Here is a 144,179-nt window from a genome sequence, read left to right as displayed (position 1 = left end):
ATGTATGTTAACAAATAAAGGTTTAAAGAAAAAAAAAAAAAGAAAGGACAAGACATTTGTACAAATAACTAAAGCTGTTTTCTTTTTCTGCAGAGTTTCTGAAACTAAACTGGATGTCAACCAAATACACTTTGGAGAGCTTATATTCATAAATTTGTTTGACAATAAAAATAAAAGATTCAGTAAAAGACATTGGATTTATGGTGCACTACAAACAGTCCATAATCTATTAACATTTCTTTTTGGTACAACTGCAGATGTTAACTGCCCATTTCACCTTCAGTGGTCCCTTAGAATGTGTTAACTAATTTATCTGTGACACCGAGTGCCTTTCCCAGACTCGAATAAGGGCTCTGAGGAAGCTCAAAAGCTTGTCTCTTTCACTAACGGAAGTTGACCAGGCATGGAATAATACCTTACCCAACTTGACTTTTATTTTTCTCTGGGGTGTCAACCATGTTTGACAGTCCTGGTGGAAATCCACAGACTCCTACTACCACAGACCCAAGTGGACACCATAGGCAGTATCCCACAGATGCCTGATAGGCCTGGCAGATGGCAGCTGTTCACGGCTGCTGAAAAGCTCGCCCCTCGTCGCCGGTGTCTGCCCCCACCCCGGGAGGAAGGCCTCCCCCTTCCTCTCCACGATGCTGTAGAGGACACAATATGCTGCCACCAACTTGGAAATGTTGTACTCCGCCATGTTGAGGCAGGTGAGGAGGCACCGGTTCCGGGCCCGGTTCAGGTGGGCATTGCTAGGATCCAGGTGGCTAGTATAAGGCTTCAGCCACGGTATGAGGGGGTATGCCATGTCCCCTACAATGCACAATGGCTTCTGCATGTCTCCAACTGAAAAGTCATGGCAGGGGGAGAATGTACTCGCCTCCAGCTTCCTGCACAGGCTGGAGTTCCTGAACACTTGGGCCCTGCTTGACCACCCAACAAAAATGCCTGGGAAGTGTTAGGACTAGTCGAGTCACCTCATGAATTCGTATCCATTAGTTGACTATTCTGTAGTCTCGGGGGGGTGGGGGAGAGGTGAGGGGCTGGCAGCCTGTGTGCTCCAGCCTAACCCTGAGGAGCCCACTGCCACTTCGCACGGCTGCCTCCGTATCAGGGGCAGCAGCGCGGGGTGCCACATGGGAGATGGTTTGTGAGGGGAGCCAGTTTAAAAACCAGCTCCCCTCATGGACTGGCTGCCTGTTGCCCTGTGCTGCTGCCTCTGATAAAGATAAAGCAACCCATGCTTGGGGGGGATCTGAGCTCTTAGGCCTGATGGGAGCCGGAACTGAGCCGGGCTCCCAATACACTTTAAATGCAGAGCTGCAGCAGGAGTAGGTCCCAGACCCATCTCAAGCCAGGACTGAGCCAGGCTGCTGGCCAGCCTGCTAAAAAATGTATTGGCAAGAGGGGGGAGGGGAGGGAAATGCATGTAGTCTATAGCATTAACCAATACGTTTTTGTGTATTGGTTAATTGGATAATCGACTACACTATTACATCCCTAATTCAGAGTTAATTTGGCGTAGTTGCACAAAGAAATTCATACTTCTCTGAACTGTTGTCTCAAGCAATCTGTGGTTTCACACATCACTGTTGTAATAAGCTTAGGTAATTACAGTCATAGGCTACTCCCACTCCTGCTAGGGGATGGTTTAGCCTCCCTGTGGTGACTGCGGGAGGTAATACCCTTTTCTGGACATTCCAGCCATTCAGTTAGCTACTGTGAAAACACTTTAGATAATTCTTGAGACCTCGTCCTAATTGTCTTGCCTGTAATGGTTAAAACCAAAACCATAAACAGTGGGTCTTAAAGCATCCCCAGGAATGCTAAGGAAGCAGAAAGTGAGTTGGCAGGTGGTGAGGAGAGCCAGTGGAAACAGAGTTTTGACTTTTGAATTGGAAAAGTGACTTTCTTGTTCCAGTTGTGTAACCATAGTAGAGTCTGTGAAGACATGAATTAAGCTAGGGAGCTAGGCATGAAGTATTCAGCCACATCCATGCCTAGCAAAGAACTAAATCTTGGAAAAACAGATATGTGAGTAGAACAGGGAAAGTTTAGTGAGATGCTATCAAGTGATTTTCTTTATTTTTGTGTTTATTGGACTTCTGTGCTGAGCGCATGTAACTATCCCTTACATTCTAACTTTCCAAATTGAGTCCTGAGGAAACAATTCTCTGTATTTTTTCATTCTTTTTTTCAGTTGCTCTGTAACAACAAGCAACCAAGTAACATTTCACCAATTGTGTTTTTGTTATTGTTGTAATTAATAAAAATCACCCTTTTAAGACCATGGTCTGATTCCTAAAAGGCAGGAGGTTCTGTGTGCACATGCCTAAGATTGCAAAGCCAAATTACTAAGAGAAATTAAAGTTTTCAAGTCTTCTCAGAGGGAGGGTTAACTTGTGGGTACCTCACCAGAAGGAATTCCCAAGTGCATCTTCCTGGGTTCTGAAGTGGATTTTGAATTTGGGTGGTGGCAGCAATCCGAGGCCAGGAAATCTGTGACCTTGGGGAATTTTAACACAAGTCTTTATAGGCAAGGTATTTTTACAGTCTCTTGTGGACCCTCACTTTCTGCACTTGGAGTGCCAGAGTGGGGAACTTGACAATCTAGACTAAAAAAAACGTGAAAAAGTGACTTAGCCCTCCCTTTCACAACCACCTTAGCTATGATGAATATTAGCTTGGCTTAGCTAATGATCAATTATTCTAATAATTTCAATGAAAATTCAGAGCCTGAATAGTTGTGTTCATCAGGGTCCAATCCTCCATATGATCAGACAATCTTTGTGTGTGTGTGTGTGTGTGCAACTGGAAAAAAAACCCATAAGTGTAAAAAAAGATGCTTGAAAGTAATTGGTGCAAATTATAATTTTATTGTTTTCAACAAATTACTATATTTCATACTTATTTAAATAATAAATACAATAAATAACATTTTTCCCTTTCAGCATATTTTTCTTGCTTTTTCCTTATTCACTTGCTGAAAGGTTGTTTGGACGACTGTTAAGAATTCCTTCACGGGCACCGTAGAATTTGAGTCACAGGCGATTTTACAGAGCAGAGACTGTGGCAAGGGAAAAAAAAAAGATAATTAAACAAACAAAAAATGGAAAGATTAAGAAGTCCCTGCCTCAACATTGTAGATATAAGTATGTAGTCTTAGGTCTAGAGCAGGCTTTCACTGCTTTAGTCCTGTGCGGTAAAGGGGGGTTGGATTGAGGGTGTGAATGGTGATGGGTTCTATCACAATGTATCATCTTACTTCATTCCACATCTCTGTAAAATCAGGTCTACACTACAGAACTTTCTGGATATATATGTAATATTAAGGGGTGTGAAAAATCAACACTCTTGACAGATGTAGTTATGATGACCTAACTCCCCTTCTTCCCACATAGACAGTGTTATGTTGACAGGAATGCTTCTCCTGTTGACATAGCTACCATCTCTTGGAAAGGTGGATTAATTATATTGATGGGAGAAGCTCTCCAATCAGTGTAGTAACATAACAGCTTCGTTAAAATGCTTTAGTGGTAAGACTTCACCAGTGTAGTTTCGCTGCTGTAGATCTGCACATGAAGATAAACCTTAGTTCTGTCAATTTCAATTATGTGACCACTTCCTCAACTGATATATGTTCTAGCCATTATTCCAGTGAATTTTTTTAAAATTGTTTTTTATGCAGTTATATTTACTGTGAACTTCAAACCAACATCAGGCTCATGATCACAACTCAAGTGCAAATCTTAAAATAATGTCTTTCTCTCAGTCAATATCTTAAGGCAATTATTCTTTCTCCTGGACATCCAAAAAAAGCTATTAGCAGTCTAATTATTTTCACATTAGAACTGCTGGAGCAATTAATTTAATCCATCAGTCTGTGTCTAGACTGCATCCCTTTTCCGTAAAAGGGATGCAAATTAGACACATCGCAACTGCAAATGAAGCAGGGATTTAAATCCCCCCCGCTTCATTTGCATAAAAATGGCTGCTGCTTTTTTCTAGCTCAGAGCTTTGCCAGAAAAAAAGCGCCAGTCTAGACGCGGATCTTTCAGAAAATGAAGCCTTTTCTGAAAGATCCCTTATTCCTTATTTTAAAGCTCCAAGCCAGAAAAAAGCGGCAGCCATTTTTATGCAAATGAAGCGGGGGGATTTAAATCCCTCTTCATTTGCAATTGCGATGTGTCTAATTTCCATCCCTTTTACGGAAAAGGGATGCAGTCTAGACACAGCCACAGAGTTTCCAATATCCTCATTTAATGCTGCACATTATTTTTGGCTAAACTGCCTTTGCTATCACCTGAGACAAAAAAAAGTACATCAATGTAACTGTACTGTTTTAAGATCTCTAGTGTAGCCATTGTCTATCTAAAGCCATGTGTACACTAGCGGTGTGAAAAACTCACCGACCTGACCAACATAATTTACACCAACAGATGCAGCTGTATAGATAGTGCTCTGATTCCAGGAAAGCATCTCCTGCTGACAGGCTACCACAGCTCATTGGGAGTGGTGTAATTATGTCAGTAAAAGAGCTCTTTCCAATTGGCATACAGCAACTACATGGGAGATCTTACAGCAGTGTAGCTGCATCAGCACAGTCATGTAGCTGTACGGTAAGTGTAGACATAGCCTAATATCTAAGGACCAACAGAGCTACTACTCCACTGCATACAGATGAATACAAGATGGATCAAATTGTTTACATAAGTAGTTAACACACATTTCAAGGGATCATTCAAGGTGAAAGATCATAGGGAGGAAAAAAAAGGGGGGCAGAAAGCAGGTGTGGGGGAGCCGTTCGTGAGTCGTAGATTGTTGTACTATCATGTTAACTTTACTTTGAATGTTCCCTTGAAATATGAATTAACTACTTATACTAAACTATCTGTTGTACTTGTATTTAGCTGTGACACTCTGTAAGTTCCCCAAACCTGAAGAGCTCTGAAAGCTTGTCTCTTGCCAAAAGAAGTCAGTCCAATAAAAGATATTACCTCACCCACCTGGTCTCTCTGATATCCTGGGAATGGCAAGGCTGCAACAACAGTACTTATTTACCACTTGCCATAAACTTCATATTGACTAGTCCTCCACAGAGAGAGGCTCTGCTAGCTAACAGTTCTTTCATGAATCCTGAGTTCCCAGAAAAGGGGAATTCAGACAAACTCTTATTTTTCCCTCTTTATATCCTTATCTAGTACTAAAAATGCATGGACCTCACTGGTGCATCTATACAGCAAGTGACAGCCCATGACAATGAGCCTCAGAACTCAGGTTGACAGACTCTGGCTCCTGGACGGCACTATAAATATCATGCATCTGACGAAGTGGGTCTTTGCCCACAAAAGCTTATGCTCCAACACTTCAGTTAGTCTATAAGGTGCCACAGGACTCCTCGCCGCTTTTGCAGATTCAGACTAACACGGCTACCCCCCTGATACTATAAATATCTATTTATAATAATAGTGTAGCTGTTTGGGCCCAGGTAGGAACTCAGGCTCTGAAGCCCGGCCAGGAAATCTGCATTGATCTGCTTTCAGAGCTCTAGTGATACAGTTCCTCATCATCCAGGAGTTATCACTTGAGCTAAGGTGTAAATCAAAACCACAGCAAGCTTTTCCCCACTTTACACGTCAATACTTTGAAAGAGGGTTTAAAAATCAAATCGGCAAATCAACATTGAAATATTTGCTCAAATTCTGGCAGGCAGCAGCTCCAGGATATCCCCAAAGCCACAAAAATTAGTCCTTTTAGAAGCCTGAAAATATTATGCAAGGGTTCATACACAGAGGTCATTGTTCAGTAAGGAAACACAATACGTGGATCTCCTGTCACATATATGTCTCACCCCGGAACACCTTTCTACGCCTTCTGTCAATGAGAGACTATGTAAAAGCCTATTCCTAGAGCTGAACACGTCTCAAATGTGGGCACCTAAGCAAAGGGTTTGCTATCATCTAGCCTACAAAAATTAATCAAACACTTATTTATAAAATAGTTAGATTCAAAATCTCATATAAAAGAGAGAAAATAATAAAAGACATTTACATTTTTGCATTTGTTGATATACAGCAGTTGAGAAAGCAATCGACGACCGGAACGAATATTTTCCTTCACTTTGGCATTAACTTGCAGTGTTCGGTACATTCTTTTAAATCCCTCCTCAAAGCACGGCAATTCACAACCAGCCTGGTAAATGAAAAGCATATTATAGAAAACCTAATACAGGCTGGATTACAATTACTTTAAGATAGGATCATCACATAAGAACATAAGAACGGCCATACTGGGTCAGACCAAAGGTCCATCTAGCCCAGTATTCTGTCTGCCAACAGTGGCCAGCACCAGGTGCCCCAGAGAGGGTGGACCGAAGACAATGATCAAGCGATTTGTCTCCTGCCATCCTTCTCCAGCCTCTGACAAACAGAGGTCAGGGACACTATTTCTATCCCCTGGCTAATAGCCTTTTATGGACCTAACCTCCATGAAATTATCTAGCTTCTCTTTAAACTCTGTTATAGTCCTAGCCTTCACAGCCTCCTCTGGCAAGAAAGAAGAAAAGCTAATTCATTAACATAGCAAAATGTCACAACTGAAGTCATTAAGATTGCATTATACTACACATGACTGAAGAAATTTGGCTAGTAAAACAGAAAAGCATCCTATCTTTAGTAAAAAACAAACAAACAAAACCCTAAAAGTGCCATATTTCACATAAGACTTGACTAACTGCAAATTTAAGATATATGTGCTCAAGCATTATCCAGGCTAAAATAATTTTTAGCATCTATGTGGATGTTCCAAAATTATGGAGGCCTGGGTGTGTAACTTAGCCCCCTCCACCTCCCCCCCCCCCACACACATACGCACACATACACCAGCAATCTTGAAAGGTGTAAGGCACCTCAACATTCGGATAGGTACCTGGTGGGATTTTCAAAAGCACCTAATAGGATAGGCACTTAACTCCTATTGAAATTGCAAATAGGTACCTGTCTACATCTTTAAGTACCCAAATAAATTTGTAAATCTGTCTCAAAAAGAACTTTTAATTGATTATGCACCTGATCCAGCTCCACTGACAATATAAGAGCTTTTTTGCCCTGCATTTCAGTGGAGGCAGTATTAAGAAATATTTTCACAAATGGATATAAAGCATGCAAACTGAATATGTTAGATAGTTGCGATATTCAAAGAGAAATCTTGCACATTTACTTACCCGAGAATTGGGAAGACATAAGCATGACTGAAAATGAAAAGAGTAATCATTAAAATTCAGTTTTACTTGCCTAGTAAATACTTTGCAAACAAATTGTCTTTTAATTTTATAATGGATTTCAAAGGAAGAGCAAAGCCACTTACGTTAGTGCGACCACAGTCACAGGTTTCAAAATTTTCATTCTAAAATGATAAAATCCATAATTACTATAATTTTATAATTTGCAAACATCTCTTTTTACATGAAATACTAAATGATTGCATCACTTACAAGCAGCTTATTTGTATTGTCAATAATCTCATCAAAGCTGTCAATCTCATTTGCTCGTACATAGAGCAGGCCACAGCAAAAGACTATGTATGACAACATTCTGGTCTTCAGGTGCAATGCAGTCTGATGGTTGACACAAGAGCAAGCAGACCCTCCTTTAAATTGAGTCTTGCACAAAATTCCCTTTCTAACGGGGAAAACCCCTGATACTGAACTGATACCAATTGCCCACTATTTTTCCCTCTTAAGTTTGGGCTGCATTTTGGAAGAATCAAATATGTAACTGAGTCACGTAGTGAAGTGGCTTTTCCTTCATGGTGGGGAAATTCATGAATGCTCCTCTGAAGTGATTAATTTTTATCACTATTGTGCCAGACCACAGCAGGAAACAAAGACTGAAAAAAAATCTTCTACAAAAGCATTTTTTGTTCATATGTGGATTTTGCCTCTCATGGTAATTCAAATAATGTATAGGTTAAACCTCTCTAATCCGGCACTCTCTGATCCAGCAACATCTGTGATCTGGCATGATTTTAGTTAGCCTGATTTCCACTTATTATGGCTGTGGGCAAGTTTCTAACAGTCCCATAAAGTTTGTTTACAACCACCAGTCCTAGCTGTAAGTGTTCTGTGCTGTTATTTAGCTCTAATTTACCCCTAAATATCTTCTATGAGCCTACTGAGCAGTGGAAGCATTGGTAATGCTGCTAGACAATTGTGAATTCCCGTGGTCCGGGGAATTCTCTGGTTCAACGCCACTCAGGACTTGAGGGTGCCTCACTACAGAGAGTCAGCCTGTACCATGAAAGCAGATATACAACATTCTCCAGTGCAGTGTCTGAGGAGACAGTCTAGAGACATACAGACTGTGTAGCTTTTCCCCTCAGTCAAAGAACCTTTCTGTGAGAGACAAAAAGGCAGCAGGATCTTGTTGACAGCAACCTGGCGGTAAAAATGCTCAAGTCCTTTCTAGAGGTTCCACAGGTGGAGTTGGATGGTTGGTGAACTTGTGAGTGCCTCCTTCCAGCATTTGCCTCCTTCCAGCATTTGAATCTGGCCTCAGTTTCATGCGTGCAGAACTTTGACATGACAGTCTTTCCCACTCTCTGCTCAACAGGAAGGGAACACTGGATACAAAAATTTGATCAAGCCTGTAAATCCAGAACGATAAGCAGTACGTGTGAATCAGGCTGAATTAAGAGCACCAAGGCATTCTTTCTTCAAACTGCAATCGTTGGCAGTGCAAGAGTTAGCCACATCCCCTTTAATTCATAAATTTATGTAGGCTTTTGAAGTTTCGCCCCTTCTGTTATGCAACAAGATCTTGAATCCTCCACTGGTCAGTCTAGGCGTACTCTGAGTGGAAATTTTCTGAAGATTGTCTTGAAAAGAAATCATCAGCTTTCCATTTTGCAGCTACACTTCCTGATTATAATGTGGACTGTCTCTTGAGGAAAGAACTTTCAGGTTAGGAAGAGCAATGGGTGTGCCTGTCTCTCTGGTTCTTAGGACAGTACGGCCCCAAGGCAAAATGTAGTGTTGCTGGCCTGTAAGGATAAACCCCTTAATAAAACTGGTGTTGTGTATCATTGGCAGGCTACTCAATGCCGCAGAGAGATGAAAAGGCTATTTTATAGGTTTTCAAGCAGTCAAGTTGTATGGAGGCTTTATTTTGGGTAAGGTTGAAGGGTGAATTTGCTGTGGTGACAAACCCTGGCATGAATCTTCAGTAACAACCTGGGAATTCTCTCATTGCTTTTCTGTTTTAGGGGAAGGCATGTTCACTGGATTTTGCTCACTGGCAGCCAGATCTGGCCTTTTCCCAGGGGTAGTCTAGCTCAGGGTTTCCCACAGTGTGCTCTATGAAGTCCTGGGGCTCAGCTTGATGGATGCAGGGGCTCTGTGAGACAATATTAATGACTGGTGTATGGAGCGACATTTGTTGATTAAAATTGAGACAACTGTATTTATAAATAACCTGTTATATTGAGAATTATTGTGGCAAAATTCAATAAAGAAGCTTTACACTGTAACATGAAATTGGGGCAGAGGATATATAAAACTATGTGTAGTTTGCTGAAACACTGAGCCTACAGTTGATGTAGATAAAGGTGCCCTGCAGTAGCATATTGCAAATTGCGTGCAAACTGCAGGCCTGAAGACGTGTATTACATGCTTCAGTCATCTGGCCTAGCTCTTTACAAGTCAAAGATTTAAGATGATATTTATTTCCCCCTTTCTTTGGACTGAAGCTTGCTGCAATACAGTGCTCTTCACACTGCATTTTTGTTCCACGTTTCACAATTCATTGCTGCCTACCTTTATTACCAAACATGTTGTCTATGGGTAAGTGGCTGCAAAAAGAAACATTGGCACCTAACAATCAGACTTGGTCTAGAACAAACAAGTAAAATATCAGGACAGGAAAAGAAAGACAATCACAGCTTTTTGTGACTGTGCCTTTTGGAAAGTGAACTGCCAAAAAGGAAACCACTCCATCCATCCATCCATCGGGTTAGCAGAAGGCAACAAGAAACTCAAATATGATGAGAGTTATTTATCTTTCAGACTTACTTGCATTGGAAATAAAGATGCTCCGGATGTGCAGTGCGTGGGGAGCAACATAATATTTTCCAATCGTTCTCTGATACCTGCCAAACTACGAAGGCATTTAAAAACAATTCATTTTCAATCATAAACTCTCAGTGATGAAAATTGCTAAATTGGACAACAAAAATGCAACAGAAGCATCCTACAAAGTAAGATGCCATATTGCACTTGCTGAAGAAGCACATACAATTGCAGAAAAACTCATCCAGCCTTGTGCAAAAGATAGTGTGATGTGCATGCTCACTGAGCAATATAGTAAAAAAGCAGAAGTAGTGCCACTGTCAAACAATATTGTTGGGTGCCACATTCAAGATCTTGCTGCTGACATCAAGAAAGAGCTAGTAAGGGCTCCACCAAATTTTCAGGACCTCATAGGGGCTCTACGTCCAGAAAAGTTTGGGTAACCCTCTTCTAGTTAATAGGTTTCATGTTTCTCATGGAATATTTAGCAGGTGTTGTTAATAAGTCTACCTCTGTTAGGGATTGCAACATGGCTGCTATCTTCTGTAGATGAGCATTCAAGAGAATGTATTAGATTACAAGGTCATCGAAGCTGAAGGATTTGATCCATTAGTGTGGGAAAATAGGGAGCCAAATGTCATTGTTCAGAAGAGGAACTACTCACAGGCTACGTCTAGACTGGCATGATTTTCCGCAAATGCTTTTAATGGAAAAGTTTTCCGTTAAAAGCATTTGCGGAAAAGAGCGTCTCGATTGACACGGACACTTTTCTGCAAAAGCATTTTTTGCGGAAAAGCATCTGTGCCAATCTAGATGCGCTTTTGCAAAACAAATCTGAGTTGTCTACACTGGCCCTTTTGCGCAAAAGCACTTTTGCCTGAACGGGAGCAGCATAGTATTTCCACAAGAAGCACTGATTTCTTACATGAGATCGTCAGTGTTCTTGCAGAAATTCAAGTGGCCAGTGTAGACAACTGGCAAGTTTTTGGAAAAACTTGCCAGTCTAGACATAGCCACAGTGTGGAAAAAGCATGTTTCTCCTTGACTTCGGGGCAACAGGACTCTGCTAATACCCTTCTGTGAGATTTAGCATAGTGACATAATATATTTTGTCAAAGCTACCTAAAATTCATTTTCACAGGAGAGTGTGTAAATGAAATGTGTACCCAGGACACATAAACAGGATGTTTCCGTCATGGAATGTGATTACGTCCATGTCTGGATTGGCACAAAGTTAGAACAAAGGAAAATACTGTTAAAAACTCAATATTGTACTGTAAACAACATGGGTACCGTCTCCAGTCGTGGCTGGTTAGCCCTCCTGGTGACTGAACAGCATTCAGACCCTACCAAAGTACCCACACCCAGAATCGTTATTATTATTTCTTGCCTTTGGCTTGAAATACAGCACAGCATAGCAGCAAACTGAAAGGGCTTCCTTCCTGCATTCTGGCACAGTCTTTATACTGCTTGCTGGCTTCTCTGAGCAATCTAGCTAGTGACCCAATTACCTCATTCACTCACCAGACTCTCTACAGGTGCAAATGATCAACTCTAAACTTCCAGACGTAATCATCCTCCCTCCTATTATAAGTAACCAGGGGGCTGGCTCTTAAAAGGGGCTTTTAGCTGCTTACCTGTTACACATCCCTCTCCTGTATGTGTTTTCTCTAGGGGTATGTCTACACTACAGTGTTATTTCAAAATATCTTATTTTGAAATAGTTATTTTGAAATAACGCATCGACACACAAAATGCATTTCAAAATAGCTTTTTGCTATTTTGAAATAGAATGTCCACACTGAGTGGACTCTGTATAACATTTAAGGTCATCTGGAACCAATTCCAGTAGGGCATCAGGTCAGGACTTACTGTGTGGGGCTGCTGCCTGAGGCTATCTGAGGTCTGTGCTTAAAGGAAACCCCCCCCCCCCAACCGGACAGCCAGTTCTCAGGTTTCCCTGCTTGCTTGTCTACCTCGCTGAGGGACAGTGTCAGGGTGTGCGCTCCCTGCCGTGCCTCAGTGACCCACTGACTGTCTTCATCTAGCCCATCTCCAGGCAAGCTACAGTCTGTATGGGCTGCTCATCACCGGCACTGGGGTATATCTGCTGCCCCACTTACCTGGTCTGCATTGCTACCATGCTCCAAGCCCCAGGCCTTGCCTCAGGCCCCAAGCCAGGTAGTGCCTTAGCTGGCGCTCCTCTAGCCCTGCCTGGATGCCCCAATACTGTTCTCCCTCCTGGGAGCCTCTTGCTTCCTCTGATGCCAGCTCTTCACTGCTCTCTCCCCTCCAAAGCAATCTGTGCTTCTTTATATCTCCCCCAGCTGGGCTCTCATTAGCCCTAACAGCCTCAGCCAAGTCTTTGCTTTCAGCCCCTGCTCCAGTGCAGCGCAGGCGCCCTGTCACAGACAGCAAAGCATTTTGTCTCTGCGTTCTCTGGTTGCCCTCACTCGGGACACCACAGCACTCAGCAACATGGAGCCAGAGCTTCCCCTGGGCACTCTGGTGCTTCTCTTGGATGCATTGCTGCGAGCCTGGCTGCACTTTCTGCAGGTTGCCATCTGGGAGGTCCATAGGAGGGGTGTCAGTATCCAGGAGGCCCTGTGGGAGAGCTTCCACCCTGAGGAGCACTAACAGCCTCCCTGGTCTTCCCCACTGGAGGCTTGTGTCTCATTACTCCCTCACGTCCTTCCACTTACCCCTCCCTAACCCTCCTTCCTGATGTCAAATAAAATACACGTATTTTCATTAACACAAACTCTCTTTATTTAACAAAACTTGGGGGGAGGGAATGAAACTCTGTTGAGACTGGGGAAAGGAGGTGGGAGAGGGGAGAAGACTGGGTGGGAGAGGGGAGGGAGGGAGGAGGGAGCTGGAAGGGAGAAGCAAGGGGAAGAAGAGGGAGGGGAAGCTCAGGGCTCAGGGCTCAGGGTTGGGGGTCTTTGCAGACCAACTTGATTGTCATGCAAACCTGCCCCTGGGTTCGCATGTGGCCTTTGGTGGCCAGGCTGGCAGCTATCCTACCATAGACGGCTGTGTTCCTCCATGTAGGGTTGAGATCATGAAAGTTGGGGGCATCCCCCCCAAACCTGAATAAGGTCCATGATCTCCACCCTGGACCAGGAAGGCACCCACCTTCTCCAGCCCCTGTCAGGCTCCTGGGAGCTGGCAGACAGCTCCTGGGGAGCGGTGGAGGGTTGGCTGCCAGTGGCTTACTGGCTCATGTTTTGGGGCCACTGGATCAGGGGCCCCAGTGGCCACTGCTGGCTCTGGGCTGGCAGGCTTGGAGCTGGCAGAGGCACTGTGGCCAGAGTCTACCCCTTTAAGGGCTCTGGGAAGCGGGGAGGGAGAGAAGTGTTCTTGGTTGAGGCTGGAGTGGCCACCAGGGAAGGCTGGAGCCCCCCTATTTTGATGTAAGTGTCTATACAGCACTTATTTTGAAATAGCTATTTCAAATTTGGTGTTATTCCTCGTAGAATGAGGTTTACCAAATTCGAAATAAGCGCTCCACTATTTCGAATTTATTTCAAAATATCGGTTTGGGTGTGTAGACGCACGGAAAGTTATTTCGAAATAACTTTGCTGTGTAAACATACCCTAGCTTAGCTAGCTCTCCCCCCTTCCCTGCCGCCTTTCCGTTGGGGCTGAGATTTTCCCTGCCCATGGTCTGCCTTCCTTATAGTGATAGCAAACCCTCACCAGCTTAGTATGATTTTTTTGTGGATCTTCTTTGAGGGTCTTCTGCTTAAATGGGAGCCTGCCAACAACTCTGTTTTGGCCAAAAGATCATCACTCAATAGACATCCTGCAGTCCTTTGCCCTTGATCTATCTCAACCTTCTCAGAGCTTGCTGGTGCTTTTCCCCAACCAGCACCTCACAGTCTGATGATCTATGTATCCCCATAGGTGTTAAGCCTTCGTGGGTCTCTCACTCCTCAGGGCCCTTTAACTGGGCATAGTGAGCTTGCCCTTGCTTCTTCACTCATGTCTCCTCCGTGCCAGTATTCTCCACCTAGCACTGCTTTCTCAGCCTGTTAATATCTGTCTAGGTTGTTGTACCTCCAGCTTTTCCGGTGCTCTGGCATTTCCTATCTGAGCCCCACTTTCTTGGCCTGTTGGTATCTATTTAGGATTTACTCGTATCTCAACTTGTGGGATTGTATCTCCTTGTTTTTCCTGCCATCCACTGGAGTTCCTTGCATATGGCCTTCCTTCACCTACTTAAAGAGAATAGGTTCCAACCAGTCCCTAGGACCATGGGATGAGAGAGTTTTCACAACGCCAGCACTTTTTCACCTGAATCTCTTTGTACCTCTAATGGGACTCTGTTCTTTCTCCCCATATACTTGTTCAGTGCCTAGAGTTTCTCCTTCCCATAACCATGGCTGTTCAACCAGCCTGTTCCACAGGAGTAAGCAGGCAGATGCGGAATCAATAATCCTGTTCTCTGTTTTTCAGTCCACCCAAACAGGAATTGTTTTTACTCTCTTCAAGACCTACACCATCACTTCAGCCCAGCTGCAATATTCACCTCCTAGTCCACATTTCATGTATAGGCAGTCACACTTAATATGGCCTTTCCCCTCTGCCCTCATAACATGTTATATCCTGATAGACTGAGGTGGCATTTTTAATTCATGTTTCACACGCACAGGCTTTATTGCATTGGGGACCTTGCTTTCCCCCTCCCCTTGATCCACTTGGCTAAGACAAGCAGCTTTCTTTGGAAAATCAGCCTCTACACCAGTGGTCCCCAACCTTTAGAGGCTCCCGCGCGTCCTGGGGCACGCCAGAGGTGGGGATGCCCTTGCACCCGGCGCCGGCATGGGCCCCAGGGCCAGGGCTGCCTGAGCGCCTTGTGCCGTGGGCCCAGGGCCGGCACCACCGCCCGAGCCACGCGCCTGGGGCCGGCACCGGCACTGGCACCGGCGCCGCGCGCCCGCATGTGCCCTGGGGCCGCCCGAGCGCTGCGCACCAGGCGCCGGTGCGTGTCGCGCGCGTGGGGCCGGCGCCTCCAGTGCGCTGCACCCCGGGGGTGGGGCCGGCCCAGGTTGTCAGCGGGTGCACACAAACGCATTGGGGACCACTGCTCTACACACTCCTTGGTCAATTTTACCTCTACCTCGAACATCTGGTTGATGTCTTCTCTTCCAGACCTTAGTTTATGTGGATCCTCTCAGATACCTCTGTTCTAAGATTATGGAATCCACAATTGCTTCCACATCCTGCCCCTGGAACCTCAACTATTGGTTGGCTCAACTGGTCAACTTCTGCATACAGGTCCTGGGCCATACCCGATAAGTCCACCTGGTGATCCGAAATAGCTGTCCATACCTTTCATTTGACAAGCCTATGTTGTCCAATACAGCAGCCTTTAGCATATGCTTAACACCATATAAGTGGCAGGGGCTTTTCCTGCCAAAGAAGAGGCTAACCATAGAGCCAATAGCCATTCTCTCAAAAGTCCATACCAGAATTAAACAGGAGTACCAGGATGCCTTCATCAAGTGTCTTTATTATTTCTTCCCTTCGGCCTCAGATCTAACACAATGTAGCTGCAGATGGAAGGGACCTCTTCCTGTTCAATCAAGCAAACAGTCTAAAAGACTGAGTTGTCCAGATGGTGACCTAATAACCTCATTACTTCATCAGATTCCCTACAGGTGTAAGTGGTCTCCACTAACCTTCCAAACTCAACTGCTGCTTTAAATACTTCATACAAGTTGAACCTCTAGTCCTGTACTCTTTGGTCTGGCAGAATCCATGGTCAGGCATGATCTTAGTTAGCTAGATGTCCATTTATAATGGGTGTTGCCAAGTTTCCTGCAGTCCCATAAAGTTTGTTCATAGCCACTAGTCCTGGCTCACCATGTTCTATGCTGTTATTTAGCTCCAGTTTACACCTAAAGAACCCAGTAAGCAGTGGCGGTGTTGGTAATGCTGCTAAAGAATGATCCAACAAATTCTCTGGTTTAGCACCCATCAGGTCCCCAGGGTGCCAGAGTAGAGAGGTTTAACCTGTACCCTGTGTGTTCTTAGTGGGTGCTGTCTCCTGAAAGGCTTCATTTATTCATGCTAACTGCACCATATCACAGGGACCAAGTCTGAATCGCATGTTGGTGCTGGGCATATGACTAAACTTTAGTCTAACAACATTTGATACGCCATAAATAAAGGACACATTCTGAACTTTTGTTGTGGATTCACAAACAAAACTGGAAAACATCAGTGAGAATGAAAAGAAATGGCCATCAGCATTGTCCTTCAAAGACACCCCAGCAGTAAAGGGTTCCGAAAAGTTTTGTACTACAAGAACCCAGTCCTGCTCACAATGTGGTCCATGGCAAAATTCCCATTTGGTGTCCATGAGTGCACAGCCTCGGTGAAACCACCAAATTTGGTGCTTTCTAAAAAACTGTGTGGTGGGGAAAATGACATGTTTTGCCCAGTGCTTGTTGAGGAATTTCTCCATTTATTTGCATAGATGTAATGTACTCATCACTTCTGAAACTGCATCACACTGGAGGAATGCGTAGAGGATAAAAGATACTTTCTCTTTTCATTTATGTCTTGTCAAGAATAACTTTATCTACTTAATCTGTAACATTCAGTCACTGACAGCGGGGGGTGGGCGGCTGAGGGTTAATCAGGAGAAAAGCCTTAGAAACACACGTGGGTTGAAAAAGATTGCTTCAAAAAAACGTTCAAAGAGTGATTACTTCAACTAGATTTTATTTACCGCATCCAATTCTCTTGTGTCAGAAGGAGGGGCTCTCTAATGATATTAGAGGTCAATAAAAAGAGGTAGAGGATTTTGGAAGGGCTCCTTCCGAAAGGGTTTCAGACAATATTTATGGTTTGCATTTCCTTTCACCCCCCTGTGAGAAGAGGAGAGGAGCATGGAGGATGAACGCTGAGGCTGTGTCCAGACTCAGGGTTTTTTTCGGGAAAAGTAGCCTTTTTCCGAAAAAACTTCCCCTGCGCCCAGACTCAAGCCGCGTTCTTTTGAAATTAAATCGAAAGAACGCGGCTTTTCTTTCGATGGCGATAAACCTCATTTCACGAGGAAGAACGCCTTCTTTCGAAAGTTCCTCTTTCGAAAGAAGGCGTTCTTCAATGTAAATAGGGCTTCTTCGAAAGAGAGCATCCAGACTCACTGGATGCTTTCTTTCGAAAAAGCAAGCCGCTTTTTCGAAAGTTCAACGTGCAGTCTAGATGCTCTCTTTCGAAAGAGGCTTGCAGTCTAGACATAGCCTGAGGGTGAGAGAAAGAAAAATACATCCCATCTGCCAACTTAACCATATGACTCCTTCCTTTAAACTTCACTAGGGAATGCCAGGGCTACTGCTACATCCTTTGGCTCTTTCTCCTCTTCTATTACTCCATCAGATCCTTATTATGTTCTATTTGCAGATAAATCTGGAGCAACTGCCATAGGTGCTGAAACTAGGAATGCAGGGGATGCAGCAGTTTTAAGTAGTAATAATCACCCAAATATAGGGTTTCTGACCTCAGCACCCCCACTATAAAAATTGTTTCAGCACTAATGGCAACTACAGACATTTGAATCAGGTTGCTTTTAGCCTTTATTAGCAAGTTGGCACAGATGAGATATTCTGCTTGTTAAAGTAACTGGGTATGTCTACACTACAGCACTAATTCGAACTAACTTAATTCGAATTAGTTAATTCGAACTAAGCTAATTCGAACGAGTGCAGCTAGACATAAAAACTCATTCGAATTAGCATTTTGCTAATTCAAACTAGCATGTCCACACTGAGTGGACCCTGAACCGAAGTTAAGGCTGGCCGGAAGTAGTGCCAGCAGGGCATAAGGTTAAGACTTAGAGTGTGGAGCTGCTGCCTCAGGCTAGCCGAGGGCTATGCTTAAAGGGACCCGACCCCCACCCCGGACAGACAGTTCTCAGGGTTCCCCGCTTGCTTGTCTACCTCAATGACGGACAGCAAAGCAGTCCTGTCTTGGAGTGCCCTGAGTGCCCACACTTGGCACATCATAGCACTCGGCCCATCATAACACTTGCCGCAGGCTGCCATCCAGGGGAGTCAATCAGGGGGCTGTCAGGATCCAGGAGGCCTTGCAAGAGAGCTTCCACCCTGAGGAGCCCGCAGAGCCACCCCAGTCCTCCCCATCGGGGGCTCATCCCCCATTCCTCCCTCACCTCCTTCCACTTACCCCTCCCTAACTCCCCTTCCTGATGTAAAAAATAAAGGGCACGTGTGTTCAAAAATAGAAACTCTCTTTATTTAACAAAACTGGGGAGGGGGGAGGATTAACCTCTGGGAAGACTGGAAAAAGGAGGTGGGAGAGGGGAAGAGAGAGGGTGGGAGAGGTAAGGGGGAAACCTGGGAGTAGGAAGCTGGAAGGGGGAAGCCAGGGGAAGAAGGAGGAGGGGAAGTATAAAACTATGGTACACCATATCTTCAGTACTGTGTACAGATGTGGTCTCCTCACCTCAAAAGAGATGTTTTGGCCTTGAAAAGGGTTCAGAAAAGGGCAACTACAATGATTAGGGGTTTGGGACAGGTCCCATATGAGGAGAGGCTAAAGCGACTGGGACCTTTCAGCTTAGAAAAGAGGAGACTGAGGGGGATATGATAGAGGTCTATAAAATCATGAGTGGCGTGGAGAGGGCGCATAAAGAAAAGTTCTTCATTAGTTCCCATAATATAAGGACTAGAGGACACCAAATGAAATGAATGGTTAGCAGGCTTAAAACTAATAAAAGAAAGTTCTTCTTCGTAAAGCAAATAGTCAGTCTGTGGAACTCCTTGCCACAGGAGGCTGTGAAGGCTAGAACTATAACAGAGTTTAAAGAGAAGTTAGATAAAGTAATGGAGGTTGGGTCCATGGAGTGCTATTAGCCAGGGGGTAGGAACGGTGTCCCTGGCCTCTGTTTGTGGAAGGCTGGAGATGGATGGCACAAGACTAATTGTCTTCGGTCCATCCCCTCCGGGGTAGCTGGTGTTGGTGGCTGTTGACAGACAGGCTACTGGGCTAGATGGACCTTTGGTCTGACCCAGTACGGCTGTTCTTATGTTCTTATGTTCTAAGCTCAGGGCTCAGAGTCGAGGGTCTCACTGGACCACCTTGATTTTCATGCAAACCTGCTCCTGGGTTTGCATGTGGCCTTTGGTGGCCAGGCTGGCAGCTATCCTGCCCTAGATGGCCACTTTCCTGTGCCTAGTGCGGAGGTCGAGGACATTGGAGGCCTCCCCCCAAACCTGGATGAGGTCCACGATCTTCGCACTAGACCAGGTGGGTGCCCGCCTCCTGTGGCCCCGGACAGGCTCCTGGGAGCCACCAGCCTGGTCCCAGGAAGAGGCGGAGGGCTGGGTGGCAGCGGGTAGCTGGTTTGTGCCATGCCAGGTGCAGGGTCTGCTGGCTGGGTGCTGGCAGGCTTGCACCTGGCACAGGCACCGTAGCCAGACTGTGGCCCTTTAAGGGCTCCGGGGCCGGGAGGGGGGCAGACGAGTTTCCCTGGTGGTGCCCAGAGTGGCCACCAGGGCAAGCTGGGAAGGGCTAGCTTCAAACTAGTTCGAATTAAGTGGTTACACAGCCCTTAATTCGAACTACTTAATTCGAACTAGGCGTTAGTCCTCGTAGAATGAGGTTTACCTAGTTCGAATTAAGCTCTCCACTAGTTCGAATTAAGTTCGAACTAGTGGTTTGTATGTGTAGCGCCTATGAAAGTTAATTCGAACTAACAGCTGTTAGTTTGAATTAACTTTGCAGTGTAGACATACTCTGAATGACAGTGCACTAAACATTTGAGGCAATGGCACTTGTAATATAATACTGGTTCTATTTTAACTTCAGTTCAGCCATTAAATGCCTTCAGCAAATGGGAGTCTTTCCACAGACTTTAATGAGTCTTTGAATTAGGCCCTAATTATTGTGGCTTGTTTACACTGCTCTTCAGTTTGCACCAGTAGGAGTGTAAATTCTAAAGTGTAGCAGCATTTGCGCGAGGACCCTGATGAGATGATCTAAAAGTTCCCCACTGTGCGTCACTGTAGTCCCATGTCCAATAGTATTATATTAACATGCATTAGGGAACTTTCAGTGCACACCAGCAGAGTCCTGGTTAGCTACTTAGTGCACAGCAAGCTGGTGAGCTACGGAATATACACTGTTTGGTGTAGACTAAGGGTATGTCTACACTATGGGACAAAGTCGAAATAAGATACGCAACTTCAACTACGTTAACTGTGTAGCTGAGGTCGAAGTAGCTTAACTTGGCTTTTGGCACGATCTACATTGCAGGAAGTTGACTTCCCTTGCTCCTCATGAAATGAGGGTTACCAGCATCAACCGGAGAGCCCCTTTCAGTTCTAATTAGATGTCTTAACTTGACTGTTAATTCGAACCCTGGAAGATCTACAGTGGCAGCTTCGATCTTCCTCTGCAATGTAGACACACCCTAAGGGACCATCTAAACAATCTTTTTTATTTATTAATTGTTATTACCAGTAATATTATTTACTAGTAATAACAATTAATAAATTAATTGGACCAGGACAAGAACACTCGCCCTGGTCCATGGCTGGGGCTTAGGAAAGATTCAAATGCCACCCAGATGATGGGCAGAGTGCCCAGAGTTGGCAGCATGTGTTTCTACTGGTGGTACACATCCACACATGCCTCTGTATGCACAGAAAAACTTATTCCACATATGGATAAAAAATTAGAGGGAACATTGACCAGGATCCCACTGTGCTTGATGCTGTACAAATACAGAACAAAATGACAGCCTTTGCCCCAAAGAGCTTACAATCTATTATTAAATTCATTGGTGGTAGAAAATCCTTAAGCCTCTTTCATTACAATAATTTTGTGAAAATCACAGTTGAGTAAATGATTCATAGAATATATTATTTTCAATTAACTTCCTGAACTTGGCCAGATTTTGACCTTCCTTGCACTGCACAGGAGAAAAGGGGGGGAGGTGGTGCAAGTCCCCTCCCTGGGAGGGTTTGTTCTGTCCGAGCTGCACTACGGACTGCCCGCGGTGGCCAGGATTGCAGAGGGGGTTGCTCCTGGTGAGTGGGGGCGCGGGGCAGTGGAGGGAAGGAGCACTCTCAGCCACTCTGGCACCCCAGTGACTCTCGGTTTTGTGTGGCCCTCTGCAGGTGGTCAAGGCCATCAATAGAGTGCTGCTCCACAGAGCCATCCGTCTCGCTGATGTGGATGTGGTTATCGAGGGCTTTGGTGCCCTGAGCTTCCCCAACTGCGGGGTGGGGGCGCAATCGACGGAACGCACATCCCCATCTGTGCCCCTGACCACCAGGCCTCCCAGTACATAAACCAGAAGGGATACTTCTCAGTCATCTTTCAGACTGTGTCTGACCACCGGGGTCACTTCCTGGACATTAACATGGGTTGGTCTGGCAAAGTATATGACGCACAGGTGTACCGCAACTCCTCCATGTGCCAGAGGCTGCATGCCGGGACTTTCTTCCCCGACTGCCACATCAGGGCCGGGGATGTGGACATGCCTGTGTGCCTGGTAGGGGATGCAGTCTACAGCCCTAGCTCATGAAACAGTACACGGGACACCTCAACCTCTTCCAGCAGGCCTTTAATGCCAGACTCAGCAGGGCCTGCATTGTGATGGAGGGTGCCTTCGGCTGACTGAAGGCCCAATTTAGATGCCTCGTCACCCGCCTGGACTCTCCGAGAGGAATATTCCGCATGTGATGGCAGCGTGTTGGGTGCTGCACAATTTGTATGAAAGGAAGGGGGAGGCTTTCCTGCTGGGCTGGATGGCAGAGGCCCACCACTTGGCTGGCCTGTACACGCAGCCCTGCATGGCTGCCTGGTGAGAGGCCCATCGAGGGGCTGTCGGTATCTGGGAGGCCCTGCGGGAGAGCTTCCAGATGGAGGAGGAGTGAAGTCTCCTTGGCGTGCCCCACTGGGTCCTTGTGCCTTATTCCACCGTCAGGTCCTTCCACTTTCCCCTCCCTAACCCCCCTTCCTGATATAAAATAAACACACGTGTGTTGCCAAAAACAAACTCTGTTTATTGAACATAACTGGGGAGGGGGGGAATGAGGGTGGGAGAGGGAGGCGAGAGGGTGGAAGAGGGGAGGGGTAAACCTGGGAGGAGGGAGCTGGAAGGGGGAGGCAAGGGGAGGAAGGGGGAGGAGAAGCTCAGGGTTGGGGGTCTTGCTGGTCCACCTGTCTCCCAGCACTGTGGGTTCAGGGGCTTCGGTATCTCCGGGGGAGGGGGGAGCGGGTATGGGGGGTGGGGTGGGTTGGGAGGAAGATGCGGTGGGTTGCTGGCTCACGCTGGGCCAGGGGCAGTGACTGCTGGCTCTGTGCTGGCAGGCTTGCAGCTGGCACAGGCACTGTGGCCAGAGTCAACCTCTTTAAGGGCTCCAGGGCTATGGGGGAGCAGAAGAGTTTTCCTGGTGTGGCCCAGAGTGGCCACCAGGGCACCCTGGGAAAGGCTGGAGGCCCCCTATTTCGAAATAAGCATCTACACAGTGCTTATTTTGATTTAGCTATTTCGAATTTGGCGTTATTTCTCATGGAATGAGGTTTACCAAATTTGAAATAAGCCCTCCGCTATTTTGATTTAATTTCGAAATAGCGGTTTGGCTGTGTAGACGCTAGTAAAGTTATTTCGAAATAATGGCTGTTATTTTGAAATAACTTTGCTGTGTAGACATATCCTTAGGCATTGTTGAAAATTCCATCCTAAAGGTCTTTGATGGTCTGGCTTTGTGAATCAACCCTAAGTGATATGGTTTTTTTGAGGATGCACAATAAAATGTGAATGTTTACAACCATTATTATTATTGAGAATTGGATAACTAACATAACATAGCAAAAGCAAAAAACATGACTGTGTAGCACTTTAAAGATTAATAAGATGGTTTATTAGATGATGAGCTTTCGTGGGCCAGACTCACTTCCTCAGATCAAATAGTGGAAGAAAATTATCACAACCATATATACCAAAGGATACAATCAAAAAAATGAACACATATGAAAAGGACAAATCAAATTTCAGAACAGAAGGAGGATGAGGGAGGGAGGTAAATGTCTGTGAGCTAATGATATTAGAGGTGATAACTGGGGAAGCTATTTTTGTAATGGGTAAGAATTAATGTCTTTGTTTAGGTGAAAAGTGTCAAATTTAAGTATGAATGACAGTTCAGAGGATTCTCTTTCAAGTCTGGTGTTAAAAGGTTTTTGAAGCAGGATGCAGGTAATCAAGTCATTGAGACAATGCCCCTTCTGATTGAAATGGCAAGAAACTGTTTTAGGCCTTGGATTGTGGATAATCAAGATAAGAGTTTGGACTTTTGACTCCTTATCATTGATGATCACCTATCACCAGGCTTCTAAGAACGTTCTTGTAATTCTTTCCCTAGGCAGTAGAAAGATTCCCTACAGATGGAAAACACTAAAATGACATTCTGTGTTGATTTAAGTATCAAGAAAGTTTACGGTATACACTTATCAAGATGTTGCAGAGAGCATGCACTGTGCTAACCACAAATGGGACATGAGAATTTTGAATAGTTTACTTTTTCCGGAGATAAGCTGCTTTGAACTTTTTTCATTTAACTGACGCCAACTCATGTGCCACTACCTTGCTGCAACTGTAGGAATAAAGGCAAAGAGATACACAGAATTTTCTCCAGCAAAATGTGAGTCACACAGAACTAATGCTGAGATTGGCTGTGACTCAAAATGACAAAAGCAAGATGTGTCCTAGTCAGACTCCTACTCTACCTTTATTTCTAGACAGTGAAGTGAGACCTTACTGTGAAGAGCGTAAGAATCAATGCCCACAAAACAGACATTAGACAAGATCACAAAGAAAAAACAGTTTCTTGCCATTTCAACCAGAAAGGACACTGTCTCAATGACCTAATCACATGCATCTTACTTCAGAAGACTTTCAAATCTGCACTTCAAAGGGAATCCTCTGAACTGGCATTCATGCTAAAATTCGACACTCTCCGCGGGGGTCTGAACAAAGACCCCAACTACCTTACCCATTACAAAGATAGCTTCCCCAATTATCACCTCTAATACCATTAACTCACAGACATCTACCCTTCCCCACCTCTAATATCATTAACTCACAGGCATTTACCTTCCTTCCCCCCACCCCCCCGCATCCCCCTTCTGTTCTGAAATGTGATTTGTCCTTTTCATATGTGTTCATTTTTTTAATTGTATCCTTTGGTATATATGGTTGTGACTATTTTCTTCCACTATTTGATCTGAGGAAGTGGGTCTGGCCCACGAAAGCTCATCATCTAATAAACCATCTTGTTAGTCTTTAAAGTGCTACATAGTCCTGTATTTTGTTTGAGGTGGTGGAACCTGCTATTCTCATGCCTGAATGTAGAACCAAATCATACTAGTGATTAAACAAGATTAAACAGCTTGCATTTAGGAAGCTTACATTAATCATTCTCACTTCTTACACTAAAGTTGGCCCCTGTCATTGTAAACCTATTTGTGTTCTTCAGAATCAGGAAATTGTGGTCCAGCTAGATGTCCGTGCATGGTCTTTTTCTCTTTAACTCAAGAACTACACCAGAGCCTCCCTGTACTGAAAGTTTTTGTTTTATTTTTATGCTTAAAGAGTAAACTACGTCGAGTTCCTATTAAAAAGACATTCTTATTCTTCAGGGCATTGGATCAATAAGTCTGCTCCTCTAACTTCTGACTACAGAATTTTGTTATCATATATAATTTCTGAAGAATGATTTTGAAAATTGCAACTGAAAACTGATAACATTTTCTCTAAGACTGGGATCTAGCAAAATCCCCATTGTCTCAAAATGTATATATAACACATTTACAGTAAAACTCCATTAGTCCGGCATCCAATGCTCCAGCACTCCTGATGGTCCGGCACCATCAGGAACCCGGAAGTGCTCTGGCTGCTGGACAATTGGAGTTGCTCTGCGCCCAGCTTCCCCAATTCAGCCGCTGCTGAAACTGACCAGCAGCTGAATCGGGGAAGCCGGGGGCAGAGCAGCTGGGGTGCTGCTGATTTGGTCCCATAGTGCTGCCCCTCGGGGCTGCGGGACCAAACTGGCAGCACCCTAGTTGCTCTTGGGGACACCTGGGGCAGAGCAGCTGGGGTGCTACCAGGTTGGGCCCACAGTGCCTAGGAGCTGGGCTATGGGACCAACCCGGCAGCACCCCAGCTGCTTTGCCCCAAGCGTCCCCAAGAGCAGCTGGGGTGCTGCCAGGTTGGTCTTGCAGTGCCAAAGGGCAGCGCTACTGGACCTACCAGCAGCACCCCAGCTGCTCTGCCCAAGGCGTCCCTGATTCAGCCGCTGCTGAAACTGACCAGCAGCGGCTGAATTGGGGACACCTGGGGCAGAGCCGGACTATCGGAAGGGGGGGCTATGAGGGGTCTGGAGTGGCATCCCCTCCACCCACCCCAGACCCCTCATAGCCCCCACTTCCGATAGTCTGGCATATCTGATAATCTGGCACCCCCTGGGTCCAAAAGGTGCCAAATTATCGGAAGTTTACTGTATTTAGTTTGTAGTTATTAAGTTAAGAAAACAGTTACACTTTCTTCTCACCTCTTACTATGGAATCCACTGTTTCTTCCTGTAGTGCATTTTTGCCCCCCCTTTATGCTTACAAAAATGTATTTGATGTCTTTAGCTTAGATCAGTGAAATGTTAGAGATGATAAATCTCTAACAAAGCAGAGTGCTGTTTGGTATGAAACAACATCACTGGGTAGTCAAAGAAACTGGAAAGAAAACATTTCACTCAAAGCTGAAGAAAAAAATCATATCTTCATTTCTGACAGATTGCTTTTAAACCACAGATTATAATCTAATCATAATGATGAAGTGGGAGAGAAGATCAAATATGAGATACCTGGTAAATTCATCACTGGGGATCAGGAGCGGCCTGAGGTCGGCTGCAGCAGCTGGCGCCCCAGGCAGGTGGCACAATCGGCGCCCCCTCGGCGCCCCCGCCTGCACGGCCGTCAATGGCTGTGACCTCAACAAGGGGCTCCCCGGCATCCCGTGACATCATCATCAGGCACCCGAGCCAGCGGCACTCTAGGAAACTGCCTAGTTCGCCTAGGCTCATGGGCCACCCCTGCTGGGAATTCAATGATGCTTCATTTAATAACACCGATTATATGGTGGCCTTGAAGATGGTAGAGATAAGAATATAAAGGGCCTCATATTATAATATCCATTGTTGAAGATGTGTTTCATTTTTGTTATATAATTTGAAGACAATGGGCCAGATTTTAGTCTTTACTGTGGTGTTTTTGTACTGCTCCCTTAGAACAAAAGAACCAACCAAGTGGTTCTGTATTAAAATCTGGGAATTCTTTAGATGTGGAAGACGCCCTGGCTGGTGCAAAGCCACAATAGCTATGATGATTATAACAGGATACATAAAAACCACTAGAAGCCAAATTCAAAGGTGCTGTGTAAGAAGAAAGTAAGTAATGGGTAGGACTCAAAGTGAGTTTCCGTTAGGGTTGCCAGGTGTCTGGTTTTGAACCAGACAGTCCAGTATTTGAGCTTTCTGTTCAGGAAACAAATTGAGAAAATATAAATGAGAAAATAAAAATGTCCGTTTTTTTCTAAATAAGATGTAATGTAGACTGTGATTTAATGTCAAGTGTGTCCGGTATTTTTGCTGAAACCATCTGGCAACCCCGGTTTCCATAAGTGACTGAAAGTGAATTTTAGTAAGGGAATCTCACAGAGTCTAAGGGTATGTCTACACTACAGCACTATTTCGAATTAACTCAATTTGAAATAGTTAATTTGAATTAAGCTAATTCGAAGTAATGCATCTATACACAAAAACTATTTCGAAATAGCGTTTTGCTATTTTGAAATAGTGTGTCCACACTGAGTGGAACCTGAACTGAAGTTAAGACTAGCTGGAGCCTGTGCCGGCAGGGCATCAAGTTAGGACTTGAGTGTGTGGGGCTCCTGCCTGAGGCTAACTGAGCTCTGTGCTTAAAGGGACCCTACCCCCACCCTGGAAAGACAGTTCTCAGGGTTCCCCGCTTGCTTGTCTACCTTGATGAGGGACAGCAAAGCAGTCCTGTCTTGGAGTGCCCTGAGTACCCGCACTCGGGACACCACAGCACTGGGCCACATGGAGCCAGAGCTGCCCCTGGGCATGCTGATGCGTCTCATGGGGTCAGTGCCATCAGCCTGGCTGCACTTGCTGCAGGCTGCCATCCGGAGGGTGCATCGGGGGGCTGTCAGGATCCTGGAGGCCCTGAGGGAGATCATCCACCACGAGGAGCCCTGAGAGCCGCCCCAGTCCTCCCCAGTGGGGGCTCGTGCCCCATTCCTCCCTCACGTCCTTCCACTTACCCCACTGTAGCCCCCCTTCCTGATGTAAAAAATAAAGGACACGTGTGGTCAAAAATACAAACTCTCTTTATTTAACAAAACTGGGGTGGGAGGGATTAACCTCTGGGGAGACTGGGAAAAGGAGGTGGAAGAGAGGAAGAGAGAGGGTGGGAGAGGTAAGGGGGAAACCTGGGAGGAGGGAGCTGGAAGGGGGAAGCCAGGGGAAGAAGGGGGAAGGGAAGCTCAGAGCTCAGGTGTGGGGGGTCTCGCCGGACCAACCTGACTTTCATGCAAACCTGCTCCTGGGTTCACATGTGGCCTTTGGTGGCCAGGCTGGCAGCTATCCTGCCATAGATGGCTGTGTTCCTCCGTCTAGGGCTGAGATCATGGAAGTTGGGGGCATCCCCCCCAAACCTGAATAAGGTCCATGATCTCCACCCTGGACCAGGAAGGCACCCACCTTCTCCAGCCCCTGTCAGGCTCCTGGGAGCTGGCAGATTGCTCCTGGGGAACGGTGGAGGGCTGGCTGCCAGTGGCTTGTTGGCTCATGTTTTGGGGCCACTCGATCAGGGACCCCAGTGGCCACTGCTGGCTCTGGGCTGGCAGGCTTGGAGGTGGCACAGGCACTGTGGCCAGGATCTACCCCTTTAATGGCTCCAGGGCTGGGGGAAAGGAGAGTAAGTTTTCCTGGTTGTGCTCAGAGTGGCCACCAGGGCTCCCTGGGAAGGGCTGGAGGCCCCCTATTTCGAATTAAGTGTGTACACAGCACTTAGTTCAAAATAGCTATTTTGAATTTGGTGTTACTCCTCATAGAATGAGGTTTACCAAATTCGAAATAAGTGCTCCACTATTTCAAATTCGTTTCTAAATAGCGGTTTGCCTGTGTAGATGCTATTAAAGTTAATTCAAAATAATTGCTGTTATTTCGAATTAACTTTGTAGTGTAGACATACCCTAAGGTGACATACTTAAAAAAATGTAAGTTACACTACTTTAGATTGAATCTAAAAATTCCCCTTGGATTTGGCCTAGTGCTTGAGTTGCCCCTACTGGATCTGTGGCAGCCAGGGATTCTTCCACATCTAAAGAAACACTGTCCTTAGGACAGTCCAGAGGGCTGGTTACTCATGTGGTGCACTTGGTAATAGAAAGAGATGTAGACACAGTGATGTCTTACTAGATGGCAAACAGGATTGTTTGGGACCCCAACAACTCTTCAGGAACGGGCTATTCTGAGACAGTTTCAGAGGACTTTGGTTTAACAAAAGTTAAAGTCTATTCCTAAAAATTCCCGAGCCCTTGAATGCCAGCACTCAATCAGCTGGACCTGAACAAAAGGCAAAGGAGACCCTCAGGACTGACAAAGCCCACTGAATGAAGACCCTGGGACATGAGGAATCTGAGATCTTTGCTGGGACTGTGGTCAAGAGGGGCACTTTTGGTGGGACTTTCTCTATATGGATTCTAGTTATGGGCATGTTGGCATGGCTGGCCCCCAAATCCAGGGAAAAAGTCTGGAAAAATGTGTAGTCCCAGTTTGTGGGGAAGGAATCCTCACAACAGCCTAAGTAAATTCAGGCTGTAGTCAGATGATTCTTTAGGAGGGACTTGTTCATGACCTTTAACTCTCCAGGACCAGAATCCATGGGAATATACAGCTTTACGCAACTGATGGGGTAAGATTTGAGATCCATGACTGAAGAGAAACCCTCCCAGGTGATCTTAGTCTACCCTACCCCCCTTGCTGTTAGGGTGAGACTGGCCAAAAAATCAGAAAAATCCACAAGACCATGAGCAACAACATCTGAGAGGAGGAAATGCAGTATCAAAGGGTATGTCTATATTATCCCCCTAGTTCGAACTAGGGAGGCTAATGTAGGCATTCGAAGTTGCAAATGAAACCCGGGATTTAAATATCCCGGGCTTCATTTGCATCTTCCCGGGCGCCACTATTTTTAAATATCCCTTAGTCTGAACTCCGTGCCCACGGCTACACGCGGCACGGAGTAGGTAGTTCGAATAAGGATCTCTAAATAGGATCTACCAGTATACCTTGAGGAATTTTTAGCCGCGGGCACGGAGTTCAGACTAAAGGACACCTCATTCTATAAGGAGTAACACCAAATTCGAAATAGCTATTTTGAACTACGTGCTGTGTAGACACTTAATTCGAAATAGGGGGCCTCCAGCCCTTCCCAGGGAGTCTTGGTGGCCACTCTGGGCACAACCAGGAAAACTTACTCTCCTCTCCCACAGAGAAGGGGAACCCTTCGGTCACCCTGTGGAACCTGACCGTGAAGAAGGATTGTTTAAACCCTGTAAACCACCTGCTGAGTCCCCTCCACACACAGAGCACCCTGTCAAAGATACCGAAGTGCAGTTGGAGCATGACAAGGACTTCATCCAAGAGCAGAGGGAAGACCCATCTTTAAGTCTTGCCTGGGAGAAGGTAGTGACACCAGAATGAGAAGGAGACAATATACTGCATCCTCCACAAGGACGAAGGTTTGAGATCAGGGGTGACTGCCTCTATCGACTGGTATGGCAACTCCAAATATGGGAATTATTCAACAGATTTTGGTGCTTGAAAGGTGACCTCCGAGCCTCCTTCAGCTGCTCTCACAGAAGCCAGGGTAGGACACCTGTGTAGAAAAATGACCCTTCAGAGGATATCACACCATTTTTTTTGGCCTGACATGCAATGCACCAGGAGGTGTGGGATTATTGTGCTTCCTGCCCTGAGGGTCAGCAGTACCTTGGGCCCCCCTCATGCTCCTGTGTGACTGACATACCATTTGAATGAATTGGCATGGATCTCTTGGGCTGCTGGCCATCCCGCTACACATTGCTATGGCCCTAATGTCACAACGGAGCTAGTGAAGATTTTCTTTCAGGTCAGGATACCCAAGAAGATCCTAACCAATCAGGGCAGCACTGTGTCCTCCAAGTTGATAGTGGAGTTGTGTTGCCTCATGAACATTTGGCCCCTCAGAACTTCATTGTACCACCCACAAACTGATGGGTTAGCCAAACACAAATGGAACCCTCACATCAAATCATCTTTGTAGAAGATGGTCCCTGACACTGGAACACACTGTTGATCACTCTACCATTCCCTGTGGGGGAAGGCCCATAATCTCGGTTCTCTCCCTTTGAACTCCTCTGTGGGAAACAACCGTGGGTCATCCTGGATTTCCTGAAAGAGGACCGGGAGGCATAAGCAACATGGGTTCTGGGAACTACCTATTACAGGCTGCAATTCTGGGAGCACCTCCAGGCCTTAGATGTCTTTGAGAAAACTTGTTACGAGCCCAGCAAATCCCAGAGTAACAACACAACAAAGGGACTATGGTACTCATCTTTGAGCACAGAGACTGAGTTCTATTATTATTGTCCTCCACTGAATCAATGTTATTAGTTAAGTGGTAAGGCCCCTTTCAAGAACTTCTAGAGCAACTAGGAGGAGCCAAATATTTGTCAACACTAGAACTAACAAAGGAGTCATGGCAGGTATCCCTGACACAAAACTTCAGGGCAAAGACTGCCTTTCCGGATGATAGGGCCTCTTCCAGCCATCACATTGCCTTTTGGTCTACCTGGGGCAGCCCACATCTTTCAGTGGTTGATGAACAGAGTTCTACAGCCTCACAACCGATATGCAGTCGTGTATAAGACTCTGCGAGTTATAGCAGCAGTTGAAAGGATCACCTTTGACACCTAACCAGTGCTTTTGAGGCCCTTTGGGAGGTGGGGCTCACAGCCAACCTGCAAAATGCTGTCTTGGGCAGGAAGTAATGTCATATCTTGGGAAGTAATTTATGGCCTCTGATTGACAAGAGGCAACCTCTAGCTCAGTGGTGCGCCACCTTTTTTCATTTGCCCACGGGGGCCGCCAAATTTGGTTGAGAAAAAAAAAGAAGTGCCCCTTTAAGGAAGCACTCCCCCACTCCTCCACCTCCTCACCTGCCACTCCCCCACCCCACCACATGTACATGGGGCGCTGAGCCAGAAAGCCAGGAAAAGCAGCCGGCCGGATCCAAGCACTGCAACCCCCCAGGATGGCAGCTGCGACCCCCAAGGGGGCCGTGACCCACAGATTGCACACCACTGCTCTAGCTGATACCCAGTTCTTTGGACTGCCCACATCCTATTGGAGTTTTGTACTAGGCTTTGCAATGGTAGCAGCCTCCCCTCTCTGACAAAACCAAAAGTTCCCCAAACAACAGATGCAGTGGTCCACTAAGTGTGAGGAGGCATTTCAGACCCTTAGCCCAGGAACCAGTCCTCATGTACCGAAACTTCTCAAGGGACTTCACATTGCAAGCAGATGCCTCAGAAATGGGACTGGAAGCTGTCCTATTGCTAGGAAATCAATGGGAAATCAACCCCATTTTATATCTAAGCCATAAATTGTTCCACAGGGAGACATTATTTGACAATTGAAAAGGAGGCCTTGGAGGTAATATGGGGGTGTTATGCCACGATCTGCTCGGCAGCTCCTTCACACTGATGACTGATGACGCACCCTCCAATGGCTGCAGGGTGTGAAGGACACAAATCCCAGGATGATGCGTTGGGACCACTTCCCCAACCATATGACTTCTGTATCTGTCATCGAGCAGAGAAGGCTCACGTCAGCATGGACTTCTCCAGCCTGGGAGAGAGGTGAGGGAGACAGACCACCCACCGAGGTCCCTCCTAAGGAGTACGTGCATGGCACATACACTGCACTGGACAAGAGGGGGTTAACTCCTGACTGTGGGCAGAAGTCCTTCCCCTTAGGCCATACTAGGTATGTACCAATTGCTGCCTCAGTGTAAAAGAGAGCAGCCCAGCTCATTCTAGGCTGACTGCTGGAGGGGAAGGACCTTTGGTGGAGGTTCCAGCTGAAGAATCATCTCAGCCTTTGTTTGCAGCAGCTGCAGACCCTAAGAACCGGACTGGAGGGCACTGACCAATGGAGCCTAGGGAATAACCCACACAGAGGAGCTGGGAGACCCCAGTGCCCCATGGGCTGCAACTCCTGGAAGCATGGTAAGAAGTGACCCAGGGAGGGCATACGAGGGGTATCTCCCACCCTTGTGTGGTCAGCATCTTTCCATGGGATTCCGCACTGACCCAGTAACAGACCACTCTGCTGCTGTTTTGGCCTAGGGCCAGGGACCAGTGGAGTGGGTTGGGCTAGGCTCCCATACCATCCCTCTCTCCCTGGTGGAGGTGCTCTCCTCCCTCCTGGGTACTGGCCATTGGGCCACACTGCCCTGCATCTAAGGGCTGGTATCTGAGCAGACACTGAGTCAAACTGCCCTCTGGCTATTGGTATAGGCTCCAGCTAAGTAGTACAGGGCAGTGTGACCCAATGGCTACGTCTACACTGACATGAATTTCCGAAAATGCTTTTAACAGAAAAGTTTTCCGTTAAAAGCATTTTCAGAAAAGCGCGTCTAGATTGGCAGGATGCTTTTCTGCAAAAGCACTTTTTGTGGAAAAGCGTCCGTGGACAATCTAGACGCGCTTTTCCGCAAAAAAGCCCCGATCGCCATTTTCGCGAAAAACTTGCCAGTCTAGACACAGCCAATAATGAAGACCCTCTATTCCCACTCCCCAGCCCCCAGGTACTGACTATTGAGCTGCATTGCCCTGCATCCAGGGGATACTATATTGACTCTAGCCATTGTGATACACTGCCCTATACACAGGGGCAATTATATTAGTTTTAGCTATTGGCTTGCACCAGCCCTGTACTTGAGAGTGATTATACTGACTCTGTCCACTAGGCCATACTGCCCTACATCTAAGGGCTGTTATATAAACTCCACCACTAAGTCACACTGTCTTGAACATAAGGGCTGCTATACTTTACTCTAGCCAATGAGCCACAGACTGCCGTGACCCCAAGGGCTGCATCGCTTTCAGCCTGAAGACTTTCAGGGAAACTGTAACTGCTGGTGATAACACAACCCTGCGCTGCCCCCAAAGAGGCATGGGGTGTACATACCCTGCAACCAGAGTTGCCTGTAAGCTGAGTGCTTGGGTGGCCACTCAGGAGACATTCAAATGCTGCCCCGCTGATTAGCAGAGTGCTCACAGCAAGCAGCATGTATTTCTGCTGATGGTTCTCATCTGTAAATGCTTCAGTGCACATCATAAAATTTATTCCGCACATGGCTGGAAAAAATTAGAGGGAACACTGCCCGTAACACCAAGTTATTAGGGAATAATTTTGTCTTGCTCCTAGCATCTGTGGGAAATCAGGCCCTTAGTTCAAAAACTCACTACAACAAAGGAATTTTTATTCTCATTTTAAACATGGGTGGTGGTGGAGGGGGAATGACAGCCTATGAAATCAGCATTCTCAAGCCCCCACACAAGAATTCAAAAAGTTATGCATATGAATGCGCAAGTACAGTTATAACACTCACTGCTGCACCCAAGCATACCTTGCAGGCAGAAAAACCAAACATGGTCAGGTGAAAACAGAAAAACAAGTATAAGGGAGATGTTATCGTCCAGAGACATTTCCTATAACGTTAGATACTGTAACTGGACTCAATTAAAATATAAGAACATTTCCATCACGTGTTTTCTCTACATTAACCATCTAACAATGGTAATAGCTAAACCATTTAAAAAAATCAACTCACAACATGTTTTATGCCCTTCATTCTTTATTACTTTGAAGACAGGTTTGAAACCCTTTCAGAATCAGTCTCCATCGACTTCAGGGCCAGCAGGTACTATTATTATTATCTAGTTTGATCTCAATAACCATTGAATTTCACTCCTTAATTTCTTTATCAAAATCCGTACAGAACTGATGCAGTGGTTTAAGACTCAATGCCAGACCACCTGCATGGCAGGCACGAATTCTGTCACTGAACCATCTGTGCTGCAAAAAGTCTGAGCAGCAAATCTGCCTTAAAGTGTCATGAAGCAACCCAGCAGGGTTTTGCTTAGCTCAGGGGCGGGCAATAATTTTTGATGGGGGGGGGGGCAACTCTAAGATTCTGGAAAGTGGTCGAGGGCTGCACTCTTCCATGATATTAATGGAGGTGCGGGGTCTGGAATGGAGGCTGAGTGGAGAAGGGAGCTTGGGGTAAGGAACTGAGGTGCAGGAGGGAGACTGGAGTCTGGGAGGGAGTTGGGATGAAGTGCGGTATGCCTACATTACCCTCCTAGTTCGAACTAGCGGGGTAGTGTAGACATACCCTCATTGATTTGTCTAGTGCCTGCAAACTGTTCCATCAAGCTGGGCCACATTTTGATCAGACCGTATCCATGTAAGCCTGGTCAGCATTGGAAATGGTGCCTGGCAGTGTTCTGAGTGTTCTCAACTCTTCCAGCTGTTTGTAATAAGCAGTCTTTTCCCATTTCTTATGACAGGATATGGTGCCATCCTGTGGTCAATGCTTTCACCTGTTTGATATTTTATCTCCTCCCTTCTCTTTTCTGTTTTATTATTAAACCTTTTCTCTCCCTCCTCCTTTGACATTAAGGTAATATGTTATTAAGTTTAATCATCCATTCCTGCAGGCTTCTATTTAATGTGAGCGTGTCTCAGGCTGGCTTGTGTTACTTCAAAAAGAAAAATACTACTAAAAATAGCTGTGAGAAACCCATGTTGCTCTCAGTGTTGTATTCGTGAGAAGCACTGGAAAGAATAAAGCATAATAACATAGGATTTCAAATACACATTGATTAGCACTTTTACTAATGTTGTAATACAAGGAAATTCAACCACCAGAGTCTGTTCTCTAAGCTTGGTCTTCTCCCATAGGTCTACTCTAGCAAAGCACAAACATTTATTTAATTTTGTCTTAAATATTTTTGCTGGATTGAATCCTTCCTCCACAATGTCTCCAACTCTAAAAATGATAAGCAATCTCAGTGGACCTGTGTCATAGCCCAGAGCGCCTATTCCACATGAGTTTGTTTGTTTTAAATTAAACAATATTGTTCATACACTAAAAGGCTTAAAGCTTTACTATCTCTTCTTTCCTCTAGAAGATTTCCTATCATGCACTACTTTCTAGCAGCACTGTTGGCTCCAGGAATGTGCCTTCCATTAATATGTGTGATCCATTTCTTCTCACTTCTTCATGCACTTATTCTTATTCAGACATGTAATTCCACTAATTTCATTAGGATCACTCACCTAGGGTATGTCTACACTACTCCTCGTGAAACGAGGAGTAACGGTAGTTCGGAATAGGAAGCCTAGTCCGAACTACCTAGTCCGTGCCACGTGTAGCCGCGCGGCACGGAGTCCGCACTAGCAGACATTTAAAAATGGCGGCGCCCGGCAAGACGCAAATGAAGCCCGGGAAATTCAAATCCCGGGCTTCATTTGCAACTCCGGTTGCTTACATTACCACCCTAGTTCGAACTAGGGTGGTAGTGTAGACATACCCCTACTCAGCATGAAGAAGGGTGACATAGGTCCTGAATTGATGTTGTGCATTAAAAGGAACCTCAAGGCACAGTGAACAGATGTAATCATATTGCAGGTCTCAAACAGTCTTGCTTGGCTTGTATTTCTTAGCTCAGGAAATTATGTTCTCTCATGCACTGGGCCTGAGACATGTTCATATGGCATTTCTGACACAGCTATTCATATTTTATGCACAAACAATCAACCAATACACATCTACTCGATGAAATGGATGAAATGGAATAGCTAGATACATTTATTGCATTTTATAAATTATTTTATGTGATATAAATTCTTGATCCAGCTAGGTGCATGACTGTTTTTGTTATTTATTTTAATCTCTATTTCATTTTTTTATACAAAATATGTCCCTAAAAATAAAGAGTTAAAGAATGATCACCTTCATTTGCTCTCTGCAATGCCATGTGTCAGAGTGAATCACATGTTAATGTGTAAGCTGCTGGAAAGTGCAATTTTTGGTGCCCTCCTGCAGCTTCCAGCTTTAAGTTAATATTTACGCCAGTGTTTCTCAACCAAGGACTGGTCTTCTGTGTCCTGTCCTAGAATAGAACTGAGAGAATATAGAGGATGGGAGCAACCCAATCCAGCTCTCATTGGCTGACTGGCACTACAGGAATGGCCCGTTACTGAGCTTTGGAGGGTGAAAAAAGGAGACATTGAGAAATCTTACTGGGCAAACAAATGTGAGGGTTTTATTAGGATGTGGGAGTAAGACTAATCCCAGCCACATGGATCCACGATGAGAATGATTATGGAGACATTCTTCCTCTGGTAAAGATGGGCATACTCAGACGTAGGCACAGCAGGCAGCAAGCATGTCCAGCTAGCTCATCTTTTGCTGGGACTTTATCTTGTGCTCACTGAAGCCAACAGTAAAGTTCCCATTGACTTAATGGTTCAGGATCAAGGGTCTAATTTCTAAGTCTTCTGTGTGCCTCTGCTTTGTGCTGGGAAGGGAAGGGAAGGGAAGGGAAGGGAAGGGAAGGGAAGGGAAGGGAAGGGAAGTGTATTGACCTGCTCCTTTCTTTCCAAAATGTTAGCAAGTGAAACCAAAGCGTGGCTGTTGAAGGCACAGGTGCCATGCAGGGAAGAACAATTCACATATTCAGCTGAGAGCAAATCTTCCCTTGACCTTCCATTTTCATTCATGCATGTTCCATTTTACACAGAATAGTCAAAAATGACATATAATTTAGCAGTGTTGTCTTCAAGTCGTCATTGTCAAGTCCAAGTCGAGTCTCAAGTCACTACAGTTCAAGTCTCAAGTCGCGTCTCGAGTCCCTAAAGTCACTTTTGAGTCAAGTCTCAAGTCAAGTCCCAAGTCTTAATTAAAAAATGTCAAGTCACTTTTGTACAAGCCATCAATATCGGCATTTTCAGACAATTTTTTCACCAAGTCGATTTAACAAAATTAGCAAATCTCAAGTCAAGTCTCAAGTCACAATGAACCTGAGTCGAGTCTCAAGTTGAGTCACTTAGGCTACTTAAGTCGGACTCGAGTTCAAGTCATGGGACTCGAGTCAACAACTCTGTAATTTAGTGTGCATTGAAAAGGAAATTATCATCCCAACCATTATCCAACCATCATACAATATTGTGTCCTTAGATCAGGGATGGGAAATCTAGGCTAGTGAGTGGGCTGCATGAGTGGCCTTCCTTCCTCTTAGTGAGTGGCAAGATTGTTGAAACCAAGATAGTCTCCTGGAATATGGTAGTTTTGCTCTATGCACTTGCATACCTAGAGTTGGTGGGGTGTGCCGATTGAACCACAGAAGTGGTTTGATTGGATGCAGTGGAAGCACAGTCAACATTGTGAGCAGTCAGCATGCACCACACTTCACACACCCTCACTTTACATGTGTATCTCTTTAGTAATACAGGCAGGGACAAAAACGATGCAGATGGAAACCAGCAGAATCTAGCCACTGTGCAATGGGCAATGGTCAACAAAATGTCTTGCAGGCCACACATAGAACCCTGGGGGGCTGCAGGTTGCCCACCATGGCCTTAGATGAACCCAATGCCTGTGTCTAGACTGGCAAGTTTTTCCGCAAAATCATTTGCTTTTGCGGAAAATCTTGCCAGCTGTCTACACTGGCCGCTTGAATTTCCGGAAAAGCACTGACGATCTCATGTAAGATCATCAGTGCTTTTCCGGAAATACTATGCTGCTCCCGTTTGGGCAAAAGTCTTTTTCTGAAAGACTTTTGCGCAAAAGGGCCAGTGTTGACAGCACAATACTGGTTTCCGAAAAAAAGCCCCGATCGCGAAAATGGCGATCGGGGCTTTTTTTGCGGAAAACCGTGTCTAGATTGGCCACGGACGCTTTTCCACAAAAAGTGCTTTTGCAGAAAAGCATCCTGCCAATCTAGACGTGGTTTTCCGAAAATGCTTTTAACGGAAAAGTTTTCCGTTAAAAGCATTTTTGGAAAATCATTCCAGTGTAGACATAGCCACCATGTTTAAAAGTAGATAATACGGGGACATGGTGCTATGAATGTAATCACTGATGTAAGGACATTTGCCCAGAGGGCGCATGCATTGGATGGATTTTGTATTCATTTTTGGAAAACTGACTGCTCTTGTTATTCTAGGCAGTAGCAAACGCTGGGCCCAAGAGCAGGTAGCACCTGAGCATCCAAGCCCAGCTAGCCACATCCCAATCTAGCTGTTTCTCAAAGGGGTGAGACTTGTGTCTACTGCTCCTTAGACCTTGTGGTAGAAGGGCACTCTTGGCCCCATTCCCATTTTGTCTTGGGCCCAAAGGGAAGGACCCAATCCAATGTCAGGGTACAGGGAAAGCCTGCTAGAACCCACATGCTTAGCAGCTCCTTTCTGCATTTAGGAGGCAAGACATTTTGGTCCTTCACCTAGTCACTGTTATTCTAATATTGAAAGGAATGCGGGAGGCCGGCAATTCTTTGTTTCCTTCTTCTGGCTGGGTGGAGGGGAGTGGGAGCACCTTTGTAGTTGCTACTCCAGCCTCCTCTCAGCTTGTCTTCAGGGGCCACATGGAGGGGGAACTAGGTATAGTTGCTCCTGTTGTTTTTGTTTCCCCAACTCATTGAGCAAGTTGAGAGAGGGGACCAAGAATACTAAGCTGCCAGTCGCAGCTTGTGTATTGTCCTATCCTTCAGTCCACTCTGCTTGTAGCCCTTCCCCCTTTGGGTACAGAATCCTGGGGTGTCCTGTTTGCTTCAGAAACCTCGCCCCCACCTCCACTTGCTATGCTGCAATAGCATGAACCAGACATCTCCCCCTGAGGAAGGATAGAGTGATCATTTAAAAATGGAAGCAAAGTCATGTGTGATGACACAAGATCTTGAGCATAGGCTAAAGATTCAAAGGACATAGGAGACCAGACAGATCCGATTTAAATGGTATTACACCTACTCGCATTATGTTTGAAGCTGAGTCATGCTTTAGAACAAACATGTTTGGTCTATTGGAAGCTCTGTCTCCTAACATAAGTCATTTAGGCCAACGTTTTCAAAGGGGTGTGTGTGGCTAAAGTTAGATGCCTAAATACATATTTAAGGATTTTAGGGTATATCTACACTGCAGTCAGGAAGGCCATTGCCAGCATAGGTAGACTGGCACTCGTCAGCTCCACTGATGCTAGCATGCTAAAAATAACTATGTAGGCAGGGTTAGCATGGGCAGAGGCTCAGGGGGTCCAGGCAGGCTTGAACTCAGGATAATCTAGCTGCTGTTGGGTGACTCTTGCCATATTGCTTAGTCTCTCTACACATTAATTCTCCATCTGTAAAATGGGGGAAATGGCTCACCTGTAACTCACAGGGCTGTTGTGAGAATAAACACATACATGATTTTCAGGGGATAGTCGAGTTAATCTGTACAGGATAAACTTAAAAAACAACACATGGTCTGGTAGCACTTTATAGACTAACAAAACATATAGGCTACATCTACACTGGCATGATTTTCCGAAAATGCTTTTAACAGAAAACTTTTCCGTTAAAAGCATTTTTGGAAAAGCACGTCTAGATTGGCAGGATGCTTTTCCGCAAAAGCACTTTTTGTGGAAAAGCGTCCGTGGCCAATCTAGACGCGGTTTTCCGCAAAAAAGTCCCGATCGCCATTTTCTGTGATGTACTGTGCTGTCTACACTGGCCCTTTTGCACAAAAGTCTTTCGGAAAAAGACTTTTGCCCTAACGGGAGCAGCATAGTATTTCCGGAAAAGCACTGACAATCTTACATGAGATCATCAGCGCTTTTCCGAAAATTCAAGCGGCCAGTGTAGACAGCTGGCAAGTTTTTCCGCAAAAGCAGATAATTTTGCGGAAAAACTTGCCAGTCTAGACACAGCCATAGATGGTATCATGTATATCTATGAGCTCATGATACCATCTACATGTTTTGTTAGTCTATAAAGTGCTACCAGACCATTTGTTGTTTTTTAAGTTTACCACATACAGGATTGTGAGGGGCTCACATAGTATGGTGAGAGATCACATAAGTGCTTTAGATCATTCTCAGAAGTTCTGGGCAACCACAACTTCCACTGATTCCAATGCTGCGGTCTCTATTTTTAATAGCGTGGCAGATCTGAAATCAGTAAAGATCTTTGTGAAGCTGACCTGGATGTTAAGGATTGGTTGCAGCCTGTTCTCCTCTTAGCGCTTTGCGTGAAAGCTCATATCCAAGAAACATGGCTGCACTCATTGGAAATCCTCGCACTGCATTGACCGTGATGCCCCTCACAAAGACCTGTCCAGAAGAGAAAAATATTACAACAAAGGAACAGATCAGACATTTTTATGAAGAAGGAAACACTGAGCTCTAGTGAAAATGTCAATAACTAAACATTGTAAACTGTGATCTGCTCAGAGCCAGAGGAGAGAACATAACTCACGACACATTACTGCCTTAGCTGCTATGCTCATATCTGAGCATTTTCTATTTGAGCACCAGTGTGTCAAAAAACAATAGCAAGATACTAGTTTCAAGGGGATGCATAGATACTCTTTTTTTTTGTGTGTGTGGTTAAGTACAATGCCCTCCAAGCAAATAGCAGCAGCACTGAGAAGCAGGAGAAGCCTCTCAGAATTTTCTTTTCCTGTTGTGGGTAAAAATTGGGCTATTTTGTGTTTATATCTTTGTGACCAGAAAACAGGAAATCAATCTTCTTCTTAATCTCCCCTTTCTTATCTATCTCTCCCTTCCTCTCTTGCAGGTGCATTGACAGGGGCATTGAATGAGCTAAGAAAACAAAAGGCAAGATGACAGGGCCTCTTGCCTTTGCAAATGAAGTGCTCAAACTTTATGGGTGAGGTCTTCCATTGCACCAGAGCTCTGCGTGAGACACCTGGGAAAGGAGGAGACGAGGTGTTAACTATCTGGGCTCACTCTCTGCTGCAAGCTGAGGAAGACATAAGTATCTTCTTCCCAGGATAGGGGACCAAAATCAATCGTTTTAAAAATTCTTCAGTCTTTACAAAGGCAAACTTACAAAAGATGGGACTTCCCGCCCTGAGACTCTCCTCACCCCCCAACCCTCATTCTCTCACCCTCCTGCCCCCAGCCTCCTGCATTGCTCCCACATCCCCAAGGCCCTCCTCTGACCCCACACTGCCAGCTTCCTGTCCAGAAGGACCTGGGCAATGTCAGGTAAGTCTGCAAGTACATTGATATTTGACCATCAGGGTAGCCAGGGTAAGGTCATAAGGACAAATGCTGCCCTTATTTCTGTCATTATCCAAAGACTGTTTCATATGGCTACTTGCTGTGTATTTCTTCATGCTCCTGACTCCCCTTTGTCCTATGAGTGAGAATAAAAGGTGGCAACAGCCTTCGTTTGGGAAAAGGGTCAGACTATGACCTTTTGTGGCTGTCAGTAAGATCTACTATCATGTTGCCAAAAGACGGCAAATATTTAATGGGTGACAATCCCAAATTTGTCAGTTATTTTCCTGTTTATAATTGGTTAGTTTCCTCTCAGAACCTGGAATTTAGCTTTCTCTAGTTAGCTATAAATGTTTTGGGGGAAGGCATAAGATGCACAGCACATTTAAGTGTCAGAAACAACAGCACAATGTTTAGTCCCCGTCAGTTTAAAATACAATAAACCCACAGCGCTTGATTCTCTGCCATTCTGATTTAATAGCATATTACACCCACTTTGCCCCTGTGTGAAAGCCCTGTGTCGGGGCTAAAGGGCACCAGAGAAATAGATCCATCAAATCTTATCCACCCATTACCAAATACATAATAAGTTTAGGTGAAATTTGGCCCCAGTGAAGTTAAAAGCACTGCTCCCTTTGACTTTAATGGGGCCAGTATTTAACTTTCTATGTTTTACCGAAAATAGTCATGACAAGTACCACCTCAGTCTGAATTAAACCCATTTATTTCAGTGGGACTTCCCATGGAGTAAAATGTTAGTCCAAATGTATAGGAGAACCTGATCTTATATCATTTAAATCTTTATTTCTTTAGAACATATTACTGCCATCAATTTTATGGCTTATAATTAAATGTACTGACATTAGTGATCTATTGTCTACCTACAGCTTGGATAATAACAGCTATTAAATTTTTCACTAAAGATTAATGCCACTTACTTTTAAGCCTTCACTATGGTAGCTCTGGGAGATACAATCAATGACTCCTTTGTATTTGTTTAAATAAACCCCATCGGCTTGAAGTCGACTTTTCACAACATCCATCGGTGTAGCAGTCCCCCAGGAAATTGCTCCTAGAAATAAGGAAAAGAAAATTCCTTCCTTTGTGCTGCACTGATTATACGTGGAGATATATGGGTAATAATATACTATCACTAGTGCATGCCTATTCACAGTCTTCCTTAGTCCCAGTCTGCTACACCCACTAATTCACCCAGCACCTATTGCATCCAGTCGGTGGTACTTTGAAAAAAGATGAATGCATGGGAATGATAGTGTAAAGTAGCATTTTTGACATCAACGTGGCACTTCTGGGGGTAATGCACCAAATTTCTGGACAAATTGTTTGCAGAACTGGTTGTCTGTGTGACACTGGGAAGGAGTAATCAATCAGTCAATTACAGGCAGATCAGAAGAATCCCTGTGTGCATAGATACTGGTGCAGTACCCATGACTAAGACTTGAGAAAATATCATTTAGTACAAGTTTGTGAAGAAAAGCTTTTCCTCCCACCCCCAAATTTCTCAGCTCTACAATCTACAGGTTGAACCTCTGTAATCTGGCCTTCCCTAGTCTGGCAACACCTCTGGTCTGGCATCGTCAGAGACCGCATGCAAGCATTCCTATGGACAATCTAGCGGGCTCAGGCCAGGAGTATTGGTAGACTAGATGCTAGTGGCTGGGAAAAAGTGGGGCAGCTAAGTGGATAGGGGAAAGAATTGCCCTGGGCCAGCATTGCTCTCTCCTGATCTGGCAAATTGCCTGGTTCGGGGTTGGTCAGGTGCCAATGGTGCCAGACCAGGGAGGTTCAACCTATACAAAAATATACCCCATTTCTAAGTATGTTGCTAATAGGAGCAATTTTAAACTAACTTTGGAATTGGTGGGTTATTTTGAGAAAGAGGGTACTGAGTGAAGAAGGCTTGAGGTGCTTTTTTAATCACATGGGAATACACTGAATCTGATTCCTATTGAACACTCTGCAATCAGATGGGCTGTTTTTCCTTGTTGCAAATGCCAGTGGCAGTTATATCTCTTATGACTGACATCTTCCAGTTACTCAGGATCTTATTCAAGTATAGAAAACATAGTCCTATATTTGCTCCCTTTTTCCTCCGGAATGTAATGCTTCCATGCTGAGAGAGTTAATCCTTTGAGAAAGTCTCATGCATATTGATTCAGTATTATAATTAAATCTGTGGCCTTTCCTGCCAGTCACTGTGTTTGATTGGGCTGTACGGGAAAGACAGACTGAAGAAGCATGCTGTGAGCCATGCCAGTGTCCTGACATACTAGAGAATTTGTTCAGATCAATCAGTGTTCTGTCTGTTTGCAAGTGACACAGAGCCAGTGTGTTGTAATCATTACCCAGGCTAATAAGTAACTGTCTTCAGTTTGGATCTAGAGATTTAGGAATTGTAAATAAACCATTAGCTGGTTTAAGGGCAAGTTTGTACATACAAATGTATATTTTGGCCAGTATAAACAGAGAAAGCAGGCTTCAACTTCCAGCACTGAGACAAGATTAATGTTGTCTGTCTTGATTTTATGGCTTCTGCTGTGGATGAATGTTTATCCTTATGAGGTACATACAAGGTAACATACTGCCTTGGAGGCTTATGGATCATTCAAAAAGTTGAAAGGCCACTGAAGTCCACAGGAGCCTTTCCAATGGTTTCAATGGGCTTTGGACCAAGCCCTTATTAAGAAGAAAATAAACATGTGAGGCCCAGTCTTGCAAGTAGTTATACAGGTGCCTAACTTCACTCACATGAGCAATTCCACTGTATACATATAGACTGTCCACCGATGTGAAATCCTGGCCCCATTGAAGCCAATAGCAAAATTCCAGTTGACCTCAAAGGGGTCATGATTTCATCCTTAGTTCACTGCCTCTAAAGGAAACCCTTAATGGCAATTCCACTGACATCAACAACAATAGGCAAGATTTACACTGATGTAAGTGAAAAGAAAAGAAGGCCATAAAACAGGGACATTTTACGATTCGGATTGATTTTTGCAGATTATCTAATATATAGGTACATATATTGTGCCTGATACAGAAAGACTAAACACAATAAAGAAATCTTACCCTGACAATAAAATTAGTGGTTTGCTTATTCTGCGTTTCACTGCTTTGGGGTATGGCTGGGATCTGATTAATACCTACTACTGTGACTACTATAACATTTCTGACATTTAGACTAAGCTACATGGTAATTTGTTTCCCAACCTTATGAAATAGAAATAACCATACCTGCTATACCTCCTGCCATCCACACAGAAGAGGGAGTAGGAGATATGGCTCCCTCAGGGGTAATCCATTCACAGAGAAATGCATAAGGGATGAAGTATAGGCAATACCCAGGAACATCCCTCAGAAGCATTGCGCCGGCACCTCGATACATTCCTGCTAAGCCCTCCTGCCGTAGGATTGAACTAACACAGTGAATTGGGCCTCTGTATGCAGGAAACCCAATTACCCTGTGCTTTAAGTTTATGTTTGCTGCGAAAACAGATACAAATCATTTTAACAACTATACATACTTTGGGTGTTCTCATATTTTAGCTTAACTTCCCTAATGAAGTTGCTCCTTTTTAAATTAAGCCCTGGTAGACCTTTCCTCTTTATAATTTAAGTGAAATGTAAAAACACTCAGTGGGTAAAATTTTTAAAAGTGCCTAAGTGACTTAGGAACCTAAGTCATATGTTCAAAAGAGGCTTAGATTTTCAGGGCCAGATTTCAAATGTATTTTGACACCTAAAGATGCAGACAGACATCTAGTAGACTTTTCAAAAACCACTCCGCACATTAGGTACCTATGTACCATTGACTTCAACCCCAGTTGGCACCTACTAACATCTTTAGGCACCTAAATCTGGTTGTGAGACACAGGCAATTTTGAGACCAAAATAACTTTAGCACTTTTTATTCATTTTTTATTAAAACAAACATGTAAACTTATTGTATTTTATACAATAGAGCTAATTACATTTCAAAAGCCGCATAATATTTTAAGAACAAGATAGTTATTAAAGAAGCTGACAAAAGCCAGCAAATCCTAAGAAGAAGAGGGTATTACCCTCATTTTTTGTGTATGTTTTTCATGAAGTATTTCCCCTCAAAAACAGAAATCTGTGCTGTCCTTTGAAATCAGCAAATATAAATCACATCGAATTGCTTCCCAAAGAAATGGGCTCATTATTATGTTGGCCTAGGCTAACCTGTGCCTGCCTGTTGATGTCCTGCTTTGGGTGAAGTTTCCACCTGGTAGAAATGTATATTCACTTTGAAATTTGTGGCTACAGCTATCCAGGCAACTATTTTTCAGGGTTTTTTGATCATCATTCATTCCACTTGTATGAAATAAACAGAAATTGTCACAATACCAGATCTCTCTCACATTCAAACCCTTTGTGGATAAACATTAGAAATCAATTCCACAAGCAGTGGTACAAAGTTATAGATGCATCTTATCTGATATATATATATGTATATATAGAATCCTAGAACTGGAAGGAACCTTGAGAGGTCATCAAGTCCAGTCCCATGCACTCATGGCAAGATCAAGCACCATCTCTACCAGGCCTGGGAAAAATACAGCACATGGGCTGGATTTGGTCCACCACGCCACTGGATCTGGCCTGTGGATGCTGCAGGGAGCCCCAGGCAGGCTCACCCCTTGCCTTGCTCCACCCACACGCCGCTCAGAAAAGCGTCTGTGGGGCAATTTCTCTTTAACAACTGTGAACCCCAGAGGGGAGGGGGGAAGGCTTCAGTTGCTATCCCCACCCCTAGCACAATTCATTTGCCAATTTCTGGCCAGAAACTGGCCAATGGGGGCTGCCTGTTTGAATAACAGGCAGTCCCAAAGCACCACACCTCCTCTCCTCCAGAGATCATAGTTATTCACAGAGCACATGGCTGCAGACTGTGCAGGAGTGAGACAGGCAGGGAGCCTGCTTCAGAAATGTGCTGAACTTCTGGTTAAGCATCACCCAGGTAAGTCTCCTGGCCAGCCTCTCCCTCCCCTAACCCTCTCTTCCCCTCCACTACTCCACATACCCAAACCCATCTGCCCCCTTCTGCAACCATATCTCTTCCCAGATCTGGCACCTAGTCCCCTGCCCCAGATCACTATCCCCTCCTGCCCTTGCTCACAACCCAATCACCTGTATTTCCTCCTGTACCCTATTTCCCTGCTCTAGATCACAACCCATCCCCATGCACCTCAGTCCAGTGTCCCATGTCACAACTGCCTCCTTCACCCAAACTCCCTTCCAGACCCCACACTCCCTCCTGCATCCCAATCCCTTATCCCAAGCTGCTTTCTGCACCCAACCTCCATCCCAGACCCCACATCTCCTCCATTAATATCACGGAAGAGTGCAGCCCTTGACCACTTTCCAAATTCTTGGAGTGGCCCTCCCCCATCAAAAATTATTGCCCATCTCTGATCTAGACCATCCCTGACAGGTGTTTGTTTAACCTGTTCTTTAAAAACTCCAATCTAGGCAATTAAAAAAAAACCCTTCTTGTCAGGATGGTTAAGTCCTGAAATAATGTCCAAGCTAAACTTGCCTTGCTGCAATTTAAGCCCATTGCTTCTTGTCCTATCATCAGAGGTTAAGGAGAATAATTTTTCTCCTTCTTCCTTGTAACACCCTTTAGGTTCTTGAAAGCTGTTACCATGTCTCCTCTCAGTCTTCTCTTTTCTAGACTATGGAACCCAATTATTTCAATCCTCCCTCATAGGTAATGTTTTCTAGATTTTTAAATAATGTTTGGTGCTCTTCTCTGAACCTTCTCCAGTTTGTCCACATATTTCCTGAAATGTGGTGCCCAGAACTGGACACAGTACTCCAGCTGAGGCCTAATCAGCACAGAGTAGAGCGGAAGAATGACTTCTCGTGTCTTGCTTACAACACTCCTGTTAATACATCCCAGAATTATGTTAACTTTTTTATTTTTTGGAACAGTGTCACACTGTTGACTCATATTTAGCTTGCAGTTCACTGTAACTCCTACATTACTTTCTGCCATACTTCTTCTTAGAAAGTCATTTCCCATTCTGTATGGATGAAACTGATTGTTCCTTCTTAAGTGTACTTTGTATTTGTCCTTGTTGAATTTCATCCTATTTACCTCAGTCCATTTCTCCAGTTTGTCCAGGTCATTCTGAATCATAATGCTACTTTACAAAGCACTTGCAACCCCTCCCAGCATGATATCCTGTGAAAACTTTCTAAGCTCTATGCCAAGGGTGGGGAACGTAAGGCCTGGGGGCTGGAAGTGGCCCCCAGCTTGCCTGGATCTGGCCATAAAAGCTCAGGATTCCTCCACTAGGGAGCCTGAGCTGATGCTCCAGTCCTTCTGCCACCCTACAATGGGGCTCACAACATTTCCTAGCCTGGATACTCCAAGGATCTGGTGTGTGAGGAGAATGTAGGATGAGACTTTCTCCTTCTCCGTTGGGGGCCACATCAATGAAGGTTTGAAGGTTTTATTTTGTTTTGTTTTGCTTCTCACTTGTGTGCAGCCTCCAACTGATTTTTCTGTGGGTCAGCAGCCCCCAACCAAAAAAGGGTCCTCACCCCTGCTCTATGCCATTAACTAAATCATTGATTAAGGTATTGAAAAGAACCGGTTCCAAAACAGATCCCTGTGGAACCCTGCTTGTTATGCCCTTTCAGCATGACTGCAAACCACTGATAACTCTCTGGGAATGGTTATTCAACCAGTTTTGTACCCACCTTATAGTAGCCCCATCTAGGTTGTATTTCCCTAATTTATTAATGAGAAGGTCATGCAAGACTGTATCAAATGCTTTCCTAAATCTAGATATGCCACATCTACTGCTTCCCCCATCTCTGTAAGGCTTGTTATCCTATCCAAGGAAACTATCTGGTAGGTTTGACATGATTTGTTCTTTACAAATCCATGCTGACTTACTTATGACTTTATTCTCTTCTAAATGTTTGCAAATAGATTCCTTAATGATTTGCTCTATTATCTTTCTGGTACAGAAGTTAAATCAGCTGATCTGTAGTTTCCTGGGGTGTCCTTATTTCCCTTTTCATAGATGGGCACTATATTTGCCCTTTTCCAGTCTTCTGTATTCTCTCTTGACTTGGAGTTGGGAGAGACTTCCATGATTTTTCAAAGATAATACCGTATTCTGTTAGAATACATTCATAGTTCCTCTCTTTCATATGTACTTTGTATTTCACTGAGATACAGTAAAACCTCAGAGTTATGAACACCTCAGGATTCGAGGTTTTTCTAACTCTGAACAAAACCTTATGGTTGGTCTTTCAAAAGTTAATAAGTGATCGTTAACTTAATATAGCTTTGAAACTTTACAATGCAGAAGAAAAATGTGGCTTTTAACCATCTTGATTTAAGTGAAACACACACAAAAACAGTTCCTTTACCTTGTCAATGTTTTAATTTTTCCTTAATTTTTATAATAGTTTACATTTAACACAATATTTTACTCTGCTGCCTGTTTGGGTACTTCTGATTCAAGATGTGGCGTATGCTTGACTGGTCGTTTTATAACTGGTGTTCATTTCTCTGAAGTTCTACTGCATATATACTCGCTCTTGCTCTCTCACGTACACACATGCAAATGACATATATATACATATCAAAGAGACTGTGAAAAACTTATATGAAAGGAGCAGCAAAATATACAAATTTTAGTAGGACACTCATATGTGGCCTTGGAGTTCAGAACTCACCACTTATCATAATCAAAATCATTGGCAGACATGACAGCTTTTCGGGACCTCAGGTGACACTTTTATTTTCAGTCTCAGCGTTAATGGTGATTCCAAATCTCTTCATTGCAACAAATATATTAGGCCAAATTCTGACGTGTTTCAAAGTTGTAATCGAGCAACAGAGTCATTGATATCATTGTAGTTACTCTCTATATACACTGGGGTCAGAGAAATCAAACTTTGATTCAGCTAATCTCTCATCTTTAGTGTCCAATCTTCTAGTACATCTGAACCTGAAATTTTTGCAAAGAAAATTTGCATCCAGGCAAATAGACTTACTGCTAGTTGTGGGCTTTTTTCAAGTATTTCTATAGGCTCAGCAAGAAGGCAAAGCTATTGCCTGTTCTTCACATGCTCATTTGGGACCTTTTTCTTTTCATTTTCTACAGTATGTCAGTCCTAGACTGTCTCTCAACACATTTGTCATGGCTTCTGGTCTGCAGAAAAATTCCACCCCGTAGCCATCTTGCTGTCAAGATACTCTGCCTGATTTCAGTTCAGCTTCTCCCTTGCTGAATGCCTTCTCATGAGGACTAGGAATGGTCTTAAGTACTGCCCTAAACATTGCTCATAGTTTATGCTCTTAGACATTTATAGGTGTATCAAATCCCTCCTTACTTGTGTGGACCTTCTCTGAGCTGCTTCTTGCTTGTCAAAATCATTCTGCAACACCCAGAAAGCAATGCAATGGAATTATGCCAATTTACACGAGCAAGGGATCTGGCTCAAGAGTCTAGGTGGAACTGTTCCAGATCCAGAAGGAGGAGGGCTCCTTTTGGCTGGCACTTTGCCTTTCAGAGCCGGAATTCAGTGCTAACCAAATTTAACATCAGGAAGCGGCTTTAAAAGAATTCTGGTCTTAGAATTAAAACAATGTTTCAATGATTCCATGTATTCAAAGGCATAAAGACATTTTGACCAATAGTTACCTTTATATAAGAACCTGAAGCCTGAAAGCAGATTCCTGATGTAAATTCAAACTTGCCCTTTAGAACACTTAGTTCACTAAGATAGCCCATTGGTCATTTGCCTCAGCTGCATACCTGAGCAAACATATCCCAGTACCGTACAGTTCCACTACCTCTTTGAGAGATGACAAACCTGATCTCACAAACAAATGTGGGCTCGAAACCCAAAATTTTCATACTGTTCACCTTCCAGAAAAAAAGCATCAGGCTGCATTTTCAAGCTTCCCATGCATTAACAATCTACGTAATCTCGCCTGTGCTTTGTTAGAGCCAATGGACCATATTTTCATTTGTTAGATCTGGGGAAAACTTTTTCTCTTTATAAAATGTGACATTTTGGATCGACTGAAACTATTCATAAATTTGGGTCAATGTTGGTGAATTGGTCCAGGTTTTTTTGGGGGGGGAGAGAGCAATTTAAAAATGTTTCAACTTTTCCTTTCATTCTGGAATTTCCTTCAATCGTATTTAAAAAAACTAAAAATTTCAAACTCAAAATTAACCTTTTTCTATATGAATTTTCAACAAAATTTTGAAACATTTTCAGGGTGACCCAAAATGATTTTTTGGGGGCGGGGAGAAATTGGCCATAGAACTGAAATATGGGTCATTTGTACAGGTTTATTATTTACAATAAATCTCTTATATCACTCTGGGTATGTCTACACTACCCTCCTAATTCGAACTAGCGGGGTAATGTAGGCATACCGCACTTGCAAATGAAGCCCGGGATTTGAATTTCCCGGGCTTCATTTGCATGAAGCCGGCCAGCGCCATTTTTAAATGCCGGCGGTTCGAACCCCGTGCCGCGCGGCTACACACGGCACGGAGTAGCTAGTTCGGATTAGGTTTTGGATTCGATCATTCCACGAGGAGTACAGCTAGTTCGGATTAAGAAGCCACGGGGTTTGAACCGCCGGCATTTAAAAATGGCGCCGTCTGGCTTCATGCAAATGAAGCCCGGGAAATTCAAATCCCGGGCTTCATTTGCAAGTACGGTATGCCTACATTACCCTCCTAGTTTGAATTAGGAGGGTAGTGTAGACATACCCTCTGAAAGTATGAAGAAATCTACATGAGAACTGGGCCTTAAGTGATACTTTGGCAGGGGTTTTCAAATTACATTTCATTTGCTTTTTCATCAAATAATACAATGAAAGAGTCAAACAACACTCATGCAATTATATTGCACTGCCATTGGTACTATGATTCCTAAGAACCAACGGCAGCATTGATAAAGCCATTACAATTCCTTTGGTGAGAATCGACCACTAACAGGTCCAATCATGTCTAGTCCTGTGGCACCTTAGAGAATAACAATAATATATATAAAATCATGAGCTTTCATGAGTAAAACCCACTTCCTCAGATGAGCTGGTCTATATAGAACAATGAATTATGGAAAGTAGGTAGCTGCTTTTCAAAGTCAAATCATTCAGAATCTTGGCAGTGCTGAAGTCAATGGAAAGCCATCAATGAACTATAGATCAGGCCCCTAAGCAATGTATTTCTATGGTGATTTTATTTCTCATCAAAAAACACAACAAGACATTCCTTTTTAACCTAAAAATCTTCATTCAGTGTTGTCTGTAACTGCCTGCAGTGATGGAAAGCTTCTGACTCTTGAAGGAATGAAGAGAGGTAAGAATCATATTTATGAATCAGGTATAACCATCAATGCTTAGGCTTAGTGAAGGTTTTCAGGACCAGGAATGTCATTAACACCACCTTCGGTTTTGAGAACTATTTGGAAAAAGTGTCTTCACAGAAAGAGCTGAGGGGAGGAACTGGGTCTTTGTTTCATATTGGAGAGGGATGACAGGTAAAAATGTGCAGTACTCCACTGATGGGCAAGTGGGCGATTTTGTTTCCCCCTCCTCTCCCCCCCCCCCCCCCCCCCCCCCCCCCCCAAGATAAGCTGTTTACAGATAAGCTGAGCATCTTTTATGGTCATGATGACAAATTGGCACACTATTTTGCTTGTGAAAATTGTGTATAATGTTATATATTATAGAATGCCAGAAATGGCATGAGACTGAGATAACAATCTATGGGTAGACGAATCAAATCTTCAAAGAGCATCCTATCTTGAAATAAAAAAGCGTGAAACCAAAGGAATGGAAATAGTCATAGAATTGCTAGTAACCACTATAATCTGAAGAAGCAATGAATCTAGGTTCATCAGTCTCTTAAGGCAGCAAGCAAATTTTAGTCTCATTACTTTCCTCACACAAGAAAAACTGTCACTAATATTCTTGGCAAGCGGCAAGATTCAGCAAATACATATTCATTTTTTTTTATTCCATATTGTTCTATATAGGCTTCTGTAAGAGACCTTATGGGATGAAAATGCCCATAAATTAGACTTTATCTCACAGTCTCAGCTGCATTATACAATGCGTTCTGTGTAGCACACCTAGATGGAAAATATAGTCATCTTCAATAGTGTAGATCTTAACGATAAACGGTGGCCATAAGCCAAATAATGTAGCTCATCATAAGAGATTTTTCAGACAAAATTGCAATTGAAGCTTCAGTAAAGACTATAGCAGATATTCACATTGTCAACCGCCTGTTGGGTCACTGCTCCACAAATAAATAAATAAAATCAGACAACTACTGAAAACACCTCTGCCTTAGGTGTCTGTGCCTTTAGTGCATTGTCTAAAAGACGGTTGAGAACCTCTCTTTGAAGGCCTGGATGGTGCTATTGCTGCAAATTAAAAGTTTTCTGGATTCACTGCATTCTGTGAGGATTTTACGGTATAACATTTAGTTTAAGGAACACAGGCCTGATTCGCTCTTGCCTAGTAGTTTGCATGGTCATTTACACTGGTGCAAAGTGGTCATATAACACACCCATTGGTGTTAGGGCCTGATTCAAAGTCCACTGAAAGTGATAGGAGTCTTTTTATTGGTTTCAATGGCGTTTTGATCAGGCTCTGGGATATTGGCAAAATCTAATTGATAATGTTTTTCCATAAGTATCAATGAGCAAAATGGATGTAAGATGGCGGAGAATCCAGCTGTGAAAACCCTTGTCTTCTTACCTTTAGCAAATGTCTGTGTCTGCATCTGTAGTCTTATCTTTATCAGGTCCACAGGACTACCAATTCCTACTGAGACAACCCCTGCTACCATGCTGGCAGCAAGCAAGTCCGAGAATGCTGGGGCATGGTTAGAATCTCCATAGCGCTGTTGGCTAATAAACCTTTTAGTGTTGCTGAAGACACCAAATGTCACCGAGCTGTAGACAGCAATGCTGGCCAATGGGAAAGACATTCCTTTAAAGAATCCAGCAACCTAACAGTGAAATGAATCAAGAGTTAAGGGTGATGTATCAATTTGATTATTTTTCCTGCTGGGTTACACTTTGCAGTAAACCTTAGAATTCCACGATCTCTACTATACTTGACTTTTCATATTTCAGTCCAGTTACCCAGAAATTATGTCTTCTTTTGTTCAGTGTGGGAAATTGATCACTGAATACCTCTCTTGTCATTTTTAACATCTTTGATTCTTTCATAGAGCTAACTGGATTTAAAATGTGATATCTTACGTACCTTTCTTAACAATTCTTTATGTAATGACATGTCATATCAGGCTGGAGACAGATAGATAGAGAGACAGACAGAGAGACAGACAGATAGATCCCAGCCCAATGCATGTATTGTCATAAATTATACAGGTGGAAAATTTTCCTATTTTACCTAAGCTGGGCTCACTAAGTGGATTAGACAGCACACACAGCAACATAACAACCAGGAAACCTTGTTTCTAATAATCGCTTGGCTTTTTGTTTAATGGCAGTTTTGTCTAAGTAAGGAATACAGGATCAGACCATAAGTGTCCTAAACATGACATGCTTATTACCCAAGTTCTGTACTGCTTTATACCCATGCCTTTCCATTCACTTCCATATTGTCACATGGGGAATAAATCAACACAGAACTTGGCCCCAAATTACCTTCAGCTGGCCTGGCTGGCTGTTCTAATGATGCAGAATCTGAACATAGGGGCAAAACATCTCAGGGCTCATCTCCAGGGTGCAGTAATGCACATGAGGGTGATGTGATTCTAATGCACACCAATGTGTTGCATGCGAAGTCACTCATGTAGACTATTGGCACAAACTAGAAAATTCCTATTGTACATTAAACCTCCTATTGTTTAAAGCTGTACTGGGGAACTTTTAGTGCATTCAGGCAGGTCTGTATGGGCCAGTGACTATGCAACATGTTGGTGCACATTAGAATTCATGCCTCACTGAGGCACATTACCTCATTTGGAGGCAAGGCAATCAATTCAGGAAGAACTTTGGGATTCGTAGTGGGAACAACAAGAAAGGAGCTTAGTTTGCTCCCCTTGAAGTCCAAAGAAACTTTGTGAGTAAGGTCAGTAGAAGCAGGATTGGGCATAAAGCTTGGAAATGACAAGCTATTTCATGAGTCATATTCAACTTGTGCACTTCCTAAATTCAGGCTCCAGGCTGGGCTTATGTCTGAAGAGGTTGTTCTGCCTCCTACTCACAAGCAGGTTTCATGCAATGTATGTATCTGTTGGGGGTGAGGATTATTCTGCTAAAAACAGTGTTTCAGACATAAAAAGGAGACTGAAAATCACACACACACCTATACTCCTGCCCACTCAAAGGAGCCAAAAATCTATAGTCACTCCCTTGAGGACTGTCTTTCTTAGGGTTGCCAGATGGTTTACCCAAAAATACTGAACACCCTCCCCCCCCCAAAAAAAAACACAGGGGAAAAAATTCTGTGGAGGGGGAAAAAAGGGAGAGAACAAAGTTGCTGAGCAAAAAAAAAAAAAAAAAAAACCCAAAACAAAACAGTTATTAAGCAAAAAACCAAAAAACATTAAAACAGCTTTAAGTGCCTGCAGAGTCAGAATAGGGATAGCAAGACAGGAGTAATTGAGTACTAAGACCCAGGGAAGGCTTCAGTTCTTTAGGCTTCTTGCAGGTGGCCATTTTGTTTTCTTCATGGAGCCAGAATGCAGATTCCCTGTGGAACCAGGTAAGGCCAGGGGGACCCGGGGGCTGGTCCCAGTTGCTGAGTATGTAGGGTTGTTGGGTGTCTGCTATTTTTGCCTTCTGGCTGGGAAAAAAACAGAAAATACTGGACAGTTTAGGCATCCAGTATTTTCTGAATATTTTTTACCAGATAGAAGGCGAAAATACCGGACTATTTAGGTCAATACCAGACACTTGGCAGCCCTAGTTCCTTCTCAGAGGACCAGATTCACTTGGAGGAGGGCAAGTACTTGCAGTTCTCCACAAAATGCCTTTGAATGCCATTGCACTGAGTGCACACTGTTTTGGAATCTCTTTGAATCTCTTTTTTATTTTCTCTGCTGGCATGGTATAGACAAACCAAGCTACTTACACTTTCATTTCTGTACACGGTAAGGATACAATTAAGAGTATTTCCATATCCTTGTCCAGCTTGTAGACGAGCCTGCAAATTGTATTTACAAAATGTAATTGACACAATGCATGTTCATTTCAGTGGAAGCACATGCTACACAAACAAAGCACATTTGGATCTGACAGCAAATTATGGCTTTGCTCCTGGGACATATGGGACAATAAGCAGCAGTTCAGTTTGCACAGTGCCAGCGGCAGATCCAGAGAGAACCCCAGACCTCCAGGGCTCTTTCCTTCATCTGGAATCCAGATCAAGTTGGTTTGAAATGTGGAAAGGCAAGGCCTCCCAACCCGACATAGAATCATTGGCACAAGTGTTATGCAGAATAATATCATTTGCCAATGATATTATTAGCCACCAAGGAATGCAGTGGATTCTCTGTCTGTAATCATCATTAGATAACTTTCCAAAAGATAAACTCTACAACCACCTAGAAGTTATAGTTTTTATGCAGGAATCGGTGGCCAAAATCTCCTGTGTTATGCAGAAGGTCAGACTATACCAAAATGGTTCCTTCTGGCTTCAAATTCTATTAATCTATTTTAGGTAGAAGCTTGATTGTGATTTCAAGCCCTTTGTTATCAGACCTTATGAAGTCTAGCAGGTAATTCATTCTTTTACCGTGGGTTCCTCTTTTCCTTTAAGTTCGTTAATATACCAGAAAGACACCTTTAGCATCAGGAAAATTCACCCTCGCCTGCAAAGCCCACATAAATAGCAGGAGAAGATAATGAGAGACCCAATGGCCTGCAGCCTATTCTCTCACAGCTGGTGGACTTGATTCAGAACTCACCTGTAGTTTATGCAAGATGTGCAGAGTACCCTTTTACCCATTCCTTAACTGCCCATCCCTGCACATCAAACCTGCAGTAGTTTTGCTGTGCTAGGTGCCTTTCATGCACTGACAATGCAATTTCATGCTAAATGTCTAAATATTAAAAGGAGCCAAGGCAATCATTGCAAGACCTAGAAATATTTAACTTCTAATGCAAAAACGTGCTTCATACATTGTTCCAAAACAAGAGTATGTGTCTTTGGAAATAAATATTTAAAGATTTTCTATAAGGGCCAAGAACAGTAATAAAACCCAGCATATTAACCAAGACAAACCCTGTATTACCTAATAGATGTTTCACCTCTCACATACAGGCAGTCCCCGGGTTACGTACAAGATAGGGACTGTAGGTTTGTTCTTAAATTGAATTTGTATGTAAGTAGGAACTGGTACATATTGTAGGGGAAATTCTAGCCAAACATTTCTCCAGAGCTCAGTTTTATTCTCCCACACCTCACTTCCCTCAGTCCTTTATTCTCAAGCTGAGGTATCTGCTGAGAAAAGCCGCTCCGCGTCTCCCTGGTCTGCTGGGGGGAAGCAGCTAGTGCGGGGTTGCCTCACCCCGTTTATAAGTAGGGATCCGATGTAAGTCGGATCCATGTAACCCGGGGACTGCCTGTATATAACTCATCCATCAAGATGCTTTCATGTATTTAATAGAAAAAAAGTCATTGCAATCAACTGACAAATTTTCTTAGCTTGCAGGTTTATTTTAGGGGAAATTCAATTCTTCTTTTATATCCTAATATCAAAAGCACTGCCCTCCTTTCTCCCTTGGTGGATGCAGAATGACAACAGTCTTTAGAATGGACACATCAGTGGGTGGTTTGGTATGCTAGCTCTGAATGACAGAACCCAGACAGTTTCCAAAGTGTTCAGGAAAGAACAGCCAACTACTATAACAGGTTTAAATGGAGCTACGGCATTTTATACCAGGTAACGGTCTGGCTCCATTGTTATTTACAACACCTAGAAAATTGGAATGGGTGAAAATTGGAAAGTTCTTCAACTGGAAAGAGCTTTCACACAGGAAACAAAAGTTTTTGTGAAACATAAGGATGCATATTTAATCATCAAAATACTCTCTGAACTCTCCTCTGCAAATAGTGCTTTCCCTTAGCTCAGTTGTCATTATTTGATTACATTTTTTCACAGACAGAAAACTCATAATTGGCAAAGCCTCTTTTTTTTTAGCCTATTATCCTTCTTCCAAATAAAGTCTCCTCCCTTGCTTCCTCTGATTACCATCATCTTATGAGCGGTGAGGAGTCCTGTGGCATCTTATAGACTAACTGAAGTGTTGGAGCATAAGCTTCCGTGGGCAAAGACCCACTTCGTCAGACATGCATCTGATGAAGTGGGTCTTTTCCCATGAAAGCTTATGCTCCTACACTTCAGTTAGTCTATAAGGTGCCACAGGACTCCTTGCCGCTTTTGCAGATTCAGACTAACACGGCTACCCCTCTGATACTTGACATCATCTTATGGCACCTCACTAATGACTTAGAAAGCAACGCATGCCACTTGCTCTGGATCAGGATAAAAGTTGCTTATGAGGTTAGAATATACGACCCTATCCTTGCTCAATATCTATATCATTCCAGTTACTCCCAAATCAGTAGGGCTGTCAATTCCTGCCAAGAATTAATGGGACATTTCATATTGCCTCCAAGTACCTTAGCAAGCAGACATCCCCAGGTGTTTTACTCTGGCTATATCTATCTATCTATCTATCTATCTATCTATCTATCTATCTATCTATCTATCTATCTATCTATCTATCTATCAATGAAGGGCATGCCACAGACTAATCATGGAGGCTGTGTCTACACTGTGCCACTTATTCCGGAAAAGCGGCTGCTTTTCCGGAATAACTTGAAAGCTGTCTACACTGGCCGCTTGCTTTTCCGGAAAAGCAATGACGATCTACTGTAAAATTGTCAGTGCTTTTCCGGAAAAACTATGCTGCTCCCGTTCGGGCAAAAGTCCTTTTCTGGAAAAACTATTCCGGAAAAGGGCCAGTGTAGACAGCACAGTAGTCTTTTCCGCAAACAAGCCCCGATCGCGAAAATGATGATTGGGGCTTTTTTCCGGAAAAGCGCATCTACATTGGCCACGGACGCTTTTCTGGAAAAGGTGCTTTTCCGGAAAAGCATCCTGCCAATGTAGAAGCGCTTTTTCCGGAAATACTTATAACGGAAAACTGTTCTGTATTAAGCATTTCCGGAAAAGGGTGGCAGTGTAGACACAGCCGGAGAGTTTTCACATTGAAAGGTGCATATGTGCTACTGCAGGAATTATTACCGGGATCCTGGCCTGAGAGATTAAATCCAAGCTTTGCAGGTTTTTCAGTGATATTGAAGGGAGTGCCATATGCTGTCATCTTGATGTATGAGACATGCTACACAGAACTCCTTGTGTAACCAAATGAGACCATGGAGGAAAGGCCCATAATTTTTTTTAAATGTGCAATCAAAGAGAAATATTTTCACTAGCTCTTCTAAACACCTGCAATTCTATAGGCAGGTGGCAGTAGCTGTTCATACTTACTACATATTTGAGAGAGTGTGTCTGTCTGTGTGTCTGTCTACCTGTCTTTACAAGAATTCCTAAACAATAAGGGGTCGGATCACCAAGTTTGTAAGGCAGCTTCCTCTTATCTTAACTTAAAGCAAGCTAAGGGTTTGGTTGTGCCAGCAATGTAGGCTGTGCCTGGAATGGGATTGCTTCTCAGAAAACCATATAAAAAAAGAGACAGAATCACCAGGCAGATGAAAAGGGCTGGCTGGAGGCACCTCCTCCCTGTCCATGACTGACTCAGCCCTGACTCTCCACCTTCTTAAGCATCCTTTTCGGGGAGGTGGACTGAAGCTTCCACCCCCTCCCCATTCATACGGAAGCATTGCCAGTGATTCCTCTTCATCAGGGAGCAAGGGGAAAGTGCAATTTGTTCCATTGCTCACTCTGGCTGGAGAATGCAAGGGGCAGATGAACCTGTGGGGGACATACACCCCTCCCTGTCTGTGTCCCCTGGCCTCAAGCTGCTGTGTTGTGAGAGGGCTTGGGTAGTCCTCTCTCCCTGGGGGAGCCTGCATATGGACCCTCATCCCCATCCCAGAGCAAGGCTTTAAATGAAGCATGTACATTTTCATTGTATTTAAAAAAAAATCATAAGGATGATTTGTGCATCCAGTTACCATTATGACATGAGCAAATCAGATATTTGCATGTACCACTGGCAAGATAGGGGTGTGAATGACTATTTGCATATCATGGCTGCGATCGTGGTCACTGCTTCCTGTGACTTGGAATTTTTTCTTATACTGATTTGCATCCTTACGTGGGGTTTTTCCACTTCATCTCCCTGGGGTTGTTTTCTTTTTATTTACATGCTAACCAGCTTCTTTAAGGTTAAAGTTAAAGCACTTGTGAGTAATAAATGATAATCTAGTGTCAGCCACTTCTCAGTGCTGAGAGAATTCTTGAACTAAACTGTCCATTTTAATTTATGGCACTACAAGGGTCTCAGACTTGAGTAGCCTTGCTACCCTAACAACCAATGACACCTCTTAGATTTCTGTATTCCAGGTGATAGCATGGTATGTTCTAATCCAGAGCCTTAAAATTCCACCTGTTGTTGCTTACAGGAACTCTGTGTCATTAAAAAGCAGTCACTCTGTAGTGCAGTTAAAGTTTGAAAAATCCAGCAGTGTAATGAAATTTGCTTCTAGAAATAAGGAGGGATAAAAGTATTTAGCAAAGCATCATGTTAATCCAGGGGCAGGCAAGATACGGCCTGTGAGCTGCCTCATCAGGGCCCTCAAGCCATAGGTGGTGGGTAATATAGGCAAGGGAAGGGCCGGGGCCATGCTATGGCAACCTGGCTCCCTAGCAGCCAGGGAGGGCTTGGATGTGGGAGGGAGATTGTTGAAGGGGCATGGTCTTGGGAGGAAGGGGTGTGACTTTGGATGGAAGAGGCAGGGCTTCGGCTAGCCTTCTCTAGCTGGGTCTTCATCTATGGCTCATCCCACAAGCACAAAGCAGCCAGCTGTTTCAGAGCAGCTGCAAACCACTTTAAGTGTCTTGCTTCTCCTTGTGGTTCTCTGTTCCGGGTGCCAGGAGAACAGGAAGGCTTGGCATGCTGCTCCTGCCCCCCGTCGAAGGCCTCTGCTCCTATTGGCTGGAAACTGTCCAATAGGAGCTGAAAGATTTTGCTGGTGGAGAGGGGGGGGGGGCCGTGTGCAAAGCCTCACCCTCCTCCCGGTGCCTGGATCAGAGAGTCACAAGGAGAAGCCAGCCATTTTGGGCAGCTTGGGAGTGCAATAGGCAGAGACCCAGCCTCGGGGTCCTGCAGGGCTGCTGGCCAGGAGCACCTTCCAGCCAGATCCTGCTTCGGGCTCTCTCTCCCCACCCTCCTCTCAACTCCCTGCCCCCGGCTCCTCCCCCTCCTGCCCCAAGTCATCACCCCCAAACCTTCTGCAACCTCCTGCTCCCCTCCCCTAGGTCACAACTCCTTCCCAGAACCCTCCCCCAGACCAGAATCCCCTCTTGCAGTCAATCCCCCTCCCAGATCCTTTCACCCCAAGCTCTTACCCCAGATCACAACCCCCTCCTTCACTCAAACTACCACATCTCCTACCCCAAGCTCCCATCTGTACCCAACCTCTGTTCCAGATCCTGCACTCCCTCCATAGAAAAGTGAGGCCTGTGACCGCTCACCAAAATCTTGGAGTGGACCCCCATCAGAAATTATTGCCCACCCCTGCGTTAAGCTGAGGTTGCTGTAACTGACCCCAAGATCTGGGCACATATAACTGGTGTACGGATCCCATTGTCCCACACCAGTGTAGCACCTGCAACTGAGTGTAGGTCTGCCAGACTTAAGGATCAGGGTGATTATCATTGTATGCTTAAAATGCAGACGTGTTTTTATACACACTGAAGATTCATTATGATGAATGGAGGCAAAGAATTATAATTTCACTTGGCCAACTCGCACCAGCATGACAGGTGTGTGAAACTGGCTCATGATACAAGAAAGGAGAATGTAAATTGCTGTCTGTGAATAAACAAATTTCTTAAAGCATTTCTCAAAAGCTGGCATTTAGTCCAACTTGGGTAGCTGCAACGACATGTGAATACAATATTCAATGAACTTCTCCCCACAGGAGTGAGCTGTGAAAACACTGCAGGTATAGAAGTTAAATCTTATTCTCAGTTGAAGCTGTGTACACTGGTGCCATGCCCTTGAACAAGCTGGATAAGTGCATTCTACTGCTACAGTGCACACAGTGCTTCATTGGAATTGAAAGCCACCGGAAAATGGCAAAAGCTATGTTCGCTAAAAATAAGCCGAGGCGAGGAAAAGCAGCCTGTGATCAAACAGAAGTAACAAGTGAAAGAGAATGTCCCAGCAAATTTCTAGGGGTTTTCTCTTTAAGGTGATGTCTATACTGCACCCGTTTTGTGCAAGAAATATGCAAATGAGGCTAAGCATGGAATATCGCCGAGCCTCATTTGCATAATTAATGAGGCTCCGTTTTTGTGCAAGAGGCTTTTGTGCAAAAAGGAGCCATCTACACGGCTCCTTTTTGCACAAAACCCTCCTCTTGCACAAGAGCCATTCTTCCAGAAAAACATGCGGAAGAATAACCCTTGCACAACAGGGGGCTTTTGCACAAAAAGGATGGCTCCTTTTTGCACAAAAGCGTCTTGCACAAAAACGGAGCCTAATTAATTATGCAAATGAGGCTCGGTGATATTCCATGCTTAGCCTCATTTACATATTTCCTGCGCAAAACAGGTGTAGTATAGACATAGCCTAAGAGAGTCTTAAAATGTTCCTTTCTTCAAGTTGTCGTGTAGATAATCACAACACCCTGACTTCGAACATCCATAAGGAGATAGTTCATGCAAGCTGCTCCAACCAGAGTGGTGAAAGACATGAAGCCATTGTTTAGAACAAGCAAAGTGAACAGACCAAAAGGGAGAATCACTAATTCAAGGTGCATGTGCAGGCCTCTCCTGACATGAGCAGCTTTCTAGTTTATTGTCTGGTTTCATTGGTAGAACTGGGTTTTGGCTTGGAAGACCCAAAATCTTGACTCATGTGCAAAAACTGAGAACTACTTAGCACCAGCACCTCAATACTACACAAGGAGGTTTCAGGGAATACAGGGTAAAATGAAGGATGCAGAATGAAAGGCGAAGGAAGTTAAGTCCATTTACAGACATGACCTCATAATGCAAGGGGGAAACCTTGCTTGGATTTGAGGGGACCATGAAGGGAAAGGAATTGCTGAATCGAGTGTTTGGTTTGTTTGTCAAGCATTGCCATGCTGGCAACTGAATATACAGGAAATACTGCAAGTGTTTGCCCATGTTTCTCATCTCAGATAAAGAAGAAACCTCCATTCCTTATTCCACTAAGTGCTGTGTTCATTGGTGAACCCTATTCAGTTGCTCACTTCCTAGCTCAATATTGGTTAGGTTTCTTGCTCCTCCAGTTTGGAAAAGTGACAAAGCAGCCTGCTTGGTATTCCCATATGACATCCAGAACCAAATGCAATAGAGGCGTCAGCTGGACAGTTGTCTTTAGAAGCACTGAAGGACACTCTACTAGTTACTTGGCAGTTCCTGAACAAACACGCTCCCAGTAACATCCATTGTATGTACTCAGCACTGAACATTGACTTCTCAGGGCCGTTTGTTAAGGCATTGGCACTGCTGCTGCCAGCAGTGACGTATTTCAGTAGTCGGCACCATGCTTCCCTGCTGTCTGCTACACAGAAACTCAAGTACCTCAAGCAACAATGATCCTTAGTCTGATGGTCTCTAGCTTCTTAAACACAATATCAGCTCTCCTGAAGCAAGAGCACAAGGACTATTAGATGGGATTTTCAAGGCCTCATTCCTGTTCTTTTTTAATTGCAACTTGGCAACCAAATCTCTTAACTGGCTTTGAAAAGAGCAAGGAAGTATAACAACATGTGCCATCATGTAGCCGTATGTGGCAGAGGTCCCTGTGCAGGTTTGCAGGGGCTGGGAAGATGATGCAAGAAGCCCTTTTGTGCCTATGTATAAGGGTTAGATTCTTATTATTACCCAGCACTGTGACTGCCTTTGGGTAATAGCAACATCAGCATTAACTGCCTGGAAAGGATGGCCCCTCACCCCACTTCCCATAGCAGTCAGCAGAGCTCACCCTGTGAGAGAGGCAGAATCTGCTTTGACTGGTAGAAAGGGTATAGCATGGTCTACTCTGGTCTACACTTTTCTCAGAGCTCTGAGAGCCACTATTCCCATCCCCACATGAGACATAACCTTCTCCCAGGCAATGGCGCACCTCTGCAACTATTCTGCAGCTCCTTGAGCTCCTGCAGAACCCCTGAGGCCATTCTGCACCAAACAATTGAAAACACTGGGCACGAAATTTTAACATTCTGCACAAATCAGCAAATTTTATTCCTCAAATATGAGGGCTCCAGCTTGCAAGTGAGGAGCACAGACCACTGGCTGCATAGAGTGGGAGATCACGATGCAGCTGCCCCCTCAGGACATAGACTCAGCAGTGAGGTTGCACCCCATGCTGACACAGAGCAAGAACTGGGCCTGCCCCAGAAATATCCCAGAGCTCTGCCCTCTTATCCCAAGTGCACCAGGTGTGAGCAGGTTGGCTCAGCAAGGCAGGATCCATGTATCTGTGTGGGTATATCTGGGTTTGGGTGCAATGGGATCTGGATGCACATGGGCTGGTTGGGGGATTCTGGGTGCAATGGTAATAGGACTCTGCAAGAGGGGTACTAGTGAAGGTATCTGAGGTTCAGTGTGGGGATATGGAGGTGGGCAGTACAGAGCTCAGCAGGAGCATCTGAGTGTGTGTGGGATCAGAGGGGGTCCAGATGTGGGGCGCAGTGGGGCTCAGTGAGGTGGGGATCTAGTTGTTGATGGCTTGTCATGGCAGTCCAGATGCAAGGGGAGTGGGGCTCATTAACCGGCGGTCTGAGTATGGGAATGAGGCTCATCAGGAGGCTCCAGGCATGAGGGGGTCTGGATGTATGGGTGTTGGATAGAAGGGAGAGCAGTGACTTGTATAGGGATCCTTTCCCATGCAGCTGAGGAGTGATGGGTGCAGAGGGGAGAGGGTAAGTATACGACTTCTTGCAATGGGGAGAAATCTTCTTGCAATGGGGAGCAAACCCATGGTGGGTCTGACTCTGCCATGGATTTTGCACAAGGAATTTTGTGCAAGGGAAGAGAAAGTCCCATCCTCCCCTGCCCAAACTGGACTAGCAGCTGAGCCTGGTGGAGGGGAGGAGCCACCAGCTGCGTCTGCGCCACTCCTCCCTGCCAGTTCTCTCTCCCTAAAACTGCTAGGGAGGGCCCATGACCATTCTTTAGCTTCCCTTTGCTTCCCTGTCAGAAAACCATTTTTCTGCATGGAAGCAAAGAAATCTGTGGGTGGCATAAATTCTGCACAAGCGCAATGGTGCAGAATTCCCCAAGATACAACAGCCATTATAATGGCCCTCCATAAGTGTCTGATGAATGCAGTTCATTTGGGATGTACCCAACACAACCCACCCTTGCCCATGCACAACTCTCCCATGCAGTTGTGGAGAAAGCCACTAGGGAACAATTGGTAAATGTGGTTCAGAATCTTTGTGGCCTGACCATCCCTACTGCAGAACCATGGTATTTTTACTGGCTATTGGGCATTGCACTCTGTGACGGGGCATGGCTGCCCCGCACTGAACCGCCGCCCGCTGAGGTCCTGTACGGGGCACGGGGCAGTTGGGAAGGAGCCAGCGCCATGCGGCTCCGGGCAGCCGGGGATGTAGCTCGGCACCCGCACTCTCCCCGCTTCACAGCGTGGGCCGAAGCCGGGGTCCCGAGCGGCCGCAGAACGGCTTGCCCGGCGTGCTCCGCAGCTATAGGGAGGGGAGGAGGAGAAGCCAGAGGAGAGTGACGCAGTGTGACGTAACACCCTGGTGCCAAAGTTAAAAAGGGCTCCTAGCCTCTCCAAGGGGAGGAGAGCGACGGGCTGTGAGGCAACCCTTCAGTGACAGAGGGGGAAGAGAGGACCCACGGCGTCTCGAAGAGAGAGAGAGAGTTGCCGCGAGGAACTATAGGACCATCAGGTCCATGTGGGGACATGGTGAACATCCGGGATGCCGGGGAAAGACCGGTTTAGGTAAGGGAGGGAAGGAAGCAGCCCAGGGCAGGGCTCTCAGCTGCCCGCGGGCTGGCGTGTTATGGCGGGAAGCCCCTCCAGCCAGACCGGACCCGAGGGAGTTTGTGTCCTTAGGGCCCTGGGCTGGAGTCTGTGAGAGAGGGCGGGCCTGGACCCTCCCTTCCCCCCTATACCTGGGGCTACCAGAAGGCGCCTGCGGACGCAACGCTAGTGTAAAAGTGGGACTCGAGAGCGGACAGGACTCGGGGAACCGCAAAGGGGAGCCGGCTGGGAAATGTAAATAAAGACATCGCCTGATTAAGCCATGCGTGAGACGTTACACACTCATATACAAGTATAATGACCTCCCTAAGGTCAGGGTTGGAATCCTGGCCTACAACACAGGCTTCTTCCACTTGGGTTAAAGGAGTAAATCTACTAGCTAGCAGCAGTATCAGGTGATTATCTCTGTAGTACACTCATGGAAGGGGATGTACAATGGAGCAGGAGAGGGATTGGGGTGTTCCTCTAAAGCTTCAGTGACTATAACAAAATACTGACATTTCCCAATGCTTTGTCCATGTTAAAGATTCTGCTGCCTTCTCTACACTACAGCATTAGAACCTCTTAACACCACACATGTAAATCCTAATGAGAAAAAAACAACAACACTCGATTTCCTTTCTAGGAAATAGGATGACAGGAATGGCTATTGAATAACTGAAGTTCCTAGCAGTGGGATAGCTAAATTTGGACTCTGTCCTTACAGTATTACCAACCTGAGGAAAACCTTTTAAAAGTACCTCTTCAGCAAAGCCAAATTCAACTTGCCTTTTGCTCTTCATGAACTCGACCATTGCACAAGTCGATAAAGTATGTGCTGATGTTTTCAGTTTGCTTTACATTATATAATGGGAAGTTTCACTTTCAGTTTTGATCCCTTGCAGGGATTTCATCTTATAATCATATTTTCATACTTTCCTTTTGAAAGGCCTTGCAATAATTTTTCTGTGTTAAAATCAGAGTTGAGACTAAGGGTACGTCTACATTGCACGGCTATTTTAGAATCATAGGGTACGTCTAAACTACATGGCTCTGTCGATGGAGCCATGTAGATTAGTTTACTCGACAAAGGGAAATGAAGCGGCAATTATTTAAATCGCCACGTCATTCAAATCAAAATGGCCGCCGCGCTGTGCCGATCAGCTGTTTGTCGGCACAGTGCGGCAGTCTAGACGGGGATCTGCTGACCCCAGAACCCTTCGTCGGCAGATCCTGTAAGCCTCGAGGATCTACATGGCTCCGTCGACAGAGTCTCATCTACGTGGCTCTGTCAATGGAGCCATGTAGTCTAGACACACCCATAGAGCTGGAAGAGACCTGAGGAGGTCATCAAGTCCAGCCCCCTGCCCAAAGCAGGACCAATCCCAACTAAATCAACCCAGCCAGAGCCCTGTCAAGCTGAGACTTTTGAAATAAGCTATTCCGGAATAGTTATTCCAAAATAGCTTATTTTGAAATAGCACGTCTACACTGCAGGGAAGCCTTACAATTGGTCCGAGGCAGGCTTCCTTAATGTAGACGCACTATTTCAGTTTAGAACCCCAGGAGGCACTGGGGAGGAATAACAGAATGGCCCTGGTGAGGGTCTATTTCAAAATAGCAGCAGTGGAGCGTCTACATATGCCTTATTTCAAAATAGCTATTTCAGAATAGTCATTATTCCTCATAGAATGAGGTTTACAGATTCGGAATAAGCCAGAGTGAGAAGCGAAAGACACGGGTTAAGTTAGGGGTCAGGAACCAGTGCAAAGAAGGGTCCAAAGCAGGGGCAGGCCAAAGCCCAGGCTGGGTGCAAGGCAGGAGCATCAGGAACAAGGTAACATAGCAGCAGGTAGGGTGATGTCCGCTGAGCAGCTAGTGAGTTGCGGCTGCTGGTTTAAGTGCAAGTTTCCTGGCCCCAGCAGGAAATATTTTGAAATAAGAGCAAGGCTGTGTAGATGCTCACATTCTTATTTCAAAATAACACTAGTTATCTCGAAATAATGGTGCATTGTAGATGAACCCAAAGAAAGAAAACTACAAAGAGAAATATCACTAAAAGTGGATATATTTGTATCTGGGCAGGTAGATAGCCTATGGGCTGCCCTGCATTGTAAGAAATTTCACTATCTGTGTAAGTGCAAGTGTGGCTTAAAATATTTTACCTTTACGGTGTCCAGAGGATGCCCCACAATTACACTTGCAGCTCCTGGGGATTAAAATAAGGTAATCAGACAAAACGCATTTCAGTGAATCAACTAAAAGGAACATTTACTCGATGAAACTCAAATCTGTGCTCTGTTGCATATGTACTCCCCTTGACCAATCAGAGTACTCCCCATCACTCTGAGTATTACCTACTTGATGAAAATTCATTCGTCAGTAGAACCATGCAAATTGAGGGCACATCTTGAAGCAAGGATATTAGTTATGGAACAGTTGCCCAGCAAGACTATACATTCCCTTTGCAAGATGGAGCCAATTTCTCTGCCAGATTCACAAAAACTAACCCAGGCTATGTCTAGACTGCAGGCTTCTTTCAGAAGAAGCTTTTCTGGAAGAGATCTTCCGGAAATCTTCTTTCGGAAGAGAGCGTCTACACAGCAAAAGCGCAACAAAAAAGCGATCTGCTTTTTCAAAAGATAGCGTCCAATCAGTCTGGATGCTATCTCACATTTAAGTGGTAATTATTGTGGACAGAGTGGCCACCAGGGCACCTGTGTTTTTTTCTGGAGGCCTCTTCTTTTGAAAAAACACTCTCTTCCATGTCCACACACACCTTTTTCCGAAGAAGCTTTTTCAGAAAAAGGTTTCTTCCTCATAGAATGAGGTTTATCGCCGTCGGGAAACCCCTCTGTTCTTTCAACTTTCTGTTGAAAGAACGCAATAGCAGAGTGGATGTAAGTATTGTTTTTCCAGAAAAATGGCTGTTTTTCTGGAAAACTCTGCAGTGTAGACATACCCCAGAGAGGTAGCAGTGGTGAGATCACTTGATATGAAGGACACTGTGCATGATTTACAGATGATATTGCAGAACAGGGGCTGGAAGAGCACATGTGGTGGTGCTGTGCAGCTACCCTATGCACACTCTGCAACTTGGAGGACAGATTTTTTTTCTACTCAACCTCTGCACTATTCCACATGGAAATACCTATTTTCACTGAACCAGGCTTTATGCATGTGTAATTGAGGCTGCGTGTGAAAATCCCTGTCATTCAATGGTGTTGGCTGACTGGAACAAGGATGGTCTAGTTTAGTGATCAGAACGGGTGTCAGGTCACATGTCTGGAGCAGCTGTAAGGCCTAACAGCCAGAGTAGACACCAGTAGCAAATGATCAGGTGCAACTTCACTCATTCTTATCTCTTGCTGTAAGTAGTCTAAGTCCCGCTACATGGGACAGTGAACTACATCCACTAGGTGTGTGGGTTACACAGGCTCAGAACTGGAGCTAGTATTTTGGAAGCTGGAGCCAAGAGTCAAGCTGAAGGTGAGGGATGCTGGAGCTGAGGGTCAAGCTGGACATGGTAGTCAGGAGGCAGAGCCATGGCTCAAACTGGTAGGCAGGCCTGGAAACCAGAACTGAGGGTCAAGCTGTAATCAGAAACCAGAGGCAAGACTCAAAGCAGAGCTAGGAATTGGACACAAGAGCCGAGGGTCAAGCCAGAGTGAGAAGCAAAAGCCACGGGTTAAGTTGGGGGTCAGGAACCAGGGCAAGGAAGGGTCCAAAGCAGGGGCAGGCCAAAGCCCAGGCTGGGTGCAAGGCAGGAGCATCAGGAACAAGGTAACATAGCAGCAGGCAGGGTGATGTCCACTGAGCAGCTAGTGAGTTGCAGCTTCTGGTTTAAGTGCAGGTTTCCTGGCCCCAGCAGCCAATCAGGTGGCATGGCCAATGGTGGCAAGGCCAATCAGGCAGCCTGCTATAGGCCTACTGTACTTAGGAGGGTGCCTGCAGACTAATTCTGCTGCAGGCCCTGATTCTTCCAAAATGGCTTCACAGTTAATGGGCATCTCTGTTAATAATGGGAATATTACCATGTTACTCAGTTGTGGAAAGTAAGTTCTTCTCTTCCTTGTCCACCCCAGCCACTGCCCTACAATGCCCATGAGTAGCGTATCCATGATGGCCTGCTCCAAGGGAGAGCAAGAAGTAGGACAAAGGAAGCAAAACGGGGGTAGAGAATAAGAACGTTTTTAAAACTGCCCCAGATCCTTAACTCAGGACCTTGTTTTAATGAATATTTAGTATAATTGTGCATGAAAACTGCACATGAAACAGGCAAATCATATCCCTATGGCTATTTGCTCAGACAGTTATCCTGCCCTATATATCTATGCACCTGCAGCAACAGACATGGTCAAATTAGCCAAAATAAGTCACCATCGACAGGTCGGCCTCAGGTGTTGGAAGTCAACCCTCACCCTTTCTCATGGCAATTTGGCAAAGATTCTTTTTTTCCTGAGTAAATGAGGACATTGACCTAGCCTTGGAAATATGGGTCAGCACTCTTTAGTTATCCCACACTCCTGTGTAGCACTAATACAAAAGCCTCATGAGCCCAATGTGGAGATTAAAAATCCAACACAGTAGCACTTTTTTACAGTAGCTACCTCCTCTAAGCCAAAATGTCCTTCTCTGTCCTGTTACGTTGTCCACCTGCCAGCTGTCTTCCAGCTCAATGATAGCTGTTTTTGGGTGGTGCACTTTGGGATCTTTCTAGATAAAAGGAGCTCTCTATGGCTACGTCTAGACTGGCCCCTAATTCCAGAAGAGGCATGCAAAGCAGGTAAGTCAGAATTGGGAAATCCGCGGGGGATTTAAATATCCCCCGCGGGATTTAAATAAACATGTCCGCCGCTTTTTTTCCGGCTTGGGGAAAAGCCGGAAAAAAGCGTCTAGACTGGCTACTTTCAGGTAGGAAAAAGAGATCCGACTTTCAGGTAGGAATAAGAGATCCTCCGGAAGAGGGCTTTATTCCGGAGGATCGCGCCAGTCTAGACGCTTTTTTCCAGCTTTTCCCCAAGCCGGAAAAAAAGCGGCAGACATGTTTATTTAAATCCCGCGGGGGATATTTAAATCCCCCGCGGATTTCCCTATTCTGACTTACCTGCTTTGCATGCCTCTTCCGGAATTAGGGGCCAGTCTAGACGTAGCCAATATGTTAAAGATATATCTGTAGGCCCTTCTTCCTTCACTTTCTAATACAGAAGGCCAGAATCAATACTTTCAGAAAACTACCTGATCAATAATTCTTATCTGATAGTGAAAGCTGTCCTGATAATAATCTCATATCCTTATCAGGGCTACCCACTCAGAACCAGATCTGTGCCTTTCATAAAAGGGTGTGGATTAATAGAGCCATCTGATTGGCGGAGGAGGATTCCCAGCTGTTTAAATATGAGGCTGTATGCACAGGGATCTGAACTCATTGGGAAACACTAGAACGCCTTTATAAAACCATAATCTTCTGTGCTGGGTTACAATATCATTTTACAGATTTCTCAGCTAGAGGCATTCAGTCTTGTAGGTCATGCACTTACTTCAGGAATGTGTAATGTACAGTTGACACCATAATGTGACATTCTACATCTCATTGCATATTGGTAGCCTGAGAGCAAACAGATAAAACTGTGTAATGTTCTATTACTGCTTAATTGAAACTATCCTCTCTGAACAAAGATAGTAAGCTTCACATACAAACAGAAGCATGAATAAATGCACACACCTTGATAAATGCATCCATCAATATCATATTTAATTTTTAAAAATGGGCATTCACTTACCTATCTTTACATCATTCTATTGATATTGTCCCAAAATATCCTACAAGTGTTACTTACCTCCTATCCAACCAGCTACAAAGTCTTCTAATTGAAAACTGCCCATGTTTTAAAACTGCTGGACAATTCCTATTCAAATCCTTTGCAATTCACATACAGTTTCTTCTGTGTGGGCTGTTGAGGGCTGATTGAATGTGTCTCTTGCACTTCGTTATGTAGAAAAGTGACTCCAACACCATCACGTGTCCCAAAGTGATTGTAGTAAGAGTTTGTTTCTTTTATATATTTTAGCAGTCTTAAAACTGCAACAGCTCTGATGGTAACCTCTCTCACAGGCTGTCTCAAAGTGCCTCCAAAGCCCACTGTGACATCATTCCCCCAAACCTTAAAGGCACAGTACAACTAGAGCATAGGAATGTCCCCGTTTATTTTTTAAGAGACAAAGGGGGAAGGTTACTGACAAAGTACAAATTATGCATTTATTCTAGGTCCAATTGCTTTGTCTTTTAATTGTTTCTTTTGAAAGAAACATCAGTAACAGGGATTTTATGTTACTGGCAATAATAATTGATAATACTTTTAAGGTGGGTTTTTTGTAGTCTTAATATTTTTAAATGAATTAATACAAAATTCCAGGTATGGCATGTGTGGAGTTAGGGCAATAGTCTGAACTTCCTATGCTGGTGAGCAGATACTCACCCCCGTCACAATATAATGGCAACAATACCTAGCTCTTGTACCGTGTTTTTGTGAATAGATCTTAAAGTCAGTGTCGTTGTTCTCATTTTGCAGATGGGAAAACTGAGGCATAAAGATCTGCCCAGGCCATTCAATAAACCAGCAGCAAAACGGGGATCAAAACACAACTCTCCTCAGGCTCAGTCCCTTGTGCTATCCACTAGACCACACTGCCTCTTGTTTTTTATACAACAACATATTCTCAACATGAGTAAAGGGTTCATAATGTGGTTTTGAATGCAAGAGAAAATGACTGTGGTCCAGCATGCCAACTGATGTAAATAGGAGTAGCTCTATTGAGTTCAACACAGCTATACTATGCACACCAGTTGAGGATCTGGCCTTCTAAATATGGACTGAGATGCCTAATATATGTATCCTGGGGAAAGTTGAACAGCTAAGGCCTAATCTTGCCAACTTTTACTCATACGAGTAGACTTTAACCCACATGAATAGCCCCATTGAGTTTGATATTCCATACATGAAACCAATGAGACTAGTCACTATTTAGGATTTATCTACACAGGGACATCCAGGAAAATTAATTAGTAATACTGCATTAAAGCCCTATATGAACACTCTCAGTCAGAAATAAAGTGGCCTTAATTGTCAGTGACAATGTTCACACAGAGGTTTAATTCAGTTTAAGTAATCCACTTCAAATTCACACCCTTAGTTCATTTGATTAATTTTCCTGGATATCTCTTATGGACCAGCTTTTAATGCCCTTGCATAAGGAATACTTATGTGAATACAGATTTGTAGGATAGAGCCCCTACTTAAACCTAAACTTTTTTTGTATGGAGAAACAGGAAAAATGGAATTTACTCCTCTTTGGTCAATTAATAGCCAGGAAACTTTACTTTAGTAAATTAAAAACCAGGAACTTCTGGGTTAGGATTTAGGTGCAATTAAAACCATTTAGTCTATATGCTGCAAAGTTTCAAATTAGGTGTCCTGAGTTATCAAGTATTTTTCTCATAGTTTTGCTTGACTCTGGACAAATGAGATCTAACGAAATGACAAAAATGGCAAGAACAAAGTGACCCTTCATGTACTGATGTTAAATATTTTCTCAGAAAAGTACACCATGAGCCAGCCAATTGGTCTAGTGGGTGTGCAATGAGTGGGAAGGGGGGAAAAGTGAGAGAAAAGGGAAATTCCCAAAGGATTATTCCTCCCTCACCATCAAAAGTGTTCTACACAATGGGATAATTTTCACCATAGAAGGCTACGTTTCCATCGGGATTAGAACTGACTGGAATTTTTTCCATTAAAACTGCTTGAACGGTTCTTTCTTTCTTTCTTTCTTTCTTTCTTTCTTAACTAAATTAACTAAAACAGAATGTCTGAAAAACCAGTTGTTGCTTTTTTAGCCAACATTTTTTCAATATTTGATCTTTTGCCGAAAATAAAACATTTTTGATCTGCTCTAATACATCCTCTCAGTATCTGTCTCTCAAATATATATATATATATATATATATATATATATATATGAACAGTGTATCTCTCTGTCTGTTTGTTCAAGAATTTCTCCAAATGATAAGAGCTAATAGGACCACCACATTCGGTATGTAGCTTCCTCTTATCATAACTTAAAGCAAGGCCAGGTTTTGGTTGCGCCAGGACAATGGGATGTGCCTGGAATTTGATTTTTTTTCTCATAAAATGGAAAGGGAGGGGTCTGGTAGGAGGGACTGTTCTACTGTAGAATGACCACGGCGGGTGGGGGGGGGGCAGCAAGGAGCCAGAGATGAGGACCAGGGGAGCTATAACTCCTCTGGGCCAATAGGGGGCAAGGGTGGAGAAAGGGATAGCTATCTACTATATATTTCAGAGAGTTTTCTATTTATGTGTCTGTTTGTCTGTGTGTCTGTCTTTCCCCCAGCCGGGGGACTTGCACATCTCTCCCAGCTGTACCCACTGCAGCGGCCATGGAGAGGTTCTTCTCACCTGGCCCAATGTTGCTGTGGTGAGATGGAGCTGGATGCACACAGACATTGTGTGTATCATTTTATTGAAGACCACTGAAAAATCTGGCCAAATGGGATAAATATTCAGAAATTAACCATGTCATCTATGTAACTTAATGAAGTAACACACTTAAATTTCCCTACCAAATTTTCAACACTGTTCCATTAAATGTGAAATATTCTAAAATGATTTTCATGTTACTTTAATACAGAATTGCAACACACTGTTATTCAGACTTTACTGTAAATAACCTAGAGATAGTTCAGAAGGCCTTGGGAAGTTAGAACTGACACCGAAGATGAGCTCAATTTCTGGAAATGTATCTTTGAACACATTGGGTTCTAGTCTATTTACAGTGAGGTTGCCAGTACAGCACTTGGAATAAATCATTCCCAGCAATTAATCAGATACTTAATATTACTATTTCAACCCAGCCCTGGAAAAGCTGAGATACTTGATAAGGAGCTAATTGTAAAGACTTGTTTAATTTGAAAGGCTCGTAAAGTGGCTATCAAATCAGCAAAAAGTTAGGAGGGGATTCACTGGGAATGGTCAGAAGACCCAGACCCCGTGCCCCACGCACTTTTCCCAGCAGCTCCTTTCCACACACTGAACCCCATATTATTGGCCCCATCCCAGAGCCTCGGGGGCCCATACAGTTACTATCCTGGGCCTCCTTAGGCTCTGGTGTTTGTGGGGAATGTGGGGCGTACCTTTCTATTTCTCAGCTGGGGACCATGTCAATGAGGTTTTTTAGGTTTTTTGCTTCTCACTTTTGTGAGGCCCCCATTGATTTTTCTGTGGGTCAGCAGACCCTGACCCAGCGAAGGTTCCCCCACCCCTAGGCTACAATGCTGCATCTCTTTGCATGACTGGGACCTAAAAAATTGATCAAGACCAGTAAATAAAAAACAATGATCTGAAGCCCTGAAATGACTACAAATGCATTGAATCTATGTGTATGTGGAGTAAACAAGACAGTGTTATATGCAAAGACTAAATCCAGACTGTATGAAGACACCCCACCAACCATGGAACTGAGGGGCAAAAGTGTGCTACAATTGTTAGCCTCTTTTGTGGCTAACAAATCATAACATTCCAGCAGAAAAAGGGGTTGCCGCTGGTTGGTTTTGTTACAGGAGTGCTCTGTCTAAGTAATTAGTTATTAGAAACATAACACCCAGTTTTTCAATAAAAACAAGAGGTTCTTTGGTGCATTGAAGATTAACAAATTTATTTAGGACTCCTCATTTTTGCTGAAACAGCCTAACACGGCAACCTTTCTGAAGCTTGTAGATAGTATTTTCCATTGTTAGATCTTAAGGCATTCTACAAAGGGGGGCAGCCTCATTATATGCATTTCACAGGTTTGGGAGACTAAGAACCCAGGATGGAAATGCTTTACTCAGGGCAACCAGTGGCAAAAATGGGAACTGACTTTCTGAGGGTCAAGGTGGGGCTCTATTCGGTAGATTGTGCTGCACCCAGAATGCTTTGTGGGTTTGGTAGGGCCAGTAGCGTTTGTTGGGGTGACTTATAAAAGGATTCCTTTGTGCACTTCTTCCCAGGTTTATAGGAGAAGGACATTCTGAAGAGGCATTTGAATGTCAGAAGGGCGGAGCTTATCCCAGGAACGGCATGAGGAGAACATTCAAAGCTTAGTGGGAAGAAGCACAGAGTTAAGAGAGGGAAGAGACAAGAGTCCTGGTCATATGTGAGGTGTGGGTACAATGAAGAAAGTGGCTTGAGGAAGATTAGTAAGTCATAAGGCTGGGGGTGTAGGCCAGAGCATTGACTATGGGGATGGGAAAGAGCTAAAACCTGATGCAGAAGTTGATGGGAATCCCATGCAGTGAATGACAGAGATGACATGATTAATGACAGTGACTGTAGGAGATGGGCCAGTGGGGAAGGGAAGGAATGAGGTGGGAGGGGGAGAACATTGCTATAGTAAAGCTGGGAGAAGAACAAGGATTTGGTGCATGAGTGGAGAGGAAAGAGATGTTGTATGTCAAGAAGGGAAAGAATATTGCTTTGTAAGTTCTTTTTCCTCCCCATGAACAGTATCCCTTCATTAAATTGGTCTCTTTGGGTGTGTCTAGACTACAGAGTTTTTTCGACAAAAGTTGGCTTTTGTCAAAAAAAACTATACCTGCATCTACACTACAGTAAGTTGACAGAATGAAGCAGTTTTGTCGACAGCAGTAAACCTCATTCTATGAGGAATAATGTCTTTTTCCGAAAGTCATCTTTCAAAAAAAGATGCTATTGCATGAAATCAGGGCTTTTTTGAAAGAGAGCGTCTACACTCTCTTTCAAAAAAGTGAGACGCTTTTCCGAAAAATCTTCTTGTTGTCTAGATGCTCTTTTCCGACAGAAGCTTTTTTGAAAGATACTGTCAAAAAAGCCTCTGTTGAAAAAGGCATGCAGTCTAGATGTAGCCTTTATTATCATCTTGCCAAAAGTTATAAATGAAAATTATTTTGAAGGCAATATATACTGCCCGGCCCTCAGGACCAACCCCAGGGCCGGGCAATGCAGTCCAGCCTCCAAACAAGAGGAGCCTCCCCCCCAAAGAGAGGGCCCTCCCAAAGAGAGGCCAGGCTGGGAACCACAGCCTGCTTCCCCTCAGAAGAGATGCCCCCCAAAGAAGAGGCTGAGAACCGTGGCCTGCACCCCCACCCCAAAGAAAGGCCCCCCTGTAGAAATACCCTACACCCCAGGAGAGACCACGGCCAGGAACCGTGGCTTAGCCCCAGAACAGCTACAGGCAGGGGTGGGGAGGGAAGGGCAATGCTGGAAGCCAGGTCTGGCCACGCTCTGCCATCCTCCAGAGTCCTGGCCCCCAGACAAACTGGAGGCTGGAGGGGCCAGTTGCAGATGGATAGCTAGAAACCGGGACCAGCCTGCAGACCTCTGACCCTTCCACCCCCACCTCCCAAGTAGCTACAGGGCTGGGTGGGAGAATCCTGGAAAGGATACTGGATGATCTAAACTGGGAATTTCTATGTTGTTGTCTCAGTCCATTCCATACAGGACTGGTGTCTGTCTTGGGGAAAAAACCACAGATTTGATGGATTCCTAGGCCAGAAGGGGCTACTTGTCAGTCTCTCTTCATATAGATTCCCCTGAGTCTGCTCATTTTTGTCACCCATTTATTTCTATGTGAGGGATCTTCAGAAATGCCTAAGCTATTCCGTTACCTAAGTCCCATTACCTTCTAATGGGCATTGTGGGCCTAAATCACACAGGCAGTTTTTGATAATTCTGCACTACATCCTTTTCAAAACAAGGTTTCCAGAACTTGAAGACATTGTTCGCAGGGGAAGGTGTCCCATTAACTCATAAAATGGCACTATAGTATTTTTCATTCAATATTCTACCCCATTCCTTACATGAGCTAGCAATTCATTTGCTTTTTAGACTGCTGCACACTGAGTAGAGTTTTGCACTGAGCTAGCCATAGGAAATGCCTGGGTTTTTTTTCTCTTGGTCGGTACCATTAACTTAGAATTCAGCAATGCATCTGAGCAGCCATAGACTTCAGTGGGAGCAGGCCTTGAGTTACTGCCCTTTGCATAGCTTGTTTACATGCACTAGAGCTAATACCTTGGATTTTGCATCATTCCCAACAATGTTCCTGCCCAGACAGGCATTGAATCAGGGCCAGAATATCTAGGTTACAATGGGGCACAAGGAGAAAGCCACCTGCATTCTCAGCCTCTTGCCAGCAAAGGCTCAAGATGATTCATTATTATCTGTGATAAAGGCCTGCAACTGCTTTATTATGAGATGATTTCTCTACATAGCTAGGCATATCTACTAGCTTCATAATACTCATTTCAACATTCAGTCCCCCTGTAGTCATGTCCTGCCTTGGCGGGATTTGGCTCCCTGCAGACAGAGTACAGTTTTCATACTCAAATTCATCTGGCTTGATTATGGGGTAGGGGAGGGAAAGCCGCTGTCCTTGGATGGGAAAAATCCGCACATGTATGAAAAAGTTTAGCGAGAATATTGGTCCACAGCATCCTACACATTTGGAGTGAAGCTGAGCCACGAGCCAAATGTCAATGTGAGCGTTGCACAAGAAATTCCCATGCAGCATCCAACAATCCAGTGATATGAGCTGCTCTGTCCAGAATGCCATGTAGAAAATGTCTTGAGACAATGTAAACCTCCTGGCCTTGATTCTTTTCCACAGCCAAAGGCTTCCCCAGTATGAAGATTCTCATTGGAGAACAAGAACAATGATGCCACCTCATAGAATCATAGAATAATAGGACTGGAAGGGACCTCGAGAGGTCATTGAGTCCAGCCCCCCGCCCTCAAGGCAGGACCAAGCTCCGTCTACACCATCCCTGACAGATGTCTATCTAACCTGTTCTTAAATATCTCCAGAGAGGGAGATTCCACCACCTCCCTTGGCAATTTATTCCAATATTTGACCACTCTGACAGTTAGGAATTTTTTCCTAATGTCCAATCTAAACCTCCCCTGCTGCACTTTAAGCCCATTACTCCTTGTCCTGTCCTCAGAAACCAAGAGGAACAAATTTTCTCCTTCCTCCTTGTGACACCCTTTTAGATATTTGAAAACCGCTATCATGTCCCCCCCTTAATCTTCTTTTTTCCAAACTAAACAAGCCCAGTTCATGAAGCCTGGCTTCATAGGACATGTTCTCTAAACCTTTAATCATTCTTGTCGCTCTTCTCTGTACCCTTTCCAATTTCTCCACATCTTTCTTGAAATGTGGCACCCAGAACTGGACACAGTACTCCAGCTGAGGCCTAACTAGTGCAGAGTAGAGCGGCAGAATGACTTCACGAGTTTTGCTTACAACACACCTGTTGATACAACCTAGAATCATATTTGCTTTTTTTGCAACAGCATCACACCTCAGACCCATCAAGTTAGAATGCTCTTGCAAACGCCAAACTAACCAAAGTCAACCTGTGCAGGCTTGTTCACCTTGAAGACAAGGGCCAATGGAAGTGTGCCTGAGTCAAGTCTGTGTGAGCAAGCTTTAACATGCAGGTGGATCAAAGGACACTTCTTTCCAAAACATTGAAAAATAAAGGCAAGGCCGCCACCAGTGAGTAATGCCTGTTTCTCTCCCTCCCTCTCCTCCACTTGCCTGCATTCGGGACATAATAGCTGTTTATAAGATCCTCAGTGAGCAGGAAGTTTCTTTGGCAGAGAAGCTATAAGGGCACGGAATAAATTCTGTGGCTAGACTACTAATGAGACTAAGGGGAGCAGTTTGTTCAAAGGTATTAGCTAGGCTCCAAGTTGTAAAGGCAGGCCCAGTGAAACATTTCTACAGCAACTAATGCCCAGTGTTATGGGTCAGTGCATAACATGCCATTTCAAATTTTAACCAAGTGTGTTAGCACTATATTCCTACGTTGTTCTTAGAGAGCTGGGAGCTTCCTCGAAGAGGAATATAACAGTGCAGGCAAGGCCAAGTTGGATGCATAGGGAAAATTATTTTCCCAGATCAGCATGACAGCTCCTCTAATCCCCTCTTCAGAAGGCCCACTGACAAGGAGTCCCAGCTATGTCAGAAAAAAACCAGAGCAGATCTGAGTTCTATTTTATGGATTAGAGAGCAGAATTTCACCTTATGGCTGCAGAAGTGTAAATAATCACAGCCTGTGAATTCCAAAAACCATCATTCAGACTCCTCACTCACTTATTGGTGTCCTTCCTATGCTTAACACTTGGACAAAGAGGACTCTGCTTCAAGGCATTGTCACCAGTAGGATGCAGAGAGGTTTGTGCTTCCGAAACCACTTTACCACCCTAAATAAGGGCCCATAATTAAGTAGATAGACCAGGATAGAGTCTCGTTTGTACAACAAAATCTGGGGGATGAGTCTCTTTCTAAGTACACCAAGCCAGAGCACAGACTCCTTGACAGCACAGATGTTCAAGAACTTATGTGAGCAGAAGAAATGTCCCAACAGCACATAGGGTCCTGATCCTGCAAATGACTTAAGCACATGCTTAATTTTAAGCACATAAGTAGCCTCGTGGACTTCAGTGTATTCTCAGAGTTAAGTACAAAATTAAATGTTTTGCAGGATTGGAACCAATGGGTTGCAGGATCAGTCCCATCGTTAGTAACTGAACATCAAAGTTATATAAGATTCTATAGACTACATTATGCTGCTCACGAAACTGAAGACACAGCTGTTGCTGATCTCTGCAAACACAGCAGCAAACATGATTGCTAAGGCTGCAGGAAGCTAATACTGCATAAATAGATATTTATACTACAGAGATAATACGATGTGAAGTGTGACTATATATGCCGGGCTTTTTTAAACTTAGTGTCCATTGTTTTATGCAGGAATCATTTGAATCTGATTTACACTTGGGCAAGTCATACGTAACTCAAATGAAGTCAACTGAGTTACACCAGTGTGAGTGAGAGATGAATTAGGCCCAGAGGTGGGATTCAGTAGTAAATGAGAAGGAGGCAAACAATATACAGTGAAGTTCAAGAAGAGCATTTTTCATTTCCTGGTCAGTGCTAGGGTCTATTCCAGTCTAAAGTGAAAACTAGAAACAAAAGCTAATCAGGCTAATCATGGATCTTTGTAACAGGGTTACATGGCCTGTCTCCAGGACCAAGCCCTTTGACAGTCTGATGATCCCCCTGCTCTTAAAGGTAAAATATTTTGGAGGAAAAGATTTTAAAGGTTTAAAAATTCTTTATATTCCTGTTACTGGCAAATAACTCAACAAACAAGCAAACAGCAGGAAAAAAATCATTTAAAAATTGTTCGAGGTTGAGATCTGTATGTCAGTCTGAGGCAAATTTTACCGAAGGCCTATAGATCTGAGGTTTTACAATAGAAACAATCACACAGAACTACATTAACTCAGGTATATAATTCATAAACTTAAACAACAAATAGTCTGTTTTGGCTGTTTGGTTTATTTTAGCTCTGGACACCCAACACTCCGGTCATATGAAGAAGTGGGCTGTGCCCGCGAAAGCTCACGATGCCATCTACATGTTTTGTTAGTCTTTAAAGTGCTACCAGACCATTTGTTGTGTTTTAATTTTATCCTGTACAAACTCGGCTACCCCCGAAGCTTTTATATAATTCATATCACGCATACAGCCTTTTTGCAATAAAGCCTGGCCCGACTGTGGAAAAGCCTATGGAAGGGGACACGAGAGGAAGAAATCTCTCAGAGGATCCCTGCACAATAATCGTCTTCCCTTATGGGGCATGCACCCAAACCTGGTGGATATCCAAGGATCTTGAGAGGCCTCGTGGGTGTCTACGCACCAGCTCTGGATCCCACCAATCACTCTTCCTCACAGCATAGCTTCCTCAAGGAGCACTCCCAGGGACTCCACCTGCTCTTGCAGGCCCCGAACACCACCCAGAAGAAGTTGTCCTCAGAAGAGACCATACAGCCTAAAGCTTTTGTGCCCTCCATTGGCACTGCCTAAATCCCTAACATCACTATGTGAAACATTGTTTCCTACTGTGATTTGCTGCCCCTTACATGCCACTTTCCATCTCTATCTTATTTCTTCTCTTTCCTACCTCTCTCCTTTTACCTTCTGTTTAACAGAAGTCTGGCTCAGGTGGCCAGGCCTGAACATTTGGCAACGTTGCTGTAAACCTTTGGCGAAAGAGACAACTCAATGCAATACTCTAAACAGCATACATTTGCCAGGTGTCAAAATGGCAAATAAGACTCAGTGATGGGCCTGTATTTCTCTAGCCGTGAGGCTGCCAGTCTGAGTCAGCACCAAAGATAGAAGCTGCATATTCTACCTTTGCGGGGAGTGTGGCAGAAGGTCTCCTTTTTTGTGTGCCTTTGTCTTGTGTTGTCTTCTAGGAAACTGGACTGGACCTTCACAACAACAGTCCCCACCTTTCTCAACTAACTTGTTCTCTCCCCCTCCCTCAAAGGACAAACATTACCATCTCAAACAGCATCTCAGAAACTGTTAAAAGGGTGTGTGCTGGGGGGAGGTGTCCGTTTTAACAGAGTTGTAACTAGCTAATTTGGCATCTGAGGTAAGACCATCCTCGGCCTCGGCAGAGGTGCTGACATAGCGTGAGGCACAAGCGAAGACAGCATAATAGCTGTCTTTTCTGCGCCCCCTCAGCTATGCGCCCAAGGCAAGTGCCTCACTCGCCTCGCCCTTGTTCATGGCCCTGCTTTCTGAAGCTCTTTACAGTTAAAGGCAGAGGGTTGTTATTAAAATAAAATCCTTAGTACTTTACCTTTCAAATCCTGTAACTGTTTTCCTTCTTCTTCTGGGTCTTTAATAAAAGGTTACGTGATAGTGGTTGTTTGTCACAGTACTAGGCAGGCTGTGCTCTCTGTACATGAAACCCTGAACATTGGACTGTTTCATGTTGTACAGTGACAGAGTAAAGTTACCACCTTTAACTCCCTGGGTCCTTTTGTTCCCTGGTCTGGGAAAGAGTAAAATGTTGAAGAACAAGCAAGCGTTTTCCTCACCAGGAACATTGGGTAGATGTTTACAAGTCACCATCTTGGTCATCACTCTGGGGCTGAACCAGAGACTTCCATAGCTATTGTCACTAATGGCTGTAACAGAGCCACTGCCTTTGCAGATGAGGCACAGAGGAAAACACAGCACACACGGACACATGCTCCAGGGCGCTGGAACAGTTTGTACAGTGGGGGTACTGAAAACCACTGAACCTTGAGTAGGATGGAAACCACTTCAAGCCAGGTGTTGCGGTCACACTCCACTCATCCCTCATTCCAGCACCTAAGCACATGCTTAAATATTTTGGTTGGCAATAAACCCCATCCTGCCTGCTTATATGACCATAGATACTGTTTGAGTAAGCTAATGCCCTCAGACTCACCCTCTGACTGTGGGCATTGTACAGAGATATTTATTGTAAGGCAGCTTTCTAATAAGGGCCAGTGCAAAGTCTATGCATTGCTTAAGTCCCATTTATACCTACAAGGAGTTTCAATGGGTACATAGGCCCTCTGCTAGGGCTGTGTCTACACTGCACACTTGTTTTATAATAAGCTATTCTGGAATAGATGTTATTCTTCACAGAATGAGGTTTACAGAAGTCAGAATAAGCTGTCCATTATTTCGAAATTATTCTGAAATAACTTTGCTGTGTAGACTCACCCTAAGACAACTAGAACCTATGATAGAAGAAAATCTGAAGCCAAGATATAAGTGGTATAATAGCATTGGAGGCTACAATACATACTTTCTGGCTGCGTCTAGACTGGCATGATTTTCTGCAAATGCTTTTAACGGAAAAGTTTTTCCATTAAAAGCATTTGCGGAAAAGAGCATCTAGATTGGCACAGATGTTTTGTGCAAAAGCACTTTCTGCGGAAAAGCGTCCATGCCAATCTAGACGTGGTTTTGCACCAAAAAGCCCCGATCGCCATTTTTGCCATCGGGGCTTTTTTGCACAAAACAGTTTTTACCTGTCTACATTGGCCCTCTTGCGCAAAAGCATTTGCGCAAGAGGGTTTTTTCCCCGAGCGGGAGCATCATAGTATTTCCGCAAGAACACTGACAATCTTACATTATGATGTATCTGACGAAGTGGGTCTTTGCCCACGAAAGCTTATTCTCCTAGGCTGTGTCTACATTGGCACCCCTTTCCGGAAAAGGGATGCTAATGTAGACTTTGGAATAGGCAAATCCACGGGGGATTTAAATATACCCCGCGGTATTTGCATTAACATGGCTGCCGCTTTTTTCTGGCTTGGAGATAAGCCGGAGAAAAGCGCCAGTCTAGATGTGATTCTCCAGAAAATAAAGCCTTTTCCAGAGGATCTTTCAAGTAGGAATAAGAGATCCTCCGGAAAAGGCTTTATTTACTGGAGAATCACGTCTAGACTGGCGCTTTTCTCCGGCTTATCTCCAAGCTGGAAAAAAGCGGCAGCCATGTTAATGCAAATACCGCGGGGGATATTTAAATCCCCCGTGGATTTGCCTATTCCAAAGTCTACATTAGCATCCCTTTTCCGGAAGGGATGCCAGTGTAGACACAGCCCTACACTTCAGCTAGTCTATATAGGGTACGTCTAGACTACAGGCTTTTGTCGACAGAAGTTTTGTCAACAGATACTGTCGACAAAACTTCTGTCGACAAAGAGCATCTACACTACATTCAGTTCTGTCGACAAAGCAACCTGCTTTGTCAACATGGTAGTGTAGACGCAAAGGACAGTTGACATGCAATAACACCTTCTGTCGACAGAAACTCTGTCGACAGAAGGCGTTATGCCTCGTAAAATGAGGTTTACCAGCGTCAACAAAACTGCTGAGTTCTGTCGACGTTATGTCGACAGAACTCAGTGGTAGTGTGGACGCAGGTATAGTTTTGTCGACTAAAGTCCACTTTTGTCGACAAAACCCTGTAGTCTAGACACACCCTAAGGTGCCACAGGACTCCTTGCCGCTCAATCTTACATTTGATCGTCAGTGTTCTTGTACAAATTCAAGTGGCCAGTGTAGACAGCTGGCAAGTTTTTCCACAAAAGCGACTGCTTTTGTGGAAAAACTTGCCAGTCTAGATGCAGCCTCTGTGTATATTTTATGCCTTCTTATAACTTGGGTGTTTTCTTTTTTCCTTGCCCACCCTCACCCATAACTCTTCATGATCAAGCATCTTTCCCCTATAAGATGTTTCCTCACTGTACTGAAAAGTGTTGGACAGACACTAATTATGGCAGAAGAATCAGTATTGGAAAGTAGCAGCATCTAAAACAGTTTGAGAAATTCAAGGCACACACTGCCACCTAGTGGAATTGAGATAAATGACTCAGAAAAGCTGCCATGTGGTCTCCAACCTTTTTAAGCACAAGATCCCTTTTAGACTATAAATGCGATCCAAGGTCTACCTCACATCCAGATAATCTTGCCCCACCTCCTTCATGCCCCTTTTCCGAGGTCCCGCCCCTGCTCACTCCATCCTCCCTCCCACCCCTATTCTCCCTCCCTTTCATCAGGCAGGGGCAGAGGGTTGAGGTGTAGACTCTGGTCTTGGGCTAAGGGATTTGGACTGTGAGAGGGGCTCTGAACTGAGCCTGGGGCAGGGGCTTGGGGTGTAGGAGGGGGTTCATGACTGGGGCAGGGGATGGGTGCTGGCTCCAGCTGGACACTGCTTATGTCAGGTGGTTCCTGGGTGATGGTGCCGTGGTGCTAAGGCAGGCTGACCCCTGCTCTGACCCTGCTCCACTCTCAAAAGCAGCCTGCAAACTCCTTCCATCCCAAGCCCTGTAGTGCTCTCTGCTCAGTGGAGATAGAATACAGGAGGAGAGGGGGGCACCCTGACATAAGCACCCCCTCCTCTCCCTTCCCTGCTCTGTACCACAAGCAGGATTCTCTGGAGAGGGGCAGTTTTGTGGGGAAGGGCAGCTGAAGTGCCAGCACTCGATAGCCTCTTGGCCAAACCAGTCAGGTTCACCTGTCAGAGGTTCCAAGATCTACCAGTAGATCCCGATCAACTGGTTGGCAATCACTGTGCTATGCTAAGGCTCCTTAATGTGCAGTTTGCAAAGGGTGAGCTTTTTCTCAACGTGTTTGGGAAATAACTCTGCTGTGAGAGATACAACTATATCCAATAGACACAATCATAAGGAAAATGCACCTGTGGAGTGAAATTAATGTTTGTAACCCTTCCACCAAAGAAACCAAATAATATGTCATTTTATTAGAGCACTAGAAGATTTACCTGGCCTTGCTTAGTCCTTAAGAACAGCGAGCTAAGAGTATTGGGGGTGCAGACATCAGGGCAAGCGCTTGGGAATGTGGGGGGCTCAGAGAGTGGGGGTGCAGGAGTCAGGGTTGAGGAGTGTGGGGGACTCAGGGAGGAGATGGGGGTATGTGGAGAGTGATTTTGTCAGAGTTTGGGGATGATGAGGGCTCAGGGCAGAGGTGTGGGGGTGAAGGACTCAGGATTGGAGGGTGAGGAGGGTCTCAGGGCAGGAATCTGGATGTGTGGGGGGTGCAGGAGTCAGGGTTCAGGGAGTGAGGAGGGACTCAGGACAGAGGTATGGATGTGGGGGTACAGGATTTAGGGTTGGGGGTTAGGAAGGGCTGAGGGCAGGGGGCCAGCGGTGAGGGGACTGCAAGAGCCAGCGGAGGCCATGCTTCCAAGGTGGCAGATCCCTGGGTCTAGTTGCGGTGTGGGCTTAACTCCACACCTGCCCCCTGCAGACCAATGGCATTATAGCTGACCCAGTCCCTATCTCTGGCCACTTGCTAGCCCCTGTAGTCATTACACAGTATAACTGTTCTTGCTAGCAGCTTCCACCTTTTCCATGTTATGAAAAACAATCACATTCCAGGCACATCGCATTGTACGGGTACAACTAATCTGTTACTTTGCTTTAAGTTATGAAAAGAGGAAGCTGCGTGCCAAATGTGGTGGTCCTAGCTCTTACCATTTAGGAGGAGTTATTGAACAAACAGATGGATGGACAGACAGACTTGCTCACTTACAGACAAACTGGCTCAGATATATAGTAGAGACAGTGATATAACTGGATCAACACAAGACACTGTTTTAGACATTTTAATAATAAATAGGCATCGTAGTGAGAACTCCCATTTCCTTTAGTATTTTCAATGTCAATTTTTATTATATTTAAGAGCATAAAATACCATTTTATTTCTTGTACTTCTTTATTCCATGTAGTCCTTTTACTCCATGCTAGAATTCCACCTCCTCCCCGCTTTTTCTTCTCAACAAACCAGAAATTGGGGAAAAAATGTGCTTTCCCTGGTCTATAAACTAATTATTGTCTTTGTTAGAATTTTTTCTTGGGTCCAATTTGACATATTTGGCCCAATTCTGGTCTCACATATAGTGATATATCTCACGAATAATCCTACGGAAGCAATTAGAATTGCAGCGATGTACATGACACCAGAATCAGTCTGTTAGCAAAGATTTGTGATTTCATGTGTGATGCTTTAAAAAAAAGGTGCCTTCAAAATTCCATTTTACCTTTAAATCATATGCAAGCAGTAAAACAATTATTGTAATTTATACAAAGAATAGGGTATAGAGCAGGTCTCAGGCATGGAGAGAATTTGACTAATGTTTTCTGCTGGAGATGATCTATTAAACAGTGTAACTGGTTATTTAAAAAAAAAAAAAAAAAAAAAGAAAGAAATTCACCTAGTGAAGACATCCAAAGATTTGTTTTTACAGCTGGTATGTAAATTCCAACAGGGAATAGAAAAGGATGTCACCATTAGGAAACTAATATAGAATTCATGGACATTAGATCCTTCTTGTATGCAGTACAACTGCATCACTTTAGAATCACATCTGAATACTGTATTACAGTATAACCACTAATGGCCAGAATCTATTCTTACATCCGGTCTTTCCCCCCACACGTTTGCACAGTGTGTGACAGCAGAAATGATCTCTTATCATTTATGTCAAGGACCTGGGGTGGATTTTTCCTGGGGATTTTAATGTTCTTGGTATCTAGAAAAGTGCGTATTACAGTGGCTGCTTAAGCAAGCACAAAATTCAGTATGTGTAGGGCCCTACTAAATTCACGGTCCATTTTGGTTAATTTCGTGATCATGGGATTTAAAAAATTGTAAACTTCATGATTTCAACTGAAATGTCATGAGGTTGTAATTTTAGGGGTCCTGACCCCATAAGAGTCGTGTGTGTGTGTGTGTTTGGGCGTTGAAGGCTTGCAAGGTCATTGTAGGGGGTTGCAATACTTCTACCCTTACTTTTGTGTTGCTGATGGCAGTGCTGCCTTCAGAGCTGGGCAGCTGGAGAGCAGCGGCTGCTAGCTGAGGACCTACCTCTGAAGGCAGAGCTGCCACCAGCAGCAGCACAGAAGTAAGGATGCCATGGGATGGCATTGTCACCCTTACTTCTGTGCTGCTGCAAGTGGGGCACTGCCTGTAGTATTGGGTGGCAATACTGGGCAAAAGGGAGGCTGCCCTAAAATGATCTTAGCCCCCCCACAACTCCCTTTTGAGTCAGGACCCCCAGTTTGAGAAATGCCGGTTTCCCCTGTTAAATCCATATAGGATAGGGTAAAAGCCCACAAAAGACCAGTTTTCACAGGGTGGAGACCAGAGTTCACAATCTGTGATATGAATTTGGTAGGACTGTAATTTATGTGCTTAGCTGCTATTCACACACAGCTTTGAACTTTAGAATCTGTTGGAAGAACAGTTGTTTTCCATGACACCAGGGCTACGTCTACACTACGATCCTCTTCCACAAGAGGAAATTCAAATGGAATGCTCATTTGCATATGTCCGCTCTCATTTGCATTTCCTCCTCAGATCCCTCTTGCGCAAGAGGTTTTTGCGCCAAAAAACGCTGTGTAGATGCAAGAGGAAATGCAAATGAGAGTGAGACATATGCAAATGAGCACTTCATTTGCATTTCCTCTTGCAGAAGCGGATCGTAGCGTAGATGTAGCCAGGGTTATCCCCTGCTCTCACCGTATAATAGCCCCCTGGGATTTTTAAGTTCTATCAGTACAGCCATAGGATACAAGCAGACGGGATTTCACTTTAACACTGGGGTGGAACACCTTTTTTTGGGTTGGGGGCTGCTGACCCAAGGAAAAATCAGTCAGGGGTCACTCACACGTGAGAAGCCATAAAAAGCCCCCAAACTCTCACTAAAGTGGCCCCTTATTGAGGAGAAAGACACTCCCTACTTTCCCTTCACACACCAGAGCCCAGTAGAGTCCAGGCTAGTAGATTTTGTGTGCTCCAGTCCTTCAGTAGGCATGAGCTCCCCAGTGCTAGAAGGGAAGCCCTGAGCCTTGGGGGCCGGGTTCCCCACCCCTGCTTTACCAGCTCATCCAAAGGAGAGACTCCAGTGGAAATATGGCTATTTTCAAAGGGTGCTTTTTAAAATTTGTCTGTAAAATAGCACGCACCACAAGGACTGGAGTGGCTGTTTCTGTTTCATTTCATGCAGAAGTTGGTTATGGATTACAGGCATGATTCATCCATAATACGACTGGATCTATCTTTAATAGGGGTTGATAAGAACATAGCTCAGTAACAGCATTTCCTTTCTCTCATTGTGTGAGTTTCGTCTATAGAATTAATGGGTCCTCCCTGATGAACACTTCAAAATCCAAAGTGATACTAAGAATCACATGGAGAGTCTCTCGAACAGCAAACGTATAACAGAGTTGACAGCTAATGATAGGTCAAGTTCTAGACCCCCTAAGCACATGTACCTGTTAGGTGCGCATCACCCTGGCCTCCTGCCACAGATCATGGAGTTTAACTTTTCCAATAATTAGCCATTTTGCACCCTCAGGGCAAGCAACAGAGCAGCCTTGGTGCTCTCTATGCCGGGACAGTTATAAGACGAAAGGATTTCTTGATTTTAAAATTGGTGTCACCTCTATTGTGTATAGTTTAATTGAAGTTATGGAAAATAATGAAGTGATCAAAGAGACTAGATCTATCGCAAGAATTTAAGGGCCATGTCATGACCCAGGCTCCTAACCTTAGTATCACTAATCCGTCAGCACATTGTCATTATCTGAGGCATTTCTGGTTCCTCATGTTCCTTCATTTCAAGCCTGCAGGTGTAATGCCAGCAGGAGGAACTGAACCTGCAACCTCTGGAGTGTAGGGCAGGAGTCTCTACAGCAGGGGTGGCCAACCTGCAGCTCGCAAGCTGCATGTGGCTCTTCTCCTCCAAAAGTGCGGCTCGCGAAGCTGCTCCTGCGCCCCCCCCCCCCCAACAGTCCCCATCCCCTCCCGGCTCTCCCCAGGCTCCCCTGTGCTCACCAGGGCAAGGATTCAAAATGGCGGCCGTTGACGGGCACCTGATATGGCTTGTTTCTTAAAGGGGCAGCCTTTTTTTCCCCCTTCGACAATTCTGGTGCAGCTCTTCACATTTTTTCCACCGCTGTTTCAGCTCTCTTTGTTAAATGGGTTGGCCACCCTTGCTCTACACCCTGAGCTAAAAGCCAGCACACTCTCAGCTAAGGCTGTAGAGCACACTCCTACCTCTCTGTAAATGGTCTAAGTGCCACTACACAGGGCAATGAATCACACCCATCAGGTGTGTGGGTAACAGACACTTCCAGAATTGCAAAAAACAGCATGACTGAGGAAGCAACAACCATGCAGCTAGCAAATCCTGGTTAGCTTTAGGCTCTCACCATACTGAAGCAGGCATAGGTTGAACCTCTCTAGTCAGGCACTCTCTGCTCCAGCAACATCTGTGGTCTGGCATGATTTTAGTTAGCTGAATGTCCACTTATCATGGGTGTGACCAAGTTTTCCATGGTCCGATGAAGTTTGTTTATGGCTCTGTTCTGTGCTGTTATTGAGCTCTAATTTACCCCCAAAATATCTTTTAAGAGCCCATTGAGTAGTGGAAGTGTTGGCAATGTCACTAGATAATATTAATCTCCCATGGTTCAGCCAATTCTCTAGTTTAGCATCAGTCAGGTCCTGAGGGTACTAGTCTAGAGAGGTTCAACCTGGACTGTAATGTATATCACTAAATAGACTTAGCCTTGGAGAAGCTATTCTGTTTTAGAGATGGGCCTAAATGGGAATCCTGCATTCCTAAAGACTGGGGCCCCAGGATCTGAATTTAATAACTGGAGCTTTTGTCTCTAATGGGCTACCTTAAAATGTCCTGATCCAAACCTTCAGGAGCCAGAGGTAGCCTGCACTTTGCTGTTGCATAAGATATCTTTGTGAAACAGTTAATAAAGAGAGTGTTACAATGTAGCTCAAGTGATAATTAGAGTAAGAAAGAACATCTCAAATCCAGGCTTTGAGCCACCTGAAACAAGCAGTTCTTTAGGACAACATGATTAGGAAGCGAACTAAAAAGGGCAAGTACTTTCTGAGCTCACAGCAAAACACTATTCAATTCAGTTCCTTTATCTTTACCTCAGCTTCTGCCACTGGCACCGTGGAAAGCCTGATCTTGGTAGTGAGCATCACACCCTCAGTTCCTTAAGCGATCAGGCCCTGGGTGTGTGCTGTGTGTTCGTATCGCTTTCCTGGTGACTTGCTCCCATAACACTGCAGTGAGTGGGAGAGCTGGCATTGGTTCCAGTGGGACTCCAGCAGTGACTGAAGGCTGTGGCTGGAAATCCCATTTGTGTCTCCAGGGGAATCGTTTGTTTGAAGCACCTCTGTAAAACTTGTGTGGTTTTTAAAAGACCACAGTAAAATGTCTCTCCTCCCTGATACTGCAGAGGGCACTGCAGTTTAATCTCACTTAAGTGTGTAGTGTGAGCGTGAGACTGACCAAGGGCTCTAGGGCTAGAGGAAATGGGTGTTTGGCTTAGGAAGCACGGAAGGGACATGGGTCACAGAATGGACGAAAAAGTGGGCACTGACGTGCAGGAATAGGAAGAGAATCACAGGGAGCACCAAACACTTGCATTCCTCAGCTCCTAAAAGCAATGAAGCTGATAAGATTCAGTCTCCTTCTCCCACACAGAAACTAGGGATGTAAAAGCCCATTAACTGGTTAACCAGTTAAACGTGATGTTAAACCTGTTAACCAATTAAAGGAGGGGTAGGAGGAGACTCTGCAGACTGGCTGGGCTTCAGAGGCCCCTCTGTCTACCATGGCCGGACTGATGCAACTTCTCCCCCTTTGCTGCCTGTGACCCACCCATGTCCACGGCAGGCAGCCAGATTGGAGCACTGCTGTCTGCCACAGGCCCTGGGGAGCTCGAGCAGTCCCCTTCCCATGGCAGGTGGGAAGTTACTCCATCCCCCACCGGTTAACTGGAATCAGTAAGCACTACCTGTTAAGGGTGATGCTTACTACTGGTTAACCGTTCACATCCCTAACAGTGACCTTGCCTTACTTCTCCCTAAGCAAAGTTTCAAGATTTGTTTTCAGCTGTCTGCTTCAGCCCCTTTGTGAATCTAGCCCTTAGGGACTAGGGCTAGATTCATTGATTCATTGATTTTTTAAATGTAAGCACCCTGAATCCTTAGTAACAATCCATGATGACATAGGGTATTAACATGGTTCCTACACAGGTGTTTGCATCTCAGCTCTAGCAGTTCACCCAGACTTTACAGCATTCCATAAAGTGTAAGTGGCCTTTCTATGGTCTAACACTTAGCCCTCAATGTGTTGTGAATCTGTTGAAACCAGTCAGTATTTTACTCACACCCATCTCAGCCATTTTCTTCTTCTGCTGTTAGATTTGTGTAGGTCTTTTAGCTTGACATGGCCAAACTGCGCTTTTAGAATATCCACCCGGTAGGTTGTTTGTCTGACACCAACACAGACGGTCAATCGGACAAATTGTATTGTAATGATCATTTGGCTGTATCCCTCATTATTATCTTGGTATTCAGTTGACTCTTGCCCACCACATAAGCCTTGCTACTATCTCACTTTTACAAAAGCAGCGTCTTGTTGGGGCTCATGACAGGATAAAATTAGGCTTTGGCCTACTGATATTGGACCATATCCACTCCAAGCCAGATCCTCTTGGGGATGTTTTCAGAACTATTAAGAGTCATTTGACTCCTTCAATAAAATGTTGGCCCTTGTTATGCATCCATTTTCCATTGTAAAAGGTGTTTTCTTCCTCTAATGAAAAATAAAACCAAGAGGTTTTTTCCCCTTTCATGTGATGCTGGGTCATCTCTTCTTTCTATGCTATTTTCCAGCTTTCAGAGCAGATAATAATGACTGACTGAGAACATGGGGGTTTGCTTGTTATTGAAGGTTATTTTTAATCTAGCATTCACAGCCCAGGATGGTGGGGGCCACTAGAGAGACGTCGCCCACCCACGTCTCAGGCAATTCATTCTTTTTAAAATGTCATATTTCTGAGAAATTCCATTCCCTGACTTAGACAGGAGCACGAAGCCAAGAACAGGGTCCTGTTTGAACATGGTCTTCAGACAACACCAAATGCTGGCGAGGAGTTTCCTTTTTTTCTTCTCTTTGCGCTTTGCTCTGATTTCCTATAAGATTTTATGGAACTCCTCTGCTAAGATTATCTCTGTGGTAGCTTTTAAATCCATTTCATTTCACTGTTAAATACTCATCCCTGTCTCCTCATAAAGTCTTTAATGATTTTAACATATATTTGGCTTCCTTATAAACCCCTCCATGGTTTTGCTCCTGGTTGCCATTGGATTTGCTGCATCCTTATTGATTTGGGATTCAGATATCCCTTGTCTATGTCTCTGGCAATGGGCTACCTCTAGGACTAACAAGGAGGTCTGCTTTCTTAGCATTTGGCTTGACACCTGTGCAATTATATTTGATGTCCAGTTCATGTGCATTCTGGTGACAGTGAGCAGACACAATTGGTTGACTGATTTTAAATGGCCACATGAAGTTGTAACCTCCCTGGATCCTTTGCACCGCGTTAATGGCGCAAATGGACTGGAAAAAAACACTTGCTCTCCCCAGTTTGTGTAGGAACTGTGCTGAGCAATGGACGTGAATTGGATAAGGAATAGAAATGGCTGCTGTGCTACGACTATTTGCCACTGGCATAAAAGTTGCTTTGGATCATAGACATCTGGTTTGCTCTAATCTACACTGGGGCCTGGGCTGGCATAAAACTGACCCCAAAACAAGGAGCTGCAACCAGTTCCTGTGTGGCCCATTCCAGGACGGCAGCCAGTTAATAGTTTGTACTGTCGCCAGATACTACACTTCAGATTTGATTATTGTTTTTGATCCCCCGATAATGTTTTCTATTGACTCTGCCTAAGGAATGTGACCCTGTGTTCTCTGCCTAGTTATCCCACCACATTGCCATAATGATGGTTCAAGAAGAGCTGCTCAGATTTTTTTTGCTAGTTTCATCCTAACTCAGTTCCTTTAGATGCAAGCTCATTGTTGTTTGGCTGCTTTTTAAACTTCTTCAGAAGGTCCCACATTTTCTTTCCTGTCGATTCTCCGTAATAACAGAATTTCCAAAACATGTGCCCCTATCTGGAAGATCATTGGGTCTGTAAAACTGAACACAAAGAGTAGACAAATGCTTGATGGCAGAGCCTCACTGCCCTTGAGGAAGCAACCTGGCAACCATCATAGACTCCCTGGAGTTTCCGAGTTTAAAAACAGCTTTGAGTCTTCATTTCTAACACCTCAGTGACTCTGTTTCATAAAGCCAAAGCTGGCTTGAATCATCACTATAGTATGATGAAAGCAGTGAGTTTCTATCACCTAATCTGGTAGCCTCCTTTGTAACATCAGATGCTATTATATCATTGCTTTACCACCTAGACAGAGGGATTACATTGTTGTAGGTCAGGAAACAGTTGCTCACTCCTCCTGTCTTCCAGCACTAAGGGTTCTAACATCTATAGGGGTATGTCTACACTACCCCGCTAGTTCGAACTAGCGGGGTAATGCAGGCATACCGCACTTGCAAATGAAGCCCGGGATTTGAATTTCCCGGGCTTCATTTGCATAAGCCGGCCGGCGCCATTTTTAAATGCCGGCTTGCTCAAACCCTGTGCCGCGCGGCTACACACGGCACAGGCTAGATAGTTCGAACTAGCAAGCCATTCCGAACTATCTAGCCCGTGCCGCGTGTAGCCGCGCGGCACGGGGTTCGAACAAGCCGCCATTTAAAAATGGCGCCGGCCGGCTTATGCAAATGAAGCCCGGGAAATTCAAATCCCGGGCTTCATTTGCAAGTGTGGTATGCCTATATTACCACCCTAGTTCGAACTAGGGTGGTAGTGTAGACATACCCTCGTTTATTATATCAGCCATCACACTTTACAGTCCTATACAGCAATTGTATTCACAGTGATATACAAGCATCCCCTTTTGCCACGCCCCTCCATGCAGAGAGATCCCTTTTACTAGAGTCCTCCTCACCGCTCCCAGGATCTCTCCCTGTCCTTCTCTCCCTCTGGTACTTTTCTACTTTTGCAGTTAATGGGCTAATTAGCTCCTTAGCTCCCCCCTCTCCCTCCATCTAGGCTGTTTAAGTAATTAACCATTCCTTCTCTCAGGCAGCTCCTTTCCAGGGAAGCTTATTGGATAAATTAATAAAGATGAGTACACAAGAACATCATGGACGTAGGGACTACATGAGAAAAGCTTAAGTATAAAATCAGTTACATCCAGCAAGAGACCTAAAAGAGTATAAGAAATTCTACAAATATGTTAGAAGAAAGAGTCAAGTGTAGGTCTACTACAGAAAGCACATAACGGATGGCACTGTGAACACTGAGGTGTTAAATGCCTATTTTGCGTCAATCTTCGCTAAAAAATTTGTAAGCACATAGAAGATAACATTAATAGCCAATATAGATTTATCAAGACCAAAACTTCCTTCTTTGACAGAGTTAGGGTATGTCTACACTGCCACCTTAGTTCGAACTAGGGTGGCTAATGTAGGCATTCGAAGTTGCAAATGAAGCCCGGGATTTAAATGTCCCGGGCTTCATTTGCATCTTGCCGGGCGCCGCCATTTTTAAATCCCCCTTAGTGCGGACTCCGTGCCCGCGGCTACACGCGGCACGGAGTAGGTAGTTCGAATTAGGCTCTCTAATTCGAACTAGCATTACTTCTCATGGAACGAGGTATACCGGTAGTTCCAATTAGAGAGCCTAATTCGAACTACCTACTCCGTGCCGCGTGTAGCCGCGGGCACGGAGTCCGCACTAAGGGGGATTTAAAAATGGCGATGCCCGGCAAGATGCAAAGGAAGCCCGGGATTTAAATATCCCAGGCTTCATTTGCAACTTCGAATGCCTACATTAGCCACCCTCGTTCAAACTAGGGTGGCAGTGTAGACATACCCTTACTGACTTAGGGTGCGCCTACACTGCACTGTTTTTCCGGAATAACATCTGTTATTTCAGAAAAACCATATTAGCAACCACACTGCCATTCCGATATTTCAACAGAAAGTCATAATAAGGGATGGCTTTTTCTGATGGTGGTAAACCTCATTCTACGAGGAATAAACCTTTTTCCCAACAAGCTTTTTCAGAAAAAGGTGTTTGTGGATGCGGAAGAGGGAGCTATTTCGAAAAAAGAGGCCTCCAGGAAATAACACAGGTACCCTGCTGGCCACTCCGGCCACACTCATCACAACTCTATAGTTCCTGTCTCCCGGCAGCTCTTAAAGCTGCAGAAACAGAGGACAGGGATTGTGGCAGGAAGCTGGCCTTGGGAGCTTCCAGATACCATGCAGCTGCCAGGGCCTGCATGTGGGCACTGTGTCCCAGTCACAAGCTCCCCAAGAGCCCACTGCCCCTCCCAGGGAGCATGCACAGGGCTCCCAGGAGCCTGCCAGGGGCTGCAAAAGGCGTGCACTGTCCTGGTCTGGAGCAGAGATCCTGGCCCTCCTGAAGGTATGGGGCAACGAGAAGAACCTCCAGGACCTCCGCTCCAGAGGGTGCAACACCGATCTATATGGCTGGATGGCCAATAGCCGCCACATCAGGAGCCTGGAACAGGTCCGGAGCCAGGTCAAAGAGCTCTGGCAGGCCTACGCCAGGCTGAGGGAATGCAGCTAATGCTCCAGGGCAGGCCCCCCTCCTGCCCCTACTATGGCAGACTCCTCTGCATTCAGGGGAGTGGTGCAGCCCCTTCCCCACCTCTAGTGGTGGACTCGGGGCTAGAAATTCCTATTGTCGTCTGCCCAGGGGTCCCAGCCCAGAGGGAGAAAACGGCCAGCACAGTCACTACTCTGACTTTAGAGCCGGTATCCCAGGGCCTGGATGTCTCGCAGGCATCCTCCGAGGCCAGGGAGGGATCATTGTGTGAACAGCTAAGAGCACTTACCTACACAGGGTGGGGGTGGCGGGCACTGAGGGTCAGTGGTGCAATTGTTACTCGGCCTTCTCGGCCTGGCTATCGCGCTGCAGTCTTGCACATGGATGCATGCGCAGTGGCCGTCTGTGCCACGCAGCCCCAGGCAGCATCAACAGAGCACCCCTGGGCTCCTGCTAACAGGCTCTGGGGAGGCCAGACACACTTCTGACCCCCGAGGGGGGCATGTCCTCCTACCACCAGCCACTGCTGGAAGGAGGCTGGGGACAAGAGCCTACGCACACACGCAGACAGATGACACACAGCTCATGGTCATGCCTCCGCTGGAGTACTGTGTCCAGTTTTGGGGGCCACACTTTAAGAAAGACTTGGAGAAAGTGGAGAGATTTCAGAGGAGAGCAACCACAATTGATTAAAGCTCTAGAAAACCCAGCTTCGGAGGAAAAGTTAAAAAATGGGGCCTGTTTAGTCTTAAGACTACTGCACTTCGCTCCCTGACAAGTGCTGCTTGCTCTCCTTATTCCTCCTTCCTCTCCATTGTTAATAGTTACGGTTTCCCTCTGCTCCCTGCCACTAATGGATCGCTGCCAGGAGCTGTCTGGATTGCCAGCTGACAGCATGTCAACCAGCCAGCAGCTCCCCTCTGAGCATCACCTTGCCTACCCTCCCACAGCACTTGCTACTCAGACTTCCTTGCCCTTTGCTTGCTTTCTCCTTCTTCCCAGGTTTCCAAAACTGAGCGTGTGTAATATTGAGAAAAGACGACGGAGGAGACCTAATAACAGTCTTCAGATAGGCAAAGTACATTAGAAAGAGGACAGTGATCGACCATTCTTTGTGTCCAATAAACAGGGGTGACCCGGAGGGGATATGAGGGGGGCATGTGCCCCAAACGCCGTGGGCAGGAGAGGCAAGGGGCCTGCTTGGGGCCGGGTCACTCTGCTGCCCCCCGCTGCTGTCAGTGAGTGCAGAGGGCCTGACCCCTGCTGCCGGCACCAGATCTCCAGCTGCACTACTCCCCCCAGGTGTATCGCTGGGAGGAAAGGACTTGGGGGAGGAGGTGGGGTAGAGCACAGCAGAGGTGGGGAACAGTCAGGGCAGGGCCTGGACTAGAATGGGGGTTGTCCCGGCTCACCTCTGAGTTGGGGTGGTGCAGTGAGGAGTCATGTGTGTGGGGGGAGGCAGTCGTGTGGCCAGTGTCCCCCTCCCCATGTCCCTTGTCAACAGTTGTTCCTGCTATTGAAGATAGAACAAGTAGTAATAGGCTTAACCTCCTGCAAGAGAGGGAGATTAGGAAAAAGAAAAAAAGTATCTAACTCTAAGGCTAGTTAAGCATTGGAATAAGCTTCCAGAGAAGATTGTGGGACTTCTGCCATTAGAAATTTTTAAGACCAGGTTAGACAAACACCTGTCAGAGATGATCTCAGTATATTTGGTCCTAGGCTAGACCATATGAGCTCTCAAGGGTCCTGCCAGCTGCACACTTGTGTAATTCCCAGAACAATCAGAAATGAAGGAAAGGATGCTCATTTGGAGACAGACACCATATCATTATATTAGTAAGCAGCTTGAGTCTCAACCAGTGCCCACTGCAGCCAATGGCAGTCTTTCCATTCACGACAGCAAACTTTAAATCAGGCCCTATTTTGCATATAAAATGCTTATCGTAGATTACCAGGAGATCAGCCACACCTGAGCAGGACATGATTTGCCAATTTTTCAAAAAGAGTTTCGCCACTTTGTGTGCGTGAGGACTGAATTGCAACAGCAAATATACACTTACACCCTTCTTGCCCTTTGCACAGACACCCGCCCACGCACACATTGTACAGGTATGATTTAGGGACTATGTTTGAAAGTCTGACTGTACAAGTCCAGTGCTTACAAGTTAGTAGTTCGCAGGCAAACAATAAAGCGCATATTAAAGCTACCATTGGCTGCAAATTGCTGTTCCCAGCCAATGGAAACTGTGGACAGTGGTGCAGACTGGGACACTGCTTCCCGCAGCTCTCATTGGCTGGGAACAGCAATCTGTGGCCATTGCGGGCTGCAAGCACACGTACCTATGGAGGAGCAGACAAATGTAGAAGCGGTGATCTTCTGGGGGCTAACCCTGATGAACAGTGTCTAGCCCATGGACTGGCTATTGCCCACCATTGTTAAAGGGTGTTTATTTATTTATTTATTGTCAAATAAAGAGACTATGCTTTTTTAGTTTTTCAGCTGCAGTTTTCCCTGATATGGGAGGCACTATCCTCAAATAAATCAATGGAACGGAGAGAAATAAATTAAGAAAAATCAGAGCCCAGAGCCAACTGGATTGCTACATTGTGTAGATAGAAGATCATTGTTTAAAAAAAAAAATGATTAATTTGTTTTCTTAGGGTAATTACCAATTAATCATTTGTCTAAAGATGAAGCATTATGAATTAGCGATAAACAGACTTCAACCTAATTACAAGAGCTCAATTAGATCATTGAAATGAATGTTTATTCTCCTAACAGCGCTGGGGAAGATTTTCTTTCAAGTGAAATCATGCATGTTCTAACTGGAAAATTGGTACCTGTTTAAAATCCATAGCCTCAAACAATCTCGTCATTACTGCAATGGTGTATCCATACTGACCCTGACCTCTCTTAGTTGCCTTTGTTAAAGCATTTAATCTTACATCTCCATCAGAGTCTTTATTGCTAAAAATATATTTTGTTCAGGTTTTTTATTCTGCCAGATGACAGTGTCTGAAATAGACATTCTTCTGTTACCCACCACATGGCAACAGTAACAATCACTTAAAAATACAATTGCACATAATTTGTCGGCTGTTTAGCAGAGTGTCCTGAAAGACTCTGCATAAAATATCAGCTATATGCCGTATACTAACACTTAGCAATTGAAAGAGTCTCATGGGGGTTCATCTGCCAGATATAAATATTAATGAATGTGACTTATGAAAGAAAGATTAAGATTCATTAGTCATTATTATTATACAACATCAGGTGCTAGCTGGGCAGCTGTTTGGATTGAGACATTGTCACCTTGATCTATAACACAATTAATGAGGCTGTTGTGAGAAAATGAGGTCTTCAAAGGGAAGGTGAAGCACATTCATGCAAAATGAGATTTACTTGGAGACCGATCCAAAGCCACTGATGTGAGTGAGTTTGTTCCAGGCCCATGGCCAGTAATTTCCAAGGAAGATAAGTGTGGAAGACAAGTTTTGACTGTTCAGCAGGAACATTCTCCTGCACAGCAGAGCTTCCTTTTCCATCTGCTTGATCCTATAGTCATAGCCCTATATTTACGGTATCAGCTTGTAGTCATCAAAATGATCCGTGATAACACTTTCCAGTCAGACTTTCACTTATGTCAGTGGATGCGTAGCATGGATGTTTATAAAGTCTCTAGAATTTATGGCAACATTACATAGGAGAAGATAATAAAAGCGAGGAGGGCAGAATTCCTTAAATTTATTTGCACTGATGTGACTCCCTTTGCTGCAGTAAAGTTACTTTGGATATACACCAATATCAATGAGCGCAGAACTTGACCTACACAGTAAGTCCACATCTACATCATTGGGAAGATCGACACTGCGGTGATCGATCTTCTGGCATTTGATTTAGTGGGTCTAGTAGGGACATGCTAAATGGAACACTGGAGACACCCTCATCGACACCGATATTCCTTGCAACAGTAGTGTTTCTCCCGTCGACCTCTCACAGTGAGCACGGCATCCTAGCTTGGCTTAACATCCTGTGGCAGAGCTCCGGTCATACCCCCTGGCTCCTGCACTTCCTAGTGGATTTTTGATATGCCTCAGAGGCTCGCGGTGACCCTCCCACTGCCTCTTGCTTCTCTTAGAGGCAAAGGCTCCCCACTTAATGAGCCATTTTCATCATAGGAAAGTCACTAGCTTGAGGGGGAAAATCTTTCCACGGTCCAAAAGTCCCCTCTTTCCCCAGTGGTGGCCCACCAGGTGCGGGAAGGGTTGGGGGGAATCTAGTCCTGCACACTTACTCAGGGTTCCAGCCGAGGGCCATAGGTAGTGGCCACTAATGGGGCTCCTGCCCTAATCCCCACAGAATAGTAGCCTCTCCCTAGGCCACTTCCCCAACCACTCCCACGGTACCTTCTCCTGGCCCACAGGGTGAGAACTTCTCCCAGTTGTAACTTTCAGTTCTCCTCCACCTTGTACTTCCTCCTCTCCAGTCCGTCACTCCTCTCCTTCCCCCCTCCTTACCCGAGGGGAAATCTTTTATAGTGGACCAGCAGGCCCTAATTGACTGCAGGTGTCCCATTAGTCTGCTGGTGCAGGCCAGCTCTTAATGAGTCCCAGGTGCCTGCCAGTCTTAATTGCTTGGCAGCAGTCTCTGACAGCCTATGTTGGGAACAGGAACCTGCTCACCCAACTCTCCATGTACCTGCCCTCCACCAAACTACTGCAGCCTGCTGCCTTTGGTCTGCCACAGTATGTTGACTCCAGCAACATTATTTACGTAGCAGGAATTGCATATCTTAGGTGGACCTTCCCCCATAGTGTAGACCTGCTCTAACAGTAACTACACAAGCTAGCACACTGGTTTAGAAGATCACAGCTTAGATGTTTTGCTTCCTTATTGTTCATGTGTAACTTTTCCCTCTGATTCTCAGTAAAGACACAGATTCTGTACAGTACACAAGCACATCCCTGAACCTACCTCCATTCAGCAAAGCCCTGGAGCACATGCTGAACGTGGGCTCGATCAAGCTGGGGAAACTGAAGAACAAAAAATATGAACTGGGAATAGCTGGCTCAGCCGGACAGTTCTTTATTACATCCTTCTACCAGTGAGTTTACTCAGCCCAGGTGTCCATTCCAATATCCATAAAAACAAACAACATATTCAAATTGCATAATCCATGTAAAAACTCATGACCCGCTGAAATGGACTCGATGCTAAAACTTCAATCTGAGCATTTGCTGGGCCACTTCAAGGGCTTTTCTATCATTCACCGTAAGTAAAATTCTGAATGAAAGCCAAGTCACTTCATATTCATGAATCCTTCCTCTTTCCCTATATTACTGTGTCGAAGAGAAACCTGCTTAAGCCTCTTTATTTAATGCTGAGTTCTGTTCCTCTGTGATAAGTGCTACTTGCCAAGAGCTTAGTTTCTAATGGAGTTCAAAGTAAAGTTATTGTCATAGACATCAACGTAATCAGAATTTCAGGGAGGGGAGAGAGCTTCACTAATCGTGGTCCCAGGGCAGTGCTTGCTGCCATCACAGTTAAATAGGTCTATTAAGTGAGCTAACTTACTTCCTTGAATAAAGTTTGATGGAGTTCAGTTTTATATAGAATGTACATTTCTGAATTCTCAGTTTCAGCTGCTGTGGAAATCTGGGGCCTGAGCCAAATCCCACTGAAATCAATGGGAGACTTTTTACTGACATCCGTGTACTTTCAATCAAGCCCCAAAAGCCCAGAACGTTGTTCTAGAGAAAAACTCTCTGAATCTCATTCTTAAACAGTGTTCACTGAAGTCAATGGGAGCCTGTCCATTGACTTCAATATGTATTGGCTCAGGGCCGACTTTTCTTCTGGGAAGTATGTAGATTAGCACAAATTGTGATAGTGTCTCTTTCTCCCTCCTAAATGGAAGCCTAACCCGAGTTATTGAGAGAGAAGAAGCAGCGCTACAATAAATCCCTAACGATGCAGTAATGTTCATCACTGGTTTCGGTATAAAAGGGTGTGTTTTGTTCAGGCTTGTTTGGCTTGTTTTAAGAATTAACTTTGTGGATCCATGAGATTAAAAGCTTAAATGAGATCAATTAAAATGACATGATGTGCATCAAAGCAATTATTGCTTGTTTTGCAAAATCTAAAGGACCAGTTAATAGTGAACTATGGAGGGCTTAGAGTAATGATTATGGATTTTTTCCAGTAAAAAGATGAAGGAAAGTATTACCACTATTCTCGGCTGACGTGAAATGTTTCTCATTCCCAGGTGAACAGGACACTTCCAACAATAAGACGCTTCATGATGCCCTCTCAAATTTAGAAATCCGATATACGGAACACTTTGAAGAAAGTAATTTTGCTGGCTGTGTAAAGAATATTAACTAAATGGAAAAGCAATATAATAATATATGCCTTAGAGACTGTAAAATAAATGAAAACTTCCAGCATTGGCATCTATCCTTTACCTTTTATCTCTCCACAAAGCTGTATGGAAAAATATATTAAAGTTATAAGTTTAGGTAGATGGGAATATGGGATACAACATTTATTTGGTGACTTTCTTTAAATTACAGTTTTCTGATCCATAAAGGAGAGGCCTGTAATATACTAATCTCCCAAATCCTTGATTTCTTATATTCACTGTTCACATAAATCATACTGTGTAGCGAATGTAGAAAAGCTAAATTTGGACATACCTACTAGAAGGGAAGAGGGATTTGTTAAGATGATATTATGTAGTCTAAATTTATTTAATCTGCTGAATTTATTGCAAAGAAAAAATTAATCTTAATATTTTTAGAACAAATTTTAAGTGTTATGCCTATTTGCAAGTCAGATTTCTCTCCATGTTGTGCCACTTTTGCTGGCATTTAGACAATCTCATGATATTTTCTACAGAACTCTCTCCTAGCAGCTAACTCATAGACTTCACTGTTTAAAGCAACAGAGACTATCTAATAGATCTTGGCTCAGTTCAACCAAAAAGCAAAAGAGTTTCAACCTCCTGATTTATAAGGGTGAAAAAGACAAAAACTGGACAAGATGACCGAAGAATATCTGTAAACAAAAGCCTCAGTTATATGCAGTTAAAATGGAAATGAATAAAAAACAGATTGACAATCATCTATCGCTGTCAACAAACTACTCCACTGAAAGGCCAGTGAACATGTGCTGTAGATGTTCCTCATGGAGAAAGCTCGGCATCTGAATTTGATTCACTTATATGGCAGGGAACCCTCATCTTCCCCATTAGGGCAATGTAAATCAAAGCATTTTGGCCCCTTTGAATTGCTCAGAGGCACATAGTGGCCAGTCATCTTGAACAGAACTTTAATTTAACCCTTGTGCCCTTCCCCTCGTAATAGCAAGAAAGAGGACCAATACCTAAGTCCAACCTAAAATGACTCATTTCTTACTAAAAATGTTCCTGACTCTGGAGTAAGGAGGAAATGTTACCAACCTACCAGGTAATGTAGGAGCTTCTGCATGCTCTGTTTCATGCTCACAGAATGAACAGTAGGAAACCTCAAGATTACTGCACATCTGGATACATAAAACCTAAACGGGAAGATGTGCCTCTCTTCTCTGATCATCAGAAGAAAATAAACTACAGCACCTGCTCTGACACAATGAGTTGCCCAACTATGATGGAGGCTCCTAGGCTCTATGGTAATATAAATAATACTAATCATTTGGTTCGTTAAACTCCAGCTATTTCGAGAGTTATTTGTGGATCTCAGTACTAATGAGGTGATCTTTGGGAGGGTAAAAGCTTGAAAGATGTGTTCAATGGCTGGAAGAAACACAAACCTATGTTAAAAACAAAGGCGTTACTGGCATTGCAACAATGGAAAAAGACACAGTTCACCAGCTGTGTGAGGCGTTTAGAAGAGGTGATACATTTGGCAGTGAGGAAAACATGCTGCAACACTTCTAGACTTCTGATTGCAGAGAAATATGGACATATCTCATGTGGTCCGATCCTCATCTGATGTAAATCAACGAAGCTTCGTTGAAGTCAGTTGCTCTGAGTTTCTATTGTCTTGTTTGAGTTACTTCACCAGAACCATCTCTGTCACTTCCAGGTTCACAGCTGATCATAGATATCTCATCTTACATGTACTAGGGTACTCAAGAATTATTTTGTGGCAGACTAAGCAAGTGAACAAGGCTACAAAGCTGATTGACATATGTTCAGATTAGATTTTATTTACAAAAAATGTAGTGTGGAATGCTTTCTACGGTGTGTGGCTTCAGTGAAAGAGAACCTAATGTTACAGATGCTGTCGATACAAGGAGAGACTCTTAGTGGCAGACAGGAAAAGTCTATTTAACTGTCATTACTGGCAACAATGTTTGTTTTTCCTTTAGTGCAAGTGAAAGCCTCCATGTATCCTGTGTGAAAAGGTTACACATTCCACGTCACCATCTCCAGGGGTCCCAGGTCTTATTTCTCTTCTTCTGGCATTGACAATTATCACAAACTCCTCTACTGCTGCTCACGTCACTTATGAAATTGACTGGCTGAATGTTAAGTTTCTTGACTGACCATCAACCACATCACACCCACAACATGCCACATCTCCACTGGGTCTGGAAAGGGGAAAGCTCAAGTGGAATATGGACAACAGCCACTCCTTGGGCAGGGATACTAAACACATTAAGGGCACATCACAATGAAAGGGGTAGATCACTACACTGATGAAAGATGAAACAGTGTCTTCCAAGTGGGCTGTTGACCGACTTGACAAATCCAAGGTGCTATTGGTGGATTCATCTCTTCTTTTGTAATCAGAGATTCTCAAGAGGCTTGGTTCTGTGCCCACTGCATCATTCATCTCCCTTGATACTGAGTTGCCCCTTTTCCTTTGGAAATATCTTTCCACTCTGCTTTCCAAGGACTGAGTGCTCGACAGAAGGTGAGGACCTCTGTCTGACATAGTGGTAGCAATGAAGATTTGTTCCAATCGGTGGGTTCACAGGTCTACGATTCAAAACTTGACCCACACCTGACCTCAGATTTTCTTCTCAGAAGTCTGAAGTTCTGATGTGATCTTCAGTTATTTTAGGATTAGCAGCAGAGAGAGCAGAACTTTAACCTCCATATTTCCTAGTTCTGGATTAAATTCCTCTGATTTCTCAAAATGTAGGCCTGGTTAGTTACAATTTCACTCCCTCTGCTTCCTCTACAGATCTTTAAAAATAATAGTTTTTCATGTATAGTTTTTTTTGGGGTATTAATGTTGGTTTTCATTGGGCTGGCATTGTCAGAGCTTTTAAGAACATCCCCTGGGACTTCTGCCCTGAATTGGATCACTTGCTGCTGATAGTGGCAGGCATTTGTCTTTTGTTTTCAGCACACTGCACAGCTACCACTGAAATACCACCTGCTTTTTTCTGCTGTTTCAGAGCTAACACCAGCCCGAGCATCAGTGCTGATAGAGTAGCCGTCCTGTGGGGCTGGGCTGAAAAGGAGCTCTCCATATGTTCTGTAATATGGAAAGTAGCCAGTGGAAGAAAAAGGTTGATTCCGCATCAATAGTCCATTGAGCAGCGAGATCTCAGAAGCACAGTGTCCAACAATGCTGTCAGTTAATAGACAGGAGCCAGAGGACTCAACACCAGGCATGGAAAAGATTCCTTCCTTCTCTGTCTCATAACTTTGTGAGATGCTCTGAAAAAAGCAAACATGATCAAGATCTAAGGTCTGAAATTATGCAACAGGAATGGGAGTTTTGGGGTGATTTCATCCTTGGCATTGTGCCTGCTTACATTGAGGGAAAATTTGGTCCATTATCTATAGCTAGCAAATAAAGGTCCCTAAGGATATTTGTGTGTCTCACAATGGAACTCTCAGGGCCTACACGGGAGGGGGGTGGGGAGGTTGAAGTTGGAGAAATCCAACTGCATATACATCATTGGTTGGCAATCTGCCGCCCAAGGACCAAATGCAGCCCTTGGGGGTTCCGGATGTGGCCTGCCAGACGTTTGGTTTACCATCCCAAACTCCTCTGGTTTCTGTCTGCAGAATGTTTTTCCTACCAGTATTACTGAAGTGACATGTACATAATGCAAGGGCACCTGAAGTGAGGTGGGTGCTGATGGCACACAACATTGTGAGAGCTGTGTGCTCCCTCTGCATCCAGTCAAAGCGCGGCTACGGCTCAGTCGGCACACCCCACAAATTCTGGGTAGGCAAGTGCAGTTAGCAAAACTACCCTGTCCCGGGAGCCAGTCTTGGTTCTGACAATCCGGCAGCCCACAGAAAGGAAGGAGGGCCTCTCCCTAGCCTCAGTTGCCCCTCACTGATGTACATCCAGAGATCTGTGAGAAAATGCTGCCTTCCGAGCGACAGCCAGTGGGAGGAGCGCCACAAGACACTGCGCTGCCGCTGTTCCTATCATTTGCGGGGGGACAGGCCACATGAGAGCTGTTGTTCCCAGCTCTTCCCCTAATGGATTGCTACTTCCACCCGCGTCCTCGCAGAGCCCCGTTCACTAATGTGCTGGCACTGAAGGCATCTCTCTCTAGAAATGTTTCTCTGTGTTCAGCTGCTGGAGGGAAGCATTAGCCTGAAACATTGTGGGATTGATTGTGCTTAGCCCTGAAGACGGATGCAAGTAGGGGACGGGGCACAAGATGCCGTCCACATTTGCATGCAAGGGCCAGGTCCAATAACAGTACTGGGACTCAGGGGGCAACAACACTGAGCAAGCCACTGGTGCAAAGCAAGATTCACTAGAGGCCATGCAGAAACATGGCCTCAACCTGGCACTTCCTGGGTCTAGTGGCCTCATAGTATGTATGTGTGTGGAGGGTGTCTTCTGTGCATAGTTCTGGGTCCACATAGGTGCTGGGGGAGACTGATGATTGTGGCTGGGCCCCATTTTATTCCTTTCTCCCCAGGGCAGCAGTCCCTCCTTTATTTGCTTCCACTCCTCCCTGCAGGATTCACCTCAGCTTTGCTCCATACCTGCCCTTCTTACCTCTCCTGCCTCATGCCCCTACCCTTCCCTTTTCTTTCCGTTCACCTTATCCTGCCCCTGCTGATGTAAAGCCACCCAGCAAAGGTGTGGAACTAACGTGCCATTTGCCACCATCACATCGTTCATTCTACTTGTGTGGTTTCCCTGCCTCCCTCCAGACCTTGGCTCTGTCATATCTAAGCAGATGGTTACCTCTTCTGAGACTGTCGATTGCTTTGGGACACTGTTCTTCGTTGGCCCTTCAGTACTACTGTAATGAACACGATGAATAATAAAACAACATGACTGGTCCTTTGCAGAGGAGACATGTCCTCACCCCTGTTGTGAGGTGGCATGGCAGCTGGTTTCCCCCGGCACACCTGAAGCCATTGTGCCTGCTTTACCAGCAATAGTTCAAAAATACACCCTCTGTGCCCTTCCCTACTTCAACCATGACTTACGGCTCGGCTCCTGTGCTACTGAAGTCAACAGGAGCACAATTGCACTTGCAACTTACTTCATCACTGCGACCAACGGCAACCTCACAGATGCTTCCTCTTTCATTACTCCTGGGGTTAGCCTCTTTTCCCTCTGTAGGCATGCTTAAGCCATCATTTAAAACTGGACGACCAAAGTACTCCTCATACGACCTATAATACGGAAAATAACCAGTGGAAATAACTACGTGGCTTGGGTTCTCATCTTCTCGTATTGTGTTAGCTTTGCAGCCGCGGCCTCTGTCTCTTTTTTCTCCTCCTATGTCACTGTCTTCCATTTCTGCTTTAACACATAGAGTGTCCAATGAAACTGGGTTGATAAAAAATTCCTCATATGTTCTGTAATAGGGCAAATAATGAGGCGAGGAAATCAAGTTGCTTGGGATTGGCAGTTCATTGAAAAGCGAGAGTTCACTGTCAAAGACCTCAATGTCGTCCTCAATTAATAGCAGAAAGGAGTTGGAGGCTTCTGAGTGGTAAAATGGTAATATGGTTTCAAGGTTCCCCTCCAAACTTTTCACCAACTGGAAGAAACATAGGCATGATCAATGCACTGAAAGGTTTGTAAGCACGAGTGAGACCTTCTTAATTACCAAGGGTGACATCTACCCTCTAAAGCAGTGGTTTTCAATGTGTGGCCGATGGACCACTAGCCATCTGTATCTGCCATGGGGCTCTGGCCCTTCCTTCCCGCAGTGGGGATCCTGGCCATGCACGGCAGCCCTGCATGCCTCCCCTTGTGAGGCTGGCTTCCTCCTGCGGGGAAGGGGGAGCCCCAAGTCTCGCAGGCCATATCCAACTCACCGGGGGAGGAAGTGGCTCTACACTCTGCTGTTCCCCCTGTTCCCCTTTTCCACAGCTGGGGAAACAGCAGCGTAGGAAACTACTCACCTGGAGGCTTTCCCCTCTCCTCCCATTGGTTGCCCCCACCTGCACCCTGCCTCCCAGCCAGACCCTGCCCTCCCATTCCTTCCTGCACCCATTTTGTCATCATGGGTGGTAGTCCAGTGGTCTGCAGAAAGATTTGTATTGAGCAGGGTGGGCCACAGGCCAAAAAGTTTGAGAACCACTGTTCTATAGCTATCATCCATACTTATTGATGAATGGCCTAATTCATTATAGGTCATATATAAAGATATAGACCAAATCCTTAGAGTGGCATAGCTCTCCCTGCAGTCAATGGGATTTCAGGATGTGTCTGATTATCTGCCAGCTGGGTTATCTGCTTTGAATGCTCATACCTATGCATCACAGAAAGCATGAGATTGTCAATTAGGGATGAGAGGAAAGACTTCCATCAAAACTGCTGTTGGTGCCATTAAACTTTTTGCAATGTGTTTGCTTTCCAGGGAGGTGTTGATAGTTTATGGAAAAAACCAAATCCTTAAAAAAATATTTTGTCCAAAACCCATCGTATCGTAAGCTTTCAATATTTCATGAAAAAGCGAAAATTTTCCATGGAAAACGGATGAAAATGGACAAAAATGATTTTTGTTAAAATTTTCTGAAGGAACAAAGCTATGTTTTCCCATCAGTTCTACTGCCAAACCATCCAACCCTGAGATTTTAGGTGTATCAATGTTATTATTATTTCATAAGCACCGGTCACGTGCTTAGCATTCCACCATCTACCCAACAAGACTGGCTGTGACATAAAGGATCTCAACACACAGACCAGGCAAGGTGTTCTGGGAAAGCAAGAGGAGGTTGTAATGTTGACAACTAACCAGCTCTGGTCACGATCTCCAAGGAGTGTTAAGTCACTCTGTTTGGACAACAAAGACATGTTAATGGGGCTATCAGACACGAGCCTATTTACTTGCATTGGTACAAATCAAGAAAGGATGCTAACTGTATTTGTCTGAATTCTCCCTATACTCTGTTTAATGTACACTAATGTAACCTGTACTTATCTTTACCTTAGATATGCAACTATACTGGAATGTCATTAGGTCATAGAATCATAGAATCCTAGGGATGGAAGAGACCTCAAGAATCCAGCTCCCTGCCCAAAAAAGAATCAATCCCAACTAAGTCATCCCAGCCAGGGGTTTGTCAACTAAATGTACTAATTATGAGCTCGTCTACTGTCACTGGGTGTATGTGTGTGAAAATGATAGCTCTCCCAATCAGTATAAGTGACATTGACATAATGCTAAGTCTGTGGGAGGTGTTCTTCTGATGATATAGCTTCCACCTCTCTCAGAAGTGGAGCAATTATGACGAGGGGAGAGCATGACAGTGCAGACATGCCTTGTGTTTCTGTAATGAAATGGCCCACCAACAAGAATCAAAGCCTTAGAACTCTGAGTGGGTAGTTTGTTGACTTCAAAGCATGAGTCATCATTATATAGGACAATAGAAGTGCCGCAAACTTTTAGTCATGAAAGGGCTTGATAAACTGTTTTCAACTGTAAATGCTGGACCTTAGAAATGATCCTGCTGTCTCTGATATTTCTAGATGCTATTGGGGGCTTTCTAGCTATCAGACCAATTTCCCCAAATCCACTTTGGGAATCCCTGAAGAACCTACAAGAATATTCTACAAGACCATCAGATTACTACACCTCTACTAATATTTGGACTACGTCAGCTGATCCAGCTGAAATGTATTTTATCTGCTTGTATCTTTTAATAACTCTCATCTCTTTTCATGAGTATTAAACCTTTAGTTAGTTTACAAAGAACTGGCTAACAGTGTTGTTTTTTGGGAAAGATTGCAAGCATCTTATGATAATAGGGTAAGTGACTTGTTCTTCAGGATTGAAAGAACCCAGTGTATGTGATTTGGGGGTTTAATAACCTTTTATCACTTGATACAGTTTGTCTGGGTGATAAAGAGAAGCTAGAGGGCTTAAGGGGGCTGTTTGTGACTCCATGATTAAACTAGTGTAATGTTCCATGATTACACTTTTGTTGCTGGCTTGTTGAAATCTAATAACAGAACATACACCAGTCTGGGGTGTATGCCCTGGTTTCCAACAATATGACCTATGTTTGGCACTCTTAGCTGTGAACCACTCTGGGCAGTGAAGAAGAGGTAACATTTTGAACTGACACATTTTTTAAAGGGACATGGGTGTTTCCTGGCCCTTATGAAAGAAAGAAGTATTTAAAAGAGATCTGAATGAGGGTAGGGTCGGAGTTAGCTTGTTGGGATTTGGAGAGTCATTCTGTGCTCATGGAATAAAATAACTAATGGGGAATAGGAGAAGGAAGCAACATTGGCTGCTGAAGGTGGTATCGAAGGCAGAGAAGAAAGGTAAACTGGACATGGTTGAGAACCAAAAAGGCTGAAATTGAGTGGGACCTTGTATGTGAAACTTGACAGAAGGAGGGACAGTAGAGTGATGCAGTCTGATTGCTGGGTGAAGAACAGTGTTCTAACTGCTGTCTGCTGGATGGGCTGAAGGGGAGTCACACTTCTAAAATATGAAGCAGGATATAGTACCTCATTTTTTCTGGACCATTCCCCTGTCCTCTCTGCAGTGTTCCATGGTAAGAGCCCATTTTTTTCTTGCCCACCATCAGAAAAAGCTTGTTTTTTCAGTAGTATGTAATTTGCCTGCCTGGCTTTGTTCATACCCTGGCCTAGTTCTCCTTCCAACTCCTCCTCCTCTTCTCTTTCCAGTGGCTGTAGAGTGGAAACAAGAAGATCAGTGAAGGGCACAGAGTGTGAACCATTCCATATGAGACTATGGATTTGGACAGAGGGCCTGACTTGCATAAATACACATGGACACTTGCACACTGAGATGTGCAAATCATTGTCTGCTTGACTTATAGGCACAATTACCACGACTGCATGCACATCTCTGTTGTTTGGGCTTGACAATGACTACTTTGTTGTGTAATTGTGCGTGTGAGTATACAGATGAACAGCATGTGCAGCTGCAATAATTTCATTTGGGAATTCAGCATGCAACTGGACACGCCTTTCTGCATTTTGAAAGCCAGGCCCTGATTTGTCCCAAACCATATTTTATTGACTAATTGGGCTATTCTAGAGACATCTCAGATCTGACAGCTTCCAAAAATACATGAACTAGAATCTTATCATGGGGGCGTGGGGGAGAGAGAGGAATGATACATACCCTTTATATGAAGTAGGTGAAGGGGAAACTGATAAAGAAACAAAAGTAAAAATCACCAATATTAAATTGACAGGGGTTTTTAAGATAAACAAAATACTAACAGATTTGAAAGGCAAGGACAGCTACCATTTTCAGCTTCTCCCCGGGTTGCTTTAAACTTTTCTGCCTACTTAAGGAACTGGCTTTGGAGTCCTCAAACTGCACCCCATTCAGCTTTTTAATTAAGTTGAAATTCCATATCAGTGCATCTGTTTCTCTAGCACTGATTAGTAGTGCAAGATAAGAAACTTGATGTTTCCCCCTTAGGGTACATCTAGACTGTGGGGTTTTTTTTTTTTTGCAGAAGAGTAGACGTGCTCTTTCGGAAGCCCTGATTTCCTCGTTCCGCAAGGAAGAAGGGTTCCTCCAAAAGAGGGTTTTTTTCTGAAATTTGGCCCATTGTAGACAGGCCAAATTTCAGAAAAACATCTTCCAAAAAAGCTATTGGAAAAAGGGTACTCAAATTGCAGAGCACAATGTCTGTACCTTTTTCCGATAGAGCCCCGCAGTCTAGACGTACCTCCAATGATTGGACATTTGAGAGGCAATGGCAGATGAGTTTCACAAAGAAACCATCTCACTCCCAGATTAACTCCCAGTGTTTACAGTCCCTTAGATGGCTTTATACACGAGGGATGGGTTCAAGGGAGAGTGTTTATATCTGGTTCGGGTTATGTTTACATTTACATTTTAGGTTAGGATAAGGTGGGTTTGAGTTCAGATATCCCTTCCCCCTTATAGCACAAGCTAACTTTGTGAAGTTCCAGCCCCAAAATTATGTGAACTCTCACAAAAGACCAGACGGAGATTTCTAATGTACCAAATCACTAATTCCTGTGAGAGTTCTCCAAACTTTGGTATTTTGATAGTTGGGCTGAATCTGTGGGGGGAAAGGGGAAACAAAAAAACCAAGCAAACCCCTAGGATAAAAAGGCCTTTCTCAAATCCTGTTGGGAACTAAAACCATGGATTCAGGGACAAGAAGTGATGTGGACTTGATGCTACATTTTGGGCCCAACTCTAGTTTGCACCTCTACTTTCATTTGAAAAACAGACTAATTAGGTTCATCACTATTCTTTGAAGTTACCTAAGTCCAAGTTATCATATTACTATTATACATAGAAATAAACAGGAATATTTCATCACTAAAATCATTGCAAAGAATATTAATATACCTGCAGTCTTCATAAAAGTAGCTGGTAACTTTTTTTCCTCTTAGCTATGTTTGGTACACTGTTGTTTTCTTATAATTCTTCATTCATATCAGCTCTCAATGGGCTTTCTTCATTTATTTTTTCCTAATAAAAGATTACAGTTCAAGGCCTTCTGTAAGCATCTTCAGATCTTACAACTATTTTACGCATCAGGGCACAAACCCCACAATTATTTGACTGAGCTCTATCTGCTCAAGTGAGTCCCAGAACTGAAAAAAGGGAATATCTCACAAGTCAGAAGAAACCTCTGAACATCAAAATGCCTGGTTTTATTTTTTTGAGCCAGTCACTAATAATTATGTTTATAACCCCAACTTCCAGCCTATATCCATAAAGGGGAAATTAGTCAAGAGATCTTTATGGCCACATGCTCAGCTTTCCCTTGCTGCTGTGTTTATGCTCTAGCAAACACACAACCTTGGGAACTGGATGGTCATTCTGAGATGACATCACAGAGACAGTGTTCTCTCTCCATGATGAACACATAATAAAGAATCTGGGAGGATCCGTGTGCGCTTACCAGACTACCAAACTTGAATAATAAGAAGGCCCTTTGTGTATTCTCACCCCATGCCAGTACTGCTGCCTTAAAAAGGCCAAGAAATATCCACCCCACTCACTCACAGCCACCCACACAAACAGATGTTGAGTATTTTTTCTCCCTAACATTTTTCCACCCACAAAATCCAAAATGTCTGAAGAAAAGACTAGCCATGTGTACCACATCTGTCTATCTACTACATCTGTCTGTCTATTTATCTATAATTACCTATAATATCTGATATATATTAAGGGTGAGATTTTCAAACGCATCTATGGAAATCAGGTTTTTTTGTTTTTTGAAGGTCTCATCTTAAATTCCAATAAAAATAAAGCACCCACAGAACTTCGTAGACACTATTTATTAGTGGTGGGCACACAAAATGGAAGAAAGCTGGGACTGCCTTGTGCCATCCTATCCCTAAATGTATTTGCATCAATCATAACACAAGAATCAATGCTACAGGCAGAGATAAGATGAGAAAGATGTAAAACACATGATATAAAACAGGATGAATCCAGTGTCTGTATTTAAGAAAGTTTGCAAAAGTAGCGAGGAGTCCTGTGGCACCTTAGGGTATGTCTACACTACCCTCCTAGGTTGAACTAGGAGGGTAATGTAGGCATACCGCACTTGCAAATGAAGCCCGGGATTTGAATTTCCCAGGTTTCATTTGCATAAGCGGGGAGCCGCCATTTTTAAAATCCCGCTGGTTCGAACCCCGTGCAGCGCGGCTACACGGGGCACGAACTAGGTAGTTCAAACTAGGCTTCCTAGTTACTCCTCCTGAACAGTCAGTAACGGATTTGAAAGCAGCCATCCTTCTACAAAAGAATTTCAAAAAACAGTTACAAAGGGAGACATCTGAACTGGAATTCACTGGCAAATTCAACTGTGTCCACTTAAATTGAATAAGAATTTCAACTGGTTAACACATTACAAAGGCAATTTTCCCTTTCTGGATAGTCACATTTCTAGAACAAATGCTATGAGAAATCCACTTCCTCCCTGACATGATTAACTTCAATAACACAAGCAACTTCTTCCTTATATACACCTGCTTCTGTAACTTCCACTCCAGTTCATCTGATGAAGTGGGTTTTATCCACAAAAGCTTATCTCCTAATAAATCTGTTAGTATCTGAGGGCATGTCTACACTACGGAGAAGATGGACCCTGTGGAGGTCAATCTTCTAGTGTTCAATTTAGCAGGTCTAGTGTAGACCCCCAAATCGAACACTGAGGGTAGCCCCCACTGGTGTACTCCTCATTCTGTGAGGCATAAGGGAAGCCGACAGGAGCAAGTGCTCCCATCAGCCTCCTGCAGTGTAGATGCTGCAGCAGATCAGCTTAAGGTAAGGTGAATCCAGTTATGCATTTTGCATAGCGGGGTGGTGTACCTTAAATTGACCTCCCTGGTCTAGTGTAAACCAGGCCTAAGGTGCCCCAGAACTTCTCATTGTTTTTTCAGATACAGACTAACACGGTTACCCATCCGAGACTTTAAAAGAAAGGATACAATTCAGAAAAAATATCAGAAAACTAGTGTTTTGAAAACTTTGGTTTATAAGAATAACTATGAACACTTTTTATTGTTATAAGACAGATAATATTCACTTTGGTTCATAAATAAAAAATATAAAAGCAAGCAAGGAAGTTTGAAAACATAACAAAAAGAGTTGTGCCACATAAGGAGATTTGATAGAAATGTAGCCGTGTTAGTCTGGGGTAGTTGAAGCAAAATGCAGGACGATGTAGCACTTTAAAGACTAACAAGATGGTTTATTAGATGATGAGCTTTCGTGGGCCAGACCCACTTCCTCAGATCAAATAGTGGAAGAAAGTAGTCACAACCATATATACCAAAGGATACAATTAAAAAAATGAACAAATATGAAAAGGACAAATCACATTGCAGAACAGAAGGGGGATGCGGGGGGGGGAGGGGAGAGGGAGGAAGGAAGGTAAGTGTCTGTGAATTGCTGATATTAAAGGTAGGGAGAGTGGGATGTTTGTGAGTTAATGGTATTACAGGTGATAATTGGGGAAACTGTCTTGGTAATGGGTGAGATAGTTCAAATTATTGTTAAGTCCTTGTTGGCAAGTGTCGAATTTAAAATTTTCATGTACAAAGTATACCTTTCTCAAGTCACTGCTTATTTTTTATTAAAATATCTGCTTGTTCATGTTTAAATATTTATTTGTCAAACATAATTAGATGGAACAACTCTTTGAACAATGAGTTAAAAAGAAACACTCAGAAATGCCTGAGCAACAGAGTAATACAGAAAACATTAGAAGCTCGCAAATAGTATTTGATCTCTTTATTGAAATTTGAGAGCATTAATATACAAACATGATTTTGAGTAGAATGTGATATTATTCCTCCTATTTATCATGCTGGATGCTGCCTTGAAAATGTATTTTATTATAATGGGATTTCTCAGCTGCATCAGTAAGATATTTAGACTGCTAATGAAGTGTTCAGGGCTGGAAAAAAAACCCTGCTTCGTTGAAATTCATTACCATGAAGATTTTGTGGGAGCTAATTGCTGTCAAGGCTGCTTATGCATATGGCTTAGTTTAATTTCACAAAATGACAGAGCTATTAGAAGTGGCAAGCAAACTAGAAAATTCATAAAAGGGAAAGAAAAAAAACCCTTGTTCAGCTGTTATCATTTGCAATTCAGTACCATTTTCAGCTCTTTCTTGGGTCCTGTGTCTCAGGAAAAGGCACTCCTTTATAGAAGAGGTATGTGAACTCTAATAAATATCCTCAATATGGAAAAATGCCCAAACAGCTTAACAGAGTTTTCTCCGTTGAAATGGACTTATGTGGATTGCAAGCCATGGTTTGAGGTTTCCAGCAGATAATGTTTTAAAATAGAAATGTGACAGTGAACGGTATAGGAAAATAACAAATAGCTGAACGATGAGTAAGAAGACTGTTAAGTAGATGTTACTGAAGTTTAAAAGAGACTCTTTATGCTAGAGGTGCCGTGAGTCTAATTAAACTCTCTGCCTAGTTGCTCCCACAATCACAATCTGTCTGCTCTCCTGTTGATATGGCATCTTTCCTGTTTGCAGGCTTGACGAGGGGAAAGAACGGGATCCTGATTCCCTCCTACATTTCTGCATAGCTGTAGAAGGGCCAGGCACTCTTTAGCCCACAATATGGCTATGTCTACACTCGCGGCTTCTTGCGCGAGTAATATGCAAATGAGGCTAAGCGTGGAATATCGCCGAGCCTCGTTTGCATACCTAATGAGCCACCATTTTTTTCAGAAGAGGCTCTTGCACAAGAAGGAGTGTCTACACTGCCCCTTCTTGCACAAGAAAAACCCTCTTGAGCAATGCCGTTACACCTATTACTTTTCAGGAAGAACGGCATTGCGCGAGAGGGTTTTTCTTGTGCAAGAAGGGGCAGTGTAGATACTCCTTCTTGCGCAAGAGCCTCTTCTGAAAAAAAATGGTGGCTCATTAGGTATGCAAATGAGGCTCGGCGATATTCCACGCTTAGCCTCATTTGCATATTACTCATGCAAGAAGCCACGAGTGTAGACATAGCCTACATGTACATGCGCCATGCCCTCCTTGGGACCCTTTAGTGCTAGCTTTTGGGTGCTAGCATTAGCTGGAAGAATGACTTCACTTGTTTTTAAAGCACAGTAAACAGCGAAAAGCCCGGCTTTGTTTTGCAGAAGGCAGGCACTGGAGTTTGCAAGCCCAATTTAAGTTTGTGCACCCAGAAGATCATTGAAGGGATTCCTCCCAAAATAGTGATTCACTCATCCCTGCCTCACACTGAACACTCTGGGGCTATGTCTAGACTGCAAGCCTCTTTCGAAAGAGGCTTTTTCGAAAGATACTTTCAAAAAAGCCTCTTTCGAAAAAGAGCGTCTAGACTGCAAGCAGAACTTTCGAAAAAGCAAGCCGTTTTTTCGAAAGGAAGCAGCGAGTGAGTCTCTTTCTAAAAAGCCCTGTTGGCATTCAAGAACGCCTTTTCTCGAAAGAGCACTTTCGAAAAAAGGCATTCTTCCTCGTGAAATGAGGTTTACCTCCATCGAAAGAAAGCGGCTGTAGTCTAGACGCAGGTGACGTTTTTTCGAAAAAAGGCTACTTTTTTCGCAAAACCCCCGGAGTCTGGACACAGCCTGGGTGTTTCAATGGCCAGTCTATCTGGGTTGTGACGTGCCAGTCTATTTTCCAAGGGCACCATCCTGATTATTGCAAATAGGTTGTAAAATCCATTGAAATTAGCCTGAGATTCAAGATTAGTATGATATGATAGAGGACACAGCCAGCCAGTTTGCAGCACTTCGTGAGAGGTCCAGATTGCCATTCGGGCACTATGCAATGATCATGGAACAAGTGTCTAACCTACACTGCCTGTCCGGACAGACAGAGTCACTGTTTGTTTCTGCTCTGCGAGGGCTAGATTCACAAAGGAACGTGAGGTACACATGCCTTGCCCAGGGGCCCAATGAGGCTGTCGCCCCTGCTGAGGGTGTCTACAGGACTGGCCATGTGCTGCTGGCTCTAAAGGGGTGTTTAATTGCAGTGCAGGTGTTTGGGTTGGAGCTCAGGTTGGAGCCCACAGGGCCTGTGTGGTGGGAAGGTCCTAGTACTTGGGTTGCAGCCCTCAGCTGAACAGGAGCGGCCCTAGACGAGCTGCCGGCAACTGGCGCCCTAGGCAAAACACGCGATCGGTGCCCCCGTCTCCAAAGCCCTCAATGACCGTTTATCTTGGCGCCCTAGGATACTGCCTAGGTCGCCTGTACTGATGGGCCACCACTGCGCCTGAACATCTACCCTGTTATTAAACAACCCTGCAGCTTAAGCCCCACATGCTCAAGTCACCTGGAACCGGGAGAAGAGGGCAACAAAACTGTTGTGCAAGATGGGAGGGAGTTGGCTCCTGGAAGGGACAGGGCCTTGAGTGGAAACGGCAGGACTGGCCAGCCCTCAGCACCACGCCACTCTCCTCCCACCGCACCAGCCCTCAGACCTGCCTGGAATATGCTGCCTGGAGCACACCACACAATACTCCAGCAGTGATTTAAAGACCCCAGGGTTCGCAGCAGCTGCCAAGAGCTAATGGCCCTTTTAAATCATCAGGCCCCCGGGCAGTTTCCCCCTTTGCTGCCCCATGCCCCCATCCGCAGGCCTGCCTGGGTGACTAACTCCAGTGTACACGGGGCTCACTTTGTACTCCAGAATCCAGCATTTAGATGCCACTGGCATTCTCAAAACCCCTGCTCAGCTGCTGCCTGACCCTGCAGGCACCTATAAACTCCCTCAGTACTTATGTTTTCACAGTAAGTCTCCCCTAAGCATCTACCTCAGTCCTGACCCACCCTGCAGCTTGGGATCTCTATCATGCTGAAGGCCCAATAGGCTCCTCAAGCTGAATATTGAGCAAGAAATAGCATTGGTGCTAGATGCTAGGAGCGGATTCCTGACTGTATCTCAACTAGAGGGAGGAGCCTCCCTTCATCCCAGACTTAGGCACCCAAGTTCCTATATGAGGTGAGTTTAGGTCCCTCCCCCTCCTTGGCATATTCTCTTGGCAACCTTAGACAGCTCCCCACTCAGTGTGCTGGATTTTTTGGATGCTAATCTTAGGCTCCAATCTCTCCCCATGCATGGTACCAGGAGCCTCCAGGTGTAACTCTGGGTTTGTGGGTTGCCCTGGGTCGCATGTCCTCTAGATGTGATATAATGTAACACTTGGTATTGCAACACCAGAGTCCCTTTGTGACTCTAGCGCTTAGCATCTGGCTCTGCTTCCAGGGGAGGCAAGTCAAGTTTTGCTATTCAGTTCAGTGGGAACAGGACCCGGCCTTTATTGAGGACTTTGGCCATGAAAAAAGAAAGGAAGGACTGCAGCAAATGTAGGTTTGTCATTAAATCAATGGATTAAGCAATTTAAACCAATGAAAATACAGGCTAAATATTTTAAATTGTAGTTTATGGAAAAGACCATGCAGTCGTAATGCTGATTTGCTACAAGCACACGGAGAGCCTCAGGGCTGGTCTATGCTGTGCCATTGTAGTATTTCTAGGCAGGGCTGTCATTGGGATTTACAGGGCCCTACCCAGTACTATTAAGCTTGTACCTCTGTGCCCCACAGCAGCTGGGAGTGGGGGATGATTTTTTAGAGATGTGAGTTTATAAGCTTCAGCAACACACTCATGAAAGATTTTTAAAGCAAATTTTTAACTCAGGTTCTGTCGACTAACACAGTTAATTCAGAAACTGGCAGTCAGTGCCTCGGGTTGGTAAATGCCTGATAAATGGCTTCATTGCCACTTGAATGGCTCTTTCACAGGCTCTGTGTTCTACTACTGGGTCTAGCATCGTGTTTCTCAACCTTTTCTTACAAAGTACCCCTTTAAAAAAAATTATAAGTATCCCCAGTACCTACAGTTTTCAGACACACAACATTTTTTTTTCTACCATTGCAACACATTTGTTTAAACAACTTAATCATAGCTGGGCGGGCGATGACATTTTTGGGTGTAAAAAGTACAAAAATAATAAAGTGCTGTAAAACTTAATACAAGAATTCAGTTTTCTCCACATTTCAGTTGTGTTGACGAACCCCCCCAGACATCTCTCGAGTACCCCTAAGGGTACTCGTACCACTGGTTGAGAAACACTGCTCTAGCAGGCTTTTTCACTTTCTAGTTAACTAGCTCCTCTCCAGAGGAAGCAGAACCACAAACAGGGATAGGAAGAGGTAAGTGGGTGGACATTAAGACCCAGTGGTGCCCCAAATTTTCAGGTGCTCTACACAACTGTACATTTCTCTTATGGGTAAGGGCGACCCTATTTCTAGAGTAGTCAGACCCTCAGGAGACACTGAGAGATGATAAGCACCTAGTGAGAGGCAGTGAGTGCAAAGTGTTATTAATTGCTACTATCATTCAGTGTTTCTCCATTCTCTAGGAAGGATGGATGACTATAATAAAATTCCTCTAACCAAGCTCACTGATTTCCACAACTTACTCCCAGGTGAGGGCAGGGGACTAGACTTGATGACCTCTCGGGGTCCCTTCCAGACTAGGATTCTAGGATTCCGTTTTGAAACAAGTTCAGCTTTTATGATTTTACCGAAAAAATTTGGATGTTCTGGTATGTTCCTACATACACATTTTTAAGCCCTGGGCTGGGGCAGGTCATGCCACAACTTTGGCTTTTTATTGGCAATTACCCTACCCACATTTTAATAGGGAATAATCATTCTACTTTGTCAAGAGATACCTATTGCTCAGAGAAAGGAAGGTGACGAAGGGAAATAAATACTTCCTGAAAAGAAATTCCACTTCCAGCTGGAGCATGTGGAGATGAATATGCACACCCTCGCTGTTTTGTCCTATATAGAATGTATGTTCCAAACATATACACAGAAGCATGTATGGTGTTATTGACATGATTCTAATGCAGGGACCCCATCTTCAAATATTGCTCACATGAGTACTACTCCTGTGTGAAATTTAAGAGGGGAGGGAAGGATTATTAACAGGCTTTGTATCATGAAGCTCAGGCTATGTCTATACTACAGGGCTGTGTCTACATTGGCACCCTTTTCCGGAAAAGGGATGCTAATGAGACCAGTTGGAATTGCAAATGCCGTGGGAGATTTAAATATCCCCCGTGGCATTTGCATGAACATGGCTGCCACTTTTTTCCGGCTCGGGGTTTTGCCGGAGAAACGTGCCAGTCTAGACGGGATCTTGCGGAAAATAAACCCTTTTCCGGAAGATCCTGTATTCCTACTTTCAAAGTATTCCTACTTGAATACCTGAAAAGTGGTACGATTGTGAACATCAAACCCATAAAAGATTATTTTATATGAAACTAGCTCTCTAACATATGCTACCCATCTGCATAAAAGGGGAGTGTGGACTTAATGGAGCCATTGGTGAAGAGGAGCATAGTCCTCTTAGCAGTGGAGCAGGGGCAACAGAAATTTTGGTGGTGCCCAGAAGGCCCAGAGCCTGCACCCATCCCCACTTAAACTCCCCCCATCCCACCTCCATAAGCTATGGGAGGGAATTTGAGCAGAGGAGGAGTGTGGGCTGCAGGAGGGAGTTTGGGTGCTGGATGCAGGCTCTGGGCTGGGGTAGGATATTGGTGCGCAGAGGGAGATGCAGGTTCTGGGAGGGAATTTGGATGTAGGAGGGGTGAAGGGTCAGGCTTCGGGAGGGAGTTGAGGAGTAGGGGGTCTGGGTGCAGGCTCTGGGATGGAGTCTGGGTGCTGGGTACAGGCTCTGGGCTAGGGCAGAGGTGGGGTGCAGGAGAAGGGGTGCAGGCTCTGGGCGGGAGTTTTGGGGCTGGAGAGGGTGCAGGGGTGTGAGGGGAATTTAGGAGTCAGAGGTTGCAGGCTCTCGGAGGGGGTAGGGTGCATGAGGGGGTGGTGGGGGAGAGGGTCAGACATGTTGCACTGTGGGTACTCAGGCAGAAGAGTCGGGGTCCTCTGTGTCTTGCTGCTGCAGGCACCTCCCCCAGCGCTTCCCATTGGTTGCAGGGACACTCATTGGTGGGGCCAACATTTGGTGACACCCTCCCCTCCTGGAGCCACAGGAACATGCTGGCAACGGTGCAGAGCCAGCGGATGGAAGCTGCTCTATTCTTGCTGCACTGCCGGTGGTAGCAGTGAGGGCTCCTGGGCCATTTTAAATTGCAGGCTGAGAGATGCACTAGGGGGAAGCATGCAGGGTAGAGAAGGGCCCGCAGGTCAAGAATATTCCTGGTGCCCAGGCACTACTGGCCCATATAACTCACTGCCTGTGCAAGGGAGGGAGATGTTCATCAAGGCCAGTTGGTGGTCCCTCCCTCTGGCATCCATTGGACAGCTAAGGGAAAGAAGTGCACTTGGCCGCCACTCCCCAACTCCCAGGCTACGTCTAGAGTGGCAAGATTTAGCGCAAAAGCAGCCGCTTTCGCGCAAAATCTTGCTACTTGTCTACACTGGCCGCGAGTACTTGCGGAAGAACACTGACGTTCTAATGTATGAAATCAGTGCTTCTTGCACAAATACTCTGATGCTCCCGCTCAGGGATAAGTCCTCTTGTGCAAGTGTTCTTGCGCAAGAGGCCAGTGTAGACAGGTAACATCAATTTCTAGCGCAAGAAAGCCCGATGGCTAAAATGGCTATTGGAGCTTTCTTGCACAAGAGAGCGTCTACACTGGCACGGATGCTTTTGCGCAAAAGCACATCTCTTGCGCAAAGGCACATGCCAGTGTAGACGCTCTCTTACTCAAATACTCTAACTCAAAAACTTTTGCGTTAAAGAGTATTTGTGCTAAATCTTGCCAGTCTCGACGTAGCCCCAGGATTTAGCCCAGTGTAGGGGCCATCGGGTGCCTCTTTCAGCTCTGTTCCAACAACTCACCCTCTCCACCCAAACTAGGAATGGGAAGCTGGCCCGACAGGCTGTAGCTAGCTGTTCACATGTTTACAGTGTCAAGAAGGAATTTTTTTCTCCCATGGGCCAATTGGCAGAGGTCCAGGGAGAGTTTTGCCTCCCTCACAGCACCTTCAAGCCACAGCTGGTTAAGTAGCAGCACTTACCTAACTGAGGTACCAGGCTGCAGTTGTTTCTTCGTGAGGTTAAGAGAATAAAATGAACAATTCCCAGAGGTAAAAGACCTCAGATTTCAGTGTTGTGCTCATGGGCTAGAATGAGACCTTGTGACCTTGAGAGCTGAGATCAGACCTCGTGGCCCTTGTAGTCTGAGGTCTTCCCGCTGCTGCACTCTCTCTCCCCCTCACAGGCAGGAGGGAGATGCTAAGACTCAGAGGTAGCAGAGTCATGGGGAGGTAGATAGACTGAGTAGAGACTACCCCAAGTTATGAATTCTGTGGTAAAGAGTCATATAACCCTCACACTGGAACCAATTAAATGCCGGGTACAGGAAAATATTGCTGTTGGGTGAGTAGCACCTCTCCCGTGGGAAAAAGTTGAATTAAAATTGTAACTGGCTGTATGTGTCCATCCTCATTTTTCCACTGGGTCCACATTAATTGTAACCACAGGTTATAGCAACATCAAAATAATAATAACAGAGGTTGCCTATCTCCTAGAACTGGAAGGGACCTTGCAAGGTCATTGAGTCCAGTCCCCTGCCTTTGCAGCAGGACCAAGTACCATCCCTGACAAATTTTTGCCCCAAATTGCCTCTGCAAGGATTGAACTTACAACTGTGGGTTTAGTAGGCCAATGCTCAAATCACTGAGGTATCGCTCCCCCCCAACATCAATCTCTTTTTCACGGAGAAGGCAAGACACAACAGGGCGTTCCAATAACCTTGGAGGTAAATGTTTGAACCGCGTGGTCCTGAGTGAGTGTCACATGGTACCCCTTCCTAAAGTGGTGTCTTTCCCAGGCAACGGAGAATCAGCCCTACATCTCCTCTCATGGGACTACAACTTATAATTACTCAATCATTTGATTAGCTTTGTGAGAAATAGAACTTCCACTTGGGAGACCAATGGGCAGTACAAGTGCACTTGGGACCAGAAAACTCTTTAGAAGTTACAAGTGCAAACAAAAAGCTTCTGAAACCACACAACAGCCTGGTAGCCCCATGCTGCAATGTCACGGTCCTCATGGCTGACCATGGGAATGTGCCAGAGGTGGAAGGAGGTATGGCTGAATGTATTATCATCCGGCCATTCCTGGCCAGTGCAATGGGTCTTTACAACCCAACAGAAATGGGAACAGCGCTGAGGCAGCTCTATGCTATGCTGGGGACCAAACCCCAGCTGCCCAGAAGAATCAGGGGAGCACAAAGGTCAGCTGGTCTGATTACAGCTTGATGTAGCCCCAAGTATTTTCTTTAACCTACACAATTTGTGAGGCATCCGAGCTGGTGGTGGTAAGGGGCTGCAGAAGAGGGTGGATTAAACTTTTTAGAAAATTGTTTCTGGACTCCAACTCCGAACGGCTCACATGTATCTGTGACAAGGAGCCTCGGCAGGTGTCGCCATGAAGCGAAATGCTTGATGGAGGATCTGTGAGATTCTGCACCCCGTCCCAAATGTAATGGGTGCAAAATCCTGGCTGGGCCTATGTCCAGGAAGCACACCTGTTGCTTCTTCTCCCACTCTTGTGGTCCTGCACAGGACCCAAGTAGAATGCCCACCCTAGTGAATCCGAATCGGGGGGTGCATCTACATAGCAGGATTTAACTCAAAATAAGCTACGCAAATGGAACTACATCAATTGCAAAGCTTATTTCAAAATAGGGAGCATCTACACAGCACTTATTTTGAAATAGAGCACTCTTCCTCCGACTTCCCTTATTCCTCGTACAGGAGTCAGAATAAGAGGTCCTCCAGCTTGACAGTATTTTGACATTATTTCAAAGTAACTGCCTGCTGTGTTGACGCGGACTAAGTTATTTCAGAATAGCGCTAGTTTTTTCAATATAGGGTGTGTCTAGACTACATCCCTCTTTCCACAGAGGGATGTAAATTAGGCACTTAGAAATTGCAAATGAGGTTGGGTTTTGAATTTCCCATGCTTCATTTGCATAATCGCATCATGGTGCTCTTTCAAAAAAGTGCTATTTCGAAAGTAAAACCGCAGTCTAGACGTGGTTCTTACGAAAAGGGAAGGCTTTTTCGAAAGATCCTGTAAACCTCAAATCCCAGCTTCATTTGCAATTTCGAAGTGCCTAATTTACATCCCTCTGTTGAAAGAGGGATGTAGTCTAGACATACCCGTAGTGTTGAAGTGTAGACGTACCCTGGGTGCTAGTAGCTAGTTCTTTTTTCTCAGTTGGCAGCAGCCAGCTAGGTTGAGACAAAGGCCTGACTCCCACCCTATGCACAGCAGACAGCTGCAGCTAGAGATAGAGGACTCACAACATTCGGGATCCGCTGTGTGGCTTATGCTCCTGCCTTCCTGAAGAAACAACTGGAGACAAACTCTTGGATGAATTTCTCTTGACGTAGATTTTCTTTCAGGAGAGGACTATGTGGCTCTGATGGCCCTGAACCTAAACCAGCTGAAGTTAATGGGAATCTTTCTGTTGACTTGAAGATCTTTGGATCAGCCTTGAATCGGAGCTTCAGAATTTGGCCTGGTGAATGTACATGGTTTTTCTATTGACCTTTCATCTCTCTGACCAGGCAAGCTGCATATTGTGCTTCTGAACATTCATCCTTTAGTCTTTGAAAGCTGGGGGCTTCCTTTGAGTGCTGCTATGACACACTGAATGCCAGCAGTCAGAGGCACGCGGAGGATTGTGCACTCCGCTCACTGATGATTGTGCTGATCCTAACACACACAACTACGGTTGATTAGGAGCACAATGCAGAATCTACTTGAAGAGGGGTCTTTTTGTTTGAAAAGCTTCAAGTGCCTCATTATCATCAGGTTGCTTATACACAGAAACTGGAGTTTGCATAAAATACTGCTGAAAGGCACAAAGCCATGTCAAAGACTAGGAATGCTTAACAGAAATGGAGGCTAAAGATGCAAAACAAATCCAGGGACACTCGACTATGCATTCTGGGGCATGTCATGTTATGTTGGTTCTTTAATTTGCCAAATATATATTCAGCTGTAGCATGCACAAATTGTAAGAGGACAAGGCAGTGGATTTAAGAGAGATCTTGCAGATACAAATCCAATAGTAACTCCTGGTGTTCTGATCATTGATTATACCATTGATTGCCCAGGAAGGATCACTGTAATTAAAATGTCTGGAGGCGTTTTCATGAAAAAAGTTGGTAAATATTCTTGGCTGAAGCCAGTTTCCACTCAGCCTGCTTGAGAAAGGAGGAGGCTGTCTACATGCCAGATGTGAATCCCTGAGAATTTGGAGAGAGCCAGAAAAAGATGAGAATAATTTACAGGCTGCTCTAAACTTATCAGCTTGGTCATGGTTCTGAAGGTATTGTCCATCAGATGAGCACAGCCGGAATGCCATGTGTTCTGGCCCTTTGTTTTTCTTTCCCTAAACACCCCCTTGCTCTTGGGTGAGGCAGAGTGGTGACTGAAGAATGGGCTGGAGCATGAATATAAGGGGCCAGATGCCCCCAAGCTGGTGCAGGAAGATGTGTACTGTACTTCTGAGCCCTATGAACTAATGTTACTGCACCTGCCCCTTTTGGGTTTCCCAGTTTGCAGCTGGAAGAGGGCTGCTAAGAGGATGTGCTGTCTCAGAACTTCCCCAAGCATCGCCTTTGTGCTGCCACTTTTTTTGGCTGCTCTTGCTCACTACCACACAATGGCCAGGAGCTCCACCCTGGCAATGCACCCAAAGGAGTGGGGGCAGAGGAGCCAAAATCTCCCTTTTCCTCTCTCATGTTGTTTAGACATATCACTCGTGACCTATAAACCAAAATCCAAAGCCTTGGCAGGTCCCCAGCACCTTCCCTCTGAGAATCTCAGTGTGTGCTAACATTCTGCCTGTCCGCCGTGGGTGGGGTTGTATTCCATTTCTGACTCATGCATGAATTTCCCTCCCCCCAGCAAGCCTTATTTGCTTACTTATTCATCAGCAATGCAAGGGGAAGGACTACAAAGTGGCTGCCTGTAGCACCAGCACAACACAAGATCTAGGGGTCACCCAATGAAATTAATAGGTAGCAGGTTTAAAACAAACAAAAAGAGGTACTTCTTCACCACAACACACAGTCAACCTGTGGAACTCCTTGCCACAGGATGGTGTAACGAGCAGGACTTCACAGGGTTCAAAAAAGAACTGGATAAATTCATGGAGGATAGAAGCTGGGAATGGGCAACACAGCATGGATCACTTGATGATTCCCTGTTCTGTTCATTCCCTCTGGAGGCACCTGACATTAGCCACTGTTGGCAGACAGGCAGACTGGGCTAGATGGACCTGTGATCTGACCCAGCATAGCCGTTCTTATGTTCACATATGGGGCCTTTCAAACTATTTTTAGCTTTATGATCTTCAGTTTACCATATAACACTTTCATGACTGAGAATTCATGAAGCGTGTGGCCGTTTAAAACACTGTGTCAAGTAGCCAACTGAAGGAACTGCTGAAAAACATCAGTAGCGGCAGTGAAGGGCTGCAGTTCAGAAGAACTTAAATTGTTGAAACAACTCTTTGGCTTGCAACCCTTTAGCCAGGTTCAAGCAGATTTCTGGGTGTTACAGATCGGTTTTCCAGAGTCTTGGTATTTTCTTAGGTCTGGTACACTAACGTCCTATATTGGTATAATGACATTGCTTAAGGTCGTGAAAAATTCCTGAGTGAGATAGTTATGTCAACGTAGCTGCAAGGTAGTAAGAATAGACCTGTCCTTGGTGTCATTTGTTTTTTACAGTATCTACAGCTGTCCTTGAGCAGCAGTTGTCACAACAATCCTTGCTTTCAGAGACAGAAGTCCAAACACCAATACCCAATACCCAGGCTATGTCTAGACTGCAGGCTTCTTTCGAAAGAGGCTCTTTCGAAAGCATCTTTCGAAAGAGCCTCTTTCGAAAGATCGCGTCTAGACTGCAGGCGGATCTTTCGATAGAGGAAATCCGCTTTTTCGAAAGAGAGCACCCAGCGAGTCTGGATGCTCTCTTTCGAAGACGGCGTCTTTACATTGAAGAACGCCTTCTTTCGAAAGAGGAACTTTCGAAGGAAGGCATTCTTCCTCGTGAAACGAGGTTAACCGCCATCGAAAGAAAAGCCGCGTTCTTTCGAAATAATTTCGAAAGAACGCGGCTTGAGTCTGGACGCAGGGGAAGTTTTTTCGGGAAAAGGCTACTTTTCCCGAAAAAACCCCTGAGTCTGGACACGGCCCCAGGAAGAAACTCTGCCCTGAGCATGGACTCTAGTTTAGTGAGATGAAGGAAGAAAGAAACTGTCAAGCCATCTGACACAGCTTCCCTCAAAGGCCGTGTCCAGACTCAGGGTTTTTTTCGGGAAAAGTAGCCTTTTCCCGAGAAAACTTCCCCTGCGTCCAGACTCAAGCCGCATTCTTTCGAAATTATTTCGAAAGAATGCGGCTTTTCTTTCGATGGCGGTAAACCTCAATTTACGAGGAAGAACGCCTTCTTTCGAAAGTTCCTCTTTCGAAAGAAGGCGTTCTTCAATGTAAAGAGGCCGTCTTCGAAAGAGAGCATCCAGACTCGCTGGGTGCTCTCTTTCGAAAAAGCGGATTTCTCTTTCGAAAGATCCGCCTGCAGTCTAGATGCGATCTTTCGAAAGAGGCTCTTTCGAAAGATGCTTTCGAAAGAGCCTCTTTCGAAAGAAGCCTGCAGTCTAGACATAGCCGAAGAGAAATAGTATCATAAAAAACCAAACAAAAATAAAACATTTAGCTGCTTGCATACTAGTAAAGAGAATTCATAAAACTTTGGGTCATCAGGTCATCTGGTGACCCCTGCCATAATAATATAGGCAGAAATTCATATTATTATAGGCAGGACTGGTTCTGTTATCTATTATTAAGGTTGCCTGACATTTCCCACTATACGACTCTGTTTTCAGTTGCTTATAACAATGATACATTTTAATCATTTGAGTTGAACTTTTCCATGCTGAGTGTCTACTTCACACTGAATTATTCTGCAAAATTTCAGCAAAAATGGTTCAGCCATTTTCAGGAACAAGACTAGGGCAAACTACACCCTTGTTAAAAAATTCTGGTTACCTTTACAAGAACCCCCAACTCTCTAGCGCTTCCGTGTGTGGCAGCAGGGACTTTACATTTAGCAGGGAGTTGTGTTAAGCCTATGATTTTTGCTGTACCCATGGAACTCAGCTCAAATCTGGCCATGTTATAAGCCATTTGGAAACTTCCAATTAGCATATGCTCAGTAGAGATTTCTTAGCTTTTTGGTGGCTAAATTCCCTGCCGATCCATCAACGCTGAACATGCAACAGCCAGAGTGGAGCAGGACTTTCCCTGAAATGCAGCTCTGGGCTGCAGACTGGGCCAAGCCCAGGTATGGGCATCTGAACAAAGGGTCGGGTGTTTATCCTTTCTGTGTTCTCACTGAAGCCATTGATGGTTCAGGGTTGTCTGTAGGAGAAAGCTGTCTGATTCAAATGCAGAGGAGAAAAGAACAGGGAGGGGTTATGAGGCATAGCCTGGAGCAAGGGACTGAGACTGGAGGTTAGTAGAATCACAGAATCATAAAATACTAGGGCTGGAAGAGACCTCAGGAGGCATCGGGACCAATCCCAACTAAATCAACCCAGCCAGGGCTTTGTCAAGCCAGGAATTAAAACCTCTAGGGATGGAGACTCCACCATCTCCCTAGGTAGCCCATTCCAGTGCTTCACCACCCTCTCCTCATCCAGGGGAAATAGTTTTTCCTAATATCCAACCTAGATCTCTCCCACTAACTTGAGACCATTGCTCCTTGTTCTGCCATCCGTCATTACTGTGAACAGCCTTTCTCCATCCTCTTTGGAACCTCCCTTCAGAAAGTTGAAGGCTGCTATCAAATCACTCTTCTCTTCTGCATACTAAATAAGCCCAGATCCCTCAGCCTCTCTTCATAGGTCAAGTGCTCCAGCACCCTAATCATGTTGTTGCCCTCCGCTGGACTGTCTCCAATTCATCCACATCCTTTCTATAGTGAGGGGCCCAGAACTGGATACAATACTCCAGATGTGGCCTCGCCACTGTTGAATAAAGGGGAATAATCACTTCTCTAGATCTTCTGGAAATGCTCCTCCTAGTGCACCCTACTATGCCATTAGCCTTCTTGGCTACAAGGGCACACTGTTGACTCATATCCAGCTTCTCATAGACTGTAATCCCCTGGTCCTTTTCTCCTGAACTGCTACTTAGCCAGTCGGTCCCCAGCCTGTAACAATGCTTGGGATTCTTCCATCCCAAGTGCAGGACTCTGCACTTGTCCTTGTTGAACCTCATCAGATTTCTTTAGGCCCAATCCTCCAATTTATCTAGGTTACTCTAGATCCTATCCCTGCCCTCCAACATATCCACCTTTCCCCCTAGCTTAGTGTCAGCCTCAAACTGCAATCCATCCCCTCCTCCAGGGGAAAAGAACTGCAAATGGCTTCATGAAGTGATTGAGACTGGTAGTCAGGTAGAATAATGGTGAAGGATGGAGAGAGTAGGCCTGACAATGAATGGATTGAGTGAGACTAAAATCAGATGAGAAGCTGGGGTGAGGAAGAACTGGGACTGAAAACCAATGAGGTAAGAGGGAGAAGAGGGTGGAAGGGAGACAGATTTCATGAGGTGCTAGGATGCAGGGGCAGAACTGGGACTGGCTGGGCTGAGATAGAGGCAAGGAGCTGACAGCGAGATGGGAAGGACACAGAGATTGAACGAGGAACACAGGAAGTGAGATTGGGACTGGGTACCATTGTGGACAGGGAATGTGGCTGGAGGCGGTTGGGTGTGGGCGAGTACAACAGGGTGCTAATGTGGGTGAAAGAGAAAGATCAGCTGATTTTCATCCAAAAATGTTTTCATTTACCCAAATCCTTCTTTTCTTATCTTTTTCAAAAAACAAAAACCAGAAAGGTGGTGTAAGCTGGCCTCTGAGTCCTGGGTCCCTGACCTGTGCTCAGGCCTGTATGTACAGGTCTAGGAGCTCCGTCCAAACTGGGGGCCCCGAGAGCAGGGCAGGTAGTGATACGAACACTGTCCCACAGCCAATAAGCCCCAGGCCCGAGTTCAGGGCAGGCAGCAGAGCAAAGCAGTTCCAATTAGTAAGATCCGGGGGGGGCGGGCTAGTTCAGGGAGGGGCAGCCAAACGCAGTCCCAAAGTCAGTATGACCCATGCCCTGGTTCAGGGCAGGACAGCAAACAAATGCAGTTCCCCAGACATGAGTTCCCTTGACGGTTGTCGGCTTCCCCAGGGCCACTTTCTAACTCCTACTGGTGCCACGCTGGCTGCTGGTCCTCGGGGTCATGGTAGTCTGAACCCTGGGGCAGGGTGTAGGTCTCCTCTTCAGAGCAAGGGCCTAGTGGTTGCTCAGCCTCTCCAAGGTCCTCAGGGCCCCCTGGCTTGAGCACTCAGGGCAGGCTTCTGCTTCCTCCAGCAGCTGAGGCCCTACTCAGTTCAAGGGCTGGGTTTTATGCTCCCCGCCCCGCCCCTTGGCCCCCGTGGAGTTAAAGGGGTAGGACCCGGCTCGGCCCACCCAGGCTAGGAGAGGGGTTCTTCCCCCTCAGGGTCAGTGAGCAGCCTCTCCTGATCACTACACGTGACAATACCAACAATAATTTTGTTAAAAACCCGGGCAAACCTGTAGGTTAAAAATGATGCAGAAAAATGTGGGGGAGGGGAGGAAGGAAAATATTGATGGGATTGACCATTTTTCACACACACAACAATGTACTGTTGAAGGAAGGACTTTTTTTTAAATCACAAAAATCTTTCATGAGAAAAATTTCTGTCAGCTTGGGCAGATAATTGCTGCCTCCCACCCTGCATGTGTTGTGCAAATACGCTGGGGGCCAATTCTCAAGAAGCCGTCCAGGAGATCTCTTGTGCAGAACAACAACGCCTTAGACTGGTCCTAAAATAGCCTCAAGCAGACAGCTACATGGCTCTCTGCGTGGGAGGATGAAGGACTGAGCTTGCCGGGTAAAGCAAAATGGGTAAAAATGTGGCTTTTTGCTGGGGTCGTTGTATTTGTTTTTTTCAGGAGGGACAGGCAGGAGTGGGAGCTGAGCACTTAGATACTTGCCAGCTGAACCAGAGCTTGGTGATCAAAGCAGAGCTCATGTTAGCAGCAGGGAGGGACTGGAGTAGGCCAGAGCATGGCCTGGCAAAGGGGATGGCAGAGGATCATATTTCCTCTTAAAAAACTAAGAGCAAGAATTAGGCAAGGGAAAGACCATAAGACAGGGAACCACAGGATACAGTAAGAGAACAAAATTTCCAACCCCCGTCTCTTTAATGACGTGTGTGTCTGGGGCTAATGACCATTCAGGGATCATAAGTGATCCTGTGCCAGATTCTAACTTTTAATCTTCTTGGGCTCCAAACAGGCTGGTTTTCTAATAAGGACAGAGAAAGGGGAGGTAGGAAGCTACATTTAGCTCACAGAAAAACGGAGCTAGCAGCATGTGCTGGTCTCCTTCAAGCTTTGTGAGCAACTGCTGCCTGGCTCCCTCTTCCCTGAAGAAGTGCTGCCCCAATCACACAAATAAAAACCCCACGTCCTGTCTTTTCCTCATTTGACTGACAGAACTCTGGATGGCTTAGGAGCTGCTTCCCTGCCCTTGAGAGACTACCTCTTCCTCTAGCTACTGCCATAGTTGCAATCCTGTGAAAGGGGGTGGGACCTGCTCAGAGCAGCTGGCAAGGTGCTGTCAATGAGTCCCCTGGACTTTGAGACTCAACCCACCACACACACAAATTGGTTAAAAGTAGCCCACATCTGCAAAGCCTGTACATGTCCCCAGGGAGCCGGGCGAATGCTAAGGACTGGTGTGCACGATGACAGGGCATTTCATCGATGACTATGCTGGCTTGGTTCTTTCTTGGCCTTGGAATCAGCACCCAATTGTTGGCTTCAAGCCTTTCCAGGGATCAGTGTGTGTGTGTGTGTGTGTGTCAGGAGGGGAGTTAATGTGTGTGTCCTTCAGCCTTTTCCTCACCCAGGATAGACCTGCCTCCACCCCTACCTGGCCAAGTCCTGTCACCTCTCTTGTGCAGATCCCAGATCTGCTGAGCACCCTCTGAAGGGCTGACGATACTGTGGATGTAGATGGGAGAGGAGAGAGACCCACTCCTCAGGGACACATTCTGACTTCATTTTCTTGAGCCTTTTGAGAAACCTGAGTCCAGAAGTTTTAAAACATGAGTCAGAAAACCCTCTGACAGAAAAGCATCTTTGCAAAGTCTTCCATGCTTCAGAAATGTCACAGGCATTATGTTTAGTCAGTGTGGTTTTAGCCGTGTCGGTCTCAAGATATGTGAAAGTCAAAAGGGCGAAGTAATATCTTTTATTAGACCAATTTATGTTGGTGAGAGAGAGACAAGGTTTCTAGAATATGTAGCTGGAGTCGGTTTGCCTTAAGCTGAGCTTCACGGCACCCCCACAGTGGAAGGACAATGGGAGTAAATGCTCTGAGTTCGATTTAGTGAGTCTTAACTAGACTTGCTAAATCAAATGCGGAAAGATCAGTCATGGCAGTGGCGATCTTCCTTTTAGAGTAGACAAGGCCTGAGTCTTCTGAACTTAGCACTGTGACTGACCCATGTTATCACACAACTATGCAGAACCTAAAGCTTGACATCAGCGGTGTGCTGGAAATAAGCATTTATCAGCTAAGTAAATACCTGTGTGGGCTGATTTGTGAAGCATAGGGCATTTCATGCTACGATCCACAAAAGGTATTGGGGTTCACCCTGTTATTTTCATTTCAGAGCAACCACATTTTTTCTTATTATTTTTGCTTGTTTGCCTATTCCACATTCCATAGCTTTTCGGTGTCTAAGTCATTTCTACAGCTGGGCAGAACATTTTTCAGTGAAATGTACTTTTCTCTAAATTCAGGACTCTTTGGTCACTTCTGCCCATTGAGAGATCGAGAGAGCAGCTGTTTCAAAACAATTCCATTTTGCAAAAACGTTTAAAAGATTTTGTGGAATGAAAACAAGTTTTGAAATCTCAAAAAGTGTCATGAAATGGAATTGTTGTCCTTTAACCAGGTCAGTGGCGTAGCGAGGGGAAGCGCGGGGGGGGGGATTTGCTCTAGGGGGCCACCAATTTAATCCCCATCCACTCCCCTGTCATCTCTTGGCTCACCTGCTCTTCCTCCGTCTGGAGCCCCTTCCCTGCCTCTCCTCCCCCAGCCTGACCCTCCTCCATCTCTGCCAGTGGGTTAGTGTGTGCGGGGGCCTGGCCCCAAACTGGAGAGGGTGGAGGTGGACGCGCTACAAGCTCTTCCCCTCCTTCCAGGGTCAGGCTCAGGTTCGGGGCCCTGCCACACAGTGGTGGCGGGAGAAGCACAAATTTTGCCTTTGCCCTTGGGCGCATAATCCACTCACTGCACCTCTGAGTCAGGCTGGTTTTTCTTTTAGCATTCTTGATTTTTACAGGTAAGAGCTGAGACATTGTATCCAACAAGAACAAACCTAATGGAGCACAAGATCACAATGATACTTAACATGGTCTAGAAAACAACTAATGTGAACTGTGAAAAAACACATTGGACATTGATGTCATAAGCCCAAGTCTAATTCTGACTTCACAATGACTGGTGGAAAAGAAAATAATTCTGTGCATGTGCAAAACAGGTTACCTTTAAGAAACAGTAAGAGAACCTTGAATGGACCTAAGCAAATAGCCCCTAGGGAGGTGTTTTGTCATCCTGTCAGCAGTAAAACTAGGACTCGTGGGAAATAGGGCCAGATTTGATGTGTGCTTTCTGCATAAAACAAAATGATTGGCATATTTGTCTACTGGGCAATCATTTTCTCTTTCATGGAAGAAGGCAGATTACGTCATTTGCACACCTGTGTGGTGTGATGGAGGACTGAAAAAGATAAATGGTGGAAAGCTCCTAAAATAAGAATAAATCAATCTGAAACCGCTCGATTAGTTTCAATCACACGAAGAATCAACACATCTTAAAAGGGACATGCTCATGGCCCGCCGGCTTATAAGGAGGCCTATTATCCTTGGTGCAGTTTGCAGGCATGCTCATGGCGTGATTGTGCATGTTTATAGCGTGCGTACTTACAGGGCTGTGTTTCTCAGCCAGTAGATCACAACCATCTGCAGGGTCACAAAAGACAACTGGGGAGAAGTGTCATGAGGGTTTGAAAACGCTATTGCAAACTAACAAAGAAAATCTTACTCGGCCACTTCCACATGTCCTTACCCTTTACCGGCAAGTATTCTCTACTGCAGGGCTACTCAACACGTGGTCCGTGGGCCTCTTGCGGCCTGTGGCCCGTTTGTTTGTGGCCCATGGTGTGGTTTGGGTTTATTTGGGGCTTAACATGCAGCACGTGCGTGGGAGTCAAAACAAAAAGCAATCAATATAATGGTCTTCTATTGATAGGCATTTTAGTAGTTAAATCGCTGGACTGTCATTGCTCATTAAAAGTGCTGTCATAAGGGTGGAAATTGGGTAAATATTGCATTTTATTAATATCAATAGAACAGACTTAAATGGGACCTGTGTGTTGTGTAGTCTTGCCTTAATCTTTGTATTCATGCCTGTCAGTGTGAAAGAAGCTATTTGCATGAATTTTTGCATGTACATTTGCATGTATATGCAATCACACTTAAGTGTGTGCCCCTCGGCATGTGCTGTGAGTATCATTGTGGCCCTTGGGGCTTCCAACGTTGAGTAGCCCTGCTCTTTTGACTTCTACACACACACACACACACACACACACACACACACACACACACACACATATACAGGTAATATACACCTCACACTCTTATCATTGATACAATTTTACTCTTAATGTAAACAAAATTTGACGTTGAAGAAAGTATCATCAGCTAGAGAAACTGAGAAACACGGAAAGTTTTTCTGTTAAAAGCATTTGCGGAAAAGAGCGTCTAGATTGGTATGGATGCTTTTCCGCAAAAGCACTTTTTGTGGAAAAGCATCCGTGCCAACCTAGATGCGGTTTTGCACAAGAAAGCCCCAATCGCCATTTTCGCCATCGGGGCTTTTTTGCGCAAAACAGTTTTTAGCTGTCTACACTGGCCCTCTTGTGCAAAAACATTTCTGGAAAAGGGCTTTTGCCCGAACAGGAACATCAAAAGCATTTGCGCAAGAAGCACTGATTTTGGACAGTAGAATGTCAGTGCTTTTGCACAAAATCAAGTGGCCAGTGTACACAGATGGCAAGTTTTTGCGCAAAAGCAGGAGCTTTTGCGGAAAAACCTGCCACTCTAGATGCAGCCCTATAGAGTACTGAAATGTATATCCATTCACACCCATGGTTCACCAACATTGTTAGTTTTCGCCCCAAGCCAGCCTAGCAATCCTTTCCCCTCCTGTCCCACAACTGGAGCAGTGTGTGCATCTTTGTGGTCTCAACCAGAAAAATAAATACTATTGTTTTTATAAAGGGTTTTATTGTTGCTTTTTAAGGTGTACATACCATCAGCACAGAAAGGAAATGTTACAATTATAATCCTTTCAGTCACACTCCATTTTTTTACAAGAAAATAAAACCACAAAGTAATCAAACAAAAGAGGAGAGATGACAGCCAATTATGGGCATATGAGGATCTTTCCTCACCAGAATTCATTTAAACAACATGTGGATGCTATTGGAAAGAAATTGTAAAATAAAAATACCTGTTAAGATTTCAGCGTTGCCAACCCTGAGTTTTAAAAAATCCCAAATCAGACACTGAGAAATCGTGAGATTGGCTGAAAAATCATGACTTTTTTAAAAAAATAATACATTATGTTCTTGCTTTTTTTAAAAAAAAATCAGCCTTTTCATTTTTGAAAAGATTGTAAATTTTATCCCCTGGTGATCATGTGTTACAGAGTCCTCTCTGACCTTGATCACAGAGGAACTGTTATAACCCATAGCTAGGAAGTTTTGATTTATTAGCTGAAGCTACAGCAGCTCATGCTTTTAGCTGTAGATGTCTTCAGTTCCACCCTAGTGTGCTGGCCTGGTGGCTGTCACACATATGTAGGTCACATTTCCAAGCATGTGGACTAGAAACTTATCTTTTTAAGAATGAAGGCAGAGATTCTCACATAATCACAGGAGACAAGGAGCTGGTGATTTTTAGAAATGCGCCAAATATTGCAAGACTCAATCAAATCACAAGAGTTGGTGACACTGATATTTCCAAACAGAATTTGGATGAATATAAGAGTTTGGCCAAGTAAGATTTATTATATTCTCATCATTTGCTTGCAGACAGAAAAAAGTTTTGTCTTTTAGAAAAACAAAAGATGGCACATCTGTATTCTCTCCACCATCCTGCATCCTTAGTTTTACTCTTCAGCAATTCTGGACACATGAACATGGATTATATCATTATAATTTCTGTTTATCCGCAGAACAGCTATCAGAGCCAGAGGATGAGCAAAGTGTCTTCCCCATCATGCCCTACCCGTGTGCTTCCACAATTTCCAGGGGCGTGAATGAGTTTTAGTCTTCAGGCAGCTACATTTAGGATGAGATACCCGAGATAGTTGCAGTTATTGTCAGTTGTGTCTGTGAGTTTTTGTGGTCAGACCAAATGCTTTTCATGAGGCAACCAATCAATTGCCAGAAAATAACAGATTTTGGCCACTACAGGTTGAACCGCCCTGGTCCGGCTCCCTCAGGACCTAACAAGTACTGGATCAGGGGAGGTCAATGCAGATCTCCCTGCTGCTGCTGAATAGGGGTTCTGATCCACCAGCAGCATAGGGGCCAGCATTGGCTTAGCTGGGGATGGGGGACCACTAGAGAGAAGAAGGCTCTCAACCCGGTCACAGGGCTGTGCTCTTGGCCACTGCTGCTGGCCACAGAGTTTCACCACTAGCCATGGTACTCCACAGCCACCCTGCTATCTCCCCCTCCCTCCCTGAGCTCGAGTGCCACAAATGAGCTATTTGTGGCACTCTGGGTATGTGTACACTACCCCCCTAGTTCGAACTAGGGGGGTAATGTATGCATACCGAACTTGCTAATGAAGCCCGGGATTTGAATTTCCCGGGCTTCATCAGCATAAAGCCGGCGCCGCCATTTTTAAAAGCCGGCTAGTGCGAACCCCGTGCCGCGCGGCTACACGTGGCACGGGCTAGATAGTTCGGAATAGCTTGCTAGTCCGAACTATCTAGCCCGTGCCGCATGTAGCCGCGCGGCACGGGGTTCACACTAGCCGGCTTTTAAAAATGGCGGCGCCGGCTTTATGCTGATGAAGCCTGGGAAATTCAAATCCCGGGCTTCATTAGCAAGTTCGGTATGCATACATTACCCCCCTAGTTCGAACTAGGGGGGTAGTGTAGACATACCCTCTGGAAGTTCTGGGAGGACAAGATAGGAGTTGCTGAGTGTGGGGTCCCCGGCTTTTTCCCATGAGTGCTCCAGCCCCGGAGCAACCACAGATGCCAGATCAGAGATGTTGCCAGACTAGGGAAATCTAGTTTACAGAGGTCTAACCTGTATAAGCAAGGCTGGATTCACACCATAGCTAACTGTTGAGATATTCTCTCTCATTACCCATCTGCTGAGCTACCCAGACATCTTTCAGAGCTCCGTTTTCAAATTCTACCTGTTTCCCTAATTCATTTCCTGATTTTTTGCTCTTATTCACAACTCCTATCAGAGACCCTCATTCTCAGAGAGTGATGTACATGGGCTTCAGTAGCACTGTGCTCTGCTCATTTATGCGCTTAGCACATCAGGCCATCATGATAAGCTGCTATGCTCTCGACACTTGCAAATTCTTTAGATAGTGGCTATTTGCCACCAGCGCATTTCTTCCCTTAATGGCTTGTCATTTCCTGAGATGCACTTGCTTCTAGTTCTCATCTTAGCAGCTCTGCAAAAATGCACTTAACCATTGTGCGGTATGTGCCAATCTACATCATAATGGTAAACTTATCCCACATGACAAAAAAAAGGCAGAGAGGAGAAACTCTACACTCTACTCCTGGACATTAAGGGCAAGACTGGATTGCGCCTTTGAAAGCTTGGAGAACATCACCATCTATTTGCACTCTTTTCCCTTCTATCTGCTTATGTGGCTCTCATCACCAAAAACATAGAAAACTAGAACAGTAGAACTGGAAACTAGAACAGTAGAACCTCAAAAGATCATCAAGTCCAGTCCCCTGCCCTCACAGCAGGACCAAGCACCATCTATCATCCCTGATAGATGTCTGTCTAACCTGCTCTTAGATATCTCCAGTGATGGAGATTCCGCAACCTCTCTAGGCAATTTAGTCCAGTGTTTAACCACCCTGGCAGATAGGAAATTTTTCCTAATGTCCAACCTAAACTTCCCTTGCTGCAGTCTAAACCCATTGCTTCTTGTCCTATCCCCAGAGGCCAAGGAGAACAATTCTCCCCCCCCCCCATCTTTGCGCCTTTCCATCAGTAAAGGGTTTTATTCTCATTATGGAGAAATAGCTCAGTTTTACAGGTGGGAAAATGAAGGACAGGGTAGATTAAGTGACTTGCCCCAGTTCACACAGGAAGTCTGAAGCTAAACTGGGAATTAAACTGAGTTTCTTGGATCCCAGTCCAGTCAGTCTTCACTAAGCCATCCACCTCCTCCATCCTTCCTTAAAGCGTACAGACAGGGCCGGCTTTAGGAAGTGCGGGTCCCAATTCGAACCAAATTTTGGTTGAGCAAAAAAAAAAAAAACCAACGCAGGACACAAACAAACAACTCACAGACCCTTTAAATCCCCAGCTACAGGGCAGAGTCCCTCCTTCCAGCCCCCTCCCGCAGCACACCCAGCATACTTCTGGGGCTAGGTCATGGGGCCCTTTTAGGTGCGGGGCCCAATTTGGGGGAATCTGGTGAACTGGCCTAATGCCGGCCCTGAATACAGACATCTCCTGCATACCCAGGACATTCAGGGTCTTCCCCTGGGACAGCACTACCATAAAGTGACACCCTACCTCCTGGGCAGCTCTCTGCCCATCTGCCGCAATCTGGACTATGTTCTTTAATATTGATTATAGATTTAATAGCATTGATAAATAACACATCTAGGTCATGCACCAACTGTCTTGTCTGTATCAGCTCAAGGCTTTGAAAACTAAAATTTCCCTGCTGTTATTGGATTACTAGCCTACCATTGTTTCTGCTGCAGGTCAAGTATTTCAAAAGTGAGTGCCTAAAATTAGGATTTTTTTGTCCATATTTAGGCTCTTACCTCCCCTGATTTTCAAAAATGCTGAACATGCAGTAACTTGCCTTTACATCAATGGGAGCTCCTGAAAATTCAGCTCTTTTGAAAATCAGGTAAAAAGCATTAACAGTTTATGTTATCTTCTACTAGCATCTCCAACTTCTGAGTGCCCTCTGACAGCAAGCCACTCGAAAAGGACAGCTGAGGTCTTTACCCAGCAGGGCAGGTTGGACAAGAGGAAATCCCACAGTATCACTATCAGTGATAATACAAAAGGCACGTTCTACCCCTCTGATCGTAAGTTTGGAGAGGCTTTGCACTCCACAAAAGCACGGAGCTCCCCATACTGCAGCAGTCATTCTGACATGGCATCTTGGGTTCTTGATCAACCATCTACCAGGCCTGCTCTTACCCTGTTTTGACCTCATCACCATTCACTCACTTAGGCTACATCTAGATGACAATGTTTTATCAGAAAAAGGTACGCAAATTGCGCTCCACAAGTTGCGTACCTTTTTCCGATAGTTGTGTTGGAAGAGGCTTTTCCAAAAATTGGCCCATCTCCACTGGACCAAATTTTGGAAAAACCTCCTCTTTCAGAAGAGCCCTTCTTCCTCATGAAAGGAGGAAGACAGGGCTTCTGAAAGAGCATGTCTGCTCTTCCACAAAAAAAAGCAGAAGAGCGGACGCGTTCCCTGGACACAGCAGAGTTTTTCTGGGATACCTTTTGGTATCCCAGAAAACCCTCATAGTCTTTAGATGTAGCCTTACATGAAGACACTGCTGCTTTGCATGCGGGTCACTGCAAAAGAGCCAGTATTGCTATTTGTTATGCCATCTCAGCTTTTACAACACACTCCTTCTGAAGGTACTGTTGGAGAGAACAACAACAACAACAACAAAAAACCCAGCAAAAATGTCCCATGGGTAGTCAGCCACATCCTGACATCCTGAACTGCTCCCTGTTTTTGCCCTACCTTTGTGTTTGCTTTCATATAGCTGAATGGGTCATGAAACCAAACTTTCAGCTCCCCACACACAAATATCCATGGAAGGCAAGTTTTAAATTCATTTCCTTTTGCACTAGAAACCTGATCATGAAGATTACACCCACCCAGCCAGATGACAGAAAAAAATGCCAGGAGACTAAAACAGAACTAAGCCAGGCAGATCACCACAGAGTTTTTGAATGGGAAGTAAATTAAATAAACAAAGGAAATGCACAGAACAATTTTGAATAAATAAATGAACAGGTGACAAAATAATGTTTTGTTTGCACATAAAATGGTGTTTTGACTACTACTCTGAAGGCATGATTTTGAAGCATGTGTCGCAGATTGAGTTGGGCAAATTGCAGTAGTTTCAGGTTTACAAGGATTCAGTATTTTGTTTTGTTTGTTTGTGGGATTTCTTCGAAGGAGGGAGGAGGAAAGGGTTTGGTTTTGAAATCTCAAATATAAATTTGGATCACAGAATTCTCTCCCTACTTCAGGGATTAGACTAAGTAATCCCAATGTTAACCTGTGACATGAAGACAGGCCAGCCAGCTTTTGATACCATAAATACCAAACCAGGCAATGTTTGGCTGAGGGGCCCAAAACCAGAAGTGTGCACGAGTCATCGAGACAAATGTTCATGTATGTGGTGCCATGAGTGTATTTCAGATAAGAACCCCAGGTAGTTTCAGGTTATTCTCATCTTTGCGCCTAGTTTAACCAGGAATAACATTGAGGTTTTCTTCTACCTGCCTGATGGTAACACCAAGTGGGTTAGCACTTCTCTGCAAAGGGTGCAGGTGACTCGCTCAGGGCTGGTGTGAGGTGTGTGCAGTCTGTTCTCCGGCATGTGGCCCTGAGGTTTATTACTGGCCCCACTCCATCCTTGAGGAGCCTGGCGCTTGTGACCCCCTCCCTGGCCGACATGCCTGAAGGGCTGTTTCCCCACCTACACCCTGCCTCAAACCATGCTCCATGCAGCCCCTTCCAGGAATCCAGCCATGCTGAGCTGAGCCCTTCGGAGCCAGTGGATGGGCAGGACTCAGCGAGCTCCCCAGCCTGCCAGACTCCTTGTCCTCCAGGCACAGAGCATCCTGAGTAGGTCTCTAAGGGAAAGCAGCCACTGCGGCAGGCCTGGATTGCCCGGAAACTCCTCGAAGCCATGTGCTGGAAAAGAACCAGGCTGCCTGAACAACCCTGGGGGCAGCCAGCTTGGGACCGGGCTGGACTGAACCATACTCCCACCTGCCGGGATGCTGGGCAGTGTGAAACATCGCCGGAGCGCACAGAGCTCACCTGGCCAGTGCCTTGGCTTGTGTCCCAGCTGAGGGTTGGACCACGCCAGCTGGCCGGCGAGCCCGAAGTAGGCCCTGCAAAGAATCACGTGGCCCTGAACTCACTGAAAGCATATTCACAGCCTCCTAACAAGGACTGGAGGAAAACCACCACATAAAGACATTTCCAAATAATGAATGCACAAATAACATAACAAAATAATAGCAGCAGCTTGTCAGTTGCATAAATGGAATCACAGCAGAAAACTGTAGCCTTTAATTTTGTTCATATTAAATCACAAGTATTAATGTGTGATTTGGAAGGTATTTGCCCTTTGGATAGTCATATTTTTATATTCAGCTTCAAAAATATAAATTACAGTAATTTCAAGCCCAGGCTTACATTTTACTTCTATGACGTAAATGAGTTTCAAACTTTTAAACACTAGCTGTCCCTTACAGCAAGAGGTAGCAATTATATAAAACTCTTTTATTGCAGGGGGGAGGGTATTTTCAGCCCTTTAAGTTGATGTGCCCCAGGTGAAGCCGTATAAACAGACTAGCTGTCATGATTATGTTAATCATGGAAACTGCATTTAGGAAGTTTGCAGGACAAAAACTATAACTTTTCTTTTTATCGGTAGGGTGTCAAACTTTTGCAATCTGAAACAGAATGACAGCTGTAGATAGAGGAAAGAAAGTTTTCTGGGAAGTCAGCATTCATAGTTTTTGTCAAATGCATGAGCAGTAGCAACAGAGATGTGGTCTTTAATGAGAAATGCTGCAAGATCAAGATTAGAAATGAAGTTTATTCACGTGGCTCTGGGTTGTTAGATTGTTTTTGGTGAATATTAGATATGCAGAATCAAATTAATCCTTGGTGTGACTCCAGTGAAATCAACTGGAATTAAATTGATCTTTAGTATGTATGTGTGTATGTCTTCCCAGCATTCTGCTGCCATACGGCAAATACCTGTGTTATCAGCTAACAAAGTCTGCCTCCCATGCTGAAGAATAACAGCTAAGGAGTA

The 144,179-nt window shown here is 44.7% G+C and overlaps 2 protein-coding genes across 15 annotated transcripts; both read right to left on the bottom strand.

The window, feature by feature from the left end:
• Positions 1 to 29,618: 29,618 nt before the first annotated feature.
• Positions 29,619 to 82,626, bottom strand: SLC25A48 (solute carrier family 25 member 48). 11 transcript variants are annotated; one of them, XM_075900425.1, is made up of 8 exons: positions 81,828 to 81,848; positions 67,927 to 67,970; positions 55,700 to 55,742; positions 53,322 to 53,574; positions 44,774 to 45,022; positions 42,457 to 42,590; positions 40,474 to 40,603; positions 29,619 to 30,061 (listed from the first exon to the last, which is right to left on the bottom strand). In XM_075900425.1, exons 3-7 carry the CDS (start codon positions 55,715 to 55,717, stop codon positions 40,481 to 40,483), a joined length of 777 nt encoding a protein of 258 aa, XP_075756540.1. In that variant the 5' UTR covers positions 55,718 to 55,742; positions 67,927 to 67,970; positions 81,828 to 81,848; the 3' UTR covers positions 29,619 to 30,061; positions 40,474 to 40,480. The 11 variants fall into 11 exon arrangements, with proteins under 11 accessions (XP_075756540.1, XP_025036989.2, XP_075756541.1 ...); XM_025181204.2 differs by lacking the exon at positions 81,828 to 81,848 and adding an exon at positions 71,602 to 71,899; XM_025181205.2 differs by lacking the exon at positions 81,828 to 81,848 and adding an exon at positions 82,518 to 82,626 and having other exon boundaries at positions 29,620 to 30,061.
• Positions 82,627 to 104,930: 22,304 nt separating this feature from the next.
• LOC112544638 (uncharacterized) lies at positions 104,931 to 113,965 on the bottom strand. 4 transcript variants are annotated; one of them, XM_075900423.1, is made up of 6 exons: positions 113,793 to 113,965; positions 113,523 to 113,645; positions 112,308 to 112,335; positions 111,665 to 111,847; positions 108,234 to 108,737; positions 104,931 to 106,425 (listed from the first exon to the last, which is right to left on the bottom strand). In XM_075900423.1, exons 4-6 carry the CDS (start codon positions 111,794 to 111,796, stop codon positions 106,105 to 106,107), a joined length of 957 nt encoding a protein of 318 aa, XP_075756538.1. In that variant the 5' UTR covers positions 111,797 to 111,847; positions 112,308 to 112,335; positions 113,523 to 113,645; positions 113,793 to 113,965; the 3' UTR covers positions 104,931 to 106,104. The 4 variants fall into 4 exon arrangements, 3 of the variants coding, with proteins under 3 accessions (XP_075756538.1, XP_075756536.1, XP_025036985.2); XM_075900421.1 differs by having other exon boundaries at positions 113,523 to 113,965; XM_025181200.2 differs by lacking the exon at positions 112,308 to 112,335.
• Positions 113,966 to 144,179: the final 30,214 nt, after the last annotated feature.

The sequence above is a fragment of the Pelodiscus sinensis genome, chromosome 17 (genome assembly GCF_049634645.1).
Source record: "Pelodiscus sinensis isolate JC-2024 chromosome 17, ASM4963464v1, whole genome shotgun sequence".
Classification (NCBI taxonomy): domain Eukaryota; kingdom Metazoa; phylum Chordata; order Testudines; family Trionychidae; genus Pelodiscus; species Pelodiscus sinensis.
Note: the sequence above shows the minus strand (reverse complement) of the source record. Positions and strands in the feature narration are given on the sequence as shown.

Bases quoted from the DNA above. Each gene is read 5' to 3' on its own strand.
- SLC25A48 (XM_014569990.3), bottom strand. From the start codon at position 71,647: ATGGGCAGTTTTCAATTAGAAGACTTTGTAGCTGGTTGGATAGGAG. The intron at 53,575-55,670 runs GTAAGTAGCTTG...TTTCACTGTTAG, and splicing joins CCGTGTACAGAAATGAAAGT to GTTGCTGGATTCTTTAAAGG. The intron at 40,604-42,456 runs GTAAGTGGCATT...TCTTCTGGACAG, and splicing joins ACCATAGTGAAGGCTTAAAA to GTCTTTGTGAGGGGCATCAC.
- LOC112544638 (XM_075900421.1), bottom strand. From the start codon at position 111,796: ATGAACAAAGCCAGGCAGGCAAATTACATACTACTGAAAAAACAAGCT. The intron at 108,738-111,664 runs GTACTATATCCT...TGTTTCTTCCAG, and splicing joins AATGGTCCAGAAAAAATGAG to TTGGTGAAAAGTTTGGAGGG. The intron at 106,426-108,233 runs GTAAGTTGCAAG...TGCTTTTTTCAG, and splicing joins CCGTTGGTCGCAGTGATGAA to AGCATCTCACAAAGTTATGA.